This window comes from Notolabrus celidotus, chromosome 19, assembly GCF_009762535.1.
Source record: "Notolabrus celidotus isolate fNotCel1 chromosome 19, fNotCel1.pri, whole genome shotgun sequence".
NCBI lineage: Eukaryota > Metazoa > Chordata > Actinopteri > Labriformes > Labridae > Notolabrus > Notolabrus celidotus.
Window position 1 is genome coordinate 29,727,835 of NC_048290.1, and position 144,179 is coordinate 29,872,013.

Below are 144,179 nucleotides of genomic sequence, written 5' to 3' on the forward strand. Positions count from 1 at the left end.
AACATTAGTAACTAAAGCTTGATTTTGATGTTAAACCCTGTAGACTTTGACCTCTTATTGCAGAGACACCAACACCAGTGCTTGTGTCATGTTCATAAAGCACAGTCTGAAAAGTGAAACAGAGATGAGCAAAGGTGTGAGTAGTGAAATAGAGGATGGCTATATCCATTTAGCTGCTTCAGTTTCACATATACAATAGAGTGCATGATGTTACAATCATGCTTACTTCTCACACTTGAATGCAGCACAGGTATTGTTAATGTTAGTCACATCTGTGCTCTCAGCCTGGGACCAGGCACAATTTCAGTGGTATTATTTAAATTTAAAGTAAGTTACATAGTTGTGGAAATATACCAATCATAGAAAATAGTGCGCTCTTAAGAAAACAAACTTGTTATTTATTGTTTGGCTTTATTGTTGCTCAGTTTGATATTTTCTGTCATACTGAATGCTTTCTCAAACTGTTTCATTGCAAAAAAAAAAAAAAACTTTAAAAGAGCAACAGCCTTTTTTTTTGTTTTTTTTGCAAAACTATACACATAAAAACTCAAACATTCAAGACTTAGATTCTCCTCTCTGCAGGTAACCTAAATATACCTGACAAACAATGACCCAGTTCATTCAACCAAGTATGTAAGTAGTAAGTAAAGCATGCTGCATATGAGACAGTATTTAGTCAAAAACATCTTTAGGTTGTTAGTAAAATGATTTAGTTAAATTACCAATCTTAAAACAGCACTAGGATCAAGACTCTATGTGCCTTTAAAACCATAATACTCTATTTAGTTGATATATTTCTGCTCTATAAGTTAATATGTAAACTGGTGTTTTTTGCAGCTCATGACTCTTTAACCAAAAAAAGTCATTAGAGCAACATATTCCCAAGGAAGATGTTGTGAAACAACTGCACAACAAGCTCTACACATGAGTGAGCTGCATGGACATTAATGCAAACTTTTGCACACTCATCACTAAATTCAGTTAGTGCCACTATATAGGTTTATATTCTGAGAAACAACAAGTTAATTTTAAAGAGCATTTAAGTCCTCCTTCGATTCATTGATTTTTTCTGAGTCAACAGGATGTGTCCTTTTTAATAAGTAACTTAACTTAAACATTCAAACAAAGTTTTTCAAGTGGTGATACAAGTGAGCAACAACATGCATGTGCATTACTCTTCTGGTGACAAAGCTTATCTTCCTCAAGCATTCATGTATCCGACCAGCAGTTGGTTTACTCTCAACTCAGGGAGTTAATTAGTAAATTGAATAAATGTGTGCTCCGTGTCAGCAGTGGCATCTTTGTAACCCTTGAGATATGTGAGAGGGGAGGAGCAGGTTAAGGGGTGTCTTGTCATGAGGTTATCAAGACGCATGTTTGGGTTGCAAATGTTCTTGCAATAGTTCAACACCTGCTACACCCCAGCAGTAGGCCCACTTGAAAATCTCCATAAAATCTCAAACTTGCAGTAATGAGAAGTGTAAGCTCTCATCTGATCAGCTGCCTTAAGGAAAGCCTTTTTATACATCATAATTGATATAATTTTCATTTCTCTGCACAAATGCTTGTTCATCAACAAAACATGAGTGCCTCTTCAAGCAGGGGAGAACATTTTCTGGTTTCTTGCAACAGGGAAGTATTTAATCTAATTACCCGTTAACAGTTTAGAACCATTAACTTACTAAAACTGCACAACCAGCATAGCTTCCTGAGCAACGTCATCCCACATATGGGAAAATAGAAATGAATGATGATCAGATGAGAACATGTTCTGGATTATCATATCTGTTAGTGATTGTTCAACCTGACTTACTGCATCCAGATTTGGGATTCCTTGCTCTTACAATTTTTCTCAATCGCTTTGGTACATTTCTCAGATCAGAATTGAAATTCTCAAAACTACTTGTTCAATCTTCACATCATTGCATCACTTGTGCACATCAAAAAAGCAGTTTCTCATTTCTTTGAACAAGTTTCAAATGCTTTGGTACATCCATGCAAATGATTCTGTGTTATATATTATGATTCTCTGCTGTTTCCTTCATTATCAAGTGCTTCTGTCATGTTGATCAAAATGTATCATAATGTGTCTCTGTTGAATAGTCTCACCCTCCACAACATTTAGGCATTAGTTCATTGCATAAGTCTCCACATGCAGAATGGTTGAACATGTTGTCAGAATATGTCAGTCATATTTCTGTACATCTCCATCAGAGCTTTTTTTTCTAAACCTGTCCTGAATTGGTAAATTGCTCCCAGGTGAATCTGGACTTTCTCTAATGAAGGGAAATGTGTGAAGCATTAGATCAACCGATGATCAACCAGTTTTCAGACATAGCTCAAAGGTGCATCTCATGAACCATCAACTGGCAAGTATATATATAGCCGGAGCATAACACAATGTTACAATGTCTGACAATGAATTGGACTGGGTCATCAGCCAGAGAGAAGAAGAAGAGGAAGAGGAGTGAGGAGTGAGGCTGCATGGTGGAGGAGTTGGGATTCAAAAACAGAGGAAGAGGCAGAGGACATATCCGTGTTCCTGATGAGATATGAGCCACACTTGTAGACCACATTCTCAATCATAGGCTGTTTCCGAAACGGCCTGCTACATACTACTTACTGCCTACTACATACTGCGTTTGAATTTAGTATGTAGTATGACTGTTCTGTTCTGTCATGCAGCATGCTGAGCCAGACTTCGCTGGATTTCCGGTTTGGTAAAGCGGAAGTAAACAACGGCGAAGCCGATAAATAAAATGCTTATTTAGCATCCATTTATGATTTAAAAAGTTAGGAAGTGGTTTATATGTAATTTGATAACTTTCACAGCACCCAAAAACAGATTTCCTCCCGTCAAAAAATGAGGAAAAAGAAAAAGCAGAACGAGCGCTGTGCATTGTGGGAAACAGTACGCGAGGCAGACTGGTCCGATGCATACTGAGATATTTTCCCGTATCAGTAGACATCCGGGGAGTTTTGGCATACTGCAGATTTTGCTCTTGTTCACATACTACATACTGAATTTGGGACAAATCAGTACGTACTGCTAGTATAGTAGGCGATTTCGGAAAAAGCCATGGGCTTACAATGGCCGAGGCTGGTCGAAGGGTGCAGCCAAATGTTGGGGGAACAACTGTGCCCTCCATCATTCAGACTAGGTGCTGTTTTTTTCTTTCTGTATTGCAATGACATGGTCTGTCAACAAATTCAAGTACAAACAGTAAAAGCGTTGTTGGGTTTTGGGTGGATAAACCCTTACCAACTGGACGAGAACCGAGGGCAGAAGAGTGCAGAGCCAGATGTAAAAGAAGAAGCATCAGACCACAGGTTCCAGAGCTCTGGTTTCTTTCTTTTACTTCATTTCACATGATCGAAAAGAGTCTCACACTGCATGCTGCCTCCAAACAAAAGGAGCGCCACAGGTGAAGCTGGTTCTGTGATTGCTGCAGCAGCAGCAGCAGCCAAACAGAGGAGACACACCCTGACCCCCACATTCACACACTCACCTTGCTGAAACTCACTTGGCTTTTTCTACTCCCTCAGTCTCCTCCCACACCAGTGCAATCACAGTCACACCTGCCCCTGACTCTAAAACATATGCACATGATCTAAAACAACACTTACAATCAGCAAACTTAATGCAAATGATTGAACAACTAATGCAGATTACAGAAAATACCTAATAAACTAAAGAACTACCACATAAGTCAAAATTAACAAAATATCCCCCCCGCCTCCTCCTTTCTCCTGATCACACAACTCAGTCTAACAATGTACTGCTGCTGGAGTCCTGTGGCTGCATCCTCATGCGTGCACCCCTGAACGGTCAATGTGCAGGTGTATTGTTCTCCTTCACCTTAGTGAGGGGGATGCTGTCCAGCCTCCTCACAAGCGTAAATGTGAATCTTGTCCAATCTCTCAATCAATCTCCCACATACACTAAGGTGTAACTTACAATTTACAATAACTGTCATCCAAACTTTAACCATAGTTTACATCAGAACGTCCCTCCTGAGTACACTGTTATATTGACAACATGACTCAGCAGTTTGACTGTCTTATCCGTACACAATGACACAAGGACTTGTCACTCTGATGGCACTGACATGTTCATTGACACAGATATTTACTTTTGAGAGATGAACTAAGGATTTTGAGCGAGATACTGGCTTTTGCAGGTAATCCATGGTGTTTTGCTATTTGTACCAATTGTTTTGAGAAATGCACTTACTGTCTGGCAAATGTCAAGGATGACTCGAGAAATGTACCAAAGCCACTGAGAAAAACTGTAATACTTATAATAATAATAATAATAATAATAATAATAATAATAATAATAATAATAATAATACATTTTATTTAGAAGCGCCTTTCAAAACACTCAAGGTCACTTTACAGACAGAAAAAAACCATAATAAATAAAAACAACAACTTATGTTATGTTTCAATTTCAGTCCTGGCCCTCTGCTATTTTGGTGATTTTTACATTTCCCCTAAACAAAACCTGAAGTACAGGGGTCCTATCTATCAATGGATAGATAAACAAAAGGAATTTGGCCAAAAATTAAGAAAATCATTTTTAAATAGGAGGAACTCAAACACTTAAAACTCAAACTGTCATTCAAAAGTGTACAAAGAAAGTCAACTGAAGGTGTTGGCCAGCTTATGAGTAAAATTCAACTGAACAAAAAGACCCACCCAGAGGAAAATTTTACAGCTCAAGGATTTCTCTTCTAAGTCTCGGGAGACAAAATTGAGATTCTCACTTCAGCCTCAATCAAGTTTCAAATTGTTCTCATTGGTTTCTCGTTAGTTTCTCCTAAAATTCACTAGGAGAAATAGTTGAGACCATAACATGAGTCTTATTTGAGACTTAAATGAGAGGTCTCATTAATGGTTAATTTTCTTCTCTTTTTTTAAATATGTTTTTTGGCCTTTTTGCCTTTATTTGACAGGACAGCTGAAGAGAGACAGGAAATGTGGGGAGTAGAGAGCGGGGGAGGACATGCAGGAAATGGTCGACTGGCTGGGAATCAAACCAGCGACCCCTACGACAAGGACTTTACCCTCTGTATGTGGGGCGCTTAGACTGCTAGGCCACCAGCGCGCAACAGAATCCACCCCTTTTATTGTAATAATCTGGCTAAATCTGGTCAGCCCTTTTGCGGCTCATATTTTAAATAAATGGTCTGTCATACCTGGAGATATGAAATCTCTATCTTTTGCAATTTCTCTCAAATCCACTAAATCTTTGTGAAGTGGTTTTGTTCCAAACAGACTTGTAAAGGAAGGACCATAATGTGAAGTCAAAGAAGAGATCATTTCACATCTAAATATCTGATCTTGAAGTGGTTCAAATTCTTTAATGAGAATTGTAAGTTTGTAGACAATTGCATTGAAATCTTAATTTTGCAGGGCACTATAAATGTTCCTGAAAAGATGAGCTCAGGCTCTTTCTTTGCTCCATCTGAGCTCAACTTGAGACACAAAAACTGAGTCTGACAAAAACAAATGGATGAGGTTAGATTGAGACAATTGAGAGAGCTCCCTGATTTCTCCACCTGAGCTCAAAAGGAGTCACATCACTTGAGAAATACCTGAGAATCATTTCAGATTTTGACCAGATCTCCTTTTGAACTGAAAGGGAGACTAAGCTGAGACTTTTTGCAACTTTTTTTCTGGAGGCAAGAATGAGAAACAGGAGACATAAGCTGTAGTCTCATTTTGCTTTCAAACAGATCTCATTGTTGTCTAGGAGACATAAATGAAACACTTTTGAGATCTCCTCTCTAAATTTCTTTTCCTATGGGCAGCCTCCTGATATTACCACTAATTGGGAGCACCTGTGATCTCCCTCAGCTGGTGTCAATCCACTGATGGAGATCACAGGTGCTCCCAATTAGCCACTGATGTGAGAGGCAACCTGTGGACCGGATCAAGTTCTAAAAACATACATGCATGTGATAACCAAAAGCTGACATCTTTGTGTCATGATCTTAGACACTTATGTCTTTCCTGTAAAGCAAAACCAAAACTAAGCAAGAAAACCTAAAGTCTGTTTATTCCCATACTTTTGAACTGTGCTTTCTACATGTTGTGTTGGATGTCTCATGAGCAAAACTCACAGGTTAATGCATCACCAACAGCCAGGTTCTGATTAACCTCACTGTTTGGAGAGTAACAAAAAAAAAATACATGACTGAGCAGAAAGTTGCTGAGAGTCAGTTACCAGGCACTGAACTAAAATGTACTTCAGAGGCCTCACTCTCTCCTACAAGACACTTTTGTCCTAACTGGAACTAAACACCATGAAAGGGAGGAAACAGGGTATTTGTTGGGTATTATTTCAGTTAAGGATTTAGACCCATTTGTTGTCCCTGTGACAATTCCTGCCTGCAGGTTGGTGTTTATGGGAACATCAAAATAAGCTACTGGGTCCAAGTTAAACAGTAATGGAACATGTTGGCCAGTGGGGCTCATTGAGATGTTTCAATAAAGAAAAATACCTTGTTGTTCTAGTTTGATATAAAAGAAATATCAATTTATTCAATCGGTTTTTTTTTAATATTGCACCTAATAAGATAAGATAAGATAAGATAAGATAAGATAAGATAAGAGATTCCTTTACTCGTCTCGTCTTACACGGGGAAATTCAAGTGTTACAGTAACAGAGTAGACAAAGTGCAAAAGAAATATATAAAGCAAACTAGAGCCTATAAATTAACAATTATTAAGAAGTTATTAGCAATTAAGATTAAAGAGGTAAAAGATAAGCATATCTTCAAATCACACACACATATATATATATATATATATATATATATATATATATATATATATATATATATATATATATATATATATAGACACCGCGGGTGAAGAAGTCTGTCACTGAACGAGCTCCTTAGTGTTGTTATGGTCTCCTGGAGGGGGTGTGACGTGTTGTCCATCAGAGAAGATAGCTTTGCTATCATCCTCCTGTCAGCCACCACCTCCACAGGGTCCAGTGGGCAGCCCAGGACAGAGCTGGCCTTCTTCACCAGTCTGTTCAGCTTCTTCCTGTCAGCAGCAGAGATGCTGCTTCCCCAGCAGACCACTCCAAAGAAAATGGCTGATGCCACCACAGAGTCAAAGAAGGACTTCAGAAGAGCCCGCTCCACACCAAAAGACCTGAGTCTCCTGAGGAGAAAGAGTCTGCTTTGTCCCTTCTTGTAGAGTAGGGTAGAGTTGTCTGAGCAGTCCAGTTTATTGTTCAGGTGAACACCCAGGTACTTGTAAGATTCCACAATCTCAATGTCTGTTCCCTGGATGTTCACTGGTGTGGGAGGAGGGGACTTGCGTCTTCTGAAATCCACCACCAGCTCTTTGGTCTTTCCTGCGTTGAGCTGGAGGTGGTTTCTCTGGCACCAGACTGCAAAATCCTGCGTCAGTTCTCTGTACTCCCTGTCGTCCCCATTGGTGATTAGGCCAACAATGGCGGAGTCATCAGAGAACTTTTGCAGGTAGCAGCTCGCTGTGTTGTGGGTGAAGTCTGCAGTGTAGAGGGTGAACAGGAACGGAGCCAGAACCGTTCCCTGGGGGCCCCCGTGCTGCAGACGATGGTGTTGGACTGACACCTCTGTGCCTTCACATACTGCGGACGATCGGTGAGGTAGTCCAGAATCCAGGCCGTGAGGAGGTGATCCACTCCAGAGTGCTCCAACTTGTCCCTCAGAAGCAACGGCTGAATGGTGTTGAAGATTTTGAATTGAATCGTAACAAAAGTTATCTCAGGACACTACACAAAGAGACCAGGTCTACACTGTACCATTTTACTATTATTACTTATTTACATGGACCCCAAATGAGTCCAACAAGTTGGCAACAATGGCAAGGAAAAATGTCCTGTTAACAGGCAGAAACCTTGAGCAGAACTAGACTCATGGTGAACAGCTGTCTTTCATGACTGGATGGGTTGTGACAGTGGGACAGAGGGAAATGAAGAAAGAGAAAGACGAATAGAGAGGAACAAACAGAGCAGCAGCAACAACAACAGAGGAGACAGATTTATGGCTACAATGCCAATAACAATGGTAAAGATATGTTCAATACCGGCCATAAAAGCATAGAGATGACAATATAAGTATGACTAATAATAATAATGATTTTAACTGTTGGAGTCAACTGTTCTATTATTAGCATTAACTACTATAAAAATGATCATAGTTGATTTCAGCTGGATTCAAGCAAGCTCATAGCAGCAGACTGTCAGCAGCAGCGTTGTCTGCATGAACCTACAAGACAAGAGAGCCTGTGAACTCCTGAAAGGAAAATTGAATTAGCATCGTAATAATATAAAAAAGCTGAATGATCCTGAGCTTATTCTGCTGATTTGATGCATCAAATTATAGATTATTAATGCATTATTAAGCATTAATTAACAGTTTAATAATAGTTTAATAATCGTTATAATGTATTACCTAACATTAACTAACACATTAGTTAGTGCATTTATAAGCAGTTAATTAATGTCCACTGCTCAGAGTTAATTGATACATTATTAAACATTAATAAAAGTTACAAAACTTAATTAGTTAACCATTAGTGAATGCTTTCTGGACCCTTATTGTAAAGTGTAACACATGCATCACTTAAGTAACACATTATAAATGCTAAACTGCCTCATAAGCATAAGCATCAGCATAAGCATAAGCGTGTGCATCACTTTTAAGTGTCCTCTGGAAACACTTCTGTTGTGTTGCTGTCTATTTGCAGCACGTTTTTAATGTGTAGTGTTGTTGTCTTTGCATCGCGTTTTCTAAATGCTGCGCATGTGTTGTCAAATTGATGAAGATGTTTTCTTAATTTGCTTGTGTTTTGTCTTTTTGCATGTGTTTTCTTAAGTTGCAGTGCTGTGAGCTCTCAGGGCCACCGTACTTCTCTGTGCCAGTTGAGATGTTATCTGTGATTATCTGTTTTATTCTAAATAAAATGTGTTAAATTCTTTACATGTGTTGCTTCAACTACATTTCAACTCATTTTGCTTCAGCGTATGTGTTACCTAAGAGATACATGTGTTACACTTTACAATAAGGGTCCAAAAAGCATTCACTAATGCTTAATGATGGTTAAGTAATGCTTATGAGGCAGTTTAGTATTTATAATGTGTTACTCAAGTGATGCATGTGTTACACTTTACAATAAGGGTCCAGAAAGCATTCACTAATGGTTAACTAATTAAGTTTTATAACTTTTATTAATGCTTAATAATGTATTTATTAACTCTGAGCAGTGGACATTAATTAACTGCTTATTAATGCACTAACTAATGTGTTAGTTAATGTTAGGTAATACATTATGACGATTATTAAACTATTATTAAACTGTTACTTAATGCTTAATAATGCATTAACTAACGCTAATTAAGGGACCCTTATTGTAAAGTGTTACCTAAATCTGTAATCAATAAGAATTGCATTTTCCCATCCCCTTTTGCTGTTTTGGCGGGTTGCTGTTAGCCCTCTTTGGGAAGGGCTTGTGGCACGATGCCTTGTATATGTTTACCTCTTTGCCAGTGTGTGTTTTGCTACTTGAGCGGCATGTGCTATGGGATGTTGCTGTCTGGTTGTGAGTCTTGATCTGGGGGCTGTCGGGTTATTGTCTTCTTGTCTTGTTTTGTTTGTATCTTGTGGATTGTTTTGGTGCTCTGTCTTTTTCGTCTTTTATCTTCTTTGTCTTGTACTGATGTGTTGTTGTTGTTTTTTTTGTTGTTGTTTTTATGTCTTTCTAGTTTCTGTTTTTTGTTGTTGTTGTTGTTGTTGATGTCCACTTTGAAAATTTATTAAAATATATATACGAAATAATAAATCTGAATGTGACGTTGTGATTTCCAGTTACTTAGAGACTTTTAAAGCATCATTGGCTTCTGTCTGAATATCTGTTCACAAGTTCCCATTAGTAAAGGAGGCCAATCTACTTTGTTTATACTAATGTTTATAATACTATTTATGTTATTATATCCCATATATATGATTTACGTTACAGATATTTCATTAATACCTTAAAATGCATCATATTATGCATACAATGTGATTCTTACATTAAACTCTTTTATCATAAATTCAGAGAGACAGTGTTTTGGACATGTAGACAGCTCTCAGTCATTAAACATTCTTAAATCCATATCAGTTATTGATTAAGACAATAGTAGACCAGGAGTTTTGTAGAGGATATGAATTTTGCACACACATACAACTATCAGCAGGAGCTTAGTCACCATGGCAACCATCATCCAGACCCTCCACCCTCCCTCTGTCTCCTCTCCTCTCTCCCCTCCCCCTCGGCTCAGTTCCAATCCACGGCCAGGAAAGTCACAGGGGTAGCTTCTCCCATCATGCTTTGCAAAAGGAAACAGGAAGAAGACAAAAGCAGTCAGTGAGCAGCAGCAGAGTTGACAGCCGACTGAATAAACATACTGATGGTGGATACGGAGGAACCACACAGGGAGGCATGGCCAGTGCTGCCTCCTGTTTGCACTCGAGCTGCTGCTTCTCACTGGGTGAGTCTCCCTCTCTCTATTGTCTAATGCAGAAAAACAAACTGTGTCTGAAAATGAGGATGTGAGGGAGCAGACATGCAGGCAGATGGATGCTGCCGGTGGATTTAAAGGGGCAGTGCAGTAATCCTCTCAGGTCAAATGTTCTATTTTGCTTTGCAGTGAGGGGTGAACAGAGGTGATGAGACAGGCTTGAAACCCCCTTACATCTCATGACTGTGTGGTCTTGCTGTATAGGCACACTGATTTCCAGTGATATTGTCAAGATATACACATGCCCAAACGAAGCCCTCTCTCCTTTTATGTGTTAGTTGTGACCTAGACTTCAATAATGTCTGTGACTGACTGTATGAGAAGAACTTAATGAAGTTAACTGCCTTCTTACAATGATGCCATTCATTCAAGTAAATAATGCATACAATGACACACACACACACTTGCATATAAACAGACCCACTATTGTCTCAGACAGTGCATTTTAGCAGTACTTACGAGTAAATCAGAAGCTTAGTAAAGAATTCATAGTCTTATTTCTTATTAGAAAACAAGCGTTTTACTTCCTGTATTTATTTTTGTTATGATAAAGGATATACACAGTATATATGTTGTCAAATATTAGATAAACAGCAAATATAAAGATGACATTCTCTATCTATTGATGTTCCCTGAATACTTTTAACATCGCACTGGAATTCATTGCAGCTGCCATAAATGAGATACAGAGGGGTAGTGACATTCTCTGCAAGCAGTTTGGTTTGAGAATTTAGACTTCTGACAATGCAGCTTGTTAGGTTTTATTCAAAGATTCATAAGATTCTAAAAGTAGTTTAAAAGCTTGTGGAAGTTTTGTGGCCTTCACAGTGTTGAATGGGGTAACACTGCTGAGCTCACAATGGCTTTCCATTAACAACACCCCTTAAAGCTACTAACTTGTTCAGGGAGAATCATGAAGTCAGTTCTAATTGAAGATTCATTCATACATGTAGTGAAGCAAAGGCTGATGTTCCAGCAGCTCCTCTATCCCTAAACTCTGAACTCTGGAAAGAAAGAAAGGTACTTTATTAATCCACATGGGGGAAATTCAATTTTTTCACTCGTGCTATCTTTTGGACACATGCAGTGAACATGCTTAGGGAGAGATGTCAGAGTGAGGATGCTGCCATCAACCAGCACACCCGAGCAGTTGGGGGTTTGGTGCCTTGCTCAAGTTCACCTGAAGTGAACCAGCGCCTCTCCAGCCACCAGTCCACTTGCCAAACTTCGTCCATACTGGGAATCAAACCGGCGACCCTTCGGTTCCCAAGCCAAGTCCCTATGAACTGAGCTACTGCTGCCCCAAGACTGGAAGAAGGTCAAGACTGAGTCAATTTCTCCTGTAGATTCCAAAAAGACTTTGCAGAGTTTGTGCTTGTCAGTCAGTGTTAGCATTCTGGTTTCATGTGGGATGACTGTGGCTCAGTGGTGACTGGAGAGGGACACTCACAATTGGAAGGTTGGTAGTTCGATCCCAGCTCTTGCAGTCCCACATCAAAGTATCCTTGGTCAAGACTTTTATTATACATTTGCACTGTTTACGTATTTTAGTATTGTATTTTAGTATTATATTGTCATTTGTGCTGTTTTTGTCCTGTACAGCACTTTGGTCAACTCTGGTTGTTTTAAACGTGCTCTATAAATAAAGTTTGAGTTGAGTTGAGTTGAAGACTTCTTGCTCTTAGTAATATAGTGAATGAGTGTCAGTGGTTAAAACTGATGGACACTTTATACAGCAGCCTCTGCCCTCAGTGTGTGAGCAGGTAAATATGACATGTAGTGTCACTGACTCTCTGGCAACTAGCTTAACTGTACAAGCGTGTTGTTTGGTTAGGTGCTTCGTGAGATTACAATTACTTGTTGTCAGTGGACAAGGTTTTCCTTCTTGCACATGGACTATGCTTTACCACTACATTCTTGTCCTTTACCTTGAGGAGGAATCAGTCATTGTGTGTGCGCAATATTATTCCCATGAGGCGACTGTGCTGAGAAAGGCAAAACCTTGCCCATCAAGTCGGATGGTATTTTATGTAGTTGTTTACAATTTGTCACGATGTAACAAGTAATGACTCTTTTAAATTTCTAGAATTGCAACTGTGTTATTGAATTTGAAAGTTACTGGATACCCAACTGGTTACCAGAAATAGTAGTGGAGTTACAGTGGTTTGTTAAGTAGTGTGTTTAGGCTGTTAAGGCTGACGCTAGGACGACAAAATACAAAGGACACCTGCTGTTTGTCAAGAGGCCAGTGGCGGTTCTAGACCAGTTTTACTGGGGGGGCCAGGCTGGGGCCAAGGGTGTTGTCAGAGGGACTCATTCAACCCTGACAAAAGAGACTGAGAAGGGCGAGGACCGGCTGAGAACAAACTGGCAAAACATCAGTGCATCCCTTTATACTAGACATATATACTACTGTGTACTAGATCAACATGCAGACTGACAGCAGCTGTTTGGCTGTTTACACTCAACATGAGTCCCTCAGCGCTCTAAGGGACTGGAACCAAGTGCCACACCAAGTGTAACATCGGCTCGATACCAAAGCTTTTTGTATTGTAGGCAATAATATTTGTTTGGTGTGGAGGGGGGGCCACAGGGGGGTCCAGGTTCAGTTTTACAGGGGCACTGGCCCCTGTTGGCCCCTCCCCAAAACCGCCACTGCAAGAGGCACCAGCCCATTTTGTGAGCTCTTGACTTTTCTATCTGGCCTTGAAATTTTGAAATCAGGTAGTTGCACACTGGCATAGTCAAAAATAAGGACCGGTGAAAATTGGATAGTAGATAGCTTGGAGATTACAGAATTTGTGCGTTTAAAATGTATCCCTACATACTGATAAATATGCATGGGACAATTTGTGGTGGAAATCTGATTATGTATAAAGAATACACAACATTTTAAGTTTAATGTAAAACAGAATTAAGTAAACACACTTGAATAAAAAAGAAAGACTTTCTGAAGTATTAAATGTATCTCACAAACCTTGCAGGGCTTATATAACAAGTTTTAAATCTAAATACCTGGAGCACCCAAGAAGGCACTTACAAGGTGTCTTTTTCAAACACCAAGGTTACACCACAGAATGAGATCCTTTATAAAAACACATCATTTTAAACATCAGTTTGACACTCTTATACTGTTCTTTATTGGTCTTTGTTCAAAGACTACCTATTAGTGGCTGTCAGCCCATCAGTTTTGATGACACAGTAATCGATAGCTACATACTGATAAATATGGATGGGACCCTTCAGAATCAGAATCAGCTTTATTGGCCAGGTATGCTTGAACACAGAAGGAATTTGACTTTGGTAAACTGTGCTCTCTTTGTACAAAGGCACTACTTGTGGTGGCAATTTGTTTATGTATAAAGAATACACAAAATGACAAATACACAATCGAGGAAAAATGACCATGACTTCTTACCAGAAGCTCACATTCCAGTAAGATGTGGTCTGTTATTTTTCACAGGGTCATTTCACAAGTATGACGTTTAATGTAAAACAGAATCAAGGGAACACACTTGAATAAAACAAAAGACTTTCCTGACTATTAGACTAATCCCACAAACCTTGCAGGGCTTATATAACAAGTTTACACTAAATACCTGGAGCACCTAAGAAGGCACTTTGAAGGTGTGTTTTTCGAACACAAAGGGTACACCACAGAATTTGTTCAGTTTTGAGGACACAGTAATCAGTAGCTACATTCACCTTATGATACCAATGTATGCAGACAACACAATTGTCATGTCTAACAACAAAATAAGGATTACAGAAAGCAATAGATACCTTTTTAAATGAGTCTGAACCTCTGCTTTATTACACAACAGTAAGACAGCCTTTACCTCTATAGGCCTATATATGGACAAGATGGGGATGTATATTTTTCAAGCCAGCTTCAAGTCTATACCAGGAGACTTTCTGATTGGATGAAAATAAAGGGACACTTCAGCTGCCTAAAAAAGACTGAATTATGAATCACTTTAAAAACGTGATTGCAGTAATAAAGTACATGTCTTTGTTATTAGGAGGCTATCTTTATCAAATTGTTTAACTTCCAACATCATATTATCAAACGCTGAAACACATAATCATCAGGAGAGGTGTTTCATTTTACAGGTTGGTTGTCTTCGGTTTGAAAGGATTTGGCAACAACATCCAACACTATTTAATATTATTACAAAGTAACTGCCTATTAGTAGTGATAACCTGTACTGACCTTTTCTTCTAGGGTAGTTTAGTAGGTCAGTTTTCTAAACATGAAACTACAATGATAAGAGTCCTACTTATAGATCAAGGTCATTATATGAGAGAAAAATAATACCACTCACCATGTGTTTTTTCACTATTTGTGTTAATGAGTCCAGCTTCTGTCATGTGTGATATGTGACTATTTAAGACATGTATGAGTTGTTTCTCACACAGGTCACACTGATAACAGAGGCATTTCTTTACTCATTGCACCTCAGGTACAGCTTATCTCCTGTTTACTATGCAAACCCCTCTTACTACAGGGTGCATTTAAACAGTACAACATGCTGACATATATGTCTACTCTGTTCTCATTTTCACTTTGCAAGCACAAACTCAGGCCCCGGCCTCTTGCCGGCCTGCTAAATACTGTTATTCAGTAAGAAAAGCTTGACTTAACCTTCTGTCCAGAGTTGCCTTTCTCTCTCTCACACACATACACACACACACAAACAAACACACATGATCAGTCCAACCCTCTCTAGATGGACAAGCCAATAGGGAACAGTGTAAGGGGGAGCAAAGGGCTGCTCTTATCTTAATATTTATCCAGCACAGATCACACTCACATTTGCTGTCTGACTACACGGATGACCACAGGAACCTATAAAAAGAGTGAGAGAGACAGAGAGAGGGAGAGATAGACCGGCAGTGCATGAGACAGAGTGAGAACGGTAACCACGGAGCCGATTTATACACAACCCATCAAAGACTTTGGGTCTTGTTGGTTCTTGAGGCTGTGATTGCAGGTGAGTTATCAAGCATTACTGGTTCGATCTGAGTGTTATATATTTTTGGATTATGATATCCAGGGAAATCAGCCTAATATGAGTCTAGAGAATTGTTCCCATAAAGCATTTTAGGTGCATCTATAATCATTAATTGTCCTTCACATGGGCATTGTATTGACCTTGTATTAATTTGCTGTTCTCTGCTTCTGTGGTCCAATGAGAAGATTAACACACAGTCTGGTCTGATTAGAACTTTTGAGAGTTTTGCAATAAATAAGTGAGTAAGTAAAAGTAAGTCAATAGGTAAGTAAGTAAGTAAGTTGATAGATTAATAAATAAGACGAAGAGATGGGGGGAAATTTTTCTCTCCATTTTCGGTAGCAGTTCTTGTTGGTCTGTAAGGGCTCTTTACAAATGGACCATTTCAATTTAAAGCTCCTGTGAGGAATTCAGGTGATTTTGTGGTACCTCCTCCATCTTTGCTGTTTTTATCCTGTTCTTGCAATCTAAACTAAGTTTTTTTTGTGCTGCTGTAGAAAAAAAGAGTAAAAAATAGTGGTTACAGACGTTAAAAACTACAATACAAAAGTTGTCATTTTGCTGTTGATGGTCTTGTTTGCTTCTGCAGGTCATACAGAGGCCTCATTGTTCATTTCAGTGTGTTTCATCAAAAGTCAAAAACTCCTCACAGGAGCTTTAAAAGAAAGTTTCATATTTTTACCTGACTTGTTTTGGACATGAGTCATCTTATCTCTACCTCATTAAAGTCAAGCACCTGAGTGGGACATTGTGATGAGTAATATCTGTTCCCATTTTCTTTAATGTCAAATCAATTGAAATCTGTCTCTTGGTGTTGCTAAATCAATGAAACACAGAAGTGTGGGCAATGATTAGCAACCTTTTAAAAAAAAACCTGTCCTCTGAATCACCGTGTTTCTAAGCTAGAGAAAGTTAGAAAAAGTTTTGCTGGCTCTTTTGAAAATGTGATGGACTTTCCTCATTTCAAGGAGTAGAACAGCTGGTTTCTTTAGTTATGCCATGTTATCTGTATTGTTGAAAGTCTATAAAACCTCCTTGTTTAGCATGTGAAGAAAATCTTTCATTCAGACTTTAACATGACTGCATAGAATAGATTTAACTCCACTCAAATAGGAAGCGCTCTCTACAAAGAAAGTGTTTCCAAAGCATTTCTAAACAGTGATGGGGGCTTTTATATCCCATGATTAAAGGTGAAGAACACTGATTAGAAATGGTTTACAGAAAGTCTTTAATCAATTGTTTTCAGGGCTATTCATGACTGACATAGTGGAGGATTTAATGTTTCTGTTCCAATAGGTCCTCAGTGTGACTCCTGTAATGTTCATCAGTTAATCAAGTGTCTGTGTTAGAAACCTTGTTTAGGTGGACAGTTTGAATCTGTTGGAGGAGTGTGAAACAAAACAGTGTTCTTGTGATTCTTTTTGATGATGCACTAGTACTTTGTGTATTGAAACTATTCTCCTCTGTGCTCTTAAAGAGAAAAATAAAACAGCTGTATTTATAAAAGAACATTTATGATGTAATAATCAGACAACTGTACTCCTCCACTCTATCAGTGTGTTGTATCAGTCTATGGGAGTTGCCAGCCTAGCCAGGAAGTATAAATCAAAGCACATGCCCCTGTTGCTGTGAAGACAGAAGCTGATAAAACATCCTTTAAAGTGTTTTATGGTTTCTGAGACACGAGTATCTTATAGCTGAGACACAACTGCTACCGAAAAACAATTCACCCTGTAGGAGAGGCTTTTTGTACGCCACTCACTGCAAGCTACATTCACAGGGGTACATTTCTACCTTGAAAAATAATGAAAGAAAAAGTTACAATAATGTATGTCAGTTAATACCGTCAGCTTCTGGAAGTAGTCATAATAAAAAAAAAAAAAAAAAAGGTCACTTCAAATCTATAGCTAGGGTTCATAAAATATGTTGTTAAAGACACTGGAACAAAGAAGTGATTACAGTTGTTTCAGGAAGTCACTGCTTAAACATGTGAATAACAGAGCATTTTTTTCACAAGTTAGCCACACTAGCAGTTCTGTGAGGCTGAACTTAGGCTAAGCAAAGCTTTAAGCTAAATTCTGAAGACAAAATCCTGACATGCTGACAATTACAGAGACCATCATCCAATCAACAAACTGATGTTTAAAACACATAATTTAACATATTCACCATTTAAGTGTAGGATGCTATTATGCTAATCTTGGCTTAGTTGAACAAATGCAAGGTCCAACTGTGGCTCATGATGGTGTCTGTAGATCGCAAGTTTTTAGTCATAGAAAGTTTTGGATGAATTAACATTTAGATTTTATCATGGGAATATGGGGAATTGCTGGGTTAATACTAACTCATCCTTACAGAGACAGTCATTTACTATATTTATCTAGTTTTTCAGACATTTTCCCCAAAAATATATGGTCCTTAAAAAACTTAGAGACAGTCCCTGATACATCACCTATTGGTTTGTTGACTGCCGTTAAGAAGCCTTTTGTTTAGCAAAGAGATCATAAGGTTGCAGTTGGAACAGAATTAGATAAGAGGGTGCAGCTGGAGCAGAGCTAAGGCTTACTAAATGCTATGTTATCTAAGTTATACAGTTAAACATTCTGTGCACAGGCTTATTTATTAACTGGCTATTTAGCTAGTTATCAAGCTAAGCTAACAAGCCTCTTATGATGACAGCAAACACTGATACTGGTTAATTGCTGATTAAACATTAGTATAATTAGACTATAATTAGACTGGTATTTTACTCAGAGGGGAAAAAATAGATAACATAGGTGGTCAATTTGTACTATTAAGTTAACGGCAAACCATATTGTTTGCTTATATTGACATGAAACACCATCAAAATACACCAACACCACCTCTAAGTGAGAGCAGCCAAGCTTTTAATAAAGCATGACTTTAAGCCCTGATAGAATATTAATGTGGGAGTTTCCCAGAAAAAATCACTCCCATTATAGATGGTATATGAGCCGTGGACACCAAAAGCATTTAACTTTCAATCCTGTGGTGAAGTTTGGCTTTTTATTACATGGCACACTAACTTACTTTTGAAGCCAGCCTCTATACGTCATACCAGGAATGGCAGGTTATGACACTAAGTCGGCTTCCTTTTCCACGCCACAAGGTTGCCACTAGGTCAGAAGCAAATTGGTTGACTAACCACACAAGGGACATCGCCAGACCAAAAACCACTGCTGTGGTTAGATATGTCACCTGTACAGAATCCTTTTTTTCTATTCCTCTTTTAGCTCCTAAACCTAAGACAGAGCACATGTTCAAAGTGGCCATTTGCTGGTGATTCATCTTCTTAGATCTCCTATTCATCTGTCATACTTGAATGATAACTCTGACCTCATTTAACCTCAATCCCTTTATCACACCACATCAGTACAAAGGGAATAGATAACCAATTAGAGTATTGCTTGTGACTTGTGCTCTGGGAAAAGAAGCTGACACGTTTGCCAAAATGTTAGTCCAATAACATTTTTATAAAGCGGAGTGTGAATGAACTGAAACTTGATCTCTACATTTTGTTTTATTGACTGACTGACTGACTGACTGACTGACTGACTGACTGACTGACTGACTGACTGACTGACTGACTGACTGACTTTACACTCACTGTGAGGGCTAATTTAGCAGTCACGGACTGACATTGTGACCCATGCATTTAAAGAACACATGTACTTTGGAGCCTTTGCAGTATTTTTGCTTAAACTTAAATTCAAATAAATCCTCTGAATCCAATTCAGATTGAAAATGAATACTACAACTTTTATACCATGCAAATTAATTTTGTACAAGATCTGGCTTTGAATTTCTATACATGTGGGCCCAAGGTTGTTTCCTTTAATACATTTTTAAGAAACAGTGTAATGTCTGTTGACTGAATTATTCTCCTCTGGTATTCATTGCTTCTATCTCCTTGTCTGTTTCCCTTCCTGTTGCCGTCATATGATCATCACGCAGAAGCACAGCTGACCTCCCTACCCCATTACCCCCGCCTTGCTACCACCTCTTCCTGCCGAAGACATGGAAGAGGTCACCAAGGTTGCAGAAGCCACAGTGGCCCTGCAACCTCTCCTGGAACGCAAGGTTCGCCAGCGCCAGCCTGCAGTTTCAGTCTTCAAATCCAAGCTGAAGAAGGGTGCGACCTGCTCTGCGCCCCGAGTTCGATCGACTCTGACTGGGTTCTTCCCTGTGGTGCGCTGGCTGCCTAAATACAAGCTTCGCGAGTATGTCTGGGGTGATGTGATGTCTGGGCTGATCATCGGTATCATTTTGGTGCCTCAGGCCATTGCATATTGCTTGCTAGCAGGAGTGGCGCCTATCTATGGTTTATATACATCATTTTATGCCAACATCATCTACTTCCTAATGGGCACATCCAGACATGTTTCTGTAGGGATCTTCAGCCTCATGAGCCTCATGGTGGGACAGGTAATGGACCATAACTGATGTGAAAAAATCAGAACATGGATGCTTATTCAATTTTCATCAGCACATTGTGAAGCATACAGTCAGATTGTAAATGATCAATAATTGGTTATTTCTGAAAGTTATATAAAGTCCCAGGTTGTATTTATTTGATTAAGATTAGGTTCTGTTGATGTCTACAGGTGGTGTATAAGGAGCTGTTCCTGGCAGGTTTTGATCTAAATGAAGACTCCAAAGTGTCTGGTCCTGGTGTGTTTAATGTCACACTGGGCACTAACCTTACAGATGCTAATCGTCACAGTGTGGATCTCATGGGTGTGCAGTGTGAGAAGGAATGCTACGCCATCGCCATTGCTTCTGCCCTTACATTCCTGGCTGGCATCTACCAGGTAAGGTAACAGTTATATTCTGACCTTAGGTCCAGAAGCTCTACCTAAGGTTCATCTAAATTAAAATGACCAGGAGCAGTTTTTGTTCATAAGTTTAGCTAAAGAGCAATGTTTGAGGAAAACTACCTTAATGTTTTTTTCAAACTATTTTAATAGTTTATGAGGAACAAAATGATCTTAATTTTGAGATAAATCAAACACCACAGTTTATGAAAGTCTATAACAAAAAATAGTGTCATTCATACATAACTTCAAACCCTCTCTTCTCTTGCTGCTTCCACCCCGTTCCTCTCACCAGGTCATGATGGCTATATTCCGCCTTGGCTTCGTCTCTGTGTACCTCTCAGCTCCTATGCTTGATGGTTTCGCAACAGGAGCCTCTTTTACCATCTTGACCGTGCAGGCTAAATACCTGCTGGGTCTGAAGATTCCCCGTCACCAGGGATACGGAACAGTTGTTGTCACCTGGATCAACATCTTTACCAACATTCATAAGACCAACCTGTGTGACCTCATCACTAGCGCTATCTGTATTTCTGTACTGGGTAAAGGAATCTTTTGTACTTATTCCTTATTATTTTAAATCACGCTTTTAATATACCTATTTCTATAAAATGGAGTATAGTGTGAATTTTAATTCATGATTGTCTTTAATACAGAAAAACCTCTTTTTTTTTTAATTACAGTGGCAGGGAAGGAAATCCAGGAGCGCTTCAAGAACCGTCTAAAGATCCCTCTGCCAACTGAGCTGGTAGTGGTGGCAGGAGCCACACTTGCTAGCCACTTTGGGGACCTAAACAGTCGTTACAGCTCCAGTGTTTCTGGTCACATACCCACAGGGTTCATTCCTCCCCAGGTGCCAAGCTTTAGCTTGATGCCACGGGTGGCGCTGGATGCCATTCCTCTAGCTGTCATTAGGTAATTTACACCATATTTAGTACAATGTTATCTTGTCATCAACATGGGTTTCTTATCTGTGTTTTTCTAAGTATGATTTATTGGCTAGATAGCCACCTAGTGTGATAAAACATGTGCCCTCATTGTCCAGGCTGATATCTGATTGCACTCTAAACAGACACACATCTATGGACACTTCTGGATCTATTTTGTTTACTATATAATCATAGACTGTAAAAAAAAATGGACGTAGGATCCGTGACGTCACCCAACTTTTTCTGAAGCGCTATTTGAGGCCGATCGTTGGAGGCAGCCATATTGTTGCTATCAAGTGGTTGACGTAAAGAGGTGGAGTTTGAGCCTCCTAGTCAACAGCTACAGTGTTCCCGCAGTCAGCTGTGCCTCTCATTGGAGGACTCGTAATCTCAATATCTTCGAAATTGTTGCGTTAGAAGAAATATACCCCCCCATACAGTGTGAGCCGATTGGAAAGTGAGCTATCCAGACTACACTGGTCTTTAGTACCAGGCTGTAAACATGTTTATTTCTGCTGTAAAGATCGTCTTTTTCCCATTCATGTGTATGTGACTTCCTGTACTTCAGGAGCCAGCCTCAAGTGGATCCTCGATGAACTGCAGCTTTTAGCACTTCCGCATTGACTCATATTTTTAGACCGGAGGTTTCCGCTTGTATATAACACAAAAGCTGCCTGTTTGATTGATGTAACCACTCTTCAAGAAGCATTGATACACTTAGTTTAAAAGACTAAAAATGGGTCTCAATTTCAGAAGCTTAAGGATACATTAAAAACAAAGCATTATTTATCTTAAAGGTGACATATTACGCTCTTTTTCAATCAAAATATATTGGTCTAAGAGGTCCCCAAAACATGTCTTTAAAGTTTATGCTCAAAAAAACACTTTGAAATCAGATTTTGGTCTGCCTGTATACCCCTCTTTCTCAGCCCTGTTCAGAACAGGCTGTTTTCTGTGTCTGTGCCTTTAAATTCGAATGAGCTCTCTGACCACGCCCCCTCAGGAAGTGGATGTGGCCTCGGCTCTCCAGCACGTTGATCTAATGTTTACATGTTGGCTGAATATACACGGCTGCTCACAGACCCGCGTTACTTCAACCCTCTGAATCTGATCCAGAATCTGATCCTGACGGAGAGGCGCCTGCAGCAGGACCTTTCTGAACCATTGGTCACAGATTTAGTGTTTCTTGTTGTTTTATTTGTCAGTATGTCGACGTGTGTCTTGGTACACAGCTACAAACATGTAGCTAAGTGGCTATGCTAACTAGCGCTAGCACTTTTCCATGAAAAATAAAAATCATCCACTAGATCAGGGGTCCCCAATCTTTTTCCTGTGTGGGCCACATAACTTTTCCCTTCTCTGATGGGGGCCGGGGTCAGTTTGTAACAGGAAAAGTGTGACGATCGCAGGGGTGCCTAAACGTAAAACATTTATTGTTTTCCAGAAAGCCACACATAACCAAATATTAATAACCCTTTCCGGGATCTTCACAGAAAAAAGTCAGGAAATAAATAACACTATTTGTGAAATAAATAATAACCAAATAACCGTCTCTGGTAGGCTATTGTTCAGGGGGCCGGGCCAAATGTGGAGGCGGGCCGTAGTTCGGGGACCACTGCACTAGATCTTCAAATCTGCAGACGTGGGGAGTAAAACCGACCTTTGTGTTTATTAAGACAGCCTACAACTAGCATGCCTCCCTCCTAAGCTCCTTGTTAGCACACGTGTGCAGGGAATGAAAAACAGAGGAGGGGTTGAGTTGTATCTTATACAGTCTACAGGCTGAACAAGCTCCGAGCTCTGACTTCTGTTACAGACTGGATGACGTTATGACGTATGAAAAACACTGAAAACTGAAACGGCTGGTTTCACACACATTTACAGAAAGGTGGAGAAATCAGAACAGGTACAGAATGGATTCTTTTCATTTTCAGGGGGTTTGTAGACATGCCAGGGAAACATATTTCAGGTAGAGAACCATTAGAAAGTTGATTTTGCATGATATGTCACCTTTAATATTGATTGTACTGGGACCAAAATGACATGTTACTTACAATTTTGTAGGAGGAATCCGTCATGCAAAGCAAATACAGTATTTTGACCCTTGATATAGGTTCACACCAGGCCCTAAAGGGTCCACACATCATGTATTTTGATGAAGGTAAAGATGAACTCAGCCTCACTTTGTTAACCACATTTATTTTTCTTTGGCAGTTTTGCCTTCACAGTGTCGCTGTCCGAGATGTTCGCTAAGAAAAATGGCTACACAGTTCGTCCCAACCAAGAGATGCTGGCCATCGGTTTCTGTAACATCATTCCCTCCTTCTTTCACTGCTTCACCACCAGTGCAGCATTGGCAAAAACTATGGTGAAGGACTCAACAGGCTGCCAAACACAGGTAACATACATACTTGTACCCAAATTATAATGCTCAATCACATTCATACATTTCTTTTTGGGAGTTGTTGGCAAGTTCTTAGATTTCTGAGGTCAGTCCTGAGCCCATATTGGAGCATATCAATCTATATTTTATCTGCGAATGTCAACTTTGGAAGTTGTGCACAACTAAATGATTCTTTTTCTACCTCTCTTAATTTCTTTGCTTCTTCAGATATCAAGTCTGATCAGCGCCCTGGTAGTCCTTCTTGTCCTCCTCTTCTTTGCGCCTTTCTTTTACGCCCTCCAAAAGTGTGTTCTTGCCTGTATTATTATTGTAAGCCTTCGGGGGGCGCTAAGGAAGTTCAAAGATGTCCCGTCTAAGTGGCGTGCCAGTAAGAACGATGCCATCGTTTGGCTGGTTGCAATGTCCGCCACAGCTCTGATCAGCGTGGAGATGGGCCTCCTTGTTGGAGTAGTTTTTTCAATGTGCTCTGTCATCTACAAGACCCAGAACCCAAAGGTGAGTCAAGGAGAGCTGGTACAATTGAACAAAAATCAAGACTGTTGAAATGTATAATTTAAGGAAGGAAGTATGGTGCCTGAAGAAGCTTTTATGTTTTCTTTCCTGATGTTTGATTTCAGGTGTCTCTTCTTGGCCGGGCTAGTGATACAGATCTTTATGAGGACATGGATGAATACAAGGACCTTCTACCACCACCTCGGGTTCATGTTTTCCGCTTCCAGGCTCCACTGTACTACGCCAACAAAGACTCCTTCCTTAAATCTCTCTACAAAGCTGTGGGAGTTGAGCCTTTCTTGGAGATGACTAAAAGGAAAAAGGCAGAGAAGAAGGCCAAAGCGGTGTCCTTGAAGCAGGCCAAGGCAAATGGGGATACAAACAATGGGGAGGTCATTGTAGGACTCGTTCAAAGAGAGCTTGAATTCCACACAATAGTGTTAGACTGCTCTGCCATTCCATTCATAGACTCTACAGGCCTGGGCACATTTAAAACGCTGGTTAAGGAATATAAAGAGATCGGGGTGAGTGTACTTCTAGCAAACTGTAACACCCCATTCACTGATACCCTGCAGAAGGGACAGTTTTTTGGGACGAAAGATGAAGACATGAGCAGGCTGCTATTTCATACAGTTCACGCTGCTGTTCTTCATGCTAAAAGTATGTTTGCAGCAGCAGAAAGCAGGTCAGACGACTCTGTAGTGTAGAGCCACTGGGGGATAAAAGGGAATAGAGAAAATGTCCAGATGTATTCCATTTATCCTTCTCCTCTAACTTGTATGTGTACAAATAAGTCATGTTGTCAATTTTATATTTCCATCCATCACAAAACTGTATTAGGTAGTTTTGAAGCTGCCTTGTTTAGAAAGCTGTTCAAGAAACCTTGGGGGTACCAAATGGTTGTTTTTTGATACTTTGAATCCTTAAAAACTGAACCAGATGACAAGTGACACATGATCTGCACAGTGAGTGTTCTGAGGAGTGGTGTTCCTCAGTTCCTGGTGTTTTTTGATGTCACACTCAGTAAACATTTTTTTAAATGGTGCTTAATGATTGGAGGAAACAGAGAAAAATATTTGAATTTCTATTGCTTGAAAATATTATAAGCTACAATATGCTACAACAATATAGTGCCTTGAAAGTACCCTCAAAGTGTTGTATTTCCAAACCAGTTCAAACCTCCTGGTGAGGTTACTTTGTGTGATCTCTTTCACTGCTTCGTCCTCAAATCACTGGCACCAACATGGATCATGTCGTTACTAAAGATAAGGGTGTTGTTTGCATTTGTTCTCTGATGATCTCCATTCAATAAGAGCACTGTACCATCAGAATTCCTGTTTAAAGTTCTGGCTAGGGTAGAACAATTACACTAGCCAACAGGCTCAAAAACCAGCATGCTGCTGACCTGAACAGATTTCTAGCTCTTGCAAGCTTCCCAAGATCACTGAAGAGGTATACGCTCTGTATCATCTGCAGAAGAGGCTAGGGCTACTAGTTACAGATGCACTATCAGGTCTGTGACATTTACAGCAATGTTAGAAGCAATGTTAGAATTGACGCGTTCTAACTGTCAGACGTGTTTTGAGATGGGACCCTATTATCAAAGTCGAAATAATTCAGCCACAAAACTAACAGAATACGTTTAGCTCACTCGAGGTAAGCTAGCAGGTTAGGCTCGAGTTGTTGGCAGTACCTAACCAGAGGTTAAGCTAGCAGGCAAGGCTAGAGTTGTTGCGAGTACCAAACCAGAGGTTAAGCTAGCAGGCTAGGCTAGAGTTGTTGGGAGAGCCAAACCAGAGGTTAAGCTAGCAGGCTAGGCTAGAGTTGTTGGGAGTACCAAACCAGAGGTTAAGCTAGCAGGCTAGGCTAGAGTTGTTGGGAGTACCTAACCAGAGGTTAAGCTAGCAGGCAAGGCTAGAGTTGTTGCGAGTACCAAACCAGAGGTTAAGCTAGCAGGCTAGGCTAGAGTTGTTGGGAGTACCAAACCAGAGGTTAAGCTAGCAGGCTAGGCTAGAGTTGTTGGGAGTACCTAACCAGAGGTTAAGCTAGCAGGCAAGGCTAGAGTTGTTGCGAGTACCAAACCAGAGGTTAAGCTAGCAGGCTAGGCTAGAGTTGTTGGGAGTACCAAACCAGAGGTTAAGCTAGCAGGCTAGGCTAGAGTTGTTGGGAGTACCTAACCAGAGGTTAAGCTAGCAGGCAAGGCTAGAGTTGTTGCGAGTACCAAACCAGAGGTTAAGCTAGCAGGCTAGGCTAGAGTTGTTGGGAGTACCAAACCAGAGGTTAAGCTAGCAGGCTAGGCTAGAGTTGTTGGGAGTACCTAACCAGAGGTTAAGCTAGCAGGCAAGGCTAGAGTTGTTGCGAGTACCAAACCAGAGGTTAAGCTAGCAGGCTAGGCTAGAGTTGTTGGGAGTACCAAACCAGAGGTTAAGCTAGCAGGCTAGGCTAGAGTTGTTGGGAGTACCTAACCAGAGGTTAAGCTAGCAGGCAAGGCTAGAGTTGTTGCTAGCCTTGCCTGCAATAATTCACTGGCAGGGTAAAAATAAATAATAGTACAATATAGACTCAGCATAGAAAGAAGATATTTGAAGCTATGTAGAAGAATAAAGATGTGAGAAAAACAATAAAAACTGAAGATGTCACAGGAAGACGGCAGTGGCCTTTAAAATGAACAAACAAAGATACATTAAAAAAAAAACATATTAATAACTGAGCAGCAAATATTAGAAAGTGGAAAAAATGACACATTTCTTGTTGGAAAAGCTTTTGTTTAAACTGGTGTGTATTATCTACAAATGTCATTCAACACGATGGCCATATCAGCATATGTATAGCTTGATTGTTGGAGGTATGCTGATTGGCTTTTTAATCTGTAAAAGATTGACAGTTTTGTTCAGTTATGCCCACTCTGGAAGTGGGCAAGGTGGAGGGAAAGACCAGGAAATGAAAAATGGAACACACTCCTGGTTTATTACTTTACAGAGAATATGTGGTATATTTAATGCCAATGCTAAGACTCACTGAGCTTTAGTGTCAGAGGCCTTTTCAAAGGACTACAAATGACATCACTGATAAAAGTGAATACTTCTTTTAACACAGCAAGCACTGTAGAATATATTTCATCTATAGGTCTACATAATTGCTTCGCTAGTGGTCACAACTGTGTGTTCTTCAATTTTCAAGCAACCTAATATTTGTTTTTAGATAAAACACGTCATGACATCAAAACCGAGAACAATAGAGGTTGTTTTAACATTTTACATTGCTTTAGCCTTAGCCCAATTCTTGTATGGCTCTTTTCTAGGAGTTCAGATATTTTCATTGGAGATTCTGCCTCCATTAACTTAGACCTCAATATTTTTTTTGTAGCAGGCCAGTTAAATTCTTGCTAACTTGATGAAGACACCAACATTTGTGGTGGTGAAAGAAGGTTAGTGTAACTAACATGGACTGATATCTTATCATAGAGACAGCCTTGACCTCAAACTACTGTGGCATGCTTGTAAGCCTCCTTTCCACTATTCACTGTTGGCTAGTAAGGTCAGCTATCGTCAGTAAAACTAATATTAATCTCATCTCAGGAGCTGGATGAAATCACTTCATATAGTTCTCTAAACTGTAAACTATATTTGTGTAAATTGATGGCAGCAGGTGATGCCACATGTTTTATCTACTTGTGTCACTAACACTGATTTGTTAAAGCTGTTCTGTTACTTGCAATTTCAGAGCAGGTTTGGTCTCTGATGAATCGACTTATTATTGTTATTGTTAATTTTTTTGGTATTGTATTTGTCTTTTTGTTACGTGCCAACAAAACTCAAATTTCTTGAACGTATTCTAACTTTAGGACATTCCAAAATAAAGCTGTTTTTACTTTTATTTAACATGGTCGTGTTAAAAGACAAGTATTGATGGACTGGCATTGTAATGAGATGTAGACATTCTTGTAAATTTATGGAAAAAAGTATTTTCATACATTTATTCTTTGGATTTATTAAATTCAACCAAATAATGATAGTGGTTACATCAAGCTTTTCAAAGGTCTGCTTGAATTTGTTTGGATGTATGAAGATTTTTTTCTACCTACTCTGCCTTTAATGCTCAGTACTTTAATTAAACTGACAAGTTTTTAAAAAAATAACTTGTGTCTGTAACTCTATTATTATTATAAGTAAGGTTTGTTATATTAAGAAAGTGTGTTCATCATAAAGTTTTCTTGTTTGTGAAATTAAAAAACAACAGGATATAGTTTGATAAATAGTTTTGAATATTAGAATAAAAGAGTTCTCAGAAATTAAAACAAGGTGTAATGACGATACAATCATGGGGAACAGATGGCAACGCCCCCCCTAGAAAACAGATGAGTGTTACATTTAGACATGGGAAAGTTGTAACATAACATGTCTGACTTCATTGAGACATTTTATATTAAACAACACACAAATCATAATGTAATATATGATGCTATGATTTAATTTCAAATATATCCTGCATCTACTTTTCATGTTGGGAGACGACTGACGCAGGACCCAAGTGCAGATTTAAAATAAAAAAGGTTTTAATAAACAAAAGACCAAAAGGTTCAAACAAAACTACTGAAATTAAATGTCTAAAGAACTAAATAAATAAAAAAAATCCAAAATAACACAGGGAACACAAGGAAGACTGACACAGGACACAGGAAGGACATAGGCTGTTTTCGAAACAGCCTGCTACATACTACTTACTAATTTAGTAGACGGTAAGTATTGCCTACTATATACTGTGTTTGAATTTAGTATGTAGTCTGTTCTGTTCGATCTGTGTTGCAGTATGCTGGGTCAGACGTCAATGGCTTTCCGGTTTCGGAAAGCAGAAGTAAACAACGGACAAGCTGATAGAGAAAATGCTTCTTTAAAGGTGACATATCATGCAAAATTGACTTTTTAATGATTCTTTACCTGAAATATGTTTCCCTGGCATGTCTACAAACCCCCCGAGAATGAAAAGAATCCATTCTGCCCCTGTTCTGATTTCTCCACCTTTCTGTAAATGTGTGTGAAACCAGCCGTTTCAGACTTCAGTGTTTTTGTTACGTAACAACAATATCCGATCTGTCACGGAGTCAGAGCTCGGAGCTTGTTCAGCCCATAGACTGTATAAAATAATACTGAATCCCTCCCCCGTTTTTCATTACCTGCACAAATGTGTGCTAACAAGGAGCTTAGGAGGGAGGCATGCTAGTTGTAGGTTGTCTTAATAAACACAAAGGTCGGTTTTACTCCCCACGTCTGCAGATTTGAAGATCTAGTGGATGATTTTTATTTGTCATGGATAAGTGCTAGCGCTAATTAGCATAGCCACATAGCTACATGTTCATAGCTGTAGCTGTAGCTGTGTACCAAGACACACGTCGACATACTGACAAATAAAACAACAAGTAACACAGAATCTGTGACCAATCCTTCAGAAAGGTCCTGCTGCCTTTCTGGTAGAGGTCGGTTTTACTCCCCACGTCTGCAGATTTGAAGATCTAGTGGATGATTTTTATTTATCATGGATAAGTGCTAGCGCTAGTTAGCATAGCCACATAGCTACATGTTCGTAGCTGTGTACCAAGACACACGTCGACATACTGATAAATAAAACAACAAGAAACACTAAATCTGTGACCAATGGTTCAGAAAGGTCCTGCTACAGGCGCCTCTCCGTCAGGATCAGATTCAGAGGGTTGAAGTAACGTGATCTCTGAGCAGCCGTGTATATTCAGCCAACATGTAAACATTAGATCAACGTGCTGGAGAGCCGAGGCACATCCACTTCCTGAGGGGGCGTGGTCAGAGAGAAAACAGAGTGTTCTGAGGAGGACTGAAGAAGAGGGTTTTTCAGGCAGACCAAAATCTGATTTCAAAGTGTTTTTTTGAGCATAAACTTTAAAGACATGTTTTGGGGACCTCTTAGACCAATATATATTGATGAAAAAAGCGTGATATGTCACCTTTAACATCACTTATGATTTAAAAAGTTAGGAAGTGGTTTATATTTAATTTGATAACTTTCACATTACCCAAAAACAGATTTCCCCCCGTCAAAAAAGAAAGAAAAAGAAAAAGCGGAACGAGCGCTGTGCATTATGGGAAACAGTACGCGAGGTAGACTGGTCCGATGCATACTGTGAAATTTTCCCGTATCAGTAGACATCTGGGGAGTTTTGGCATACTGCAGATTTTGCTCTTGTTCACATACTGCTTAAAACATCCTGAATTTTGGCCAAATCAGTACGTACTGCTAGTATAGTAGGCGGTTTCAAAACAGCCATACAAAGTTCCAACACAGGACAAGGGAAACAGAGCAACTAAATACACAGAGTAATTAACACAGGTATGGAACACAGGTCACAGGTGAAGCTAATCAGGATAATCAAAAAGGAGGGAAGCACACACGAACAGGGAGTAAAACTAAACTGGAAACAGAGGGATCATAAACTACAAAATGAAACAGGAGGGATAACCTAAAACAGAATAAACTGCATGAAACACAAGGAAAAGACTAAACATCAACTCATGGCACTGTTTAACACAATCTGAACATTAGTGACTGTCGCTGAGCCCTATGTGTCAAATGAGTTTATGGCTGTTATCATAAATGTAACCTAAACATACTGCACAATAATTTTTGCTAAGTCAACTTCACCATTTCAGATATTTATATACTCCCAATGAGTCAACAATAGTTCTTAAATTAATAATGATTGTAGACGACATGAGTTGCTCTAAAAATGGTCTGTGTATACCCTTGTATTAGTCCATAAAGAAACAAGATGAACATAGTTATTCTGTTTCTAAACTACGATGTTTCTTTCTGGTCAGAGTCTACAAACACACAAAGGCACAGGTAAACACACACATCTTATATTCTTAAACACAGGCATTTTTATGAATCCTTATCAAAACAATGAAAACTGGTAATAAAACAAGCTGATTTGGATTTTATTGAAATGATCAAAAGATCCAGGTGTTTGAGTTAGATATCCTTGCATGTGCTGTGGCACTTTTGTTTCTTTTTGTCCCCTCTTTGACATTCCTCTTTGACCCTGCTAAAGAAGTTTTACACTACCTTAAGGACGGCCCACTATCACCAGTATGTCCATGTAATCATCCAAAGCAGTGTTACTGAATATTTCAAGGGCCTAGCTTTTACTCATCAAATGTAAAAATGTGAAAAATTAGCAGTTTGCATCTCCTGGGTATGTATGAAAATGTTAAGTCTCACATGACACAATATTAAATCAACAGCTCAGAAGAAGCAACAGCCTGGTACTGAGGTGTTAAAGACTTGGTGAAACTGAAAATTGAAAAACAGAGAAAAGGTTACGATGGGGCAGGCAATTTGAATAAAAGACCACATTGCTGATATCTTTAGACTGTACTACTTGAACTCTATACACTAATCTGCAAACCAAACCAAACTGAAACCAATCTAAAATTGTTAGTGTACAGTCATGGCCAAAAGTTTTGAGAATGACACAACTATTAATTTTCACATAGTCTGCTGCTTCAGTTTTTATAATGGCAATTTGCATATACTCCAGAATGTTATGAGGAGTGATCAGCTCAACTGCAATTAATTGCAAAGTCCCTCTTTGCCTTGAAAATGAACTTTATCACCAAAAACACATTTCCACTGCATTTCAGCCCTGCCACAAAAGGACCAGCTAACATCATTTCAATGACACACAGGTGTCACACACATTAACACAGGTGTGGGTGTTGAAGAGGACAAGGCTGGCGATCAATCTGTCATGATTGAGTGACTGGACACTTTAAAAGGAAGATGGTGCATGACACCATTGTTCCTCATCTGTTAGCCATGGTTACCTGCAAGGAAACACGTGCAGCCATCATTGCATTGCACAAAAAGGGCCTAACAGGGAAGTTTATAGCAGCGAGTAAGATTGCACCTCAGTCAACCGTCTATCCAATTATCAAGAACTTCAAGGAGAGAGGTTCAATTGTTGCCAAACAGGCTCCAGGGCGCCCAAGAAAGTCCAGCAAGCGTCAGGACCGTCTCCTGAAGGTGTTACAGCTGCGGGATCGGGCCACCACCAGTGCAGAGCTTGCTCAGGAATGGCAGCAGGCAGGTGTGAGTGCATCTGCACGCACAGTGAGGCGAAGACTTTTGGAGGAAGGCCTGGTGTCAAGGAGGGCAGCAAAGAAGCCACTTCTCTCCAGTAAAAACATCAGGGACAGACTGATATTCTGCAGAAGGTACAGGGACTGGACTGCTGAGGACTGGGGTAAAGTCATTTTCTCTGATGAATCCCCTTTCCCATTGTTTGGGGCATCTGGAGGAAGGCTTGTTCAGAGAAGACGAGGTGAGCACTACCATCAGTCCTGTCTCTTGTCAACAGTGAAGCATCCTGAGACCATTCATGTGTGGGGTTGCTTTTCGGTCAAGGGAGTGGGCTCTCTCACAATCTTGCCTAAAAACACAGCCATGAATAAAGAATGGTACCAGAACGTCCTCCCAGAGCAACTTCTCCCAACCATCCAAGGGCAGTTTGGTGATGAAGAATGCCTTTTCCAGCATGATGGAGCACCTTGCCATAAAGCAAAAGTCATAACAAAATGGCTCGGGGAACAAAACATTAAGATTTTGGGCCCTTGGCCAGGAAACTCCCCAGATCTTAATCCCATTGAGAACTTGTGGTCAATCCTCAAGAGGCGGGTGGACAATCAAAAACCCACAAATTCTGACAAACTCCAAGCATTGATTATGCAAGAATGGACTGCCATCAGTCAGGATTTGGTCCAGAAGTTGATTGACAGGATGCCAGGGAGAATTGCAGAGGTCTTGAAAAAGAAGGGTCAACACTGCAAATATTGACTTATTGCATGAATTCTGTGTAATTCTCAATAAAAGCTTTTGATACTTATGAAATGCTTCTAATTGTATTTCATTATACCATAGAAACATCTGACAAAAACACCTAAAAACCCTGATGCAGCAGACTTTGTGAAAATGTAATATTTGTGTCATTCTCAAAACTTTTGGCCATGACTGTATGTGTTTATTCAATTCAGGTATCACCCCAGAAACAATAACATTGAAAGTAAACAAGAACATCCCTCAAGGAGAAGTTTGCTTGGATCTGTGGTTGGATCTGAAATTCAAATTTGTCCATTAAATGTAAGATTGTTCCAGCAGCTCAGTGGCTTAGCTTAACTTAGCACAAGGACTACAACCAGGAACTATCAATTTTGATGTTGTTTTTGTGAAGCTAATTAAGCTTATTTCCTTAAATGTCGAGTTATTACTCTAACAAAGTAAGGTCCTAACCTTTATGGGGGTCATCTCAGACCTTCCACTGGCTCTGAGTAGTTTCAGATAAGGACATTCTTGAATCATACTTTTGTAATCAGAATCATGACATACTTTTGTATTTTACCGGTCTCCAGTCTTGGTCTAAGAAAATGTAGTTTCTATTTTGTAAAGCAAGCAAAAACTATTTCATTACTCTTTCATTACAATGTGAGACAGTCTTAACACAAATATTCATTAGTGTATGAGGTGATTTAGTGATGGTGTATCATTCCCTCACATAATAATTAGTCAGTCTGGATGTCAGCATTTCTTAGCAAGTAATTAAGTGACAAAATAAAGGAAAATAAATATTAAAAAACTTTCCCTTGCATTTAAAAAAAAAAATCTGAAGACACTGAAGAGGTCTTTGAGTAAAACAGCAAAGTACACCTGAGTGTTTGATGTGTATTTTAGACCTCTGAAACCTGCGCTGTGCACAGGTAACATGACCTATGATAAGATGAGTCAACAGGAGGTCTCTGTGTTCATGTAGCATGTAACTAGAAATTGCTGACTGAAGTGAATCATTTGAAGGTGGTTGAACAGAAAACCAAAGGCTGAGAGACTTTTCAAGATCAGCCAATAGAAAGAGGAGATGGTAGACTAAGTGCAATGTGAAAAAAAAACAGGGTTCCTGCTTGTGGAGGAAGTGTGATATGGTTCAATGTGATGTGTCAAAAGTCAGAATATGTTGACCTGTGCTTTTTTTTAGCATTTTTAAATGGGGGACTTTTTAAATCAATGCTGCCCTCTATTGTCTGACAATGTTAACTTTAGAAATAAACACATGCAGCTTTATCAGCAATTAAGATTGCCTTATTGTGTGTTTAGTGAGGTAAATAGATTTTTTTTTCCTCCCTCCTACTTTCACATCTTCTGGCTCAATGTGTTCTGAGTACAACCATCACATTTCAATGGTTTCCTGGAGTAGAGGAATCACCACAAAGTAAATCAGGTGTCATTTTGTGCTATTGAAAATCAAAGGTAGGGTGCGGAGTTCAGACAGAGAGGCTCAAAGTAGAGCCGCTGCTCCTCCGCATGAAGAGGAGCCAGAGGAGGTGGTTTGGGCATCTAGTAAGGATGCCTCCCAGACATCTCCCTGGGGAGGTTTTTCAGGCATGTCCGTCTGGGAGGAGACCACGGGGCAGACCCGAGACATGCTGGCGAGATTATATCTCTCAGCTATCCTGGGAACGCCTCTGTATCCTCCCAGAGGAGCTGGTGGAAGGGGTCAGAGTGAGTGTCAGAGCTTCGCCGCTGAGACTGCAGTCCCCTTTGACCTGGACTCGGATAAGCGAGAAAAAATGGACGGATGGAGGAAAATCAAAGACTCAGACCCAAAAAATATTTTCCAGCATTCTTTATTCATTCAAAATGTTTAAAAATATAGCTCCACATAGGCACTGAAATAAATACTTTACATCGCGTAAGTCAGTGCCAGTGCTTTCGGATAAAAATGATATTCAAGAAAAACCCAAACACAGGATAAAACAATCAAGAGTTCATTCCATAAAAGATCAAGCAGTTTATGATAGTCCAAAAGTCAAGTTCATGTTCAATGTTAAAAAAAACACTCAAAAAGGCAGAATGAAGTCACTTCTTTGATCTGCAGGAAGTAGGAGTTGGTAATGTCAGCTTAAATTCATATGACATTGAATTTCCTATATTAAAAACACATACTGGCCTGGTTGGATAACAGAGACATGGAGTTTGTTCGTTGTTTTTTTTCTGGAGTATGGTGTGTTTCGCCAAAAAGCAGATTTAACAGTAAGTGTGTAAACAGTACAAATAATCAAAAATAAGGCAAACAGAAAATGCAAAGTGTACTGTTGAGGATATCTGTAAAACTTCACACTGGCCTCAAGTAGAAGATAACACCTCCAGACGTTATGACAGACTTGATGATGGAAATGCTGCAGATTTGACATCAGATAACCAATTCAGCTTATACTGCTGACATGGCGTGTGACTGAAAAATTCAACTGAACACTGCCTCTCCAATTAATTATAACAAATAATTGAATTGACCTTATGACATCCAGTCATATAGAAAGTTTTGTTTTTCAAGCCTCCTTCTAACAAGCAGAAATCCAAATAGATTCCTGAATTGACATTTAAATGCTGTATGCCCAGTAAACATCCTCTTATTCAAAACGGTGTCATAAATGTCACTAAGACTAAGTGCAGATCAGTGAGGGTCCAATTAAAATACTTTTCCTTTAGATTTTAATAAACCACTCCTTTAAATAGAACATTGTGGGATTGTTTTCCCTCTATATATCACATTTGAATTAGTACTCAATACCTGGCTGGATTTGTATTCCGATAACATTTCCCTCAAAATACCTTAAAGGGATATTTCAGTGTTTTTGAAGTTTTAAATCACTTGTAATTGTACTAGCCACAACGGCTGCTGCCCAGCTCGGCCCCTGTAATGAGAAACTCTATGGAGAAACTCCAGGGGGCAACAGCACGCAAGCTAGGCTACAGATTTCTTCACAGTAATTCGGGATCGCTCCTGCTCTCCAGTTCAGCTCAGAGGTTTCTTCACACTTTCCCTCTGGTGCATTGAATCGCATTTTCCCCTGTAAACTCCGGCTCATGAAGTTGTCCACGTGTGTCCGCAGTAAACGGCATGACATCAGAGCGGTCAGAGTCACTCATTATTAAGTCTGGTTGTATTTTTTGTTTGTTTGAAGCCTGAAGACCACGTCTGTATAGCATCCGCAAATAGTGCAAAAATGAACAGGCTTTCTGGTAGCATAGTGAAGTGCTGAAAAAAAATCTCAGTAAAGCGTAGGACTAAACCGAGAAGAGTGCCTGGGTCAGAGGCTGTTTCCGAAACGGCCTGCTACATACTACTTACTAATGTAGTAAGCAGTAGGTATTGCCTACTACATACTGCATTTGAATTCAGTATGTAGTATGACTGTTCTGTCCGATCTGTCATGCAGCATGCTGAGCCAGACTTCGCTGGATTTCCGGTTTCGGAAAGCGGAAGTAAACAACGGCGAAGCCGATAAATAAAAAGCTTATTTAGCATCCATTTATGATTTAAAAAGTTAGGAAGTGGTTTATATGTAATTTGATAACTTTCACAGCACCCAAAAACGGATTTCCTCTCGTCAAAAAATGAGGAAAAAGAAAAAGCAGAACGAGCGCTGTGCATTATGGGAAACAGTACGTGAGGCAGACTGGTCCGATGCACACTGAGATATTTTCCCGAATCAGTAGACATCCGGGGAGTTTTGGCTTACTGCAGATTTTGCTCTTGTTCACATACTACTTACTACATACTGAATTTTGGACATATCAGTACGTACTGCTAGTATAGTAGGCGGTTTAGGAAACAGCCAGAGTCTTTCAAAATGTGCTAAACTACACGGCAGAAATAGCCCGGTTTCTCATTAGAGGGGCCGAGCTGGGCAGCATCCCTTGTGGCTAGTACAATTACTAGTGCTTTAAAACCATAGACTGTATCAAATATGGACGTAGTATCCGAGACGTCACCCATCTGTTTCTGAAGCGCTGTTTGAGGCAAATCGTCGACGGCAGCCATATTGCTGCTGTCGACAGCTACAGTGTTCCCGCCTGTCAATCAAGTCAGCTGTGCCTCTCATTGGAAGACTCTTAATCTCAATATCTTCAAAATTGCAGCATTGAAAAGATCCTCAATATACTGCAGTTTTTAGCACTTCTACATCGGACTCATATTTTTAGACCGGAGGTTGTCGCTTGTTTAAAACTCATACAACCCCACTTCAAAAACACTGAAATATCCCTTTAAGAGGAAGTCTTTGCATTAAGGTAACTCTGCTGGTTGGTCCAAGTGAGACCTCATGATGCCAGGAGACTGACACAGGGAGGAGATGGTAAATAGATTGAGCCATTGTCAGGCTTTTCTTAATTGCTTTTGATGTCACATATTGTTTCTTTATTCCATACAGAACAGTCTAATAATTACTTTTATGGTCAGGGCTTAGGGCTGGGCGATAAATCAATAACGATAATTATTGTGGTATCATTTTTCTCAAACTTAAATATAACAAATGATTGATAAAAATGTGATATATATTTAAACCTGTGGTGACACACCCCAAACACTGGATAGGGAGGGGGCACTAATGTATCTTAAACGTTAGTTGCCACCCAACATTAAACAGAATAAGATGACGGCATTGAACAGCCAATCATATCACAGAGTAAGAGGTAGGTGGGCTTAAAGACATTTTCTGTAAATTTAAATACAATTATGCAAATGATCTCAACCTGAGAAAAATTCAAATCCACAAACAAAAATCTCATCTTACACAAAAGACCTGCTTCCTGTTAGCACCGTCAGAAATGATGGATTCAAGAAGTTCATCAGAAAACTGAATCCAGATACAAGCTAACAAACCTGTAACAAGTTTCAGTCAGGGGCAAAAATCTGACTTCAAATTTAAATGAAATAAGGATTTGATATTTATCGTGATAATTATCGATATTGACTGATATGAAAAATGTCTTCTTGATAACATCTTTTTCAATATCGCCCAGCTCTAGGTCAAGGTGCTGACTGTATTACATTGTAAGTATCATGTGTTGCTCTGGGGCTTAGGCTGATGAGCTGATGTCTGGTGCGACCTAAACAACTGGATTAACTCCTGTAAAGAGTAATTAAGGGATTTCTTTTTTAAACAGCCACCTCTTTTGTAGCAAAGACAAAACTGAACTCACAGCAGAAAAAAAAACACACAAAAAAACATGCAGCTTAGCCTAAATAGGATTCTGTATCTTATTTAAGGCAGGTTGCTGATCGACCCCTAAACCATTTGTTCTAATGCTTAAAAAAAAGAAGGTTTGTAACACTCCCTATCAGACAGGCAATTCATAGCATCTGAAGGTTTAATCTCCCATTCTAATATTTCTGTTCTGTGCTTTCCAACACCTCCAGACAAAGTAAACAATCATAGTGTGTGGATGAAACTAAATTAAAAGTAAAGAAAATTCATTGTTCGAAAAGGCTATGCTGTTTCATTGAAATGACATGATCACCAATCTACACAAAAAAAACCTTAGCTGGTTTCTACTAATAAACTCCATCCTCATGCATTTCTTATAGTAGTTATGGTGCAATATTGAACATTTCACAGTCGATATGCTGAACATAGGGGGTTAACTTGGTCTCAAACCCTTGAGAGAGGTTCAGCTTATGCTTTTGAGGGTTTGAGAAGCTCTGAGGCTTCTCTTGGCTGACATGGAAAAGATACTGGCCTTTAACAGCTGGCCAGGGTAAGTGCTGTAAAAACAGCTGAGTGGTAAAGACAGTGGCTTCCGGATAAACATCTTATTAGTTAGTGGTTAAGAATCTTTAAATAGCAGCCAACCGCTATTGGAATATTAAGGTAGTGATCTGAACTGATATCTACGTACATGTTCTGGCTAGTTACTGATTGCCTTTCCGTTTCTTAATTTGTTAGTTAAACTTAGCTGCTGCTGTTGGTCTGGATTGGGCAGGCCCGGCTGTGCCTGAAGCGCATGATGTGTACGGCTGTCTGATGCCACCAGTAAAACATCAACACCACCAGAACGTGCCACAACTGGTGGCTTGCACCCAGATAGTTCATCTGGCCTAGGAGAGGAGAGAAAACAGAGGCTTTAACTACTGCATGACATGCTTTTCTCATTTTCAATTAGCTTATTTTTTTTCCTCAGGAATATTTGTATTGATTTTCACAAAAAAAAACCTGTACACAGAAAACTGCACAATAAAATACACTGGATTTATCATTAACCTATTCCTCATAACCCAACAGTCCCAATGTCCAGACAAGAGATCCATACTGCATAAGTTTAATAGAATAGTCCTGGAGTAAGCAACTTTCAAGTGCTGGAAGTCAGGTTATCTATTATTCTCAAGGATCACAGTTGTACTAGATAAAACAATTCTTTCAATACTACTAAATAAGTGGGAGTACATCAAATATATACATTTTTTTAATTAAAAAGTGATGGAGGTATTCATGGTGACAATAAAGATGAGTAAGAACCATTAAAGTGAAAATTATAAACAGAAACACTGTAAAGTTAAACAGAGAAGGAGTGTAATTAGCATATTTTAAATGTATATTCTTAAGTCAGTTGTTGATACTATTTAAGTCCATTTATGTCTTTTTTTTATACAACTGAGTCATCATCCAGTTATTTTTTTAAATGCCTTGACATCAACAGTATCTTCTGTAACTCATCTATCTCTGACTCTATTTTAATTCAATTCAATTTTGCTTTATTGGCATGAACAAAGACATGTTATTGCCAAAGCACATAAATTCATACACATCTCTGACTCTATCCCTCTCTCTTTCTCGTTCTCTCTATCTCTCTTATTCTCCTCTATCCCTCTCTCCAACCCCAACTCTGTCAAGGCAGATGGCTGTCTAACATGAGTCTGGTTCTGCTCGAGGTTTCTGCCTGTTAAAAGGAAGTTTGTCCTCTCCACTGTAACTAGCTAAATACTGTGAGGTGCAATACTCACGGTGGATTAAGATGAGATAAGATTGAGTCCTGTCAGTAAGAGGGGACTGGATCGTATCCTGTCTTGTTGTGTCTTTGTTCATAATTTGACATAGAGTGGTCTAGACCTGCTCTGTTTGTAAAAGTGTCTTGAGATAACGTTTATAGTGTTTTTGTGCTATACAAATAAAGATTGATTGATTATCTTTTGTGAACATCCTGACCTCTTCTGTTCGTCAGATGTGAAACAATTTACTTTTGGCAGAATTTCACATTCATTTTTTTAACACCTTTGGTCAAGCTACCCTTATTAGCTTAAGTGTGAAAGATTTTAGCCTCATTATGTTTTTACTATCTATGTCAGTTGAAGGTATCAGATAAGCAGAAGCAACAAGCCAGTCTTCTACTTTAACTAACAACAGCATGAAGGCTAATGTAATGTTTCTACATTCAACAAAACAAAGTCACTACATTTTCATTTTACCTTTGGTTGGTGTGCAGTGACTTGATTTACAGGTTATCTGTGTTTCAGCTTTGGTTGAAGCCTGCTACTTTGACATCAGACCAACTCACACACACACACACACACACACACAAAGAGAGAAACAGAGACAGAGAAGGACTCACCAGGGAAATAGCGCTCAGGGATCTTGGTGACGTAGAACAAAAAGGCAGATCCAGCTATCATATACATCACGATCACACGAGGCAGGAACAGCTGCACATTGAACAACAGGCAAAACTAGTTTGACTAAACATCATACTGTAAGGAGACAGTGCTGAGATTCAAAGAAGAGATTTGTTACAGATTATCTGTTAAATAGAAGTGCAGATTAAAGCTTCAAGGTTGCCACCACTGAAGGACACTTCTCCTGCTTCTCTTTAGCTGAAGAAATATCTAAAGGTGTAACAAATGTGAATGTGAGAATATGACACCACTTCTTTCCTGACCTGTACAACATCAGTGGATAATCCTCCATTGAGCCAAACCCAGTGACACGCAGGAATCACACTGATGCCAGCCACACAGCAGAAGATTGTCACCCGTATCCTCCGCCAGTCGTTGCTGAGGTAACGAGGGTGGACCTGGGCGCAGAAGACGGCCAGGATCAGGGACAACACCGTCAGCAGGTACACCTGTCGCCAAAACTACAAGATGGGAGAGTAACCAATCAGAAATCATGTGATTAGAACCGGAGCATCTGTCACTTTAAATGTATGATGCATTCAGAAAAATAAATCAAATAGGGGAAAACTTGGATTAGATGATTCTTATTTGTACTTACAGCATTACAGTAGAAAGCATAGAATAGCCCAGGCACATAACATCCCAGGATGCCAACAGAGATGCCAGCATAGTCCAACGCCAGCCAGCGCCGGCTCGTCTTTTCTGATCGGTGGCAGGCGAAGAGGTGATACCCAACAGAACACAACATGCACACCTGGGAAAAACATACACACAACCATTACAGACTGAAAGATACAGTGAGACTGTGTTTTTTCCACTCAAAACACAAATATTTAACCTAAGAATGCTTTTCTTTAGATGTCTGTTTCATCCAACCATTCTTTGTTGTATCTATCTTTTTGGATTTTAAGTCATCAAATCGTTTTTTATGGTAAAACCAAAACACACCACAAGAAAAGAAATACTTGGAATATATTCAGGTGTTCTGGATATAATTATGGGGTGGTGTTAGGAAAAGATGGGAGGGTGTTAAATACTTGTTGTAAGAGGGAAATCACTTGGACTTAAACAAGCTGAAAGCCCATCATCAGTTGCTACAAAACCTACAACACAAAAGATACACAACTAACACGTAGACAATAACCACTGTCTCAACACTGAATAGCAATCAATAGGAACTCTGCACTACACTCCATTTCTATTGTAGGTCTATACACTCTGACCTCCCCACAAAGCATACACACCTCGTTGGGTAGAAGTGACCTGATTGCATCTGTTGCAGGACATGTGAACCCACATGATCATGTCTGTTATGCCATACAACTTCATTATGATACAGGACATTGCATTTATTATTACTAATATACAGTTTACAAACTAAGCTAATCATTCTGTAATTAACACATATTCACATTCAGCTTTATGCCTTAACATATTGTTGCTGTCAGGCAGAAACCTTGTATCTCCACATTTTATCATGTATTTATTTTCCATTGATCAATGCTATTGATCTCAGTTTATGTCTGTCAGTAGGCTTTCTACTGTGGTAGTGGTTGAATCTCATGCAGGGTTTTGTTATCTGTCTGCACACGGATGAATAGATTTAAAAACAGTTTCTTCCCCCAAAGCTGTGGACAGACCCATAACCCTGCCCCACACTCCAAAACCAGGTCAGCACAAAAATGCAACACTGACTCTGGTTTATACTTCTGCATCGCCCTTATGCAGCAGAGGCTGATGCGTATGTGAGCATGACATACTTGTGCGTCGATGTGTCCATGACGCACAGCAATACTCTGCCTAAAAGCTTGAGGGCAGTGTGGTCTCTCTGATAGTCGGGTCCCCTGTTTCTGGCCCCACTACGTTCTAGCCTATTATGTTAATTTACAGCTGATCCATGTTGCTGTTGGTTGACAGGGGAGAACAGAGAGGACAAGTCGGAGAAGATGAAACACATGGCAGTGCGGGGATCCTGGAAGTTATACAGGATATACAATGTCGCCAACTGGACTGATCAAAGGGCTTACGTTCTGTGTCGATTTTACGCGTAGTTACATTTTGGAGGAGGTGCGCATCAGCTACATGCGCAGGCCTCTGCTACACAGACCTATGGTGTAGACTACACCGTTGATTCGACACAGAAGTATGAATCAGGCTTAAGTCTTTCTGTCATTCACTGTACAGCTGCTGGCTATCAATGTATTTATTTACTGTTCATTATTAAGCAATAACTGTTTATATCTTAATTAATATTTAATACATTTCATTAAACTTAAGCCACTTTATCAATAGCACACTACATAACTGTCAGTTCATTTAAAAGCAACAAATGTACATATATTTGTATTTTTATATGTAAATATTGTATTACTTTTTTTATCAGATTGAAATGCTGCCGAGCAAAGTTTCCTTGTATTTCTTTTTTACAGTGGCAATAAAGTGCCTAACTATCTTATGTGAAAAACAGGGCTTTGTAAAGTAGTTTTGGTGATCAAAGGTTTCTGCATGACAGCGACGATATTCTTAACAAGAGGGTATTAATGTGAGTAAATAACTTTGCTGATAATATCCTAGAAAACAGAATGTTTTGATATAATCACTCCCCCAGTGTTCACCCTCTAAAACCAGCTTTACCTGGAAACAGAACAGTCCTATGGCATAGATGACGTAGTCCTCTCTCTTAGCGCCGGAGGCTGGCAATACTGAGGAGAGATCATTTACCCCCAGAGAGAAGAAGAGCAGGAAACCCAGAAGGTGGCTCCAGATATTCACAGTCTCATTGGAGAGAATAAAAATACTGAAACAAAAAAGGAACATATGTCACACTATTCTGCACTAGTACACACATTATATTGTGTTACATGCATCAGCTTAAACTGTTTTTGCATTCAGTGTAATTTACCATCATAACTGGAAATTCATTTAAGTTCCAGATAAGTTGAAAAATACTGAATTTCTGATAGATTACATATTTCCAGCATGACTCTCACCTCCTCAGGCAGAGCTTGGAGGGCAGGTGAGCCCTGTAGCCATCTGTGATGTAGGGGTTCTCTTTCAGAAAGAGGGGGATTTGTTCATAGGTGTACAGTCTTATCCTGTGTGGTATCAAAACAGGCCAGTGATGATAGCTGCCCAGCTCTATGTGGTGGGCAGACTTCAGCAGCTTCTGGGGCATCTTCAGCAGCATCTTGTCCTCTGCTCTGTGGGTAAAAGGCAAGCTGGGAAGGGTTAAGGCTGAGTCTGGAGAGACGAAAAAAGAAACCATGGAGTTAGTTGATTTTTTTTGTGGAATTAGTTGCAATATTGGTTTTTAAAAGCATGAGTTTAAGTGATTGGATGTAAGCTAGCAAAACTCACGTTCGTATCAATGTTTACTCCTGCATCCTGTCAAAGCATTTATACCACTTCCTACCTCTAACTCTTACCATTCAACAGCGGGTGTGTTTCTTGTAATTTAAGAATGAGCTTTTATAAACAACAAACCACACAAACACTGACATACACAAACTGTACACAGTAGACCGTCGTTATGTTACTGTCAGCATGCTAGCTAGCTTCCTGCTAGCTAACCTTAATGCTAACCTTGACAGTAACAGCTACAGGAACTGACTATTGGACATCAAAGCTCACCATTAGTCGCAGTCGGACTTTTCCTGTCCTCGTTCCTGTAATTCAGCCATAGTCTGATGGCTACTGGGCAGGCTCGGTGTTCATATAAATCACATTTTTGCTTAAGAAAACAAAACAAAAACACAAACACACATTTCCTCAAATAACGTCGGTCTTCTTCGTTGATGAAACGGAATACGGCAAAATGGCTCACTACTGCCACCACGCCGCCACCTGGCAACTGTGGAGGAGTGTCCTTCTTCTTCTTCTAAGGTTTTTTATTAGCGGTTGGCAAACAACGTCCAGGAGCATTACCGCCACCTACTGGTATGGAGTGTGGATCGGGATCTCTAATCTACCTTCTCTAAGAAAAAATACATAATAATAATAATAATAATAATAATAATAATAATAATAATAATAATAATAATAATAATGACAATAATAATAATAATAATAATAATAATAATAATAATAACAATAATGACAATGATAACAATGATAACAATAATAAAATCAAACAAGTTAAAGCTGCTGTTGGTAGTCATGAGATAAACATCAGTTCTGAGAGAGATTACGAGTATCAACCATAGACTGTAAAAAATATGGACGTAGTATCCGTGACGTCACCCATCTGTTTCTGAAGAGCTGTTTTGAGACCAATCGGCTGCAGCAGCCATATTGCTTCTGTCGAGCCAGTGTGACGTAAAGAGGCGGGCTTTGAGCCTTCTAGCCAACAGCTGCAGTGTTCCCACAGGCAGCTGTGCCTCTCATTGGAAGACTGGTAATCTCAATATCTTCGAAATTGCCGAATTAGAAAAAAATTCACCCCCTCACAGTGAGAGCACATCGAGAAATGAGCTATCCAGACTACACTCATCTTTTGTACCAGACTGTAAACATGTTTATTAATGCTGTAAAGATCGTCTTTTCCCCATTCATGTGTATGTGACTTCCGGTACTTCCGGAGCCAGCCTCAAGCGGATCCTCGATGAACTGCAGCTTTTAACACTTCCGCATTGACTCGTATTTTTAGACCGGAGGTTGCCGCTTGGTATCAACGCTACCCCTCTCCTCTCTGCTCCTGTAACCCCACCCACAAAAGATCGTTGTGCACGTTCTATGAGGAAGTAGTGCCGGCTTCCCAGCCAATCAAGGCGACGTAGTGGGGCCACCACTCGACCAATCAGGACAGAGGGTCGGAGAGTAGCTCTAATTGGTCCTTGATAACGGGAATGAGGGGAATAATGTTGCAATGTTACAATGTCATTTAGCAGACGCATTTATCCAAAGCGACGTACATACGAGAACAAGAACAACACAAGCCAAGATCTAGACAAGAGGAAACAAGATCAGTACGAGTAAAGGCTGATTTATACTTCTGCGTTGAATCAACGGCGTACCCTACGCCGCGTAGCTCCCATACCTACGCCGAGGCCTACGCACGTAGCTGATGTGCACCTCCTCCAAAATGTAACTCCCCGTAGAGCCGACGCGGACCGCAAGCCCTGTGATTGGTCGGCTTTGTCTCTCCCGCATTTACAGCACTTCCGGGATCCCGGACATCGGCCGCACATCGTCCGTGTATTTCATCTCCTCCTCTCTATTCTTCATGTAATCATGTCTGTATGATAAACAGCAACATGTATCAGCTGTAGATTAACAGAACACGCTCTGAAACTCTGTGGAAAAGTAAACAGAGATCGTAGCAGGACCGGAAGCAGGCGACCGGCTATCAGAGAGACCACACTGCCCTCAGGCGTTTCGGCGGAGAATTGCTGCGCGACACGGACACACCGACGCACAAGTATGTGGGGCTCATGTCCGTGTCAGCCCCTGCTGCGTAGGGGAGACACAGAAGTATAAATCAGCCTTAACAAAGTGCTTCAAGTCAATTTGGGTGCAGGTACTGCCAAGCAGTGTAAAGGCAATGCACAAAAGGAAATAAGGATTTTTTAAGGAACATCTACAATGAAGCAACCAACCAATTTAAGACCTTCCATTATCATCATCAACAATTAACATCACCACAATAATGACCAAAGTACCAAGAGCTGGGTCACTCCAGACCTGAACACAGAGTCCCAGAGTAGAGCAGGACAGTGTGAGTCAACTGTAGCTGGAAGACATGATCTGCCACTGGGGACAACAGTGGAGAACAGTCTAGCTAAGTGCATAGTGCTTCCTAAAGAGCTGGGTCTTTAGCTGTCTTTTGAAAGTAGAGAGGGACTCTGCAGATCGAATGGAGTTGGCCAATTCATTCCACCATTTAGGGACAACAGAAGAGAAGAGTCCAGCTAGTGATTTTGATTTTGAGGCCTTGTGTGCTGGAAGCACTAGGCGCTTTTCAGAGGCTGAGCGTAGCGGGCGAGGAGGGCAGTAGACCTGGATGAGGGGTTCCAGGTAAACTGGAGCGGTTTTGGTTACTGCTTTGTAAGTCATGATTAGAGTTTTGTATCTGATGCGAATAATAACATTGATTGATACAAAGGCATTGGAAAACACAGAGATTTCACCATAATCTCAAATTACTTCACTTACAGATGAGTACCCAGCAGAAAAAAGGACAGATTTTTACACCATTCCTACCAACAGCAGCTTTAAATCCGATAAAAAAAATACAAAATTCAAGTATAATATTAAAACTAAATCATCTTTATCAAATTTGTTCGATTCAAATAGCTAAACAAAAATCTATAGCAGCCATCCATTGAATTTCTTTGTAAAATATCACATATCCAGTTGTATCTTGCTTTCTCTCAGTCTCATTAGAATGTATCTTCTTTCTGTATCATAACTTTGACAGTAAATGATGTGTTCCACTGTTTCTTCATCTTTACAAAATCCACACATTCCTGTTGGATGTTTACCTATTGGAGGAGTGTCCCCATCTGTTCAAGTGAGAAAAAAAATACTCTAAATCTTTTGTAAAACATCTTTAACACCCTTAATTCAAGTAGTTTCTCCTTATGATCTAAAGCATCTTCACTGTGGTTTGAGCAGTTCCCAGAAGATACATCCACCAAAGCTGGAATCAAAATCACACCCTTCCCTTTGGCTGAAGAATATTTCAATACAGATTGTTAACTGACTGCAAAAGAGCTTTTTAATTTAACATCCAAGACTTGTTGCCACACCAAAAAACGATTTCATCTAATCCGAAAGAGGGACTGACTGTGGTCACAAACGCTTAAGAATCCACAAGCAGTGATCTACCAAACAAAGGCTCTATTGTGTTAAAGGCCTACTTATGAGTCAAGCATCTGATGGTCCATCCTTTCTGCCATCAGTGCCTGTTGTCTGAATAAAGTCCAGGCCAGTCTATATTTGGTATTCATGTATCACCCACATCAAGGTATCAAGCCTTCAAAAAGCAGCTTCTTCTTCTTCTTTTAAAAAATGTTTTATTTACAAATCAACAAGCCCTATGATTGGAAAGACTATTTCATTCCACATTAAGTGACATGATCATAGTCAATGGTCTTAATCTGCTTGTTTTTTAAAAAGTGTGTCATTTGCACATAGTCTGAAAGTGAGGCTCATAAAACTAGGCGTAATGAGAAGGTGGTCTCTCCACTCAGTCATTTCACTTGATTTTGGATTGCTATTTAATTAGAATAAGGTCTTTGGTTAAACTATTTCTTACACAGGGACTTTGGTATGCAATTATTTGGTTTGTTTACTGTCATGACTTCATCCTTAAAAGCTGAAATGAAACTTACTAAGAAGCCACAGCCCTGTTAACACAACGATATGTACACTATAATTGCAGCGCGTCACCACATAAGAACTCCTCGAATATTTGATTTATGATTAGCATATAACATTTTATATCATGGCCATGTTCTGTTAGGGAATACCAAAAGGTTGTGCAATCACACTGCTGAAAAAAACAAGCTCATTCTTCTCTCTGGAGACAGAGCAGCAGGTTAAATCTCAGTTTTTTGGGAGTCATGTTTTGGATCAAATTCATGCAAAGCAAATCAAGGGCGTTGTGTTTGTTGATTAATTTCTACATTACATCTGCAAAGGATTTACGGGAACATGATGCACATGTTTGTTTAAAAAAGACAGAAAGACATCTGACATCCACTTTGTTATTGGGAGAGTATTTGTCAGGATTGTAGGCTATCAGAATAAGCCACTTCTGGATTATTCACTCACATTGTGCAAGCTTTTTAATCATATCTTGCAACCCCCAAAAAATAGAGTGTAGCTATGAGCCAAATGTCCCCTGAACTTCTGTAAAAAAAAATAAAAAATGATATAATAATAAAAACAGGTCAGATTATCCATACAGATCACCAGTTAGTAATTCATTGGGTTTTGTTTTATTTAACTCCATCTGCAGTGGTGTTCTCAGAGGTGACGACTGCCACCCCTGGTGCCTTCAGGTCCAAAAATAAACCAGCTGAAGTGCCCTCTTGGATTCCCCTGTATGTGATAAAACATCAAATGTCTTGTCTGGTGCTCTTTAAGTGGATTGTTCATGATGGCTAAGCAGCCCTTCCAGTGGATAAAATGTAAAAAGTGATGTCTTGATGCCCTTAGAATAAAATTTGATAAAGTGCCATATTAGTAACATACCCTTATTTTACATGTTTGCTTGTCATGCAAAGTGTGTGAGTTAAGTTTAACACCCAAGAAGGTATTTTTCATTTGAGTGTTTTATTTGTTCATTTTCCTATTTGGTTCAGATTGAACAACTCAGTTTTAAAATGAACTTGTGAGAAATAACAGATCCTATCTTCCTGGAATATAAATTTCATGCAGGGAGTTAAATTACTTTATTTTGCTTTGTTGTTTTGTGTATTTATTATGTATCACTAATTTTGTGTTTTCCTTTTACATGATTGAATTTCCTCCACATATAGTCACAGAGATATTCACCAGAATGAAGGGGAATTAAGTGTTAGATGCTCAACATTTCTCAAGCAGCCTTTATGCCAGCTAGTTACTAAATCCAAAAGAGTGACTGCAACAAAGGAAGATAGGTGTTCTGACCTTCAAAATAAAAGCCCGATAAAGTAAGTTGAGGACCAAGAAAGTTTCAATAGAACTCGTAAAAGTTGCATTTTTTATTAACATGCTGTATTGTGAAAATAAAACATGACAGAAAAAACGTTTTTCACATTTTTAGAAGTCATATCACTTTATTTTGATTCACTTTTTGTACTTGTTTTGCTCTCAAATATATCTCAATGTGTTTTTGTATCCACACAAACAATGCCAATTTTTCTGCAGCATTTTAATAAGTACAGTAAAAGTATTACTTTGTTATGTTTATATCTGTAGTTTAATTTGAAAATCCCTGAGGGAAGTTGTGGTCTGCTTTTATTTCTACAGTGGTGTGCAGCAGCTGTGTGCCCTACCCCGTTTATTCCATTATCAGCATGCTATAAGAGTCAACATGAGCTGTTCCTCCTCTCAGCACTGATCCAACATGTGATTCTCCGGGCTGATGAACTGAACACAACAAAGGACTCATCCTGTTGCTTCTAAACACATGTACAGATGATATGTAGGCTATTTCATGGATTATGGATCCGATATGGATATGTTGCAAATTTCTACTCTTTCTAATAGTTGGTGTGAATTCATCTCTGCATGACGGCGACGACGCTTCCTGTGATGGAGCGTTTGATATTTATTTTGTTTTGGACAGGTGAGTGGATCCATGCATTCTACACACTAGTGTTAACACTGAGGGTACAGGGGCAGACTGATATATTAATCTCATATTCAGTAAGCAGAGAGTGTTAGAGCGGTCCTGTCCATGTATGGCAGTGTTTAGTTTCTGTTCCCCTGCTGTTTCACTGCAGGTTCAAAAGGTTTATTTTGATCTTTCTTGTTCTGAACATTAGTGATTGGGATGTAGACTTGGATATAGTTCAAATATTTGTCCTTAACAAATAAAAATGAGCAAAGTACATATTTTCTAACAACAACATAATTAATGGTATGTTCTCTTTTAACTCAATGCAATGTGTTACTATTATTGTGTTACTATTATTGTGTATTAATGGTTTCTAATTGGGTTGATATTACCATATAAACAGAAATAGAGCTGCATGAAAGTTTTATGGGGGAAAAACTCCTAAAAGTATGAGACTGGTAAATAAATCTTTATATATTTAAAAACATCTTTCAAACATTTTGCTTGCAATTCATTAGCCTTCATTACAACTCAAGTTGAAGCATTTAAAGCAGCACTAATACTAGAGCTGGGCGATAAATCCATAACGATAATTGTCGTGATATAATTTCTCTCAATATAAATATTACAAATGTTTGATATAAATTTAATATATTTAAACCCTAGTTGCCGCCCAACATTAAACAGAATGAGACTACGGCATTGAACAGCCAATCGTGTCGAAGATTAAGAGGTAGGTGGGCTTAAAGAGGTTTGTTGTAAATTTAAAATCAAATTATGCAAATTATCTCAACCTGAGAAAAATAAGAATCTACAAACTAAAACTTTACAAAAATCTCATCTTACACTAAAGACTTATCAGGGAACTAATCCAGATACAAGCTAACACACTGTCTTCAGCTTTCAATCAGTGGCAAAAATCTGCCTTCAAATTTAAATGAAATAATGATTTGATATTTATCGTGATAATTATCGATATTGACTGATATGAAAAATGTTATTGTGATAACATCTTTTTCAATTTCGCCCAGCTCTAACTAATACCTTATTAATGTAGCATAAAAAGCTTTTCTATTTAAATAACCTGTGGGTTACTTTAATGGATCATGGACATTCCCCAGATGCTTTATACCTGCTCTGTCCTAAAGGCTATGGATGCTTTGTTTTGTTGTTACGTTTGGCTGTCTTTAATATTTCTTGTATTGTGTTGTTGAGTTTTATTCAGTGCTCTGCTGCCTGTGTCTGCAGGTCAGGCAGTGTGTGGGGACACTGGGATGAGATATATGGATTCGTGGAGCAACTCACCTACAGGTTTGTCAGGTAAGTTAAATGGCTGCAATGCACATTCCAATTCAAGGATGGTTATTCCCCTCTTCGCTTTTCTGTTCCTCTCTCATTTGACTCCTCCTGTCTATATCATGTTGCATTAGCAAATATGAATGAAATCAAACTTTATATGACACAGCTCAAAAACCAAGTAAAAAAGTGCTTCACAGACCACCAGCCACATAAAGCCTGAAATAAAGTCATACAGCAGAAAGTAAACTAATGAACATTGACTATTTAAAGACTGAGGAGTAGTTATAGGTCTTAAAATTATAGTACAAACAGTAGTGAGTAGAAAAGTAGGCCATGTCTATTTTGGGCTGAAGACATCATACAAGGCCACCAACTGTTCCAAACCCCCTCTGGGTAAGGGTGCAGAGGATGTGTGTGTGTGTGATATCTTTAGGTTTAATAAGGGGTTACTAAATATGAGAGAAAAATATCCCACCAGATGTTGAAGGTGGTGCTGACCACAACAGACAGTCCTGCACTCCTTCAGAGCCTGAAGGATAGAGCGGAAGAGAAACAGTAGAGTTAGGGGTCCGGTTCCCCAGAGAGTTCAAATTAGAAAGTTAGCAAAGTGAAACACAGCTCTATGCTGTCTGCTATCTTAGACTCAGTAAAAGAAAACATTGAATGACTTTATCCCTTCTTTTATGAATTGAAAAATTCATTGGAGGATTTTAAAATGTTAGCTATGAAATATTAGTGAAATTTCCATATTTTGGCCTTAGGTGAAATTTCAATTCAGTGTATCACATTAAATGTGAATCATGATAAAACAAAAATTGTTATGACATGTTCTCTTGCAGTGTTGCATTTGAATATATAATATATCATATCAGAAAATGATTTTGGATCACTGTGATCTATTCTATTTATATGCCTTGTGTTGTAAACACACCACCCTCAACTGTTAAAGTACTATAGCCATGTAATAAAATGTAATGAAATATTTATATTCCATACATTACACAGTAGATCATGTATGATCTTACAATATGTAAGATACAGAAGATGCACAAACACAATTATTTTTTTCATTGCTTGTTTATCAGTGGGTTTATGGTCTCTTTGTGTGTATTTCAGCCCCAGGATGAGGGTATCCTACATTGTCTTTTCAGCCAAAGCTGTTGTAATACTGCCACTAACTGGAGACAGGTACAGTCCTTCCACTATCTTCTATAACTCCCAGTCATTTTGTATTGATTTATTTTTAATCTTGAGTAACGCTGCATTGTCTGTATTTTGGGATCTGGCTGCATAGGACTAAGATAGATGAGGGCTTGAAGAGGCTGAGCCAAATCAAACCTGCAGGTGAAACATACATGCATGAAGGCATGAAAGCAGTGAGTACACCCATTTAGAGGCATCAGCAAATATTGTGATTTTCTGACTCTAAAACACAACCTTAAACAAACAAACAGGAAAAAATTGTGTTGGCTGTGTTGGGGTTTCCTATCACTGAACTTTCATTCATCAGGTCTCTGAGCAGATGAAGGCACAAACGTCACCATCATCTAGCATCATTATTGTTCTGACTGATGGCAAGCTGGAGGTCTTCCCCTTTGAACTGAGTGTAAAAGAGGTATCAAAAATCCCCTGACAACACTCACACACAGGATAGGAATAAATAGTTGTAATAGTAGTCAGAGTTCTCTGAGATACTCTGAAATGGTGGTGTGGTGATTAGTATGATGCTGTCTGTGTCAAAATAATGTTAAAGATCACAATGATTAGCACATCTCTTTAGATCAGACAATTTACATTAAGCACCAGGAGTTTTTACTTTTTAAGACTCTTTCCAAACAGCCAATGGTTTTTATTAAAGGTGACATATCATGCATAATCGACTTTTTAATGGTTCTCTACCTGAAATATGTTTCCCTGGCATGTCTACTAACCCCCCCGAGAATGAAAAGAATCCATTCTGCCCCTGTTCTGATTTCTCCACCTTTCTGTAAATGTGTGTGAAACCAGCTGTTTCAGTTTTCAGTGTTTTTCATACGTCACAACAATATCCGGTCTGTCACAGAAGTCAGGGCTTGGAGCTTGTTCAGCCCATAGACTGAAAAAAAACCAACTCAACCCCTCCTCTGTTTTTCATTCCCTGCACACATGTGTGCTAACAAGGAGCTTAGGAGGGAGGCATGCTAGTTGTAGGCTGGCTTAATAAACACAAAGGTCGGTTTTACTCCCCACGTCTGCAGATTTGAAGATCTAGTGGATGATTTCTATTTTTCATGGATATGTGCTAGCGCTAGTTAGCATAGCCACATAGCTACATGTCGTAGCTGTGTACCAAGACACACGTCTACATACTGACAAATAAAACAAGAAACACTAAATCTGTGACCAATGGTTCAGAAAGGTCCTGCTGCCTTTCTGGCAGAGGTCAGTTTTACTCCCCACGTCTGCAGATTTGAAGATCTAGTGGATGATTTTTATTTATCATGGAAAAGTGCTAGAGCTAATTAGCATAGCCACGTAGCTACATGTTCGTAGCTGTGTACCAAGACACACGTCGACATACTGATAAATAAAACAATAAGAAACACTAAATCTATGACCAATCCTTCAGAAAGGTCCTGCTGCAGGCGCCTCTCTGTCAGGATCAGATTCTGGATCAGATTCAGAGGGTTGAAGTAACGTGATCTCTGAGCAGCCGTGTATATTCAGCCAACATGTAAACATTAGATCAACATGCTGGAGAGCGGAGGCCACACCCACTTCCTGAGGGGGTGTGGTCAGAGAGAAAACAGAGTGTTCTGAGGAGGACTGAAGAAGAGGGTTTTTCAGGCATGCCAAAATCTGATTTCAAAGTGTTTCTTTGAGCAATAAACTTTAAAGACATGTTTTGGGGACCTCTTAGACCAATATATATTGATGAAAAAAGCGTGATATGTCCTCTTTAAGTATGAAGTATACGTTCTAAAATGATGAGATGTTCTAAGCTTTTTTGCGAAGAAAATAAATTGATTGTGTTATTTTTTTGCACGCTTTTTTTAAGTAATATTGACAGATTAAAAGTGTTTATGTGTATTTTTTGCATATATCATGTTGTTGATCTGGCTTCTGTTTAAAAGAAAAAGTACATATAATTATTTAATTAGTCATTGTATTTTTTGAAGAGGGCAGGCTTTAAGATTTTACATTGTTCTGTAACATAAACCAATGATGTGACAATTTCCAATATCTAACACCCTCATGATACTCTTATTGTTTGTCGGGGAGATCAGAACAGGATTCTTAATTTGTGTTGTTTTTCTCAGGCTGACATAGCCAGAGGCTTTGGAGCCAGAGTGTACTGCGTTGGGGTCATGGACTTTGACCACAAACAGGTAGGAGGGCTGAATATGTTTTTCTTATCGCTTTACTTCCATGATCCCCCGTGAGAAAGAACACTCTTCTTTGTAACTGATACTGTCCGTTGTTTATACAGTGGGGTTTTATTTGTCTTTCTGTGTTTGTCAGTGTGTCAGGTTGTAGCAAGAACTTTTATAAGCTTGTTTTTGGCACACATTTATTAACACACCTCAACAACATTGCTTTGTCTTTTTGGCCTTGACTGGAATCCTCTGTGGACAGAAAAACAAGCAGCTGGCAGGGACTTGTAGCTTGTGGTTTAATGTTTTCTTTGATTGTGTTAAAAACACAGAATTAATTTTGTTTTGAGTTCTCATCCCCAAGGAGAGATGTAGAGTTTTTTTGCTGTTGAGGTTTCAAGTTTTGTATTTAAAACAAAGGACTCAGTATGAAATTATGTATCCTAAGTTATTTTTCAGGGTGAAGTTGAACAAACCAAAATGCTTTTGCTGTGTGTTGAAAAGGAGTCAAAAAGGCATGATCCAATAAAACTCAAGTGTTTTTAGCAATACTGTGATATTAGACTAATCAGCAGCTTAGTTACCCTAATAAAAGTATTTTTGCATGTAAAATCACCTAAAGAGACATATACTACAATATTTTATTTGAAGAGATCAAATTTTTCTCAAAATAAGTATAACAAACTTTTTATAAAAATGTGATAAATTTAAACCTGTAGTTACACCCCTCCAACCACTGGAAAGGGAGGGGGCACATTAAACAGCAAAGGATGGCTGCATTGAACAGCCAATTAATTCCCAGAGTAAGTAAGTGGGTGGGCTTAAAGATGTTTGTTGTAAATTTAAATCAAATTATGAGCATCTTTGGAAAGACATACAAGGTACAGCTCACAGAGTCAGCAGAGAAGTCATCAGAAACTAAATCAGTTTACAGTGACCTCTGACCCTCACTGAAAGAAAAGGAGGTTATATTGGACATTAGAGAAACACTTTAGATTTGAAATGTTTCAAAGACATTAACAGTTTTATTTTGTAACAAATGTAAAGTAAACTGTTGTTTTTGTTGAAGTTTGAAAACAGTTGTAGTAAATATTATTATTTTCAATCAACAGAACGTTTTAAATGGTGCCTAGTTCTTTATTTTCACAAGTTATATGCTCTTATCACCAACTTGCATAATAATTTGGCACGCTCATTTCTGCAGATTCTGCATTTATTTAAAAATACAACCAACGTAATTTGAAAAGCATCATTTTAACCACACAGTTGAAGAAATATGTTCACTATCTGACTTCTTGAAAAATTTGAAAACGACTGTTAACATAGTTTTTAACATATTCACAAAAATACTCACGTGCCTAATTGTGCACGCAGTGTAGTGTCAATGTTTCACAACATCCGCCCTGAATCAATCATATGCCTGTGTTGTTTGTTTGTGGATACATATTATATTAGTGAGATAGCATCAATCTGTGTAATAAGTGGTAATGAGCCGATCTAAATGACTTAAAAACTGAATAATACTTGAATGATTCTTCGGACGGTCATCAGTAGGCAATGAGTGCAAGTGTTCCTCTCCCTGGTTACTGACCCTGCGAGCACTGCGGCCTGAGGAGGAAATAATCACATCAGCGTCTAATTAGATAATGCCAGACAAACTTCCTGCTCTGCTATCATTAAAGCAGGAGATGAAAGCTTAAGCCATCTGGCCAGAGCTTTCATCTCCTGGAAGCTTACTTTCCTCCCTAAACACTGCTTAAGCACTGAAGCGAAACAAGGGAAAGACCTCCCAGCAATAAATGAATGCTGAAATGTGTTGTCACGTATTATAAGTTCTTTAAACAAAGTGGGTTTAAAGCTTTTTCTCTGTCCCAGCTGGCCGAAATAGCAGATGGCACAGAGCAAGTCTTCCCGGTGCTGTCTGGATTCCATGCCCTCAAAGACATCGTCAACTCTGTGAGGTCACACCCTATAGCAATACTCTGAAATATTCATTTGCAAACAGTGTGATTACAGGCTTACAACTTCAAATGTTCTCTTTGTTTGTGTCTACACACAGGTCCTGAAGCAATCATGTAGAGATGTATTTACAATAGAGCCATCAAGTGTCTGTGTGAATGGTAAGTTAGTGAAGCATTTAGCTCCAGTATTTATGTATGTGAAAAAATATGACATGATCAGTTTTGTTAAATGTATTTTAACACAATCCTGATGTGTCTAGAGAAAAAGTTGGTCAGTCTACCACTTGAAATACCTCCACAAAGCCTGGTTGAGTTGCCGTTACATTTTGTTCAGATTCATGGTGCTCAGGAGTTGAAGCCTAGTAGTTTTGGTTATCCCCTGATCTTAGTGCTACTGTTCAATTTACATCCATTGTCATTGTTCATTGTTGACATTCAACTCTTATGTCTCCCTTAGGATGAGTTGAATTAATTTTTTTAACTGTTTAACTGTGGCTACCATCCAATTTTCTTAAATGTGCTTGTTTATTAGTAAATGCTAGCATGCTAAATGTTGAATGTAGCCAACATTGCACCTGCTAGGCTACACCAAGCCTGCAGGATACGGCCCTGGTTGTGAAGCTTTCTGCCTTGTGTCTGCCCCCTGGTGGCTGGCTGCAGTATAGGTCAAAAAATCCGTCTCCCCCATTCATTTAAATGGGGGAGCAGTCAAACTTTAAAAAATAAATACACATGGTACGAATGTTTCTCACATCCGTATGCTGTGGTGATATGTAGTTATTATTTTACTGTTTTGTGTTCAAGGCCTCTTTTTTCTGAAAAGTTTCTTTTTTCGTTAGTTATTAGAGTTTAAAAAACGGGGTTTTACTTCCTGGTTTGCTTTGACTCACAGCCGCCGTAGAGGGAAACTTCAAAGGACACACAGCGTCTTGTGACGCTACGTTGTAGGGCGGAGCTTATTACAGTGGCTTCACAGGCTCTGGCTGCACAATGGCGGCGCCCAGGAGCAGGATTTTTTGGCTTCAGAACCGTACAACGGGAAGAGGCGGAGCAACGCTGTCCATTTTTATTTACAGTCTATGGGCTATATGTTACCATATTACTGTCACTGATCATTCATGTTACTGATTTTAACATCGAGCTTTAGGCTCTACACAGCAGCTAGCATCAATACATTTGTGTCAGTCAATCAGTCAATCTTTATTCGTTTAGCACCAAATAACATCAAACGTTATCTCAAGACTCTTTTACAAACAGAGCAGGTCTAGACCACTCTATGTCAAATTATGAACAGAGACCCAACACCAAGACAGGATAAGATCCAGGCTCCTCTTACTGACAGGACTCAGTCTATATTTAACAGGCAGAAACCTTGAGCAGAACCAGAATCATGTTAGACAGCCATCTACATCGACCGAGTTGGGATTGGAAAGAGGGGTAGAGAAGAAACAGTGTAATTTTTATTCACACCCATACTAAACTTGAAAGGTTTAATTAAAAAATTGAGCTGGCTCCAACTTCTGTAGTATGTCGATTTGAGTCATTTCAACGAGTATTGATTAAATGTTGGGGGTTTTGGACTTTTTCATGTGCAAAAAAATCAACATGAAATGTTTGTGACTCATCTTATTCCACCATGAGCATTGCACCTCACAGTATTTAGCTAGTTACAGCAGCAAGGACAAACTTCCTTTAACAGGCAGAAACCTCGAGCAGAACCAGACTCATGTTAGACAACCATCTGTTGAGACAGAGTTGTCAGATGCATTGGGATTAATGACTGTGGAATCAGTTGTATGTGTGGTTTTAGTATGGGTCACAGTTTTATGAGTTGTGTCCCTCATGTTTCACAGAGTCTTTTAATGTGGTGCTGAGGGGCAGCGGCTTCAGCGGATCCAAAAGGACGGACAACATCCTCTGCTCCCTGACTGTCAATCAGCAAACTTATGGTCAGTAAATAACACAGGCTCAACACACTCATGACTAACACTGTTGTACTTAAGGTTTCAGTTCATATAGTCTTCATCTGGCTTTTAGTAATGCTAATGCTTGTGATGAATCTGTGTGACATGTTTGCCTAGCAGTGACGCTAGTACCTACTGCAACATTACAGTAGGATAACATCATCTGTGAAGTGAAATGTGATACCATGAGCAGATCGCTTTGATGCAGCGGAAAGTCAGAGTCATGACATCCAGAGACAAACAGTAGCTGCTTTTTATTGACTTCAGCCAGAGAACAGAGGAGACATTATGAGAGGGTGCAGAGGGGAGGGATGTTTTCGGTCCCATTAGACTATTAACAGATCAATGGAGTAGGGAGTATCAGTGTCGCTGAGAGGACATGAAGAGATATTTTACCTTCCTTTTCCTTTTTCAAGCCAGCTTGTTTTCATGTTGTCTGCTGCATTTCTTCATTCTTTGCTTTTGCTTCTAATTTAATTTGACTTATCCAATACAGTGTATTATATGTATATATACAGACTTGTTGAACTTAGTACAGCATTGAGAATTTTAAAACAAGTTTATAATTAATAATAATAATTCATAGAATTTATATAGTGCTTTTCTAAGTACTCAATGTTATGTTATTATTTTTTCAGTTAACTATCCCTAGATTATGCAGTTTGCACATTTCAATATTTTATTGGATTATTCCCAACTTTTTTCTTTATTCATAATGATTGTATTGCTTTTTCAAGTAAAATTCTTTATCCAGAAGCAAATAGTCTATAAGAGTGAGTTTGTCTGTTTCTCTTCAGACCAGAAGCCGACGGTAGCTAAAGACGGCTATCTGCTGTGTTCAGCCCCTGTTCTGCATGAGGTCGGACAGTAAGTCACAGCACACACAAATACTGAAACACACACACACGCACACGCACACACACGCACACACACACACACACACACGCACACAGTGTTTGTTACCCTGAGTTGAACTTTAAACAAGCAGCAAGAGCAAAAATGAGCATGACAAGGTCACTGGCTTAAGTCCAAACCTCCAACTCGATTTTAATTCAATTTTATGGCGCTTAATTGAAGTTACCCACAACATTGACTGCTGCTGAGAGACCACCCTAGTGTCTGTACAATGAAAATAGTGACTGAGGCTCCTGTCTAGAATTGCCAAGTGATCATTTTCTTGTCCTAGTTTTTCTCTGCCTAGTTTGTGCATTGTGGAGTAATGCCCTTAAAATGATGATTCGTTATCCCCAAAGTTTATGACGTTGTCTGAAAAATTCTCAAGCACAAGTTATTTGGCATGACATAATCTTATCATATCACAACTTTGGCATTTTTCTGACAACACCGGCTCAACCCAAGCTTTTAAAGAACATGCATCATCGTCTCAGTGGTGAGCTATGATGTCAAATCAGGATAACCATAAGGTGTGTCAACTTTTTAAAAGCAGATACTAAAATGACATTTCTTTCTTGTCACAGCCAAATTTGGCATCCATCAAATTTCTTCCTTAGTCCAAACAGTTCTCTTTGCCTCTGCAGCTAGAGCAGGTTGAAAATTAGAGCTAGAAATCTGCCGTGAGTAACAGAGAGAGACTCCAGAACAATGTTTACAGTAGAACCATCTGTGAACAGCTCAAAGTGTTGATGAACTGAAGCCAGTCTGACCAGAATATCTCTGTGGCATTCAGAGAGCGAGCCAAGCTTATTTAACTTAACCCACTTCAGACAACCCCGTCTCATTCACTCTTCATCTTTCCACTCTGCTGCATCCTCTCTCCTCTGAAATACTTAAGTTGTTTGGCATAAGTGTCCAGGAACAAAGCTGAAACAACCAACAATAAGTCCAACTTCAAAAGTTTAAACAATCATTTGAACTGAAAACTATAATGACAAACAAAGAAGTCTGGTCAACAAATGATAAGGATTTGGATGCCAATGCCCCCCCCCCCCCTTTTTTGTATTGAGTCAATGCTTGCCAAAATGAAGTTAAAAGGCTAAAATGGGAAACTGACAAGGTTACCAATAAACATAAGGCAATGCCAGAGCTCTTAAAGGCACAGTAAGGAGTTTTTAATTGATTTTGAAATAGTCTCACTCTTATACTGATGCCCTTTCTTGACCTACATAGTCTTAAAGGTGACATATCACGCTTTTTTCATCAATATATATTGGTCTAAGAGGTCCCCAAAACATGTCTTTAAAGTTTATGCTCAAAAAAACACTTTGAAATCAGATTTTGGTCTGCCTGAAAAACCCTCTTCTTCAGTCCTCCTCAGAACAGTCTGTTTTCTCTCTGACCACGCCCCCTCAGGAAGTGGATGTGCCTCGGCTGTCCAGCACGTTGATCTAATGTTTACATGTTGGCTGAATATACACGGCTGCTCAGAGATCACGTTACTTCAACCCTCTGAATCTGATCCAGAATCTGATCCTGACGGAGAGGCGCCTGTAGCAGGACCTTTCTGAACCATTGGTCACAGATTCTGTGTTTCTTGTTGTTTTATTTATCAGTATGTAGACGTGTGTCTTGGTACACAGCTACGAACATGTAGCTATGTGGCTATGCTAACTAGCGCTAGCACTTTTCGATGATAAATAAAAATCATCCACTAGATCTTCAAATCTGCAGACGTGGGGAGTAAAACTGACCTCTACAGCAGGACCTTTCTGAAGGATTGGTCACAGATTTAGTGTTTCTTGTTGTTTTATTTGTCAGTATGTAGACGTGTGTCTTGGTACACAGCTACAGCTACAGCTATGAACATGTAGCTATGTGGCTATGCTAATTAGTGATAGCACTTAAAAATCATCCACTAGATCTTCAAATCTGCAGACGTGGGGAGTAAAACCGACCTTTGTGTTTATTAAGACAGCCTACAACTAGCATGCCTCCCTCCTAAGCTACTTGTTAGCACACATGTGTGCAGGTAATGAAAAACAGAGGAGGGGGGATTCAGTATTATTTTATACAGTCTATGGACTGAACAAGCTCCGAGCTCTGACTCCATTACAGACCGGATATTGTTGTTACGTAACAAAAACACGGAAGTCTGAAACGACTGGTTTCACACACATTTACAGAAAGGTGGAGAAATCAGAACAGGGGCAGAATGGATTTTTTTCATTCTCGGGGGGTTTGTAGACATGCCAGGGAAACATATTTCAGGTAAAGAACCATTAAAAAGTCAATTTTGCATGATATGTCACCTTTAAATTTCCCCATATGTGGGACGAATAAAGGACTATCTATCTTAATCTCTTAAATGAGATCAGAAAGAAGATTGTTTATTTCTTAATGCTGAATTTTAGTGCCCGTGTTGGGGTCATATTTTTCACTGTAAAATTTAAAGTGTAAATTCTTCACTCACCTGACAGGGACTATGGTTGGAACTCTGTTGGTTAAGTTTTGCAGATGCAAGTTAGTAAGAACATTTTTATATTTTTACATATTTTTTTTTTGCAATGTGTTGTACATGTGGCTGATAGACTGACATCATGATACCAGGGCTCTGACGGGTAACATTAAAGCTGCTATGAGGAACTTACTTTGGGTTGATTTTGGTGAACCTGGGGGAAGAGATATACATCTTATGTGGGATCTTATCCTGTACAAGCCGGTGTAGTATTTTTTTAAAACAAATTTAAACCATTCTGCTTTCTTTACACAGTCAAATGTGTCAATTTGTTGAACGTATGCTGTTGAAAATGTAAAGAAAGGCTGTTTCTTCTGCGAGCTGTCAATCATCTGGTCTTAACATCTACCCTCACCCAGCAGTTTCATGTATAAAAATGTAAAATATAGAAATTGGTTTGATTTTGTTGATCATAAAGAGGCATCAATATCAATCTGAATCTGTTTCTACACCAGTTAAAAATCTTTAGCTTTAAAGCAGTACATCAATGGAAAGCGGTATTTAAAAGAAGATGTGTATTCTTTTCATTTTCTTATAAAACATATGCCTGTATGAAGTGTGAAGTGGCCCGGGCTACATCTTTATGACAGTGGATTATGGTGCTCACGGGAAATGCAGTCTTCATCTCAAAATAACACAACTAGTAACATCACCAAAGCTAACGCATCATGAAACTTATTCATAATGCACTTAAATTGCAAAATAGTGAACTGGTCAAAACATTCTCATTACCACTAGATACCAAAGATGAAATCAAACGGTATAGAACAACCAAGATTTACTCCAACCAAACTAAAAAAGGGAACCTCCATGACTTCATCAAGGTCAGTGGTTAACTAGTAAAGTGTGATTAGAGCCATTGGCTTTACAGCAACTATTTGGGGACTCTGTTTAACCTCATTTTCCATGGGAAAACAATTGCCATGTAGCCAAAAGTGATGTTAAAATCACTTGGATTTGTTACTTTGGGAAAAACGGAGGGAGGACCCATGTGCAGAAAAAAATTAAGATTTTAATTATTAAAGAACAAAAAGTAGAAACAAAACTTAATAAAATGTCAAAGAACTACATCCAAAAGAAATCACTGGAAACACAAAGAAACACTTGGATAAGGAAACACAGTAAACACAAGGAAGACCTACAGTACAGTGATCCAACTCAGGACAGGGGAAACAGAGACACTACATACACAGTAATTAACACAGATGTGGAACACAGGACACAGGGGAAACTAATCAGGTCAATCAAAAAGGAGGGAAACACACAAGGGCAGGAAGTGAAACTAAACTGGAAACACAGGGAGCACAAACTACAAAATAAAACAGGAAACACAACAGGACCAGGCTAAGAAACACAAGGAAGACATGGGATAACTTAGAACACAGACTAAACATAGGGAGGAACCAAGGCAAGAAACACAAGGACAAAACTACAGTCATGTCAGGATTGCTATAAAACATGCAAAAAGGGGTTACAACCTTTAAGTACGATACTTTATTCATGATGAGGAACACGATGATTGAAGTCCAAATGGACCAATTATACAGTATGTTGTGCTGACACACTTAAAACAATGAGCTGGAAACAGGGGTTTTGGTGCAGCTCAAAAGGCAAAAACTGTGGTTGAACAGTATACAAAAGGGCACATTTTCATTGCTGTCTCAGAAAGAGAAAAACAGAAAAACAAAAGTATGAATAATTTGAGTTATTCCCCAGGTGATGACATTCAGTTTTCCTTTTTTGAGCAGATTCAATTTCAAACTTTATATTTCACGACCAAAAAAACAAATCTACACTAACCTGTCCAACAACCAACGCTGCATATAGTGGCTGTAAGAAACTTAGACTTCTTCTGATAATATTTTTTGTTGTTTTGTTTAAAAATTTGCAGATCCATTGAAGTGCTGGTTAGCTTAAACAACGGGCAATCCTACATCTCCAGTCCCATCACTATCTATGCCACAACATGTGTAAGTAGACATCATATAATACTTAGGGATCAAATGTGGACTCATGATATGATGTTAGTATTACAGGTTCCCAGTTATTATGACAGTATCATTGTTTTCTGTTATAATTGAATTAAAAACATAAGACAACAACACAAGACAAACCTGTAGTTCAGTGTTAAACATTCTTTTGTAATATAATATACTATATAAAGTTATATCTCCATTATTGGTGTGTTTTTTACAGTCAAATGGGATCTGGGTGCTCTGGTTGCTGTTAGCTCTTTTGCTATTACTGGTTCTGGCTTTGCTCTGGTGGTTCTGGCCTCTCTGCTGCATGGTGGTGAGTTTGTTTTAAACATATATGTATGTGTTTAAATATCTAAAAGCATGAGACATGACTCAGTATCATTGTTATACATGGAGGAAGCCCACACACACAAGTGTTGAGATACGCTTCCTGTAATTACACTTCCATTTATTTGTCCTGAGACAATGTTAAGTGACCGCTGTTTGTTACTGTTTCATATTGTTTCATTCAGGTCATTAGGGACCCACCCCCCTCTCGCCCACCTCCTCCACCACCTCCTGTCATTGTAAGTAGACCACAGACTGTTTAGAAACACTTGCCTCAGCAGTGGGTTTCTGGGACATTTGGAGCCTGAGGTTTGGGTTTTACTACATGTGGCCATTTTGGCATGACTAACATGACTTTTTCATGAAGGAATAAAAATATCCCTTAGCTTCACCTACTTTCAAAATATATAGGAACTTTAAAAATGTGAGGTCAAAATTCAAGCAAATGCAATTTTACAATTTAATTTAATTTGAGTATGAGAAAAGATGGTATGTTGATCTGAACATGAATGTCTCTTTAATAGAATAATAGAAGTAGTGACGTGATCATGCTTTAGGGCAGGGGTTCCCAAAGTGGGGGTTGGGACCAAGCGGCAACCTCCAGTCTTAAACTATGAAGCTCATGTGGAAGTGTTAAAAACTGCAGTTCATCAAGAATCCGCTTGAGGCTGGCTGCAGAAACACTGGTAACCACATACACACCAATTCAAAGAGACAATCTTTGCATCATTAATAAACATGTTTACAGCCTGGTTCAAAAAACGGCTTGGCTCTACGTAGCTAATCTCTCTATCAGCACACACTGTACGGGGGGTGATTTTTTTTCTAACGTGACGGTTCAGAAGATATTGAGATTACGAGTTTTTGCCCAAATAAGGACATGACTGACTTGACTCCCGGTCGGGAACACATAGCTGTTGGCTAGGAGGCTCAAACTCCGCCTCTTTACGTCACACTCTGCCTGGTTGAGTTCCGCATTTCCAATATGGCTGCCGCCGTTGATTGACTTCAAAACAGCTCTCAGGAACAGATGGGTGACGTCACGGAGACTACGTCCATTATTTATACAGTCTATGGTCGCAAGACACCAATGGGGGGTTGTGAGATGTCTTTTAGGATGTCATATTTTCCATTGTTGTAAAAACATCAACAAAAATGGCGAATCAATTCCATATAAAATGTTAACAATCGTTTTCATTAGTACACTGCTCAAAAAAATAAAGGGAACACTTAAACAGCCCATCCTAGATCTGGATTAATGAAATATTCCAGCTGAAAATCTTTATTCATTACAAAGTGGAATGTGTTGAGAACCAAATAACATAAAAATGATCAATGGAAATCAAAATCATTAACCCATGGAGGTCTGGATTCAGAATCATACTCAAAATCAAAATGGAAAATCAGATCACAGGGTGATCCAACTTCTGTGGAAATTCCTCAAGACAATTCAAAATGAGGCTCAGTAGTGTGTGTGGCCTCCAAGTGCCTGTATACAAACCCGACGATGTCTGGGCATGCTCCTGATGAGACAACGGATGTTCTCCTGAGGGATCTCCTCCCAGACCTGGATCAGGGCATCAATCAACCCCTGGACAGTCTGTGGTGCGACATGGCATCTGTGGATGGAACGAGACATGATGTCCAGAGGTGCTCTATTGGATTCAGGTCTGGGGAACGGGCAGGCCAGTCCATAACATCAATGCCTTCATCATGGAGGAACTGCTGACACACTCCAGCCTCATGAGGTTGGGCAATGTTATGCATCAGAAGGAACCCAGGACCTACTGCACCAGCATATGGTCTTATAATGGGTCGGAGGATCTCATCCTGGTACTTAATGGCAGTCAGGGTACCTCTGGCTAGCACATGGAGGTCTGTGCGGCCATCCAAGGATATGCCTCCCCAGACCATCACTGACCCCACCGCCAAACCGGTCATGCTGGAGGATGTTGCAGGCAGCAGAATGTTCTCCACGGCGTCTCCAGACCCTGTCACGTCTGTCACATGTGCTCAGTGTGAACCTGCTCTCATCCTCTCATGCCTCTCATCGGGCTGTGAGTACAGGCCCCACTTGTGGACGTCTGGCCCTCATACCACCCTCATGAAGTCTGTTTCTCACAGTTTGAGCAGAAACATGCACATTAGTGGCCTGCTGGAGGTCATTTTGTAGGGTTCTGGCAGTGCTCCTCCTGTTCCTCCTTGCACAAACGGTCCTGCTGCTGGGTTGTTGTCCTCCTACGGCTCCCTCCATGTCTCCTGGTGTACTGTCCTGTCTCCTGGTATCTCCTCCATGCTCTTGACACTGTGCTGGGAGACAGCAAACCTTCTTGCCACAGTGTGCATTGATGTGCCACCCTGGATGAGCTGCACTACTTGAGCAACTTCTGTGGGTTGCAGACACTGCCGCATGCTACCTCTAGTGGTGAGGGCACTGGTAAAATGCAAAAGTGACCAAAAATCAGGCAGAAAGGATGAGGACAGGGAAATGGTCTGTGGCCTCCACCTGCAGAACCATTCCTTTATAGGGGTTGTCTTGCCAATTGCCTCTCATTTCCACCTGTTGTCTGTTCCATTTGCACAACAGCAGGTGAAATTGATTCACAATCAGTGTTGCTTCCTAACTGGACAGGTTTCATCCCAGAAGTGTGATTGATTTGGAGTTACATTGTGATTTTTAAGTGTTCCCTTTATTTTTTTGAGCAGTGTATATTACTTATATACTACTTGTGTGGTTTTTGAATAGATTTCTTTACTGACTGAGGTTGTTTTCAGGTAGCTGTTAGCTGTTAGCATAACAATATCACACTGGCATTGGCTTTAGCTTAAAACCATGTGGTGGCTGTTTGGTGTTTGATTTGAAAAGTACCAAATAAACAGTTTAGATATTGGTCACCATTTCAATTATTAAATGATGTAATTTTACTGTTGTTATCATTTTGAAGGAGCCAGAGGAAGAACTTTCACCAAAACACAGATGGCCTACAGTCGATGCTTCATATTATGGAGGCAGAGGGCCTGGAGGAATCAAACGCATGGAGGTCAGAACCTGAAGAATAATTATTCACATTCATTGTTCTTGTCCTATTTTCAGTATTTGAACTAACATTCATTTTTCCAACCTTTCGCATTTGATTGACAACCACACATATTGGTCACTGTGGAGATCCCACCCATTGTCACTGAATTCTGTCATCTGTTCCTGTGGTCTGCAGGTGCGTTGGGGGCCGAAAGGGTCCACAGAGGAAGGGTCCCGGTTGGAGAAGGCTAAAAATGCTGTGATCACTTTGCCAGATGATGTGGAGGAGCCCATTATACCACGACCCCCACCTCGACCTCCTCCGATCTACAACCCCCCACCACAGTCTAAATGGTACACTCCCATTAAGGTAGGACAATAACTTCATTTATTAAAAGTCTTTTAGACTTTTCACTTTATTCTCTTAGGTATGTGAAGCTGCATGGTGATGATGTGAATATTGTGCATCATTGATTATGTCTATTTTTTATCTTGTGTTTCTAAATTATTTAACATGCTTTACCTTGATTCTCAGGGGCGTTTCGATGCATTGATGGCATTACTGAGAAGACAGTACGACAGAGTAGCAATCATGAGGCCAACACCTCAAGACAAGGTCAGTAACATCTGCAGTCAAATAACTGAGCTCATCATAATGTCCATGTGGACTAGCTGAAGCCACTGAGAGTTAACGCTTATAAAGTTGTTGTGCAAAATGTCATCAGTTAATCTGACAAAAAGTGGATCCACCCTCTCGGCTCCGCTGTGATTTGATAAGATAATATAACAGCCCAACCACAAACCTCCAATTATCTGTCCAACAGACAAATGACAGCTTACAGCATCAACTCATTTATTATGAATACAAGAATACATTTCAAGGAAAGGCTCACACAGGCTCTCAAATGTTTTATTGGCGTTAATGAAAGCACTCTGGTAGAAAAACAGCATTTTGAACTTAAAGGTGACATATCATGTAAAATCGACTTTTTAATGGTTCTCTACCTGAAATATGTTTCCCTGGCATGTCTACAAACCCCCCCGAAAATGAGTGTTCAGCCCATAGACTGTATAAAATACAACTCAACCCCTCCTCCGTTTTTCATTCCCTGCACACATGTGTGCTAACAAGGAGCTTAGGAGGGAGGCATGCTAGTTGTAGGCTGTCTTAATAAACACAAAGGTCGGTTTTACTCCCCACGTCTGCAGATTTGAAGATCTAGTGGATGATTTTTATTTGTCATGGAAAAGTGCTAGCACTAGTTAGCCTAGCCACATAGCTACATGTCGTAGCTGTTTGAAGCCTCGCGAGTCGCCTGTACCACTTGACTGATTCAGGAACCGGTTCATGGGTTTGGTGCGCGATTCGAAACATAAGGGGCAGCGCACAGTCAAAACCTTACCCCTAATTTGTTTCCACTTTCTCTTTTGACCCGGCCATTGTATCATAAAGACAGACAACATATTAAGAAGTTCATTATTTATGTGTTGGCATCACAAACATCATTCACTTATTCAATTCAAAGCTTCACACACCAAAGGGATGGTGTCATTATAATCACTGCGCTTGATTTACATTTATTGTCCACTTGATGGCGCAGTAGAGCAAATGGAGCACCATGAAGCTTCGGCCCGTGAGTGAACCAATTGGATGGAAAGCCTTCATGCTTCATCTTGCCATCACTAATGTAAACATTAGATCAACGTGCTGGACAGCCGAGGCCACATCCACTTCCTGAGGGGGCGTGGTCAGAGAGCTCATTTTCATTTAAAGGCACAGACACAGAAAACAGACTGTTCTGAGCAGGGCTGAAAAAGAGGGGTTTACAGGCAGACCAAAATCTGATTTCAAAGTGTTTTTTTTGAGCAATAAACTTTAAAGACATGTTCTGGGGACCTCTAAGAACCAATACATTTTGATGAAAAAGAGCTTGATATGTCACCTTTAAATTCTGCTGAGAGCGATGATAGTGATGAGACGGATAGTGGTTGTAGTAGTAGTAGCTGTTGTGCACGTAGCAGCATGAGTCCGGCACATCCATAGCAGCTAGAGTCTGGAACGTCCACAACAGCAGTACGTTTAAGTAATACCTCATGGCCTTTAAGTTCTCGGGCAGATGCATTTTGGGAGTTATTTTACAGGAAGTAACTGTCTTGATGCATTAATGTGATATTAAAAGAAGAGACTTTGTGCTGGTTTTTGAAAACTTTGCTCCATCTCTTTTATGTTCTAAATCAGCATGCCAATTATTTCTGCTTTTTCAGGTAAGACTGCACAGAATGCACTAGATTTAGCCGAATTTTTACCTTACTTTTTATGTTTAAATAAAGTGAATCTCTGTGTAATAAACACTAGAGTAGTTTGGTATCCTACTACTTCATATGACTGTCTTTTTTCACCTTCAGGGCCGCTGCATTAACTTCACCAGAGTTCAAAGTCACTGAAGTTCAACATTGGATGAAGGATGAACATTTCCACCTTATTCCACTGTTTGGCCAAACATAACTGAATGATTGTTCTGATTTCCTTTGTATTGTAAATAAATGTGTTTCTTTAAATGCTGGTGTTTTTGGTTTATCAGGAAATCTTTACCATTTTATTGCTTGTTTTGTGAATCGCTGTAAACAAAAGATAAGATGCTAATACTCGGTTATTCTGTTTATTACAAGGAAAAAAATATAATTCTCTTTACACAAAGACCTTCAGTACAAGTACCCTGATCGGTTACACAAATGATACACAAGAAGAGATTGAAAAAGCATACATGTAAAACACTTATAAAATGAAACATACCAGGAGCTTCTTAAAAACATGAAAACAGCATCACGTTCATTCACAGGCAAATTCTAGAGGACTAAATCGCACCAACATCCTCACAGATGTGGTGCCATAGAGGATAAAAGTTCCTGTTTAATCTGCACACACACACACACACACATTTGTACTTCAATCAGATCCAAAAACACTTATTTCTTACATCTGGTGCTGCATTAAGAAAATAGCTTACTAAAACAAGAGCCAGCCAACCAGCAACAAGCTCAAACACACTGTTTATCTTCTGATACAAAATACAACATAATACTGTGTAGAAAGACATCTTACAATTAGGAGTCACCAAATCCTATATTATAATACACAAGGACCCACTGAAGTGCATTTGATTGAACTTGCATTAACATGAGGTTGCAAATTGTAAAATTTTGCAGTCAGAGTGCACACATCACAAAGTGTTTGGAACCACAGAGCACATGATTGATGCAGTGTATCTTTATGTGTGGAAGTATGTAGCTAATGTGTTGAGATGCATTATGGGTCTATATAAGATAAAAGTCTTGCATGACCGGGAAGTACACTGGTGCTGTGTGCAACAAAGCAAAAGCATGGGGATGTCAGGCAGCTAATGCTCAAAGGTGTTTGCATTAAAGTCATGCACTCAACAAGACAGCACCACTTCTGAAAGCAGTTGTTAGCCTGATACTTATAATACAAATCCATATCAAGTCTTCCTTGATGAGTTGCTCTCTCCTCTCTGAGATTTCTGACTGAGCTCAGACTCCCTGCAGAGGAGCAGTGCTCATGTAGTATAATCAGCTGGGTAGAGCTGGGCGATACTGAAAAAGATGTTATCACAATAACATTTTCAGTCAGTATCGATAATTACCATGATGAATGTCAAATCATTATTTCATTTAAATTTGAAGGCAGATTTTTGCCCCTGAGTGAGAGTTGAAGGTTTGTTAGCTTGTATCTGGATTTAGTTCCCTGATAGTCCTCTGAGTGTGCTAACAGGAAGCAGGTCTTTAGTGTAAGATGATGATTTTTGGTGAAGTTTTAGTTTGTAGATAGGTGGTGTACCTACAGGTTTAAATGTATCACATTTTGATAGAACATTTGTTATATTTGTATTGAGAAATATTCTATCCCGATAATTATCGTTATGGATTCATGGCCCAGCCCTACAGCTGGGTTCATATTTGTCCCATGCAGAGTCAAAATCAGTTCTTCTTCTGCTTCCATAGTTTATTTTTCTACTCCTTCAGTCATCTGAAGTCCTGTAAGTGCCTTGGACAAAGCTGCTGTTGAAGAAGCCCAGCTGATGCAGTCAATATGTAGTCCAAGATCTTCTTAGGAATCAACACTGAATGATCTCTGGCACTGGATGACTCTCATCAGTATCTGATCTACGGACCAGAGAGCTCAACGCACAAAAATGTTACTTCACTCTCCTGTTGATCCATGAGAAGATGAGTCCAGATGTGTTTGCCATCCTGGAGATCAGTATCCGACCCAGATCTCAAACTTGAGTACATGGGAGTCTGTTCTACAAGACACTATGCAGAAACCTGTAGCTTTAAACACCTCGTTTATTTACAGTCTGTAGATGAAATCATGTCCTCACGAACGATTCTCCCGATGCAGAAGAGAAGATCTGCAAAACAGAACATAAGTATGTGTTAATGGATATATGATACGTCATAGTTTAGGAGGTTTAACTGCTTTGAGTTTTTGTGTGGTGACCCACCTGAGAGACCTCCGACTGTCTTTCTCCATGTTATTCTCGGGTCCTTCGCTCTCATAGGAGGCCAGATGCAGCTCTGAGGCAATATAAGAGACAGAAGCTTACTTTAATACATTCTGATTACATGTGACTATTCCTATAAGACTATATAGATGGTTGCAAGATACTGACCGTCTTCAGTAAAGACAGGCGTGGTGACGAGGCACTGGAGGATCCGACGGTCTCGGTCAAATGGACACACCACCTGACGCCAAACCAGGAACTCGCTCACCTGCTTTGCAAGCTCCCACAGTTTCTGTTTGGATGCAATGACAGCAGATTTAGACTCCAGCTTAACTCAGTACATCTCATCAGCTTCTGCAGATCCAGCAGATGCACAAAAAACATGAAGTGCATGATACACAAATAGAGGAAACTTAAATCAAACAGGTGTTATAGCGCTTTATATCAACTAACAAAAAGCAGAGACAGCATAGAATATGCAATGCTCTTTATAACCACAAGGGGGAGTCATTGCATCAATGAGGAGGCTTCTTTTCATTGCATCTGCTGCTTCTACATGATTTCCCATTTGACACAGTCTTATGGATGAGACCATAATGCTGTTCAAGGCTATTCACACACAGAACATGGATATGAAACTAACCTCAAAGTTGATGTGTCCATTGGTCAGCCTGCTGGCACAGCCTTCATTAAGGAAGTAGATGTCTTTAATGAGCAGACTGAAGAAAGGAATCACAATCTGGGAGAAAGAAACAACAGAGGGGTTCACAATGATATTGATCATTTTAAATCTGAAATAGTAGCTGTGATCTGTCTTTTTGTATTCTTCATATACACACTCTTACCTTCTCTTGGCTGCTGTGTGCAGTCTCAGACCTCTGGGTGGCGCCACGGAGTGCAGTCCGGTAGTTGCTGAAGTTATTCGATGGGTCCATCTGGTGCTGAAAGACGTCAGATAAAGCAGAGGTTCAGAATCACTACAAATACATGCAGGTAGAATGAGTTGGTAGTTCTCAATAGAAACAGACACTTTAAATTATACTCTTGAATCCATTGTGGAAACATGCATCACTGATTCTAATGTATGCAAGTTGACTCACCTCCAGGATTTCAAACTTGTCAGTGTTGACTTTACTCCAGGTTTTCCTCAGTCTGGCAACAGGACTCATGTTCATGCCAGCTGAAAAGCAGAGACAGAGTAAGCATACAGGGTATTCACAGAGGCAGACACAAGAAAACAGGCAGCCTGGACTGCTTCAAGCCTTCACTAACTCAATTTGTTCTTGCTCAAGATGTTAAGTGTCAGCTCAAATCTAGCCGACTACATGTTTGTTGACGTTATTGAATTGAATTATGGGTTTCCAGACATAACAATGGGTCGAGATGAAATGTAAAAAATACACTGTGACAAAAACAATGCTGAGTCATGATCCAAAATGGAAGATACGTAGAGCGTTTCTGCATTCAAAGCATCTTTATTGGCATGTGATCTATGTTGGATGTGTCATGTTTTGTTGTAGTCCTGCAACAAACCTATATCAGCTCGTGTTAATCATCTTATGCATACTCACTGATGATTGCCATGAGAGAATTGAAGTTCCCAATGTTGAAGCACTCTTGAGCCACGTCTATGAAGAACTCTATGATCCTCGCTCTGTGTTTCTTCTTCACCGGCTGTAATAAGATTACACAAGAGGAAGTAAATCAATGAGTCCTTGGTCACTGGCCGAGAAATACATGTACAGTTTGACCTACATAGTGCTAAATATATGTCTGGACTGGAACACAATGGGCACACACAAAGAAGCAAGATAGTGTTTATGCTGCAGGCTCAGTTTGAGTTCTACTTTAGTCCAAAATGATTTATTTCAAAGCTTAAGTGGCTGAGTGGAAGTGCATTTTGCAGACTTCAGCATGGATGAGAAGAGAAACTGTAGCCTCCAAATAAACAATAAGACTGCTGTGTGCATGAAACAGAGACAGGCTTGGGGAGTTTAAGCACAGCGTACCATGCAGATCTCAGTGGCCACCAGGTAACTCAGTCTGTTGAACCAGTTGACGTAGGCCTCCAGGTTGCTGGTTTTACGCTTCCGGAAGAAACCCTGAAAGAATAACAGAGAGGCACATGAGATGGTTAAAACATGCAAATCTGTAAAAGAAAAAGGAACACTGTTTTGTGTTTGATCAGTATTTTCATATCCTGTTTTTGTCAGAGCTTCACTGTTTTAGGGACTCAAATCTATTTGAAAAAGAAACATGGTTCTGTTGACAGGCAAGAGAACAGGCGGGAACCCAAGCGGCAACCTCCGGTCTCAAAATATGAAGCCCATGCTCAAGTGTTATAAACTGCAATTCATCGAGCGTCCACTAGAGGCTGGCTGCAGAAACACCAGAAACTACATACACACCCATTCAAAGGAGACGATCTTTGCAGCGATAACAAACATGTTTATAGTCTGGTTCAAAAAACGGCTTGGATCTGCACACACTGTACGGGGGGTGAATTTTTTTTAAGGACATGACTGACTTGCCTGACAGGCGGGAACACTGTAGCCATTGGCGAGGAGGCTCAAAGCCCGCCTCTTTACCTCACACTAGCTTGACAGTTAGGTTGTGTTCAGCATTTCCAATATGGCTCCTGCCAACGATTGGGTTCAAAGCAGCTCTTCAGAAACAGATATGTGACGTCACGGTTACTACCTCCATTAATTACACAGTCTATGGGTGAACCCCACCGGCCAATGGACACCACGATTTAAAATCAAACTTGTTTCTTCCTAATCACCTATCTCTTAAATCAAAAAACCCAATTGCTTTCCATCACATATGGATCTAACTCCATCCATGAAGAGGGAGTTGTTGGCAGATGACAGCCCAGAAAAACAAGGCAGCAGGTGGCTGACTATATTTAATATCCTCTATGACAGTCTAATCTTTTGGCACTACTGACAATGTTCACCATCTAGAGGATAAACTTTGATTTGATGAGCGACACTGATCATCCTCAGTTTCTTCAGAGCCCCGCATCAATCACTTTATAACAAAGCAACACAGGAACACAGACTGCTAGTGCTCTGTCATTTCATTTGCAAATTTCATTTGGATCTCGATGCTCCTCCACCCACACAACCTGTGGATCTGCAGAGTGGAGTCTGTGACGTGTCTGTTGTTATTTCCATCACATTTACATCTGCTTCTTGTTTTTGGTGAGACATTCAATATTGAACCTGCTTGCTGGTGGGACTTTTATATAAATAAACATTATAAAAGCTCTGTATAAATAACCTTGACTTGGCTGTGATGATGTAATCCCAGAGATTCATAGCTCTATTAAATGCTTACACAACACCGGCAGCCCACTCCACTTCTAACTTCCCCACTACACTTCAGGACCCCTTACGCTGACTCAACCGCTCTTTTATACAAAGTGGGTCTTATATAACCGACGGTGAGGGCCGAGATGCAGTGCGGGCCACAAGCAGCGGCTGAAAGCTTGTTCTCAGCGGCGCTGATTGAAAGGTACCCTTCATGTGACTCACAGGACCACTTAGGAGGGAAAGGAGCCCTTCAGATACACTTAGACGTACGCAGAACGGCTCTTTCATACTGCTTTTGATGCTTTTTCAAAAGGGACATTTGAAAAAAATGCTGCACAAATTTTCCCCTAATCTACCCGTAGGATCTTTCATGTGGCTTCAAAAGCAAATTAACTTGAAATGAAGTAGGCCACAAATTTCACATAAAGCACACCAAATTGAAGACACTTGAATGAAAATAATAACGAATGAGTTAAAAAGACTGTTATATGTGGGTTTTCTAAATCATGCCTTTGATGTTGATAATTATAAACGTGTCTTGTTCCTGTATTTTAAGGCCTCCTTTCACTTAACTTGCACAGAATAACTGTCAAATACAACCAACTGCTTAACATGACTTACATTTATTGTTCAAACTGCATCAGCCTTGTTGTAAAAATAAAGATCTTACATTTTTAAATCAGTTTAGTCAGTAACTTCAAATACTTGAGGACAAAAAGCCAGAAGCAAACATCTAAAATCAGAGTTCTGCTTTGCTAGTTGTGCAAGGATGTTATCTAGATAATGCAAAACTACATCAGTGTAAGCCACAGAGTCCAAAAGCTATCTGGCAACTGGAAAGAGCATTACATTTGATTTATTTTATTCAGTGTTGATGATACCTTTTGGTTCTCCAGAGGATCCTTCAAAGCAAATGTCTGGATGAACTCCTCAGGACCAATAAAACTCAGTCTGTCCTGAAGGCAGAGAGCAGAGGAAAGAAAACAATCAGATCAATAGAATCAGTGATTTATTCATGAAGGTGATCAGGAAGGAAAGGAGATGATAAAAAAATGTAGAGGACCAAAAACGATGTCTGAGAACAAGAGAGGTCTTTACAGACAATTGTATTATATATATATATATATATATATATATATATATATATATATATATATATAAATAGTTTTCTTCTTTGTTTATTTTTGTGTGTATTTTGTTTTTCTGTGAAGCACTTTGTTACTTTAGAGAAGTTCTATAGAAAAGAAAATTAAATAAATAAGGTGTAATATTTCTTTTTGTAAGAAGAAATTTAAGTTCAATTAAGTGTCATTACAACAATAGAAATCCCTTGCAAAAAAAGGTAATAAATCATTGAAAATGTGTTCAATTTAAGACAGACAGAAAAAAAATCACATAAAAGCTATTTACTCTTCTATTAAACAACATAATTAATTAACCACAGCAATAAAACAGACCACACAAAGGGTTAATGGCACAATAACACAAGCAAGAAATAACACAAGCAGAGAACAGAGAGAGCACAAGGCATTTAAACATCTTCATTATGGTTCATATATTGCTTTTACAACATCACATTAAATGGTGAGCTGAATCTAGATGAGTAAAAAAAGGTAACAGACACGCAGCTACGGTTACACAGAGTACAAACAAGAGCACCGAATCCTAACCCACTTCTTACCAGTTCAATGTGTGTGAGCTGCTGCGCCAAGATAAAGGGATCATCACACACACTCATTACATCAGTGCGCTGTCCTGAGGCCTGTTTGCTTTTCAGAGAAGCGGGACGCTCCATCGCTGCAGCGTTTAGTGCACTTATGGCCTCCTCGTACTGGCCCAGGGCAGAGAGGCGTTTGATCAGCCGCTGGGTCATCTGCTGCATGGCTCGCCAGGAGTACTGGAAGCATGACACCAAAAACAGTGTGATGTCAGACTCTCAAGGAAGGAACAAGAAACAGTCCTTTAACTGACAACAGATGCAAACACAAAGATTCAGGTATTCTAGGGAGGACCAACTCTCAGTGGGGACTAACATGATAATAACTTCATGATTGTGGTAGAATTGCCCTGGTGGTCAGCTGAACTGTGGCTATGTTCTTGCATTTATGGATTAAATACAAAGGTTTAAAGTTATTGCAGAACAAAGAAGGCCTTACTTGGCCAGGGTGAGTGTAAATACTGCGACTAAGATCAACCCTCCAAGGACCTCAAGATGTACCAGGTGTGCTGAATTTAGGCCGGAAAAATCACTGACTTTCTATGACCTGTCATCTTTCTTGAAAATAATCCCTCTCCATGTTTTCCCATGTGTCTTATAACTACATTAGCTGTGGCACTAACCTCATCTCCTCGGGCCACATGCTGCGTCATATCCTTGAGGCAGCGCATCATCCTCTCATCTCTGAAGTCGTAAGGAAACGTCTCCGTCCACTCGGTCAGCAGCTGCACCAGCTTTGGCGCAACCTCCCGGAAACGGATCTAAAAGCACACCACAGGTCTTGTTTAGTGTCAATACAGTTGTACAGTTTAATATCATCTGTGGGTGTCAGCTGTCTTGTAACCCAACCTGAACCTGGTAACCTTTATGTTTGAAGTAGCCCCTCTGCTGTGTTCAGTGGAGCTCTGTGCTTCTTTTATTTGTTCAGTCCTTTATTTTATTGTTCCCACTAAATCTGTTCCTGTCGTTTTTATTTCCCTTGCGGCAATTCTCACCCTCTCTTTCTCTCTGGAAGTCTTTGCTTATGAAAGAATCAATAAATATTTACTCCAGAAAAAGACCTTCAGAGGTTGTTGCGTGTGTGTGTGGAGGTGAGAGAGTGTAACAGTGTTAAGGTGGGTGAGTTTGTGTGGGTGAGAGAGTGTGAGAGAATTTTATTTTTATGCCTGGGTGTGCACACAAGTGTGTGTTTGCGTCTGCCATGAGTGGGTAATCTGCCCACCTTATCCAGCAGGGTGTCTCCGGACCGCTGCTGCTCCACACACAGGTGACAAACCCTCGTCATGAGCTCGTACGGGTGCAGGAAAAGGCGTGAACTCAGCAGGAAGGTGAACACATATGACCTCTGAAGATGGGGAAAAGGAAAGCGTTCAGAGAAACATCACATAAATGACACAATTGAATTTAGAGTGGGTTATTGGTGCTTACATCAGGGTAGTAGTCGACCGTTGGGACCAGGTGCTGGATCAGCGCCTCAAGGGATGCTGAAACCAAACTGTTATCATGGTAACACATCTCCCCATAGCTAGCAGTGACGCCATGTCCAAAATGTCGCCCTTTCCCTGTAATGGAGTTATTACGACAAGACTGCTCACTGCCGCTGCTGCTGCTGGTGTGACGGTACGCACGTCCAGGACAGGAAGTGCTGTGCTGACGTGGGCTGTGATGCTGCGGCGAGGTGTAAGGGTTCTCCGACACCACACAGCTGCTTTTGTAATGATGCTCCCTCGCAGTCATAGATGAGACAGAGGAGCTGCGGTAGGAGCCGTGAGGCTGCGGGATGTCGTAGGGGTTTTCTGATGAAGAGTAGGCGCCATTGTAAATGTTTTCCTTTGCTGGTTTCGGGGCAGTGCCGTTGCGGTACGGGCTGTGAGGCGGAGGGTGAGTGTTGTTGTTGTTGCTGTAGGGAACACAGGAGCTGAACTTTCCAGCGTACGGAGTGGTGGGTGGCATGATGACCTGGAGAAAAGACAAGACAAGAGGGTCAGGAGTGAGCAACATGAATCATTGTTTTCTCTGTTCTTAACATATTATAAACCTTGTCTTATCAACCAATGAATCACTAACTAATAAACCCTCTGCTCGTTGTGAATCCATTCACTGAAATACCTCACTTAGTCTTTAAATGAATTCACACAAAACATATTTATAAAACCCAGGACTGCCCCCCTGACTTGCAACATTGCCCATTTTTATGTGCATGTCCCTTTAAAACACAGCCCTGTTTACTTAGGATCCACTGTTGTCTTAATACAGCATGTGTTGACTTGTGAGTCATAGTAAAGTCATCTTTGTCAGAATGAAGGGGAAAAGCATGAAAGAAACTATGATTAAAAAAACATATTAAAGGGATAGCAACCTAAAAACTGCAGTTCCAAGAGTGTCTGCTCTGGAAGGACAGGAAACCACACACACACCCATTCAAAAAACATGTTCTTTCCAGTGAAAATAAACATGTTTACAGCCTGGTTCAAATCGGTTTTGTACAGGGTGTTGTTTTTGAAACTCAGTAGTTTAGAAGACATTAAAATTACTGTGAGAATAAATGAGGTAGCCTACTATGACTGGTTCCAGTTGTTTTCCAGAGCCATAAACATTTCATATTGATTTTTTTGCACATGAAACAGTGTTAAACCCCCAATATCTAATCAATACACATTAAAAAGGCTCAAATCGACATACAGCACCACTGAAGTTGGAGCCCTCTCATTTTTTCATTAAAACCTTTAAAGTTGAGTATGGGTGTGACTAAAAAAGACACTGTTCTCCTCTATCTCTCTTTCCAACCCCAACTTGGTCGAGGCAGATGTCTGTCTAACATGAGTCTGGTTCTGCTCGAGATTTCTGCCTGTTTAAAGGCAGATGCAGTATGGGTGTGTATGGGTGTGAATAAAAATTACAGTTTCTCCTCTATCCCTCTTTCCAACCACAACTTGGTTGAAGCAAATGGCTTTTTAAGATAAGTCTGGTTCTGCTCAAGGTGTCTGCCTGTAAAAAGGAAGCTGCATCTGTATGAGGTTTCTTTACTTTTATGTTTTAAAGTCTGTTGGCGTTTTCTTTTTACTCAACCAGCAGCAACAGCTACTACTACTACTTTCCGTCTCATCTCTCTCTCTCTCTCTCTCTCTCTCTCTCTCTCTCTCTCTCACTCTCACTCTCACTCTCCTCTATACCTCTTTCCAACCCCAACTTTGTCGAGGCAGATGGCTGTCTAACATGAGTCTGGTTCTGCTCGAGGTTTCTGCCTGTTAAAGGAAGTTTTTCCTTGCCACTGTAACTAGCTAAATACTGTGCGGTGCAATGCTCATGGTGGATTGAGATCAGATCAGATCGAGTCCTGTCTTCAGTGGGGACTGGATCTTATCCTGTCTTGGTGTTGGGTCTTTGTTAATAATTTGACATAGAGTGGTCTAGACCTGCTCTGTTTGTAAAAGCGTCTTGAGAAATGTTTGTTGTGATTTGGCGCTATACAAATAAAGATTGATTGATTGAACATGAGGTATTCAAAGACAAATGTCTTTTAGGACTGGAACATCATGCCACACACACTGTGGGACCTGTGATTTATGTGTTCTTACTGTGTTCATGTGAAAATACCTGTTTGAACCACTCCAGAGTAGAGACTTAGATGTGTCTGTGAAGGTAACAATTATGCTAAATCACATAATTTTACCCCTCCCCTGTTTACCACGAGGGCTTAGAACTGTTGAGAGATACCTCCCTGTGAAATGTGCCCTCCCTTTAACTTATTTGTTGTAAAAACGTTTAACAAATAGGCTTTGGGAAAAAAAAAACTTCCCACTCTCTTCTTCTTTGTTTTTTTGTTCCTGCCACATTCTTGAAGCCAACTTTGTGATATCTGGTGAGCATACGGCAAATGAATAGACTAACAGATGGATGATCGCAGAACAGCAAAGGTTTTTGTCTTAATGGTGTAGATAATTGGATCAGAGGTGGGTAAGCGGATCCCACATCACCAACAGGGTGTGCTTTAACTAAGGAGCTGTCTTTATCCTGCTACTCTTGTCTTTCTTGGAACCACATGCCAGCCTACACACACACACACACACACATACCCCACACAGTGATGTACACACATGCACGTACACTGTGCCAGAAAGCCAAACCCTGCAGGAATCCAGGAGACTTTTGTTTGTCCATCACAGCGCAGACAGAGGAGTGTCTGCATGAGCCAACATCTTACACACATATACACACACACCCTTGTCCACCATGGCGCCTGGCCCTGTGCTGGTATAATCCAAACACACACACATGTCACACATAAACAAATGATGGCTTGAGCGACACACACACACACACACACACACACACACACACACACACACTCTTGTATACCACAGTGCCTGGAGTCATGCCAGTGTAAGCCAGTCCAGTGCCAGCCCGTCCTCTGAACTCTGCGATCTCTGCCTGCTGTTTTCCTCTAACTTGGTTAAAAGATTAGAGGGGCTTTATCTTCCTGAAGTTACAATATGTAATCTGAAGAAGCGCAGCTCTGCTGGTAAGGCAGAGATAAGACTTCTACTGAGCAATATGCACTCCTTTCTGGATGCCCATTTCCAAGCTTCAATTTGCTCTGAAATATAACCTTCCTTAAAACAAAAACAACCAAAAAAAACTGAACGCCTGTCTCTGCTTTTCCAGACTGGGTCCTTGAAAAGTTGACCTTTCGAATGGTTGTGGCTTTCCTGCTGGAGAACTGAAATTTGACCCTCTCTAAATCATAGGTTGCACTCTCTATGGACGACTTAATGATGATGTTGAAAGCATAATTTCATATTGAAAGCATTGTTTAAATTCTCTTGTTTGTAAACTCTGTGAGTTTGCAGCCTTACAGAATGTCTGGATGTGGTAAGGACAGGCAGACATTTTTTTTTTTAAATACAAGAGGATACAGCCCAGGCATTGGTTCATCGAAAGGTTACTGCAGTCACAATGTTTGATGGAGCTGCAGGCAAATACATCTAACCAATAGGCTGCTGATAAAAGACCACATAGATATGTATTTTTGAGTGCGATCCTGTGAGGAGCTTTCACAGTCACTCTTAAATCATTGATGAGGAAGTGCTGATGATTTAAGACTCATTTTGCTCCACTTGGTTCAAAAGCAGAAATAAACAACCTTGGTATTTCCACCTTAGGCAGCAGACTATCTTTTCTTCTAAATCACACACTGTGGTTTAAAAAAAAGCGACACCCAGCTCTGCTGAGGCCGGTAACAAACAGGAGGGGGGGGGGGCTAGGGGGAGGTCTTCAACAATAGAGGTATTATCTATCCTGTCATGGCATTAACAGCCAAACAAAGACCCCCAGGAAGAGATCAGAGCAGATCACAGCAGATCAGACACACACAGCAGCTTTCACACACCCTGCTTGCAGTCGTCGGGCAGTATGACGCCCTGCCTTTGTACCAACAGATACTGAGATCATTTGCACATGAGACAAACAAGGAAAGCACTCTCTTTCATTCTTCTGTTTCCATTAGTACCTTGATAGACAATGTGTACTGTGAGGTTATGTGCCATGAAACTACATATGTATGTGCCAAGTGCAACAAAGGTTAAGAGTCTGTTAATGTGGCATATTGACATATAAACAGGCTGCACGCCACACATTTGTAGACTAGGCATACAGCACAGTGAAACATCAGGCATTTGAAGCACTTTTGACATAACTTGGTGAAAAGTGAATTGAGCTAATTTGAAGTGAAGTTACCACACCAAACTTCTACATACACCCTGACCTCCAACAGTAATCTGTGCCACAACCCTTCCAATGTACTAGCTGGAATGAAGTTCAGCATTTAGAACACGTGGTGCAGAAAAGCACCTGATAAGAGCACCACTAAATCAATTTATCCACGTAGTTATCGGTCAGAGTAATGTGATATTATCTGTGCTCTAAACTGCACCTTGTGTTCTTTGACACTAATAAGTTGCAGCATAAGCAAGTTAGCGGTTAGTCCGCGGGAAAGCTTTCCCAGTCAGCCTTCTTGGTGACAATAAATGAGGTCAAAGTCCAAGCTGTGGTTCGGTCAGCACTGCCGACTAGACAGTTTCGCATGTATGGGAGTGAACTCTTTAAACAATGCAACACACAGTATAATGCAAGAAGAGGTCAGTGCACAAAGATGTAAGAATAACAGTGGTCTGTGAGTACGTTTGTGTGGAAAAGGGAGACCATACTTACTGCTGCTCAGAGGAATCCAGTCCAAAACTTAGATTTTTACTTCCTGAATACATTTGACTGTATTTGACTAATGTGACTCAGACAGAATAAGACTAATGACACCACAGGTAATGGAGTGGAGGCCATCCCTGCTTGATTTTGGGACAGAGTATCTCAAATGTGGCGTTCTAGCTAGTGCTCCATATAGAGCTGGGCGATATTGAAAAATATGTGTTCACGGTAATTACCATGATAAACATCAAATCAGTATTTGATTTAAATTTAAAGACCGATTTTTGCCCCTGAGTGAAAGTTGAAGACAGTTTGTTAGTTTGTATCTGGATTTAGTTTCTGATGAACTTCTTGAATCCATCACTTATGACAGTGCTAACAGGAAGCAGGTCTTTAGTGTAAGATGAGATTTCTGTGAAGTTTTAGTTTGTAGATTCCTAATTTTCTCAGGTTAAGATCATTTGCATAATTTGATTTAAATTCACAACAAACGTCTTTGAGCACACCTACCTCTTACTCTGCGACATTATTGGCTGTTCACTGCTGTCTTCTTATTCTGTTAAATGTTGGTTGGCAACTAGTGTCACATACATTGCAAACACATTTACATGATTTTCATTATGTTGCGTTTGTCTGAGTGTCAGGGGTCCCTGGATAGCTTCAGCATGGTCTTTGACGTCTTTGAAGGCGTGGGTGTTTCCCTACTCCAAAACACGGTTTTCCTACAGGCACGTGTTCGGGTGATTTTCACCCTGTTTTGTTTCTCTGTCCTGCAGCTGTTTGTGTGTCAAGGAGACTGTGCCTTCCCAAGGGAAGTCTCAAATGTCCCTGGAATGGGTGGACAAAACATCAAGTTTCCAGTCATCATTTTTTGTTTTAGAAATTTTTGGTCCCGAATTCCAAATTTTCAGTAATTTTGGAGCATTTTAACAGGGTCCCCCATGATACATTTTTTTCATTTTGTTAGACATGGCACAGCTTAAAATAAAAGAACACTGCTCTAATTTGTCATGTATTGTCATACTTTGATGACAAGTACTTTTTGGTGTTACTAATTTAAGCGATAGTGTTCTAGGGCTAAGACATATTAGCACCCCCTTCCTGGGGGTGTAACTACAGGTTGAAATATATCATTTTTTTTATAGAACATTTTTTATATTTATATTGAGAAAAATTATACCATGCTAATTATCGTACTGATTTATTGCCCAGCCCTAGTTCTGTACCACTCTGACTAAGTTACCTTTAACATTGTAACACCTTGCACTGATTCTGCTGGTGGTGGGTTGAACATGACACTCTTATTTCAGAACATGTCATTTGGTATGTTGCATACAGTTATAATAAAACCTCTTCATATGTATTGGCACTGGGGGGTTTGATTTTTAGAGTCTGAAAAGGCTGAGAAACACAAACAAGACCAGACAAATATTACAATTGTTCAATCAATAAAGCAGAAGAAAATCCATCTTAAAAACAAAAGAATGATTTCTGTCATATTTTTGTTTTCAGTTCCTCTCTTTCTCATGTGACTGAAACTGATTTAGTGTCTCATCCTCAGGCAGATGGCTGTTCACCAATGACTCTGACAGTGCTTGAGGTTTCTGCCTGTTAAAGGAAGTTTTTTCTTGCCAGGTGCTTGCAAGTGCTGGATTAATATTACATCTCTCTAACAGCACAGCCTAGCCCTGCTTCTTTGGGTAAGTGTCATTACATAATTATTTTTATGATTAACTATTGTGTAATGTATAATAAGGGATTGAATAATATCCTTGGACTCTCACCCAGTTGGCTTGGACATTTATTTGTCTGTAGTGTCATGTGTGGGGTTATTATCAGTCACTTTATTCAAATGACAGTCTTACTTTTCACACATTTGAACTTCTATTTTCTATTTACAGTCAGAGACTCAAAATCTGCATCATAACCACCAGGCACTAAGTGTCATCATCACCTGACATGAGGAGCCAAACAGCACAGAGCTCAAACAAACAGCTCTGCTCACGCTTGAGTAAGCGTTTGGGTCAGATAAGGCCTGTAGCCACTGTCAAAACAGCCGACTCAGAGACCCGCTGACCAGCTTAGAAACCTGCACCTGCAACTAAACCTGATAGACAAGCAAATAGAGCCAGATACTGAAACCAAACTCTGATCCACTGCAGATACGTGGTGTTGTTTTATCTCTTATTCCAAGGTACACTTCATAAAAGCATGTTTCATTGTGTGTGAGGTAACACACACACACGCACACTCCCTTGGTTGTAGTGCACTGAGACACACACCTGTCCCTTGCATGATCTAGTAGGCTAGTACAGTATTAACCTAGAGTCTCAAAGGATAAAGACACATTATCTCCTGTACTAATACTGAAATATTACAAACCTGAGCTTGTATAAAGAGGTTCTCTCTAACACACATGTTCTATTGTGTTAAATACAGATCCAACAAAGCACTGCCTCACTGCACAAAAAACATTGTGTATGAGATTAGATGAGAATACAGTTTAAACCAGCAGCAGTAGTTCCTTGTGCTCCTCAGATTGCCTTATCTTTTTTATTTTTAAGTTAGTGAAACCATTTCATTTGAGATCTAGTAATGCACCCTGTCTAACTAGCTTGCAAAGATAGGTGAAATCGAGTCCATTATTTCAGCAAGTTAAGGGACTGTTGTTTTAAATAGTGGTGTGATGAGGGAATAAAGCATTGGAGTCAGTCTTGGCCAAAAGAACACACGCATTCTCTCACTCTTTTTTCTTTTCCCCACAGACACATACACAATCTGTTCAGTCCTCCCTCTCCCTCACACACACACACACACACACACACACACACACACACACACACACCAGGCCACCATGCCTGGTCCACATTATGGGTTTTCTGACTGAGTCATAACACAGTAAAAGTAAAAGCCGACTGTGAAAAATAGACATGCTGTGCAAGCACAGTCCCATCACAGGTGCTCGTGAGTAACTTGTGTTATTGTCTGACAGCCAAGCTAATTATAGACTCACATGGGCGGTAAACAATAACAACAACAACAAATGTTGCAATGGATATTAGGGAGGATAGTTGAGCATTTTTGAAAACAGAGTGCACAAAAAAGCCTTCAAGTCAGATACTCCGAGCATCAAGTGACATCTCAGTACATATAGTTTGAATAACCCGGATGTACACCCTACATTGGCGTTAATAGAAAATAGGTAACTTAGTTACACGTACGTAGCTGATAGGGAATGACGTACAATATTTTATTATTAACCCGATAAATGCTTACTAAGAGTTCTAAGTCAAATTTGAACCTGTGCAAACTACTTCTACAATGAAGCTTCATTCAAACAAGAACAAAAGTGAGTTCATTAAATCTCTTCAAATACCACATCAAGCACACCATGGACGTACCTCGTATATGATGCAGCTCAGTGTCCGAATGCAAGCTCGCAGAAAGAGTTGAAAAAGAAAAGAAATTCCAAAGGAACAGTAGTCTCCAACTCGGGAAGAAGTGCACGGTGTAAATGATACAGTTAAGTCTTTCAGCACTTCGTCTGAGCCCTTCCCTCCTCCATTGTGTCTCTGCTCCTGATAGTTCAGCCAATTTGAACCAGCAGCGCTGTAATCACTATGAGCTTCAGAGCGAGGCGTATTCAAATGACTTCCATAGAGCCGGGAAAACTGTCCAATCGCTGCACGTGGGTGGGTGTCTCTAGAGGCGCTTCGAGCCAATTGCAGAAGAGAAGGGGAAAAAATCGAAAACGCCGGCGATTCTGATTGGCTGGCTTCCCGTCCGTCCGAATCCCTTTCTTCTCGACCGCATCCAGGACTCAAGGAGCAGGAGTGGGAGAGCAACGAGGGTGTGTGTGATTGTCGTAGAGCTCAAACATGGAAGGTGTAAGGTTTCTCCATGAAATGTTTGTGTGTGAGTGGTTGTAAGTTGATCTATGTGGCTTCAAAGTCAAGAATTTGTAAAGTCACAAGCCTACAAACCCTAAGATGCCTCATTTTGTGTTGGTAAACTTCTGTGTCGTATATGAAGTCACTAGAAGACTTGCTTGAAGAATCTGGGTTACAACTCAAATATAACATGTTAATGTATCTGTTCATTTGCCTTTCTACCATCAACAAGGGGAAAGCTGTAACTCAAAAAGTGACAAGGATCCTCTGAAATTATTATAGACTATATAACTATATATTATATCAGTTTTTTCATATCCAAGTCATCTGCCTATCACAGGTTTCTTTTGATCCTATCTGAGTTATACATTCATTTCAGCACTGTGTGGAAACCTGGTTTCAGTGGGTGGATGACATTTTGAAATTTCCAGTAAAGTTATTATAGTTAACATGATTGTAAACAAGTGTACAATTTATCACTGGTCCTTTAACTGGATGTTTAGCCCACATGATAGACCTATAACATACAGCTCTTTTTGTTTCTATCCCCACTATGTCCACCAGCCACCTGAGGGCTTCCTGTTCTCTGATTCTGTATCATTACAAATGGATAGTTTGTTGACTATTATGAGTGATTGGAATGAAATTTAGAATAAAACAATCATAAGTAAATTTAGAGGTTTTTTTTAATGTGATATACTTATACTGTACATAGTAGAAGTATACCAAACACACACCAGACTGATACTCAGAGCTCACTATGCCTGGTCATGGCTTTTCTCCCAGACTAAGAGGTGTAACTGTATGTGTATGACTTTCAGCAAATCTATGATCACAGTTGTTGACTCTCAGTGTAGTGTTTACACCATTCAACCCAGTATTAAAGGCAAAGTAGTAATTAACAGGGCTTTTCTTTGTTTACATTATGCAATAATTGTACATGGCTGCATTAACATTTTTCTGGAATTAAGTGAAACTGTCTTAATGATGAAGACTTCCTTGATATCCTGGGTTGTTGAAGGATTTTAAAATCCAACAGCATTGGAGAAATTACTCAACCCATAACACACAGTTATCCTTTAGCTGAAGTGAAAACAAAGAGATTATGCAGTTACGGTTTTCATGTATCAGCAGGAATATGTTCCATGAATCTATTCAAATCTAGCCTTTTGGTATTGTCTGGGACTTTCAAGGCACAGTGTTGAAGCAGGCTTAAGAACAGAATTAAAATTCAAGATTTTTTTTTTACTTTGTGAGTCAAACACACACCTCATCTCTCTCTCTAAATGTTTAGAATGTACTCCAAATATATATACTATGCTCTTTCTAACAGTCTAATTTCCTCTGAAATATTGTAATTAAAGCAAGGTGGGTGCACATCCCACACGCCCCCTAAATGCCACTGCTCCGCTGCCATTCACCTCAAACAAACCGGTCCTTTTCATTGCATAAACATCAAATTACATAAACACAGCGTTAGATTTACACTACGTCCGGGCCCTGAGGTTGTGGGCGGCACTCATTTTCTGATCACTGACGCCTCTCACATTCTGACACATCAGTGTTCAGGCGAGAATAGCTGATCTCTGAGTCTTTCAGGCTGCAGGGTTTTCTCAATTCAATAACCCAACTCCTACACCAGGCACTGAAGTGCACTGCTTCCGGCTGCACTCACCCGTGTGTGGATCTCAAATGAAATGGAACAAAAGTACACCCATGTACACACACAAACACACGCATGCAGTCCTTTCCGGTGGTACTTCACCGTGGTGACGCTTTTGATGAGGGCCTCAGTGAGATCTGGCTTTTCGATTGACTGCTTGACGCCCACAGTAGCCAGAGTGCTGTTGAGGAAGACTTCCTGTCCGAGTGGCACATCAAGCATGTAAATTTAAATGGGATTAGCCTCCAGAGATCACCATGAGCGCTAACACTACTACACAAATATTTCTTTTGTGGATAAGCGTAAAGTTACCATTGCTTTTATGCTCTTAAGACTTCCTTTTTCGGTACAGTTGGCAGCCATCAATTTCAGGCTTATAAAACGTTCCCACACATTGCAAATAAGAGAATTAACTGTCTTTTCAGTATGACTGGACTGGCTCAATTCCTCATAATAACAGAGAATACAGCATTGAAGACATGGGAGAATCCAGCAGGATTCAAACCTAAGCTGCATGGTTCCAGGGGCTTAATAAGGTTTAATGAAAAGGTGGTGTAATTGAGTTTAAGTCATCCCTGCTTCCTGTCTTCCCATCATTGTTGAGCATTTGAAACACGAAGAGAAGAAAGTCCCGAACAAGTAATCTTGGCGCTTTGTAAATTCAGAGAGCGTATGTGCAGCCGTTTGGTATAAAGGTCACTTTGTTTAAGCCGTTGTGTGTGTGTGTACAGAAGCCAACAGAAAATCACTCATCGTCTTGGATGCATGTCTCTTTCTCTCTGTCTTCTCCCCGTCCCTCTGTCACATGCTCACACAAAGATAACCAAAGATGTTCCTCATTTTCAAATTATGCAGGCAGATACTGAAAGCATGTTCAAACGAAGCAATGAAATTGTCCTTGAGTCTTTGTTGTGAAAAGTATTTGCAGGAAAGTGTTTTGATACAACATAATGTTATTATAAGTTCACTTCAAAAAAACTAAAAGTAGAAAACAAGAAAAGATCTACTAACTCTAAGAGAACTGACCGACTATACGTTTTCTGGCCCTGGAGTTGCATAATAAATCTTTATTTGTATAGCGCCAAATAAAAAAAAAAAACATTATCTCAAGATGCTTTTACAATCAGAGCAGGTCTAGACCGTACTCTATGTTATATTATTAATAAAGACACAACATCAAGACAGGATACAATCCAGTCCCTTCTTACTGACATGCAATCAATCAATCAATCAATCTTTATTTGTATAGCGCCAAATCACAACAAACGTTATCTCAAGACGCTTTTACAAACATAGCAGGTCTAGACCACTCTATGTCAAATTATGAACAGAGACCCAACACCAAGACACGGTAAGACTCAGTCTGACCCCACCTTAATCCACCATGAGCATTGCACATCACAGTATTTAGCTAGTTACAGTGGAGAGGACAAACTTCCTTTAACAGGCAGAAACCTCGAGCAGAACCAGACTCATGTTAGACAGCCATCATGCCTCGACCGAGTTGGGTCTGGAAAGACAGATAGAGGGGAGTAAGAGAGAGAGGTGATAGTGATGAGACGAGTCGTAGAAGCTGTTGCTGCTGGAGTCCAGCACGTCCGTATCAGCTGGAGTCCAGATCGTCCGCAGCAGGAGGACGTCTACGGCAGCTCAGAGGAATCTACGAGACAAGGGAGCTCAGGGACTCCAGAAAGGTCTATGGTTAGTAACTTTAATGGGACAGGCAGAGTTAAAGTAGGACTCGATCTTATCTCATCTTAATCCACCATGAGCATTGCACATCACAGTATTTAGCTAGTTACAGAGGCAAGGAAAAACTTCCTTTAACAGGCAGAAACCTCGAGCAGAACCAGACTCATGTTAGACAGCCATCTGCTTCAACCGCTAATAAATTCAGCTGTTACAGTATGACATTAAACCTTTAGTATTGGAGGAAATTAGCAACAACAATTTTTGGTGCAAATAAATTAGAGGTGTCTGAAAAAGTATCATGCCTGAGATTTGTTCAGATAAATGCATATAAAAAGTGATGCTAAAAAAATGGATAGTCTTTTTGGTCGTCGACTTAACAACAATGGTTTGCTCAAAATTTTGACCACAGCATGCTGCTGCAATTAACTATAACCTATGCTAATTCTAATACTGTGACAAATTAGCAAGTAAAGCTATTGGACCGCTAAGTCAATCCCTAAGTTCACTAAGACCATGCCATTGTACATAAAACTACATTTCTTATTAAACAAGAAAACGCTAATGTACAGTTTCAAGAATTTCATCTGAAATTAGCTAAAGGGTTGAGGTAGAGTAGAGTGAAAGAGGTTCAAGGTAGCTGAATTGTAAGGAACTGGGACGAAACTCAGGATTCAGTATCACCATGGTTGCTAAGAGAGAAACAGAATGGGAGAGAGAAGAGTAGTTTGGTTTTGGGGGGGAGAGTATTACAAACAGAGACAAACAAGAGAGAATGGGTTAGACAGGCTTATATATGTAAAGTATGCACAGGTAATTGGACATGTAAAGAAGCTGATGAGCTGCAGGTGATTAAATTGGTCGCAGAGGTGTAATCCTGTTCCTGAGATTGTAATGTACTAACTTTATTAAATTCAGTTCAGTTTTAAATTTTGGGGCCAAGAAATACAGTTTTGTCTTGCACTGCATTAAACTGATAGGTGTTTCTAATATTTTGCCTGAATTTCTACCATTTGTCAGTTCAGTTCAAAGATAATCCAGTTTATTCCAAAGTGAAAATCTTGAAATGAAATCCCTTAGAATTTACTCTCTCATTGAACTTTATTTGTTTCACTTTCATTGCAGGCGTTTTACTATGAAGACATTACTTATAGCGAAACCAAATGCCTTAAAACGATTGTTCTGACTGGCAGTGTTTTGGATTTCAGGGAAACGATGACACGAACAAAACAAATGATGTCAGCCCCCGCCAGCAGCAGCAGCAGCAGCAGCAGCAGACGTATTAATGTAGATACTGGTGTGGGTGGGATTACACAGTGACAGCTGGGTGAGATCATTATGGTGCGGGAATGGGGGAGTAACAAGGGGGAGTAATGGGGAGGGGAGGGGGTATAATGGATGTTGGGGCCATCCATTGGGGTGGGGTGCGTTCATGGTGACATTCTTTTCTCAGAGGAATGCATGCACTTATGTGCTGAAAAGGTTAAAAGAGAGGAAATAATGCAGCTGCATGATAACACAACCTGCCTCAAATCCCAACACGCTCTAGGTGTCCTTTTGCATTCATGTTCACATGCATGAAGGACCTGAGGCTGAACCAGCATAAGAACAGGTTGGAAAGTAGCAGATATGTGGTATATACCAGGAAGGGGGATGAGGGGAGAAAGGGGTGAATTAAGGGGGGGTGGAGGAAGACGGGTGACTCACGGGCTTCCAGTAAGAGGTCTGAGTCAGCTACTGGAAGCCCCCTGACCCCTTCTGGAGACAATATGTGGCTAATAGTCTATGTTTTTCACATTGCTGGAGAAAAGGCTGGCCCTGAAGGTCACAATAAGTAAAGAGAGACAACTTGCATTGAGGGAATTTGTAAGCTAGCATTGTATATATGTATTTGTATAACTTTTTTTCTGCCATTCTAGGGTTTAGGGTGATGATTTGTATAAATCCTTATTAGCTGCATGGATAATAAATAATGCACTGTATTTGGTATCTATTAATGTTTTACAGATCCAAGAAATACAAAACCTCCAAAAGCGTCAGCACGCTTCCGGTCAGTTTGAACATTGCTTTCCAGACATGTGAGTCACATTCATTTGCATTAAGCCCATGTGCACTGATCTATCCTTCATCATCCACTGCCTCGTGAAAAGACCAGAGTTCACACTCTTTCCCATTCATTTGTGTGTCCAGTGTTTCATCCATTCACTCATACTCCTACTGTTTCTTTAAAGAGATCCACCTCTCCGTTAACCCTTCTGACCTGTGCACTGGGTTCCTATAGCAACAGTAAGATGTGAGTGAAAGGGGATCACTTTCTCACGTGGCAACAGCAGACACAATGACAGATCCTTGTGATGATGTCCTCCATGATGAGTCAGGTTGGCAGAGAGCTGTTCTGTGGATGCACTCAAACATTAAAAGCATTTAAAATGTTCCTTCCATGCAAATGATTCTTTTTATTTATATTTATTTATTTATTGAAAGAACAGGGTGAATGCCTGCGTTTGATTACATAATTGATGACTGTGGTCTGTGCGTCAGTCGTCATCTCTGTGTGCTTTCTCCTGCTGGTAAGAACACATATGAACATGTGAGGTGGAATCAATGCAGGCAAGAGAAGCTGTCTTTACCTTGAGCAAACCCATTGTGTTGTTCTTTCTCTTTTTATAAGATAACCAACCAGAATTCAACCGTGGCGGTCGCACAATCTGTTAAAACAAGATTCAATGTTTTAGGAACAAATGTGTTTTTACTGCCCTGTGAAGCAAAATTTGTATTCCTCTTCCTCTTGCTTTGACCCTGATGTCTCTGCATGTCAGACTCCTGTGATGATCGCTGGTGATGGATGATTGTCAGAGTGCCTGTTTCCTGGATGTGCCCTTAACTTCCATGTCAAACACACAGATTTCCTTTGAGGATGGGAGGTGCACACACACATTCACATTCATGACCCACATCAGGACACAGTCGCTATACCTTACGCTCTCTCTGGATAGAGAACCATACATTCCTTCTGCTGACCTACATCTGGTTCACATTAGAGTTATGCAACAAAGTCTAACTTTTTTTCAGAATATTTGAGGTCAGACCTCGAGTCATTTGGACTTATTTTTCATTCATATCTGTCAGACCTTTTTTTTTCTAGTGTCTGCACATTCATTTACAACATGTGAAGTCATATTACAGCACTGTGAGCGAATAAGATATGAGTAAGTACCTGTGAAAAGACGTAAAGCAGGTGAACTCTTTCACCCAACCCTCCTCAGACTGAATGTTCTGCCAAAAACTACACACTTGCTTCCAACAAATCCATGAAAAACATACGAAACCCTGCTCAGAGACTTCCAAAAGAGACTTCACTGCAGTTATAGGGTGGTGCATTGCCGGCCAACTGTTAAGCAACTTCCTCTTGGGGTGTGTTTTGGATCACTTTTGGTGATATAACTTGTGAAATTTTGTTATGTAGGAGTTCATTCTTTAAAATACCACTTTAATTTCAACACAGGCCCCTTTAGTCTATTGTGGAAAAAAAAAAAAAGGTTGACATTTAACACCACTGAAAAGGAAACTTGTTTTTGATTCTGGCACTCACATTTTGGTTTCTTGGTGACTGAGCACAAGAGCAATCAATAACGCTTCACTATTTTTCTCCCAAGGTTACACTGCATAAAATGTTGCTGTCCCAACCTCTGACTTGCCTCTCTTTGGAAAGTTGTGCAATGTTGTGAGGGGGAAAAATGAAAACAGACTCATTACGGATGACATTTGAGTTGAGAAACAAAGAAGAACATTTGGCTTTTTAAAGTATCCAGATATGTAGATGTGGTTTATTGTCTAACAAGAATGTAAAGCTTCTGGTTCACAATGAGGTCACATATCTCCTCTCCTCTCCTCTCCCTCTGTTTCTGCATGCCTGTTGGTCTCAATTATCCCTCTACTTATGACCCCGTCCACTGTCTAATTGAAGCTGCCAACCCATGAAAAGTAAATATTTGGAAGAAGTCAGTGAAACACATATCCATGTAACTGTGTTTTTTAAAAAAGACTCAGCGTAGGCACTCTCAGCTCTATATTTATATGAGGTGCCCACTCTGCTGCTTCCCAATCCTCCCAGTAAAGCGTTAAACTCAGTGAATGTCTGAGGTGGGATGTGAGTGGCCCACGCTCTTACTAAAAACAAAAGTAAGGATACATCTGGGAGCAAGCGCAGTCTGCAAGTGTTTTGATTTACTTCTGTAATTTCACTGTAGCTCCGGTGGTTTTACTGTAAACCACTCCTACACTGTCTGCAGATGTGGCACTGGATTTAGCAAGGAGGGAATGCATGTGTACACTGTTTGTGCGTGTGGGTTCAGCTACATGACCAAACCAAACTGGATTTTTCAAAGGAATTTTGTCTGTGTTTTAAAGAGAAACTGACTCCAACCTACACTCAATTGATCAATCACTGGCTCTTACTGGAAATGATCAGTATACAAATGACTTACATTCAGCATTAACTGGGGGTGTAAACAACATCACCTACCTTCCTCTGCATCTGCCATGAGTCAACAATCCTGTTAACTGAGAGAAATCTCTGAAGGCAAGAAGTTCTGATTGAAAACAAACACCACAAAAATCACACTGTCCTATGAATGATGAATCACATGACTTTGTTTATGTACAAGCTGCTGTAATGATGCCCTCCAACATTGAAAGACTCTCATTGTTTTGTTTCTCCGTCACCGCTTTCATCAGCTGTTAGCAGACTAAAGATTTTTTTTAAATCCATTGTGCACAAAGCAGATTGCTGACTAGCCAGTCAACACAATGTAGCATTTAGCGATTACAGATATCTCGAAGTGGTTGGTGGGAACTAAGAACAAAGCAAAAAGCACATATTGAATACTGAACCTACGACCATCAGGTTGCAAGAACAATAAGAGAAAAAGTAATTTTGCTCATTTCTAAAGAAATCTCTTAGGCTGGTGTTTCAAGCAAAAAGAACTCACACCTTTCAAGGTCAGCCTTTTTTCACTTGAATAATATTTCCAAAATTAGACACATCCTGTCTCAGAGAAATGCAGAAAAACTAGTCCATGCATGAGTTACCTCCAGGTTAAATTACTGTAATTCCCTTTTATCATGATGACCTGATACGTCTCTAAAGACTCTTCAGTTCAAAATGCTGCAGCTCGAGTATTGACTAGAACCAGGTTAGCTCCAGTGTTAGCTTCTCTACACTTACTCCCCATAAAATCTAGACTAGACTTTAAAATCCTTCTGACCTACAAAGTTCTTAATGATCAGACACCTTCATATCTTAAAGAGCTCATAGTGCCCTATTACCCCTCTAGAACACTACACTCCCAACATGCAGGCCTGCTGGTCGTACCTAAAGTCTCTAAAAGTAGTATGGGAGGTAGAGCCTTCAGTTATCAGGCCCCTCTCCTTTGGAATCATCTACCAGTCAGGGTCCAGCAGGCAGACACCCTCTCTACTTTTAAGAGCAGGCTTCAAACTTTCCTTTTTGATAAAGCGTATAGTTAGAGCTGGATCAGGCTTTGACCAGCTCTTGGTTATGCTGCTATGGGCTTAGACTGCCGGGGGAACTGGCACACTGACACACTGGGATCCTATCTCACCCCCTTCCCCCCACACCCCCATCATTACTTTAACTCTGCCTGTCCCATTAAAGTGACTAAGCATAGACCTTTCTGGAGTCCCTGAGCTCTATTGTCTCATAGCGGCAACAGTTACTACTAATACTACTACTACTCGTCTCATCACTATCACCACTCTCTCTCTCTTCTCCTCCTCTATCCCTCTTTCCAACCCCAACTCGGTTGAGGCAGATGGCTGTCTAACATGAGTCTGGTCCTGCTCAAGGTTTCTGCCTGTTAAAGGAAGTTTTTCCTTAACTCTGTAACTAGCTAAATACTGCGAGGTGCAATGCTCATGGTGGATTAAGATGAACTCAGACTGAGTCCTGCCTGTAATATGGGACTGGATCTTATCCTGTCTTGATGTTGGGTCCTTCTAATAATTTAACATAGAGTGGTCTAGATCTGCTCTGTTTGTAAAGAGTCTTGAGATAACGTTTGTTGTGATTTTGCAAGGTACAAATGAAGATTGATTGATTGTTTGATTGCCAGTCCTGTAACAATATTGTGTTAAGGTTTGTTGTTGCTTTGTGTCAATTATCTTCAATTTGGTTGATGTCTCTTTCACTCAGCTCCTTGCATGTTCAACATCCTTTGCTTATTACTTCACTATTTGAACACTTCTTCTCATAATTTCTCTGCTGTTGACGGGTCAGCCATTAACCACCAATCTAAAGTTCTGATGCTGCTGGAAAGTAACATCTTTGTCTTGTTGTCAACGTGAAGAGGTCAAATCATAAACAGTACTATAGATGTGCTGTAACTCCTTTCTGCAGGTTGATTTGATATGGTGTGTGTGATCAGGTTGTCAGTAGTGATGCCTTTGCTATCATAAAAAATAATATTGATATCATCATAAATTGGATACATATTGTGATTATAGTTAAGTTGAATTTACACACAATATTTAAAATTAAAATAATTCAGCTTTAAAAAGTAAACTTGATTACACATTTATTCAGCTGGATCCTTCTCAGTAATCACTTCCATCAGTGTGACCCAGAATCTCTACGTCCAAACAAAGAGTAGAGCAGCTGGCCACATTCCTTTCATTCCTCTGCATAATACGAAGGATATAACATCTATATTCATCTCAGTGACCAAATGTAAACAGTCAACTCCAAAGGAGAAGAATGCAAAGGAATCTGAGGGCATCCTGAACTTTCTATTCACGCTGTCAAGGATCAGTGAAAAACAACTTGTTTTCACCCATGAGCTGTATTGTTTCTCCACATGTGTTGTTGTGCAGCTGATGATTTCAGCGTCCAGTCGGGTGCTGTGCAGCTGAAAGTGCTTACGGTTGCCCTAAGGTGCAGGTGCACAATTGAAGCAAAGGGAAGGAAATGGAGGGGGAGGGGTTTGAATGTGACACAAACAGGAAATACGCTTTGTGTTTTCTTACTGCTCAGTGTTTTTTTTCAAACTTGTGTAAACTTATGTTGTTTGCTTATCCAGAACAATATGCTCTGAAAGGGAACTTACATAACAGACACTGTTGAAACAAATTAACCCACTAAGTTCACATTGATCCTTTTAACTGCATACAGACCTCTCTGTGAGGCAGGATTGGAGTAAGTATTTAGGTCTTGGAAGCTCAGGAAATGATCCTGATTTTAAAAAGTTGACCATGATCACATTTCCTCTGATAAGAGACAAGTGTCTCATTTTCCCTACTGTTGCTGATTGACCGAACAAATCAATTTCATTTGTTCTGGCTGAGAAAAAAAAAGTGGGGGCTTTGTGTATGTGTTTCTGTTCTCTAATCTTTCTTTGTGTTTTGTTTTTTGTTGTGGTTGTTTGTTTTCCTCTTTAATCTTCACTCATACTTGTGTGCAGTTAGTCTGTACACTATTTGCCCATATCCCCTTTATCTAATATTTGTATTATTGCTAATATTATTACATTTTTTTACTTAATTATTTTCATATTGTGGACTCCATTGTAATTTATAATAATTATTTTCATTTATCTTCATTCTCTTTATTTTCACAAAATCTTAAAAAAAAACTGAGCACAAATAAAACAAAACCAAAAAACACCAAGCCTAAAGCCGTGAAATGTTCAACAGCATGCAGCAACAAGTTTTTTTTTTTTTTAAAAGCCAGCCAATATAAACTTATGAATAACAGTAAATAAAAACAGCCAAAATGGGAACAAAATAGAAATGTATGGAGGTGTGAAAACTTTCCAGGCAAATACAAAGAAGTATTGTGAAAACCTCAGAGCAAGTCTGACTTGTTCTAAACTCCCTTTTAAAAATGACCCTCCATGACTGTGAGGTTTAGAAAGTTAATACATTTCAGCATCCTCTAAAGACCTCTGATTGTTCTGCACACTGATTTGCAGGACAGACTGCTATCATATGTAGGGAGCAGGGTGTGTTTTCCTTGTGTGTGTGTCTTTGTTTAGGATGTCCTAAACAGTGTGGGAACAGATCCTACCCCTGTACAGGAAAGACATTAGGAACAACATGAGTGTTAGGGGAGAGGGAGGGAGCCAGACCAGGGGAGGAGGGGAAGGAGAGGGGTGGTGGTGGTGGGGGGACTTTCAGGGAAAGGAGGAAACGAAAGGAGAACACCCTCAGCTTTTCATACTCACAACAAAAAACCCTCCCCACTCTGCCCCCTCCTCTTTCCCCAACAAGTGCAAAGTGTTCCTCCTCACAATAAGTGCACTGCAGCGTGGAACAACAACAAATAGTGCGTCACTAACGTGTCACAGCAAACATTCCTGTTTGTCTGCGTTTGCATGCTGTCCACTCACTCCCGCCATTTGTTTAATGTGTTTTGGTGCAGACAGTTTGTTATGGGAGGGGTCGTCTGTGTGTTAAAGTCAATATTTTTTTCCTGACAGTTTGCAGACTCTGCTGACAGATTCTGGCACAGTCTAGATATCATATGAATTCTGAAAACTGCCTCTGCTCAGCTTGGCCTGTGTGATGGTTTTGTGTAATCCTCCGTACAAGAGGAATTTGAGACAATTTGTTGGTTAGGCAGAAGATTGTATCAAATGTTTGGTGGTAATTTTATTATACATGCATATCATTCGTGTTCTGTGGAGACATGGCAGCTCTGAAGTGAGTTTAATAACCACAAAATAATAAGAAAAGGAAGAATAGAGACAGAAATTTAATGATCTGTCCAAATTTGAACCAGACTGCCAATAGCTTTTGGGTTTCACCAAAAGCTGTGAAAGTGTTTCATATGTTTGAGAGTAGTCTCGGTTCCCTGATGAGCACGCAGCCCTCATTTGGATTAAGTGATTTTCCATGGAAATCAGAGCAAAGAGAAATATGGTTTTCATTTAAAAGCCTTGATTTGTGAAGTGATTCTGGGCTGCAAACAACTTCTCTGTAAACATCAGCACCAAACGGGAGGAAGGGTTTGCTTGTTTTGAGAGTGAAGTGCCACTCCAGCTCCTTTTGTGGGAGTGATTCATTCCTGCTGCAAAAGAGAGAGAGAGAGAGAGAGAGAGAGAGAGAGAGAGAGAGAGAGGAGAGAGAGAGAGAGAGAGAGAGAGAGAGAGAGAGAGAGAGAGAGAGAGAGAGAGAGAGAGAGAGAGAGAGAGAGAGGAGACAGCTGGGAAACCTGGAAACACTGAATTTATGACGGTTTCCAAAAGGTGTTTTTCCAGAGGTGAACCAACCTCATGTTACATAATAGCAGAAGTTGTGACTTACTACAATAGTCTGTATTTCTCATTATGCTAGCTCTGTTTTTTTTAGGAAGGGAAAAGGAGGTTTTTTTTATTAGTTGGGGGCACTTTTGGGAAATGTGAAGGCTGTGCATGAAAGTGACCAGATATTCAGAACCCAACAGGAAGGATAGAGTCAGGACCAGAAACATATGGGGTGCCGTTTATAAAGTTGTGCACACTGAAAATAACAGCAACACTTCTCCACATTCAGCTCCAAAACTGGTGTGAATTTTCAAAATCCCTTTTTTTTAATCACAGTTAGAGCAATATTTGTGATCTTCTTCACATTTAATTTTGTTGTGAAAATATATTTAGGTTAAAATCACTGTTAAATTTAAATGCTAAATATAAATATAAATGTGAAATGTTAAATGTTAAATCTAAATGTTTAATTTAAATCTAAATGTTAAATGTAAATGTTACATTATAAAAGTTTAATATAAATGGTAAATAAGGATATAAATTTTGGTAGGCAGCAGTGTGAATTTGCATATTAGCTCAATATTTAGGATCGCAAAGCCAAATTTAACATTTAGGGTTATCATTTAACATTTAGATTTAACATTAAACATTTAGATTGAACATTTAGATTTAGATTTAACATATAGATTTAATATTTATATTTATATTTAACATTTAGATTTAATAGTAATTGCAACTTAAATACATATTTCACAACAAATATACATTTGGAAAAGATCACAAATATTCCTCTAAGTATGATTAAAAAAAAGTGAGAATCGTTGCTGTTATTTCCAGGGTGCACAACTTTAAAAATGGCGATCCATTTACTTGTATGTGAATTCTGTCTTAATTCAGTAACTGCAAGCCCTCAAACCAGACAGTACGGACGACAACAATGGCTGATTCATATCTAGCTCACTAGACGCCCAGGTTACAGTTTAACCTTCTGACCTTAGCTTTTGTCTGTGAGTTCAAATCGTGTGCCCCCACTAAGTTAGACCTTACAATTGGCTCTTTCATATATCTCTCAGACTATCAGTCTTCCCAAGCTTACTGTTGTTTTTTGAAAGACATGACAGTAGGGCGTTGTTATACTGGTTGTGCTTGTTTGGTTGGGATGAAGGAATCTCTGAAATCCAGATTTAAACACTATGTGGGCAAAAGAGCTTTTCTTGATTATTGAAGTCATTAACAGCTATTTTAGATTCCACATTTGTTTTAGACAGTCTTTCAAATTCAGTCTCAGCACAGTCAATATTGTGAACAGTTTTGTAACAGGATGCTGTTTTTGTTTTTCTTGGGTTAAAAGGAGGCCACCCCTGAGCAAAAATATCTGTTTGTGTGAGAATCACACAGAGAGAGGTCCAGTCAGATGATCCATGGGAAATGATCCCAGGGAGAGTTTTAGGTAAGAGTCCAGATAGAGCACATGATGAGACAATTTTTATTTGAACTCAGTATTGTCTGAGTTTTATTTATGACGTGGGAACACATGGCTGAAGGCTTGAAGCGTTCCAAAACAAACCACATGCAAGATAGCACATCACACACTTAAATTACTGTGTGTCATTGGTCACAAGCACAGAGTGTGTGTTGTACCGTGAGCATGTTCAACAAGCATCTAAAAGTCAAGTTTAATGAGTGACATAATGAACTGTGCCAATCATTCCTTTTTAGCTTGAGTACTTGTTGTTATGACTAAGACTGAAGCAGTGACTCAGTCGGTGTTTTGCCTTGGAACTCTTCATGATGCTCAATCATCTGATAAGCTGCAGGGTCAAATGGCTTGGCAGTGAGTCAGGCCACCAGCTGCTGGCTGCCATTGTGCTTCCAAACTGACCTTTGTCACAACGACGGAGAGGAAGAGTTCCAACGAGAGAGCGAAACAATCCTCAGCTGAGAGCAAGATATTGTGCCAAGGAAGCTGTTAGTGTGTGAGGAGGAGAATGGGTATTCTGAACTTTGGATTCATGTGAATACCTGCACGCATGAATGTATTTGTATTGAAAGTTTGTCTATGTGCTTGTAAAAGTTCTACTCATATAAATGCATTTCCTTGTAACGACTGAGATGAGACTTCCTCATTTTGGAGGCCTTTCACCTCCCTTACATGTGCTGAAGGAGATGAACATTATTAGTAAAGGAACACTGATGACCAGGCTTTTTCCATTTCTTTGACTCTCTTTTCATTTTATAAGGAAAACAAAGCACCATGGGACAGCCACAGGCCGTTTCCTCTCTTCCCTTCCCATCCTTCCTTCTGTATGCTACCCCTTCCTGTCAGTCCTCACTAATTTTAAGTGCTGATCTCGCAGATGTTACCCGTTTTTTCTGTATCCAGAACAATCCACATTTTATACCATGCCAAGGAGAAAAAGGAAATGGGAACAACCCTGAAACAGCTCTGTTACTTCCTCTGATTTTGTCCTGCCAGAACTCTAAGACAGGGCACTGGTTTGGCCAAGTGGTGAAATCACGTGCACCATGAACAGAGTCTATGAAGCAGGCAGCTGGGTTTTGATTCCAACCTACGCCCCCTTACTACATCACTCCCCACTCTCTCGCCCAGTTTCTCTTTTAACTTTTTTTTATTGATTTTTCCATAGATTTAATCATGATTCATTTTTCTTGCAGCATACATAGCTGGTAAACACATACAAAAACAACCAAAACATAGAACAGCTGCTGCAGTATTTAAGGTTGCCATTCCCCTTCCATGCCCCACCCTGTCCCATCGCATCCCACCCCTTCCCACCCCAGCCCTCCCATCAACCCCACATCCCAGATTTTACATAATGTGTAAGTAAGCAAAAGGGGAAATAAGATAATTCATTAGTAAAAGAAATATAAATAACAATAATAAATAAGTAAACACACACACACACACACACACACACACACACACACACACACACAAATAATAATACATAAATAAAAGGAATCAAGAAGTTGGAAAAGGAAGAGAAAATAAATAAATAGAATTATAAAAAAAAGAAAAATATATATATAATAATAATAATAATAAAATTAATAATAATTTATTTACAAATAAATAAAATAAAATAGTGGCATCCATTCTTCTACTCTGCTATTGTTCATTTCTTATTAATAGGGACTTGTAAGCTGTCATAATATTTTAAAAAGGGGGTCCAAGTCTTACTAAAGTTGTGTAAGGAACCATTTAAGGTATATTTTATTTTTCCAAGTTTAAGAAAATACATGGTATCTGTAATCCATCTGGTGAAGCTGGGTGGTGATTGTGCTTTCCAGGAAAGAAGTATAAGATGCCGGGCTATTAAGAAGGTGAATGCTATTATTTCATGAGCCTTTCCTTTAAGTAAAGGGATCTCATGGCTATATCCAAATATAGTGCACATTGGATTTGGAGCAATATCAATTTGGAACATCTTGGTATATGCAACAAAAATGTCTGACCAAAATGTTTTAAGTCTCGGACAGGACCAGAACATCAATCTTTATTTATCAATCAATCTTTATTTGTATAGCGCCAAATCGCAACAAACGTTATCTCAAGACTCTTTTACAAACATAGGAGGTCTAGACCACTCTATGTCAAATTATGAACAGAGACGCAACTTCAAGACAGGGTAAGACTCAGTCTGACCCCACCTTAATCCACCATGAGCATTGCACCTCACAGTATTTAGCTAGTTACAGTGGTGAGGAAAAACTTCCTTTTAACAGGCAGAAACCTCAGGCAGAACCAGACTCATGTTAGACAGCCATCATGCCTCGACCGAGTTGGGTCTGGAAAGACAGATAGAGGGGAGTAAGAGAGAGAAGTGATAGTGATGAGACGAGTCGTAGAAGCTGTTGCCGCTGGAGTCCAGCACGTGCAACATGTGCATATGGTCTGCAGGTTGGCCTCGACAGCGAGGACATGAGGGGTCTGTATTAGGGAATATGGTCGCCAGCCTTGCCCTGGTCAAGTGTACCCTCAGCACAACCTTGAGCTGTATCAGACGGTGTCTAGCACAGGGGGAGGAGGTATTTATTCATTTAAGCACAGCCTCCCATTGTTTAGCTGTCATTTCTATACAGAGATCAGTTTCCCAAAGTCTCTTGATATCTTGAAGTGAGTGAGGAACACAATTATTTATACTGATATACAAGACAGAAATAAGATGTTTACTATGTGGGGGTAGTGACAGAATATGATCAGCTGTGTTATGTGCTGGGAGATTAGGGAAGGAGGTGCTACTCTTCTGGATAAAATGTCTCATTTGTAGATACCTGATGAAGTGGGCATTGGGTAGATTGAATAACTGGGAAAGCTGGGTAAATGATCCAAACTTGCCATTAATGTACAGGTCAGAGGTAGATTTTATACCCTTTGAGTGCCATGTCCTAAAGGTACCGTCTGCAAGGGAGGGGGGGGAGTTCTAATTATTCATAATGGGAGAAAATATCGAGGTGGTCTGCAAGCTGAAGTGTCTTCTAAACTGGGACCAGATTCTAATTGAGTGGTAAACCACTTTTATGTGCCCCAACGGCTCCTTCTCTCAGCCAGTTTCGCCTTAACCCAGTGGTTTACCACTCAATTAGAATCTCTCGCCCAGTTTCTGCTCTGTCAACTGACCTCTCCTGTCAATAAAAGTATTAAAACAGCCCCAAACTTCAAATAAAAAATCTCTGCGACATTGAAAGTAAGATGTTACAGGGGCATAAAAGTCTTGCCTTGAAAGGTCTACTGAAATGGTAAACTATGCTGCAAGCATTGTCAATGTAAGTATTTACCTCCCTGAACTGTTAGCTTGCCCAAACATTCTTAGGCCTTGTTTACATGGTAACATGGAAATAGAAAATGGTAAACCACTGTTGCGTTTTGGCGGTTCATTTGCACGAAAACACAAACTTTCAAAGACAAGTTCCCAGGGTGGAAATTTGAAAAAACACAACCCTTTCCATTAAAGGGGACATATCACGCTTTTTTCATCAATATATATTGGTCTAAGAGGTCCCCAAAACATGTCTTTAAAGTTTATGCTCAAAAAAACACTTTGAAATCAGATTTTGGCATGCCTGAAAAACCCTCTTCTTCAGTCCTCCTCAGAACAGTCTGTTTTCCCTCTGACCACGCCCCCTCCGGAAGTGGATGTGCCTCGGCTCTCCAGCACGTTGATCTAATGTTTACATGTTGGCTGAATATACACGGCTGCTCAGAGATCGCGTTACTTCAACCCTCTGAATCTGATCCAGAATCTGATCCTGACGGAGAGGCGCCTGTAGCAGGACCTTTCTGAAGGATTGGTCATAGATTTAGTGTTTCTTGTTGTTTTATTTATCAGTATGTAGACGTGTGTCTTGGTACACAGCTACTAACATGTAGCTATGTGGCTATGCTAACTAGCGCTAGCACTTATCCATGATAAATAAAAATCATCCACTAGATCTTCAAATCTGCAGACGTGGGGAGTGAAACCGACCTCTGCCAGAAAGGCAGCAGGACCTTTCTGAAGGATTGGTCACAGATTTAGTGTTTCTTGTTGTTTTATTTGTCAGTATGTCGACGTGTGTCTTGGTACACAGCTACAGCTACAGCTACAGCTACAGCTACAGCTACAGCTACAGCTACAGCTACAGCTACAGCTACAGCTATGAACATATAGCTATGTGGCTATGCTAATTAGCGCTAGCACTTATCCATGAAAAATAAAAATCATCCACTATATCTTCAAATCTGCAGACGTGGGGAGTAAAACCGACCTTTGTGTTTATTAAGACAGCCTACAACTAGCATGCCTCCCTCCTAAGCTCCTTGTTAGCACACATGTGTGCAGGTAATGAAAAACAGAGGAGGGATTCAGTATTATTTTATACAGTCTATGGGCTGAACAAGCTCCGAGCTCTGACTCCGTGACAGACCGGATATTGTTGTTACGTAACAAAAACACTGAAGTCTGAAACGGCTGGTTTCACACACATTTACAGAAAGGTGGAGAAATCAAAACAGGGGCAGAATGGATTTTTTTCATTCTCGGGGGGTTTGTAGACATGCCAGGGACACATATTTCAGGTAAAGAACCATTAAAAAGTCAATTTTGCATGATATGTCACCTTTAACATGCAAAAAAGCAAAATACCAATCCTCTGAAAATGTTGACAGCCCTATTTGCTCATACATATTACAACACATAGACATGCATGAGTAGGAGGATAAGAACAAAATTAGCAGACTACCAAGCTGTGTTTTCTCTCCTGCTGACTCTAATTGTGTTTCTTAACGCTTCTCCAGACAAAGGTAGGGTTTTAAAGCGTGTGTTCACCATCATCTTCTTGTTTGGCTGTACTCACCACTCTGTTGAAGAAGGGCTTTCTGGGCAGGTGCATAGGTTTTCATGACAAAGCTATATCCCCAACTACAGGTCTATCAAGAATACAACCAAGAGAAGACTGAATATTGGGGAAGACAGGAAAGTAGTCTGCCAAATTCAGTTAATTAGCATGAGAATTTTTTTTTAACAATGAGTTATATATAATTTGTCTTTTTTTCTGTTCTTTGGAGAGATATATTTTTCAGCCTCATTGATATTTTCTTGACTCATCTTTGTGATTTGTGTCACCTCGTTTCTCCTTCATTCTTATTGTGTCTTCTCTTCTTGTTAACTCAGAAGCCTAAATATGGCTGCTATGACTCAGAGTGACTCAAACCTTGATCACTTTCTTTCACATGTGAGCAAACACACACACACACAGACACACACGCACGCACACACACACATACACACATACACACACACGCGCACACACTCTCTCTCACACGTACACACACACACACTCTCTCACACACACAGACATACAAACACACACACATACTCACACACACACTCTCACACTCACACACACACACACACACACACACACACACACGCAAACACAAACAAAGACTCTGAAGTGTCCCTAAGCTAAGGTAGCAGCTGCTCCCAGCATCACATTGCATGTTTTAGGACAGAAATATCAAATAACTGAAAAGTTCCCCTAAACACTTTGAGAGGTGCCTGTGGGGATGGAATGCACACACACACTCACATGCTCTCCTCCCACATCTCTGGATCAAAGTTCCTGAGCTGCTCCTTGTTTAGTTTTGTTAAAATGCTGTGATATTTAAGCAAAATGCTAAAAATGAATACAGCAGAGGAACCATCTTCCTGTAGTCTATGTATGAATCTCTCTCTCAGCCTCTCTCTAAACTTGTTCTGCATCTCTTTCAGTCTCTCTGAGGCTCTGGCCTTTCTCCACAGCCCTTTTCTCTCTCATTCTTTCTCTATACTTACGCAACCAGTTCACAAATAGACAATGAATGTGTCACTCAATTACTGTGCTTATACAAAATGGACCGAAGGCTCAGGCAAAGGTTTATACTGGAGCCCACGCAGGGTTTTGAGCTATCTTCCATTAACTTTATTTTTAAGTATCAAAACATCGTGACTCATTCATGTCAGCCGCACAGATGGATCATATGCGTGGCTTATTATTATTATTTTTGTATTTTTTGTTTAACACCTTGAAAATCAATAACTTCTGCATTAAACTCCTCATGAAACTGGAAGTAACACGTTAGCATGCTAGTATGAACAGATGTAGGATACAACAGTGAGGAAGGAAAGATGGGGAAACATTGTAATTCATTATCTTTCCAGGACGGAAGCAGGTTTCGGCTCTTTGGCTCTGTTTTCTTTTCTTTGCATGTTCACTGAAACATTCAGTAAAGTGTTGGTGACAGAGTAAAGAGCAGGGACCTTTTAGACTTGTCCATCCAGCTGTGTGCAGTGTTATTGTTGTTTTAGCTGCTGCTGAGTTAAATCGGTCCCAATCCTACATCTTTTCCTGGTCTATGCTGTTTGCCTTATCCTCGGCCAGGTGGTTCCTGTTCTAGACCTTCTTTTATACCACTTTCATAGCTCTGGTACTGATCTCAGAAAGCCACCAACAACTTCAGGAGCTGTTTACTCCACAGTGCGGTGACTCGTTAATTCCATTACATACATTTTCAGTGTTGGCAGATTTACTTCTCCATGTACAGGGCATGGAACACATCAAACAAGACACATATTCTAACAGATGGGGTGTGGCTTTTCTAAAATATTGCATCTGGGTTGAGAAAAAAAACTTTAACTCAACACATAGCTATTGATCACACGTTTTTTTCATCATCCCTAACTGTTACATCTCACTCAACCTTGTTACATTCTGGGTTTGCAGCATCGAAGCAGCCTGAAATAAATCTCTTACTATGATCCAACCATCTAAACTCCTGGTATATCCAAAAATGATGTCCTATATGAATGAATGAATGAATGAATGAATGAATGAATGAATGAATGAATGAATGAATGAATGAATGAATGGATGGATGAATGAATGAATGGATGAATGAATGAATGAATGGATGAATGAATGAATGAATGGATGAATGAATGAATGAATGAATGAATGAATGGATGAATGAATGAATGAATATTGTATTTGAAGAGTTAATTTGCAAAAACAGATAACTCTGTTTTTATACATTTTTACAAAAAACTTTTTGACATAGATTCCTAATAAAGTTACATTTTTAAGATATCTCTGATTAGTAAAGTCATTTTGACTTAGTCAAAGCCACCCAACCTCAGTTGATTGATCATACCAAAAGGTAGTATAAGAAAAAATATGTTTTTTGAAACATTTTTTTAATTTTCAAACATGAGTTAACTGTTTTGCAAATGAACTCTTCATTTATTTTCATATTCATGTTTACTTGTTAAAATGTACTTTGTCCTTCGTTCCCATGCCTTAGAGATAAACACAGACAGAGCAAACATCAAAGAGGCATTCAATTAAAGGACCATTTTCTATAGAAGTCAAATCTAAGCCAGGTGTAACTCCACTGCATAGCTCAATGACCTTTGTGTACAGTTATTGCTTGTATGTGTGTATTACCCACAGAGGATCCCTGTCAGCTTGGCCCCTTTGTTGAGAAACCAGCAGGGGGCCTGGAGTGACATGGAATGGCACTAATTAGCTACTCACATCTATGATGTGTGAGTTGATCTTGTTTTTTTTCCAGTCCACTAATATGATGTGAATTTTAATATTTTTGCATCTCAGTTTAAGTTAATTTGAAGCAACGAAGGCTGAAAATGAGCTGGCTGACGTGGTAATGGCTGTAGAGTTTGTTAGCTTAGTCGTCCCATTCAGCAGCTAACACAGTGTCATTTTGTGAGCTAAAACATTGTGGGGACCATGGGTTGTATCATGTTGCAATAAAAAGCAGTGAGGGACGAAAACATATTCTGAAGACGCACTTTCAGTCAGCTTTTCTTTTTTCTCTGATTTAACTTCTGAAAATTGAAGAAAGTCAGTAAAACAGCAGCGCTCAGCACGGCAGGGAACTCTGGTTGTAAGTGAAGCAAAGTGCAGCTGTGTGTGAGCTGCAGGTTTCCTCTTATTCAGAAAGGTCCTTGACAGCAGTAGCTCTCTCAGTTCATGGGAAGGTTCACCAGGAAACTTAGGATCTCTCTGCTCTACAGTTAGCACAGAACTTTCTCGTATCTCTCCTTTGGTGCTTTGAGCCCAACTTTTGTGCTCTAGTTCATAAAGACGCCCCTTGTGTCCACAATGAACAGCATGTCACGATCTCTCATTATTTAGCCTGATTGTATTGTTGTCTCTTTCCAAGCCCTCAGGCCCAGTCAGCTGATCAGTGCACAGCAGGTGGAAGGACACATATGTGTGGCGTCTGGGAGTAGTGCAAACAACAAATGGGCTTTTTGATGGCAAAGTAAAGCACTGAACTTTTTCCAAATAGAGGGTACACTTAAACCAACATTAGTGTTTGGGTTAGAGTTTCTTGCAAGTAGCTAAATTGCATGGTAGAGCTGATCCCGTCTGCAGCTGCTGATAGCCTAGTCTCTGTTCCAGTACTCCTGCCAGTTTCTGTTCAAAGGGGCAGAGTTGACTGGCATCCCCTGTGGCTAACACAGTGACTTTTAACAAGAACCTCATACAACCTCACTTAAAAACAACAACTATCCCTTTCAATATTCACCTTTACTTCAATTTGAAATCTTCATGAAACAGATTCACTGTTATAAATGTGTGATGTCAGTATGATAAAAGTACCACACTGTGTCCAGCTGAGTTACCCTGTTCAATGTTAATAATTTCTTTATATCATTGAAAATATGTCCTTGTGAAAAAAATTCTATACACCCTCATAGTTCCCAGAAATAGAACTAAATGCTAATAAAATATTTGCCAGAGTTTATAGAGCTATTCTAAGCACCACTCAGCACAACCTTCCATCTATATGTGATTCATTTGTTTTATGAGTGGAGCATTTTGCATCAGAATGGAGGTAAATGATTCATGGAGAACATTAATTCCTTGCACGTGAACACAATATAAACATTCAGTTGTCATCTAGTTTAGCCTGGGAGTTAAAGAAACACTTAAAAGACTTTTCCAGCCCAGAAGACAGGACGGTAATCCTCTCAGCGTGGGATCCAGGCTCATTAAAACACACCACCACTCTCGTCATGAGAGGACCCCTCACCGGCTGAACTGTGACCCATTTCGGGTGTGACCTTTTCATTAAAGAAAGCAGGCTGCAGGGTTTATTATTCAACATCCTGGGAACTAAACCTAAACCCAGCACTCCTCTCATGTGCCAGCCAAGCGGAGTTTGAATCAGCTGCTGAATAAAAGCCCCTGTGTGTGTTTTTAACAGTTTAATGGAGCAAACTTGCTTTTGAGCTGCAGCAACATTTCACTGTGTGACTTTGTGTGTGAGTGTGTGTGTGTGTGTGTGTCTACAGATTGTATGGTGGAGGGTGGGCGGGGTTCAGGATACAGAACAGCGAGTTTGTCCTGCTGTTTGAAAAATCACACCCAAGCTTCCACTTCACCTCAATCAGCCACTGGACATTTCCCTCCTGTTACCTTTCGTTTCCTTCTACTTCTTCTTTCACACTCCTTTGTTTTTTAAATTGTTCACACTCTGTTCCTACACATTCTTTACATTGATGGGTCCTTTTTCTTTTTTTACCCCCTCCTCTGCAGCACTGTGCAGTTTGGGCTGCTTTACTGACATTTGTGGCAGAAAGTCACTCCAACACAAAAGCTTGTTCTGAAAGAACTTTTGTAGAGTATGGTTATTGATGGGGAAGATGCAAACTTACTACAGACTTAAAAATTGTGTAACACTATTATTGGCATCAGTGTTGACATGCTTTAAACCTCTGCAAATCATACAAAACTCCTTAGACTGACAGGGAAAACAACTGATTTCTTTATTTGAATGTTTTGGTAGAGTGGTGATACTACACTGTAGGTTATGTTGCATTGAATTATTATTTACATATCTTATACCCATATATATTGAATATTGCACCTTAACTTTTGTCATTTTATATCCCCCCGTTGCCAAGTGTCATGATCACACCATGTCACCATGTCAACTTGTCACTCCTGCATAACATGTCCAAACTGCTTGTTTAATTTTAACTATTTAAACCATGTGTAACATTTGTATATACCTTCAAAATAGGATTTTATTTATCACTTAAAAAAGTTTTATTTTTGGGCATTTTCACCTTTAATGGATAGGACAGCTGAAGAGAGACAGGACATGTAGGGAGGAGAGAGTGGGGGAAGACATGCAGTAAATGATCGAGGCTGGTCAAACCTGCAACCTCTGCGGCGAGGGCTATAGCCTCTGTATATGGGGCGCACTTAGACCGTTAGGCCAATGGCACCACTTAATTTTAATCTTTTTTTAAAAAATGTGTACTCTATTTTTTCCACCCTTATTCTTGTACTACTAATAACAACCAAATTCATCTTATCTTATCTTATCTTAGGAGTGGGAAGTACAGATTTTCATACTTTATCAAATACCACACATCAATATTTAAGAGTCATGGGGGGCTAAAGCTTGGAGAAGTGGTTGCACCATGAACAGGTGACCAGTATAAGGCTTAGTCAGAATTTCCCATAAATTTCTTTTTAATGCTGACATCAGGGCCAATTTCAACCAGCATTGTCTAGAACAGTGTCAAAGAACTGCATGGCGGTAGATGCTTTAGAATAGAATCAACATTATACCAATAATAATTATAAATAAATCAAATTGATTGAAGTTAATCTAAAAGAAGGAGCTGGTGTTAAGAAGGCTTAAGGTACTTAACCAGTCTCAATTCAAAAATGCATAGCAGAGTGGAAGTAACAGTGATATGGCCTAATCAGGAAGATTATCTGAAAAGATAGAGTACTTTATAAATCTACTGGATAAGAATCACTCTGAACCTCATAAATATGGCCTGTGTAAAACTTAATGATATCAGTCAAATAAAGGTTTCAGTTTGGAGCACAGTAAATCTTGAAGTAGCTGCTTTCCAGTAAGGCCAGGAGCCACTTAGGACCTTGACCTATAAAAACAGATGCAACTTTTCCTCAGGGTAGACTTAAAAAAAACAAACACACAATCATCATAATATAAATTAGCATACATGCAGATTAATTTACAACAGAAAACTAAAACACACTCAGCAGCAGTCTTAATGTCTCTTTTATTTTGATGTTTGTGAGTGACAGGAGATAGTTATTTCAACAAAACAGTCATACAGTTGCTCCAAGTTACACTAAGGATGGATTCAACACACAATATTTCATAATTTTCAATGTTTCAAAGTAAATGACATCCTTACCCTCAATAGTCTAAAGCAGGGGTGTCCAAAGTACGGCCCGGGGGCCAATTGCGGCCCCAGGTCCATTTATTTATGGCCCCAAGTTTCCATCTTAAATTGTATTATTTATAGCAAAGAAATTAATCACAGTTTCTTTCTACAAACAAAACTAAAGTCAATCCAGAAACGTCTCAAAAAGCTTCATATGGACTACCTGTCTAAAGCCAAAGCACTGGGAATTCTGCAAGGCGGCAATAAAGAAGAAACACAAGGACTCTTAAAGTTGACAAGTTTTCAAATTAATGTTTTTATCATGATGTGATGAACACTAAAACTTCAGAAGACACAAAAGAGGACACAAGACAAGATCAAATTATGAAATTGTGCAGAAAAGGCAAAATTTGGTGCATCAAAAATGTTCAGAACTCAGGAAAATAATAATTTTGTTCTTAAAATGTTGCCTGCTTGTCAGAAAGGTCTTAAAAACCACATAAAAAAGAAGTGTGATGAAATCTAGATCATGATCCTGCCATAGGAAAATAATGATAACATACTTTTCCCACATTGCCGGACCCTAATGAGAAACATTTTCCTCCAGAAGAAGATAAGGTTTGCTCATGTGTACATGGCTTGTGCAGAACTGAGGACTACCTAGTTACTGATTTATTGAGACAAAATTTAAAATGATTGTTATTAAATGAATATATCATATACAACTTTTGGGATTCCTAAGTCTCAGTAGGAGCCACTGGCCCTGAGGTATTCTGACAACATCATATGTGGCCCTCTTTGAAAAAAGTTTGGACACCCCTGGTCTAAAGTCTGGCCTTCACTATCTGCTATTCCTTCTCTGTTCAACGTTGATACACAGCCCTCTAGTGTTCATGTTTGGTACTAAGCACTAAAACAAAAAATGGGAGGGTCAGAGGGTGGAGCTCTACTTCTCTGTGTTGTGCTCACATGCACAGGTACATATTTTAAAAGCTGTAAACTCAAGTCAGCAAAGCAAGTATAGGCTGTAAATAGCAACTTTTTATAAACGGAGAGGACAATGAACGCCACAATCAAGCAGCCAGATGTTTCTCTTTACTAAATGAAGGTAGATTTGAAGCTGCTAACTCACCATGGAGAGATTTGTAGCTGATCTGTTTCTGCTCCTGCTGATTTCCACAGGACAAGTTTATGGAGGTAAGGCTCTGCAGAGGAGAGAAAAAAAACTCTTCCCTTTGATGGAAAGTCAAAACTGAGAACAACCATGCTACATTCAAGATGAATGATTTGTTGTTTTGTTATGATAGAATTAGTAATGTAAAAAGGTTATCTCTTTAGGATGCATATACAAATACAGTTATACTAATAGTTTGTGCAAACTTAAATAAATATACTTTTAAAATACACACACAACACATACATAGTTCCCTAGTTCATTTATGATCTGCCACCAGAGTTAAAGATAATAGTGGAAATGCAGTTTATGGTCGTACACTCTGTTTGTTTATCTAATGCTGTTTTTAGATGTACTGAAAAATGCTGCTTCATAATATATTAGTGGGAATCTTGAACATAAGGAAAACTTGATTTGATGCCACAACACACTGCTCCATAAATACTCACCTAGACAGTATTTAATTATTGTTTAATACATTAGCTATATAATGATTACTGGTAATATAATTTTCTGGATGCAAGTTTTCTAGATCACATCTTAACAAGTGCTATGTATAGATTAACTTTTCTCAACAAAGACTGCTGCATGTGCATGGATAACATTACAGTGCTTCCACCATAAACATTTGCAAGTGTCCTTTTCTTAACACCTGCTAATGACAAAGCATTCAAGACCTGTGTCCACATTCAAGCTGTGTCTGCGACCATAGGAAGATTACTAATAATCCAATGTGCAATGGTATCATAGAGGCAGATTAGAGATGGATGGACGCACACAGGCTATACTGACAGAGGGCTTATGGGCTTTATGCTGCATGCTGGGCTGGCCTGCTGACTGACTACTTCTCACAGGGACCATGTGGCCCTAAAACACATAATAATAACCTTGTGAATTAACTTCATCATTTCACAGCCATAGTTGACAAGAGATACCAGTAGATTGAAAATTGTCATGACAAGTGACTACATCACATGCACTTCATGAAAATGTTAAAAGGATGAAAGATGCAAAAGTGAGGGAAAAAAACAAGTTATTATTGTATTGTTAAATAGTGTATGCATATTAGTGTTCAACTCAAATAACAACTATGATTGCCTCAGATATGAACAATTCAGATGTGTTACCCTGGTGTTAGTTGAAAGCAAGCTTTAGCTTTCAGAGCTTTTTAAGTTTTATAATCAAGTCAGTCAACTGAGCCTTTTTCTAATTTCAGAAATAAACAAATTAAGTTGCAATAGATATTACTTGCATTGAAAATATAGCACTGTGTAATTTAACACAAAGTAACACTAAATATTATGATTTCTCTATAGGTAAGAGTCTGACTTTGTTGTTAATTGGCTTCCCAGTTTGATGTGGGGACATAAATAATTGTCTCTCATGTAATTACACTGTTAACTTTATGAGATCCACACTGAAGCTTTTGTGAGTCATGTTTGCATAAAATGTTTTGGCTTGTGCCTCTTCCCTATGTGCCAATTAACTCTTTTACTGAGATAATTCCCAAAGAGCCTGATGTCTTTTTCTTTTTTGGAACAGTACTTCTCAAAAAAATACACAAAACACTCACATTCTCAGTGTGTTTCAACCATCCAGAGCCGTTCACACACGTACATTCACACACATTCACTTTCTGACCTGTATTTGCTGTGTTGACGTTTCCACAAATTGACAGTCCTTTGGTCAGAGTGCTCTAACACAGCCGCTTTGTAGGTCGAATAGATTAAAACCTTTACTACGTTTTTTGTATTCACAGATGTGAGTGGGTATGTGAGTGGGTATGTGAGCCAGCCTCCCAATTATTTAACCAGAGATTTAACAAAGCTATGATGATGCAACACCTATTTATAGTGCACATACATCAAATATGAAATGTGGAAGGAAAATGTAAGGGTAGTGGAAGTGCTTAATGCATTTTTAGCCACAATTAGTGCTACACTCAGGGGCATGGCTATAGACAGACTGCTGGTAAGCTGGTCACCCTTTAGTCCAGGCTGAATTATCTGACCACCTCTCCACTGGCCTAAATACCTTTGTGGTTCCCAGATAACGGATGGCCATCCTACCATCCATGTTAGCCTGTTGTAAGGCTTTGATGATCCTTTAACAGTTCCTCTAGGGCCATTTTAAGGTAAATGGTAAATGGACTGATTTTATATAGCGCCTTTTTAGTCTCCTGACCAAGTGTCACACCTATTCACATACAAATAGAAGAAAAGCTAAGCAAAGAATCAAAAGTACAAACCAGTCCCATTCATATGCATTCACACACTGCTGGCTGTGCCATTCCGGAGCAATTTAGGGTTCAGTGTCTTGTCCAAGGACACTTTGACTTTGGGAGCTAGGATTAAACTGCCTCACTTCGGGATGAGAGACGACCAAATCTGCCAAATTGCTAACCAGTTCAGTATATTAGTTATTGACCAAATACCTGCAAAACAATGGTTGTGGATTGCAGTTGCACCATGTAGTAAGAGCTAACTAGCATTAGCATGCTAAAAACTGTATTAATATGATGATTACTTCAAATATTATATCTGCTAACATACTTTTCACACACATCTTTAAATGACGTTTGATCAACTGGTTTGCAATTCCAGTTTGCTACTTGTGATATTATTTGTTCATTTAAAGTCTTTGTACCATTTCCAAATAGGGTTATTTGGGTCAACAGTGCAGGCTAATTAGAATTAGAACATTTGCAGGATGACCTGCTGCAGAATGCATTAGCTGTCATTAATTGAATTTGGATAAATGGTGTAAAGTGCAGAGTAGACCCATTGACCACATTGATGAAAAAGGCCTTTGCACACTAAATGCTTTTTTTCTTTCACGATGCTAGCATGTTTTTGGAAACACAAGCACATCAGATAACTCTTTGATAGATTAGGTTTTAAAGGTGCGCTTCATATAGTAGCACTTCACTGTATGGATTCATATTACCAATATTGTTTTTGGAATACAATCCACCATTGCTTTCAATCTGTACTCCCTACTTCTGATGCAGAAAAAACATTCCCTACATCTTTTTAGCATATTACTCAAGATCTCAACCCCTCACCTGTCTCCTTTGTCATTGTTGCAGTGTCATTCTATGGTGATGGCTACATTCACCTGCGGACAGTGGAGGCCTCCATTCAGACGGTCCTCCATGTTCGTTTTCGAACCTCGAGTCAGACGGGACTTCTGTTTTTGGCAGCTGGACGCACAGACTTCCTTCTGCTGGAGCTGATATCTGGGCGCCTGCAGGTATTCTGAAGCACCTGCGAGGATAGTGGACCACTTGTCAAAAGCAGTTAACATAAATCTATTTATGGATGGCAAACAACAAGCAAAGGAAACAAGTTAATTTGTCATTTAAGAATAATATGTTGTGACTGTTTAGAATTAAATCTGATAGAATGAGTTGAACTCAAACTTCTGCACAGTGTCTCTCATAAAGAAACCTCATGCCTTCAATAAAGAAGAAAGTATTCAGCCCTTAGGCTATTCTACCTCATATGTATTGCCTTTACTATCAGGAGAGCCAGAGAAGTCTGAACTCACACAGCTGGGTGTCGGATTACTCCCTGAATGAAAAAAGAACCCCTTGGCATTAGCTTCATTACAGAACATGTTCCTTCATGACCCAGGCTAAGGAAGAAGACAGCAGTGGTATAATGAACATTTTAAGTACAGGGCAAGGAAGAGCTTATGACAGAGTTTGGTTGCATCTGTGTTAGTTAACTACTCCTTTGATCTGCAGTCTTAAATTCTGGACACTTAACATCTCTTCAACTTGATTCAGATGCTGTGTAGCTTTTCTTTTATTGAAACTCCTTGTCTTAGTAATAAAAGTGTTTGTTAGAGATTTAGGGCCCGATCTACTAAAGGTTTGCGTGTATAAAAACACATGCAAACTTGAAAGAAGATTTACTAACCGGGTGCATCGAGGATTGCATCTTTCAAATGAGCAAAATAGCACTCGCTATCCATTTAGCGTGTTTGCCTTCATGAATATGCAGAATACATGTAGATCATCAGAACGCGCAAAATACTGGGAGGAGGAGATGCAAATGTTATCATTTAGCACACGTAATGTGATTTATCAAACCTGAAGCAGATAGCGGGCGCTGTTTTTGCGTCTATATTTAGCACGTTTGAAAGGCAGGTGCAAACTGGCACAGCGTTACGCACACATGGCTGCGGTCACTGTAAAGCTCATCATAACATCGCTTTACAACATGCCCGCAAAAGCTGGGCTTACAAGCATTACTAAATGTTTTAGTCAATCAAACCAAGAGAACAAAATAATAATAATACAACAACACAAATTCATAGCAGTTCAGCACCACGGATAGCGACCGCATCATTCTGACACCCACTTTAACTTTTTCATCTAATGAGAGCACAGTAGGTCACTGTATCAACAGATATACAGTTTAGTCAAATTGGCACAGCGGCCCACATGTTCACATACAAACAAAAAAATCAATATGAAGTACTCGGCCTACTCACCACTGTTTGGACGAGCCTTAAGCTCCGCGGACTTGTCCACGATGCACTGTATGTCCATTGTCTTTGATCTGTCATTCTCAATAGATAACATGACATGTCCACTCAGTCTATTCTGTCCCATCGTGCTCATCAAGGGGTTTTTAGTTAGTTTTAACTTGGAGAATGAGCGCTCACTGAGCTGCGCCAGGCAGCTCTGCGTAACTCCTCATCTCGTGCTTGCAGCAGTGTGTTGGGGTGAATTGACTCAAACATGTTCCCAGTTCCATTTAAGCTGGTGAATCTTTGGGACAGTTGCTGGATGATGATATCAGGCATTGAAAACGTTCACTCGAAAGTTGCTCCCTGCGTCAGTGAGGCAACTGTCTTCATCAAAGTGACGCCTGACTTTTCTGGCCCTAGTTGTTTCAAAACTGCGATTGACTTCCCAGTTAATGCGAAGAGTGGCAGACTAAGCCTCATCAAATCGCTCTCTAAACTCCATCAAAACACTGATTGTGTTTTGGAGTAGAGTAGATGTGTTTATTTCATCGGCAGATCTTCTGTTTTTTCTCACAGATGGCCTCCTAAATCGTGTCTCTAACGCTGAGATGTCTCTGCTGGAGTTCACTGATGTGTTTATTTCCCTCCTCCACAAAGATCTCAAACTCCATGGCTTCAAACTTCATTTATCACTTAAGACCACTCTGCTCTCTCAAACTCTCCATGGTGACAGCCGATAGCACACGCAAAATCCTCATTAAAGGGCGGTCCACACCACTTTTGCACTCGTTATCATTTGCGCACGCAGTCTTAGTAGATCACCCGCAACACGCCCAGAAATAACACGTGCAAAATTATTATTCGCACACGCAAATTAGCGCTCGTTATTTGGGATCTTAGTAGACCAGGCCCTTAGAAGACTTGTATACCATATGTCTTAATTATCACATTTCCTTCTGGTACCCTTTATTTCTCAGGTACGTCTGGACCTCGGATCAGGTGAGCGCTCATTAAGATCAGAGAAGGGTGTGCATCTGAGTGACCTGGCATGGCACTACATGGAGCTGATCCACGACCACCATACTGTAAACATGACCGTGGACCGGAACTCTCATACCAGCCTCCGAATGCCAGGACCAGATCTGAAGCTTAATGTAGAGGATGGACTTTTCCTTGGCGGTGCAGCAACATTGAAGCACCCAAATCTACTCAACATTTCCACTGGGTTTAGAGGCTGCATGGATGAAGCTGTGTTCAATGAACATAACTTACTGTCAAGCCTTCGGCCTTATTCTGGGTATAAGACTGTCCACGAGGTTTCTTTGGGTTGTAGTGCACAGTTCTCTGCAACAGTTGAGGATTCTGTCAGTTTATTCAGCTCCAAAGCCTTTATATCGCTCCCACCATGGGAAGTGCAACAGGAGGGTTTATTTGAGTGTGAACTTCACCCCTCTGCAAGAGAAGAAGATGGCATGGTGCTGTTTAGCTCTGGAAACAAGGGAGGGTTTGCTGCCTTAGAGGTCAGAGATGGTCACCTGTTGGCAACGCTAGGAAATGAAAATGGGAGCAAGACTGAGTTGCGCTCTCCAAAAGCTGTTTACAGCAACCACACCTGGTACCCCATCAAGCTGCACCTGCTGCCCCACAGGATCCAGCTGAAGGTGGGCGAGGAGCTGGTCCAGGCCAGCCTGAGTCTGGAGCTGCAGGTCATCCCCCTTAAAGGACCTCTCTTTCTGGGAGGACTGAACAAAGAAGCCCATTTAGAGGCAAGACGAGCTGGGCTAGTGTCTGATGTACCTGGAAGGAAACTGGGTGGAGGAGTGTCCTTCAAAGGCTGCCTCCGAAACATTAGGTTAAACACTAAAAAAACAGGCCTACCTAACGCTGCCATCACCAAGGACATCACTGTGGGCTGTATGATAGCGCAAACTCCAGATGCAGTGACCACCACCAGCCCATCAGATCACCATGAGATTGATGTCACAACTACGCAACCAACTACTACCAACAAGAAGAATCCTAACTTCTTGTTGCTGAGGAGGCTGGAGGTCGTGGAGGGAGGCCGGGCACCACTTGAGCCCAAACACATGAGGGTAGGAATTGTTGCCTCCTTGTTATCAGTTCTTTCAACATGCTGCAGTTTTCACATGATTGTATGGATTCATCAGTCAGTTTCAATTTGAATTCCTTTCAGGTGAATCTGGATTTTCAGAAATTGGGCATTCATCCAGCCCAGTTGATGTTCCGCATTGAGGGGCAGCCTGCTCATGGCCAGCTGAGGCTGGACCTGAGTCCAGACTCTGATTGGATTCTAGGTGAGGCACAGGAGGAGAGGACTATCACAAGAGGAGTTGAAGAGTTAGACCAGACTTTCAGTATGCTTGACCTGTGGCAGGGCCGGGTGATGTATGTTCACAGTGGGACAGAGGAGCAGCATGACTTCTTCATGTTTTCAGTCTTCTCCAACAATAAGAAGAAGCTCCCTGTGTTTCTGAAGGGAAACCGCCTTCACCGGTTTGATATCAACATCAGTCCTGTTAACGATGCGCCGGTGCTCAGTCTGCCGGAAGGAAATCTCATCACAGTGTTGGAGAAGTCCAAACGACAGGTAGCTACAACAGACTGACAAAGTGGTATGTATTGTGTTTCTTTTTTGAAAATGAATAGAAAATGTAACTTTATGTCTCCACAATGTCCCCAGCTGAAAACAGATATGCTGAGAGTTTCAGACCCAGACAGCGGTCCTGAAGAGCTGATGTTCAGCTCCATGGGAAATCTCAACTCTGAGGCTGGACACCTTGAGCACCAGGATTACCCTGGCAGGTTTGTGTTAGTGCCTGTGAGGTTTTAAATGGCTCACAAATCTCCTTAGAACCAATCATAGAGGTGTAATCAAGGAGTGTTTATTATACTGTAGACTGCCTACCTTGTGTGGTTAAAAACTCAAGTAATGCTAACTGCTAAAGATTTGCTAATGCTCCAAATGGGATTTTTAATACTCTTTATTAAAGGGTTAGTTGAAGTTCAGAGAAAAAGAAGTTCTTGATAGATTATCTCTACTAATCCTTCACAACAGTTCATAATATGCAGGACCAACAAAGGCTATATTTGCTTGTTTACAGTCTCCCTTACAGTGGCATGTTGTACAATATGCATACAATAAAAAATGTTAAGTCATCTTTGTGACTTGAAATTCAAATATTTATTCATTCTCTATGATGAAGACAACATGTTCTATTGTTGTTGATAACTCCTGAACCTTCCATGTGAGAATGGTCACCAAATTCCTTTACCGAGAATAAAATCTGAGGCCCAATCAGCAAATTCTAACATCTGCTGCTAGTTTCCTAACTGCATCAGACAAACAAGAAGAGTAGGAAACAGAACAGAATGACTCAGTTCACATTATTGCATATCTCTTCCAGGGCCATTAATTTGTTCTCTCTCAATGATCTTGAGGAGGGTAAGATCAGCTTTGTCCACACTGGCATCCCTACTTCCAGGCTTGCACTCAGGGTGAGCGATGGTGGGAAGGTAAGTCATCACAATAATGTTTTGCAGAACTTTCTTGCAAACAAAAGATATTCCTCTTTATTCTCCTTGAAGCTGGTACTCATTGAGAAAAGCAATAACAGCATGTTAATCCAAAAATGGTGTTCCAAATTATTATGCAAGTTGCATTTTTGTGAATATTTAAAAAAAACTATGTTAACAGTCGTTTTCAAATTTGTTAGGAAGTCAGATAGTGAATATATTTCTTCAACTGTGTGGTTAAAATGAAATAATTCAATAAATGCAGAATCTGCAGAAATGAGCGTGCCAAATTATTATGCAAGTTGGTGATAAGAGCATATAACTTGTGAAAATAAAAAACTAGGCACCATTTTAAACGTTCTATTGATTGAAAATAATAATATTTACTACAGCTGTTTTCAAACTTCAACAAAAACAACTGTTTTCTTCAGTTTCCTTTCTTCCCATATAACCTCCGTTTCTTTCAGTGAGGGTCAGAGGTCACTGTAAACTGATTTAGTTTCTGATGACTTCTCTGCTGACTCTGTGAGCTGTACCTTGTATGTCTTTCCAAAGATGCTCTTTTGAAGACGCCTCATGAACCGGCCTGCCTGCTCACCCGATCTCAACCCGACTGAGAACTTGTGGTCAATAATAAAGGAGATAATTTACAGTAATGGTGAGAAATACAGCTCAAAAGAGCCTCTTTGGAAAGACATACAAGGTACAGCTCACAGAGTCAGCAGAGAAGTCATCAGAAACTAAATCAGTTTACAGTGACCTCTGACCTTCACTGAAAGAAGAGGAGGTTATATTGAACATTTGAGAAACACTTTAGATTTGAAATGTTTCAAAGACTTTAACAGTTTTATTTTGTATACGTGCTCTTATCACCAACTTGTATAATAATTTGGCACGCTCATTTCTGCAGATTCTACATTTATTTAAAAATACAGCCGACGTACTTTGAAAAGCATCATTTTAACCACACAGTTGAAGAAATATATTCACTATCTGACTTCTGGACACATTTGAAAACGACTGTAAACACAGTTTTTAAAATATTCACAAAAATGCAACTTGCATAATAATTTAGAACACGGTGTAGTAAAGATCCATTCATTGGGATTTTACAATGTTAGCATGCTAGCATAATAATGTTAGCATTAAGCTGCCCCTTGCATCTTGGGATAGTTTGGTTATGAGCATTGTATCATGTTCTTGTCCATAAGTGCAATACCCATGAGGGATGCTAGTTAGCTTGGCCCCCTCATTGAGAAACCAATAGGACTGGCATAGAAGCAAGGCTATTACTCTATCCAGATAGGGTCAGCTCACCCTGCAAGTTAACTCATTTAAAGCTTATGCTGGTGTAAGTATGTCCTATATTTTATTTTCAGCACTTTGCCATCAGAAAGGTGATTTTGTTTTTGCAGTATTTGAGAACACAACAGATAAATGGTCTTCCAATACTGTCTTTTCTGGTTTTCTGATTCAACCTCTCAAAACTGGAGAAAGTCTGTAAAACTGTGGTGTTCAATACATCAGGAAACTCTAGATGGTGAGTAGCGCAAGCCGCTGCTATCCTCTGATCCCTCCTGCTCTCCAGTTATCACAGAAGTTAACCCCTCCCTCTATTGGTCAATTGGGTCTTGTTCTACCTCTCTGTCTGGTACCTCCTTGTGTCAGGCATTAATGGCATGTTATCATGGCAATAACCATTCATTTTTTAAAGTTTGGTTGTATCTTTGACTAAAACACGTATGTCTATCCCACAAATAGGCAAATTGTGTAACACATGGGCTTTCAGATGGCAAAATAAGGTGCTGAGTATACACCTACATTGACTTTAGAGTTTGGTTCAGATTTTCTTGGAGTTAGCTAACCTATGTGGAAGGGCTAACCCTGTTTGTAGCGGTTGATAGCCTAGCTTCTGTGCCAGTTCTCCAGACGGTTTCTCAACAAAGTGGGCTGAACTGACTGGAATCCACAATGGGTAACATACTGACTAATGAAAAGCACCTCATACAATTCACTTTATAAAACAGAACCATCCATTTTAAGCACCTGTGTATAATTGTAACTATATTAATCATAAATACACATATATTTTACATGTTACTCATTTACTATCTACATCTCTTTTTTTTTTTTTTTTTTTTATTTATTTATTTTTTTCCTCTTGTCTGCATATATATTTCTGGTTTGTGTCATGTTTGTCACAAACTGTCAAATATTCATGCAATTTATTCTTGCAGCAAAAGAAAAGAAAGAAAACCTTTTTCTTCTGTGCTTGTGACTGTGTGCATGCAACCATCACCATCCCTCTTAGAACTCTGGCCTATCTTTTATTGACAGCTAATATCATGTTCTGTAAAAGAGGGCGTGCACACCTAGGTGGGCCAAAAAAATAAAAAATAAGAGAAAGTGAAAGAAAGATTACATAAGGATATACAAAGGGACAGGTAAAGAGAAGGAGAGAGAGACCTAACACACTTAGATGGAGAGGGACCATCTCACCATGATGCCAAAAAAAATCCGTGGGGTGATACTAATGATTAAGCAACCCTTAGTGTCCACAATCATTACTGAAGCTTGGGTCAGATGGTTGCTGCCGTGCTGTGTTCTATTTGTGTAACAAGACCACCACTGGTGCAGATGAAACCACTTGGGTCAGATCAGCCGAGCGGTACGGCCCGGCACCCGGGCCGCGAGAGCAGTCAGACCGAAGGACCCAACCCGCCGCGGGAGACCCAGGCCAGGGGACAAGCCAAGGACCCAGACCGGAAGCAAGCAGGTACCGCCGGATCACCCAGGGCGACCCCCAGGTCACCCCGTAGGAGGAAAGGGGGGCGAGGGGGGAGAGATCCCGCAGCCCCCCCAAGGGACACCCCCACAACACCGCCCCCACAGCCCCCCAAGACGGAGCCAAAGGAGCCACCAGGGCTGAGGGGGCCCGGCACCAGGAGCAGACAGCCAGGCAGACGGGCAGGACCAGGACCAGAGCCCACCAACCGGTGCGCTGGAGCGGGGGTAGGGCGGAGGCGGCAGGGCCAATCCCCCCTGCCCCCCCCAGACGGCCTGACCACTCCCCCCAGCCACGCCCCCCACCCACGCCCTGCGACTGATGGACCAGGCCGTGGGGGCAAGGAGGGACACCCCAATGGCTGCCGTAGTAACACCCCCCCAGCTGCGCACCACCCCACCCCCCCAAGAGGACCGCGAGGGAACCCCGGGAAACCCGGCCCCGAGGGCAGCCGCGGACCAGGCCCCCACAGGGGAGGGGGCAGCAGGGGGACGGAGGGTGACAGGGACACCAGCCACCCACCCAGCCCCGATGGACCCCCAACGAGTAGGGCCGAGCCAAACACTAAGGCCCCGCCAAACCTGATCTGTGTGTGTGTGATATGATTTGAATTTTGTTTTGTTGGTTTTTTTGTTGTATGTATGTTTGCTAGTGAGGTGGATTAAAATAGGGGGGGCAGGAAGGGAGGTGGGAGAGAGGGGGGAGAGCCATAGTGCACTACTGCATCACAATCCGCCGCCCCCCCCCCGTATAAAACCCGCCCCCCGACCCTATATCTTTACCTATATCAGTATCTAGTGAGGTGCATTAAAATAGGGGGGGGGCGGATGGGGGGGCAGGAGAGAGGGGGGAGAGCCGTAGCGCACTACTGCACCACAATCTGCCCCCCCCCCCAGTATAAAACCGGTCCACCCAACCCACACCCCCCACCCCATGTCTTTACCTATATCAGTATCTAGTGAGTACTACTATCTACATCTCTGACTGAAGATGATTCTCTCTCTCTCTCTCTCTCTCTCTCTCTCTCTCTCTCTCTCTCTCTCTCTCTCTCTCTCTCTACTCACCACAGTTCAGCAACACAGTTGTTTTAAGAATTATGGCAGTGCCGCTGGAGCACAGACTAGTCAACAACACCGGACTGGAGGTGAACCAAGGCGAAGCCTCCATCATCACAACCGTCAACCTTGCTGTAGAGGTGAATGTGGCTGATCAGACAGTGGAAATCCGGTATGACATTACAGAGCTGCCACAATATGGTGCGCTCCAACGTTTGCACTCAACTGGCGAGTGGAAACCAACAACCTTCTTCTCTCAAAACCTGTTAAAGAAAGAAAGGATCAGATATGTCAGCACTTACCGTGGTCTCCATGCTCATAACAACATCACTGATCAGTTTAAGTGTAAAATCACTGTTGGTGCCATGGCGACTGAGGAGGTTGTATTCCCAATTGTGGTACGCTGCATCCACTTTAAGGTCACACGCAGCAAGCTAGAGGTCTACGGTGTCCTGAGTACCACTGTCACACCTGAAGACCTTCATGTGATTTCTAAGGGTGCCAAACTCACTGAGAGTGACCTGAACTTCAGGCTCCTGACTTTACCAAAGAAAGGGCAGCTTTACCTGAGTAACAAAGTTCTAAAGCGAAAGTCAACCTTCAGCCAAAAGAACGTCACAGATGGCTTAGTGAAGTACGAGCTGTTCAACAGGATGCACTACGACACAAGAGACACGTTCAGCTTTCAGGTGTTTTCTACACACGCCAACTCAACGACGTATGACTGTAGAATCAATATTAAAGCCCAGCCGACAGCTGCTACAGTTTTAAACAAAGGCCTTTCAGTCCTGGAGGGAGGACATGCTGTCATCAGCAAAGATATTCTGTTCACTCACACGGCAGGAAACCATGAAGTCCACTACAGCATCACTGTGAGCCCCAGGCACGGACAGATAAGGAAGATCAACCTTTCCAACTCCACTTCCATCAACGACAACATCGTGACCTTCTCGAATCAAGATATTATTGAGGAGAGGATCATGTACGTTCACGACGACAGCGAGACCAAACAGGATTCCTTCACTTTTGGAATTGCTGTTTACAAACCACACAGACACCACAGTAAGAAAGAGAACAGAACCACAGGGGAACACACCTTCAATATTTCTGTGCAGCTTGTCAATGATCAGAGACCAGTCAGGGTTGTGGATAAAGTTTTCCATGTGGCTCGTTACGGACAGAGGTTGGTCACATTGAATGACCTCCGTTACCGGGACGATGACTCAGACTTTGAGGAGAGCTGGTTGGTATACACACGTAGGGGGATTCCAATGGGAGAGCTGGTGCTGGCCAGTAATCCGAACCACAAGGTGTACGAGTTCACACAGCGGGACCTTGAGCAGGTACTTAATATTCTTCTAGAAAATTCTTTGTAATCCCAGGATACTTGCAAATCAGCCAATGACTCTTCTTTCTTTTGTCCAAATCTCCTCCTTTATCTCCTCTCAGAACAAGGTGCTGTTTGTCCACAGAGGAGTGAGTTTTGGGCGGTTTGTGCTTTTCGTGTCAGATGGGAAACATTATGTTTCAACACTCATGGAGGTGATTAAGTTAAAAGGGTCTTTGATGGTTTTACTTATGGATGTTTTTGTGTTAAAATCCATATCAGTCTTTCAATTTGTATATACTGAATTTGAATAATCCACTGGTTCATGCAGGTGACCGCCCAGGATCCTTACCTTAAGGCTGAGAACAACACAGGCCTCACAGTCCAAAGAGGAGGGCGCACAACCTTCACCTCTGCTAACCTCAGCGTCTTCAGCAACCTTGACATCCGAGACCCACGAGAAGTGACATTTGAGGTCTTCCTTCCACCTAAACATGGTGCACTTTGCTTCAGAGACAATGGAAAATGTGATACTGTAACAGAAACAGTCCAAATCTTCACCCAGCGAGATTTGGTGGAAGGGCGCTTGGGGTATCAACATGATGGAAGTCATGAGTTAACAGATGGGTTTAATGTGACTGCAAGAGCCAGGGAGAGGAGCACGGAGAGGCGCACTGAGAGGGGGAGGAGGGAGGTGCACTTGGACATTGGAGTGCTGGTAAAAGTCTACCTGAAGAGTCACCACAAGGCACCGCTGGTCATAAATAACCGTCCAGTTGTGGTGACGGAGGGAAAGAACGTCTCAATAAGCAGGCAGGACTTAGAGGTACCTTTAACATTTGATCACTTGAATGGCCTGAATGAAGATGTTTATTTTAATCATACATTCTACAGATTTGTATATATTATTTGCAAAAATGTTGTGTTTTGTTTGATCAGGTGGTTCATGAGGACAGCAAGCCCTCAGAGATCACATTCACGGTCCAAAGTCCTCCCACTCAGGGTGCCCTTCAGAAGTCTTCCCCCACTGGCAATCAACAGTACTACAATGAAGAACAGAAGTTCTTCTATCAAGTAAAGCAAACTTTACAGACACATTTAACCCAGGTTTATCTGCTGGTGTTAGAAACATAGTGTAAAGCAAGGCTGAGTAAAAAACAGCTTCTTAGCGATAGCTATGATTCCTACTCAAACACAAGAGTGTTTTCAGTTCTGCTTGCTCCTTTTTTCCTCTTATATTTTGGGGCATTTTCGACTTTATTGGACAAGACATCCGGGGACACATGGGGAGTAGAGAGTGGGGGAAGCCATGCAGCAAATGGTCTCAAGCTGCGAGTCAAACCTGCAATCGCTGCAACGAGGACTAAAGCCTTTTGTACATGTGGACATGCTTAAACCGTTGATTTTGTCCTATTTATCAGTACAATTTTAATCACGTAGGGCTCTATTCATCAGGAAAAAGGATGTCTCATTCTAGATTAAAATGTGAGGGCAGTTGGGAATCATACATACAGCAACCTGATGAAAGTAACTTTTAATTTTGAATTGTTTAATTTCTTTTTTTAAATAATTCATGGGGTTTTCATCTCCAACTGTTACCTAACTGTTGCTTTCTTAGTCTTTTGTTAATGTAATAAACGCATGTCAAAAGTTATTAAAATTTTTCAAATACAAGCATATGTAAGTAGAAAATGTTAAAAACAAACATCTGGAAACCCAGAAAGAAAAGAGTTTGCAGGTACATCTTCATGTCTCACTTCACTTCGATCCATCTCACTACATCTTAAAGATGTCAAAGGATTGAGATAGAAACAGTACTTGATAGGTTCCTCTGCTCTGTTCCTCTGTGTAGGGCATTGGAGAGCAGACAGCAAACTCCTTCACCCAGGAGGATCTCAACCAGGGATTGATCATCTACAATAATTGGGCTACAGGAAGCACCAATGACTCTGTCCTGTTGGAGGCAACCAATGGGATCACAAAGGTCGGTCCAATCAGGCTAGAGATCGACATCATCCCTATCTTAATTCCTTTACTGGTAAGTAATGTTTGTAGATGTGTTCAAAAAACATCAAAAGAAAGAAAAAATCCATGTAAAGGGTTAGAAAGTATTTTTTTCAAGCCCTGTTGTTTTATTCCAAAGGTGTCTGATTTGACCCTTGATGAGGGGTCATCTCTGCCGCTGACCCCTGATGCCATCAAGGTCACCAATCCTCACTTCTCAGGGATGAACTTCCTGTACCAGGTCATCATTCCACCGCGACACGGACACTTGGAGCACAGCCGGATCCCAGGAATGCCCATCACTGCCTTCACTCACACTGAGGTTTGACTTAGCAAGACAAACATTAGAGACATTAGGATTTTGCTTCTCCCCTCGTTTTAGCCTAACTGGAAATACAATTAATCTACACTTGCATATTTTCTATCTCATGTCTGTTTCCAGGTAAAAAGTGAGTACATCTCCTACATCCATGATGGCAGCGAGACACAGAGGGACAACTTTAGCATTGTGGCAAACCAGACGGAAGTCAGGAAGCACAGTCTGCCCTGCACCGTTCACATCCATGTCATACCTGTCAATGATGAGACCCCTGTAGTTACAACCAACAAGGGTTTGAAGGTGAGAGAAATGTTAGAAACCCATAGAATTATGATGGGGTTCTTTTTAGCACAAAGGCAGGAGTCTTATTGTATGCCTTTTCTGAGTGAAGAGATGTCACATGTGATAAAATGAAGCAGGAGGACTATGGAGAGAATATTGTGTCTTTAATATGCAATCAAAAATAATGGATTTGAGAACAAAAAACAATTTTGCAAACAAAATTATGATTTGAAAAATATGAAATAATGCTATGAATAAAGGAAATATATTTGTGATTAAAAATGTATCTTTATAAATCCACTCTTTTTTTGTTACAAACAAAATTATTATTCTCACGAACCACAGATTCGTTTGCGTTTCCAGTTTTTGCGTTTGCGTTTCCAGTTTTTGCATTTGCGTTTCTACATAACTGTCATGGGCGGGACCTCCCCTGAGAGATGCAAGAAGCCTCCTGATTGGTCAGTCTCACTCAGAGAGACGGTGTGACAACTTCCGCCCCAACAAGTTGTTGCCGCGAAGGGAGACATATCAATATGGAGAAACAGGTACGTTTTGCGTAACATACCTGTCTATTTTCTGTCTTATTGGTGCTATTAAGGTTACACTTGTCGTTCGTTCTTCCAGTGTTTTTTTCCCCCTAACCGTTTTAGACGGCGGTATCAGACATTAACACCTAACACGCTGTGTGCTCGTCATAAGTGACTGACTTTATTACCGCCCGGCTTTAGTGACAGTTTAAATGTAAAGAAAACATAAGTGTTCTGGTCTGAAGTTCAAAACATTCATATATATTTTTGATCAGGCAAGCTGTATCTTTAAACATAGCACATCAGGATGGTTCTCCATCCTCCTGTGAAGACAAGGGAAATGATTCTCCATGAGTGAAAACAGTCATAATAACAGTTACCTCAGTAAACTGCTTCCTGATGCTGCTTTCTGGTACCAGCGACAGTGATAAATGAAACATGATCAAACCCTAAGGGTTGAAGATCAGTGAAAATATGGCCCCTTTTATGCTTTTAGTTTCTTTTTACTCAACTTAAAGGAGGAATGACCCTCAACAATCCACACACACGCCTCCTGATTTGTTCTGATAGTATATCAAATGAAAAAGTTTGTTTATTTATTTATAAACAGGCCGATAACTATGAAATTAGGATAACTGTCACTAAAGCCGGGCGGTAATAAAGTCAGTCACTTATGACGAGCACACAGCGTGTTAGGTGTTAATGTCTGATACCGCCGTCTAAAACGGTTAGGGGAAAAAACACACTGGAAGAAGGAACGACAAGTGTAACCTTAATAGCACCAATAAGACAGAAAATAGACAGGTATGTTACGCAAAACGTACCTGTTTCTCCATGTTGATATGTCTCCCTTCGCAGCAACAACTTGTTGGGGCGGAAGTTGTCACACCGTCTCTCTGAGTGAGACTGACCAATCAGGAGGCTTCTTGCATCTCTCAGGGGAGGTCCCGCCCATGACAGTTATGTAGAAACGCAAATGCAAAAACTGGAAACGCAAACGCAAAAACTGGAAACGCAAACGCAAAAACTGGAAACGCAAACGAATCTGTGGTTCGTGAGAATAATAATTTTGTTTGTAACAAAAAAAGAGTGGATTTATAAAGATACATTTTTAATCACAAATATATTTCCTTTATTCATAGCATTATTTCATATTTTTCAAATCATAATTTTGTTTGCAAAATTGTTTTTTGTTCTCAAATCCATTATTTTTGATTGCATATTAAAGACACAATATTCTCTCCATAGAGGACCCATGTGAAGAATATGAAGATGAATTCACAAAGGAACAAAAAGGCATATGAAACAAAAACTTATTTAAGAAGTGTCAATAAACACATTCTAAAGGTTAAAACAGGTTAAAAACCACAACAGGGGTAACGGGGAAAAACATGAGAAAGATGCAGGGGAAAACTCAAACAGGACTCAAGCAAGATGTAGTGATCCAACAACACAAGGGAGGAAACATATAGGGACTAATTAAACACTAGGTAACGAGCAACAGGTGTGGACACAGGGCACAGGTGAATCTAATGAGGGTAATCAAAGTGAAGGGAAACAAATAAGGACAGGAAGTAAACTAAAGCAGACACACAGGTATCAAGAACTACAAAATAAAAGAAACACAAGAGACTAGACTAAGAAACACAAAAGGAAATACACACACACAAGACATGGGCTGTTTTCAAAACTGCCTACTATACTAGCAGTACGTACTGATTTGGCCAAAATTCAGTATTTAGTTTGTGAACAAGAGCAAAATCTGCAGTATGCCAAAACTACCTGGATGTTGTACTGATTCTGGAAAATTTCTCAGTATGCAGCGGACCAGTCTGCCTCACGTACTGTTTCCCACAATGCATAGTGCTAACATTCTGCTTCTTCTTTTTCAGTGTATGACAGGGGACACTTTGTTTTAAGGTGCTGTGAAAATTGTTAAATTCCTTATGAACCACTTCTTAACTTTTTAAATCATAAGTGATGCTAAAGAAGCAGTTTCACAATCAGCTTGGCCGTTGTTTACTTCCACTTTCCGAAACCGGAAATCCAGTGACGTCTGACCCAGCGTACTGCAAAAACAGATCCAACAGAACAGACAGACTACATACTACCTTCAAATGCAGTATGCAGTATGCAGTATGCAGTATACAGTATGTACTGCATACTACATTTGTATATAGTATGTAGCAAGTGGTTTTAAAAAACAGCCAGAGAGACTAAGGTTGTTTTTGAAACGGCCTGCTTCATACTATCAATCAATCAATCAATCAATCAATCTTTATTTGTATAGCGCCAAATCACAACAAACGTTATCTCAAGACGCTTTTACAAACAGAGCAGGTCTAGACCACTCTATGTCAATATATATCCAATCTATCAGACTATATATCTAAAAAAAAAATGTTCATCAGAGACGACAGCTTGGCCATAATTCTCCTGTCAGCCACCACCTCCACAGGGTCCAGGACTGAGCTGGCTTTCTTCACCAGTGTGTTCAGTCTTTCTCTCCTGTATCCTGTCCGCCCACAGCAAATCCTTCCAATGTGGCGTTCGTGTCTGGTGTTAGCTCTGTTAGCATGATGCTACTCTGCCAGTATTCCCTCTGGTGCTGGGTTAGCTCGTCCACCTTATCGTAGATAGATCTTACATTCCCCATAACAGTGGGTGGAAGGACAGGTCCATGTCGTCTATTCTTAGCTTGCACCTCAGTACCAGCACGTCATCCTCGCCTCCTTCTCCTCAGCTCGCAGGGAACATCGGGCCTAGTATCGTTTAGCATCAACATGCTACCTACTAATGTAGTAGGCAATAGTTACAGCATACTCCATACTGCGTTTTAACTTAGTCTGTAGTCTAACTGTTCTGTTTGATCTGATCTGCAGGATGCTGAGCCAGACGTCACTGAATTTCCGGTTTCGGAATACGGAAGTAAACAATGGCCAAGCTGATAGATAAACTGCTTCTTTACCATCACTTATGATTTAAAAAGCACCTAAAAACTGAGTTCTTCCCGTCAAAAAAAGAAGAGGAAAGTAAAAGCGGAACGAGCGCTGTGCATTGTGGGAAACAGTAAACGAGGCAGACTGCTCAGATGCATACTGTGAAATTTTCCTGAATCAGTAGACATCTGGGGAGTTTTGACATACTGCAGATTTTGCTCTTATTCACATACTACTTACTACATACTGAATGTTGGCCAAATCAGTACGTACTGCTAGTATAGTAGGCGGTTTCAAAAACAGCCAAAATACACACTAGGTAACGAGCAACAGGTGTGGACAAAGGACACAGGTGAAACTAATGAGGGTAATCAAAGTGGAGGGAAACACACAAGGGCAGGAAGTAAAACTAAATCAGACACACAGGTGTGAAGAACTACAAAATAAAACAGGAAACACAAAGAAAATGCAGACTCAACACACACACTCGCACACACACGGGCACACACAAGACACTAAAAAACAACACGTGGAAGACACAATGATAACTTTTATCTAAAACAGAATATAGACAGGGAGGAAACAAGAACACAAGACATGAAAAATATGGAAATCTACAAAATAAAACAGGAAATCAAAGACTTTTTACGACAAAAAGGAAAATCTAAAACTAAATAAGAGCAGCTCATGACAAGAGATGCATATTACTTCTTTGTTGATAAAAAACGTATCCAACAAAAAAAGCTTACAGGAAGAACTGAAAGTTTAAATTATCAAACATTACTGTTACAGTCAGACTTTTATCACGAAAAATCAAGCTGGAGGGAAGAACTGGCTGATGTTAAAGGTGACATATCACGCTTTTTTCATCAATATATATTGGTCTAAGAGGTCCCCAAAACATGTCTTTAAAGTTTATGCTAAAAAAAACACTGAAATTAGATTTTGGTCTGCCTGAAAAACCCTCTTCTTCAGTCCTCCTCAGAACACTCTGTTTTCTCTCTGACCACGCCCCCTCAGGAAGTGGATGTGCCTCGGCTGTCCAGCACGTTGATCTAATGTTTACATGTTGGCTGAATATACACGGCTGCTCAGAGATCACGTTTCTTCAACCCTCTGAATCTGATCCAGAATCTGATCCTGACGGAGAGGCGCCTGTAGCAGGACCTTTCTGAACCATTGGTCACAGATTTAGTGTTTCTTGTTGTTTCATTTATCAGTATGTAGACGTGTGTCTTGGTACACAGCTATGTGGCTATGCTAACTAGCGCTAGCACTTATCCATGATAAATAAAAATCATCCACTAGATCTTCAAATCTGCAGACGTGGGGAGAAAAACCGACCTCTAACAGAAAGGCAGCAGGACCTTTCTGAAGGATTGGTCACAGATTTAGTGTTTCTTGTTTTATTTGTCAGTATGTCGACGTGTGTCTTGGTACACAGCTACAGCTACAGCTATGAACATGTAGCTATGTGGCTATGCTAATTAGCGCTAGCACTTATCCATGACAAATAAAAATCATCCACTAGATCTTCAAATCTGCAGACGTGGGGAGTAAAACCGACCTCTGCCAGAAAGGCAGCGGGACCTTTCTGAAGGATTGGTCACAGATTTAGTGTTTCTTGTTGTTTTATTTGTCAGTATGTCGACGTGTGTCTTGGTACACAGCTACAGCTACGACATGTAGCTATGCTAACTAGCGCTAGCACTTATCCATGATAAATAAAAATCCTCCACTAGATCTCCAAATCTGCAGACGTGGGGAGTAAAACCGACCTTTGTGTTTATTAAGACAGCCTACAACTAGCATGCCTCCTAAGCTCCTTGTTAGCACACATTTGTGCAGGTAATGAAAAACGGAGGAGGGATTCAGTATTATTTTATACAGTCTATGGGCTGAACAAGCTCCGAGCTCTGACTCCGTTACAGACCGGATATTGTTGTTACGTAACAAAAACACTGAAGTCTGAAACGGCTGGTTTCACACACATTTACAGAAAGGTGGAGAAATCAGAACAGGGGCAGAATGGATTTTTTTCATTCTCGGGGGGTTTGTAGACATGCCAGGGAAACATATTTCAGGTAGAGAACCATTAAAAAGTCCATTTTGCATGATATGTCACCTTTAAGTTACTGGACATTCATAATGAAGTATATATACAGTTAGTTGGTTCACAGGTAAGAGGGATGCAAAGATATTTTTGAAACAAAAAAAAAGTAGATCTCAGTTTATTTAAGTTAAAAGTTTCTGTTTTACATTTCTAACCCTGCTTAAATTGTCTACTTTCCAATATTAAAGTAGAAACTGATTGTTGTGTTGAGAGTTACATGAGACGATCAGCTCCATATAAGTCTCATGCCTGTATGCTACACAGAACATACATGTTTGTCCAGAGGGTCATATTTCATCATGTTTTTCTAATTTGGTGACTTAATGTAATGAGATTTTCAACCGCATTGAAAATGTTACCTTTGGTCCTCAAAACATAAGAGCAGATATTGTGTTTATGAACAGACGATTGATTTAGTGACACAATGTAGGTCAAAAGTTATCATAACCCAGCTTGTGTGCTATGATAGAAAGATGGTAGGAGCAGTCTGTAGCATCAATAGTGTGCATGTGGGTGTTTGAACATGTTGTAGTGGGAGGTGTTGAAGAGTGCACTCACACAAAACTCTAACTAAAGAAGTGGTGCATGCTGGTCTGGCATGAGAGAGAGAGCAAGGCAACAGGAGGCCGGCTTGTGAGGAATACTAGGCTCAAGTGCTCTTAATCTGAGGAGGTGTGGCCAATCAGGAGTACTGGCACCTCAAAGAAAGATACATCGATTAGTATATAAGCATCTAAGGATTTACATTCTTGTCTTGCCCAATCGTGATGTTAATGGACACAACAAATAAGATTGAACATAGGACATTTGCCACTTTTCTGTATTTGACATACAAATCAGTGGCACATAGGACAGTTACCAATTTAGGGATAACTCCTTCAATTTGATCTCTTGTTTCCTCAGGTGTGGGTTGGCTCACTGACAGAGATCACCCCAGATGAGCTCAGTGCAGAGGACTGGGACACTCTGCCCGAGACGCTGGAGTTCATCATCACACCACCCAGTAATGGCCACCTGGCTCTGAAGAGTGCGCCCTCCAGACAGATCCTGAACTTCACTCAGAATCATATTCAAACTGGACAGCTTGTGTTTGTGCACAGTGGTGAGCATGCTTTGCTATTTGTGGTACTTTCTTGGGCTGTTCTACCATAAAATCTTTATGTGTGTGGGTGTTATCTCACAGACTCATTTTATATCTTGCACAGGGGCTCTGTCGGGTGGATTTCAATTTCAAGTGAATGATGGTGTGAACTTTGCGCCTCGCCAGATCTTCAGCACAACTGCTCACTCTCTGGTCCTCACTCTGCAGAGAAATCATCAGTTGGAGGTCTACCCAGGTAACATTTTACAACAACAATCCTGGCTTGACACTCTTTCACACTGGAAGAAGTCAGCTGACAAATATTCATCACTGCCAGAAGTTCTTAAAGGTGACATATCATGCAAAATAGACTTTTTAATGGTTCTCTACCTGAAATATGTTTCCCTGGCATGTCTACAAACCCCCCGAAAATGAAAAGAATCCATTCTGCCCCTGTTCTGATTTCTCCACCTTTCTGTAAATGTGTGTGAAACCAGCCGTTTCAGTTTTCAGTGTTTTTGTTACGTAACAACAATATCCAGTCTGTAACAAGTCAGAGCTCGGAGCTTGTTCAGCCCATAGACTGTATAAAATACAACTCAACCCCTCCTCTGTTTTTCATTCCCTGCACACACGTGTGCTAACAAGGAGCTTAGGAGCTAGTTGTAGGCTGTCTTAATAAACACAAAGGTCGGTTTTACTCCCCATGTCTGCAGATTTGAAGATCTAGTGGATGATTTTTATTTTCATGGAAAAATGCTAGCGCTAGTTAGCATAGCCACATAGCTACATGTTCGTAGCTGTGTACCAAGACACACGTCGACATACTGACAAATAAAACAACAAGAAACACTAAATCTGTGACCAATGGTTCAGAAAGGTCCTGCTGCAGGCGCCTCTCCGTCAGGATCAGATTCTGGATCAGATTCAGAGGGTTGAAGTAACGCGGGTCTGTGAGCAGCCGTGTATATTCAGCCAACATGTAAACATTAGATCAACGTGCTGGAGAGCCGAGGCCACATCCACTTCCTGAGGGGGCGTGGTCAGAGAGCTCATTCACAGTTAAAGGCACAGACACAAAAAACAGCCTGTTCTGAGCAGGGCTGAAAAAGAGGGGTTTACAGGCAGACCAAAATCTGATTTCAAAGTGTTTTTTGAGAAATAAATAAACTTTAAAGACATGATTTGGGGACCTCTTAGACCAATATATGTTGATGAAAAAGAGCGTAATATGTCACCTTTAAGCAAACATTTTCCAGCCATTAAAGCACAGTGAATACATGTTTTCACATCAAAACAGATGAACCCTAACCTTCTTTGAAACCAGCCTTTATAGAAACTATGGAGATGAAAAGTAAGTAAGATTTATTTATTCATAGAGCACCTCTCAAGAACAGAGGTCACAAGGTGCTTTACAACAACAACAATAGAAAAACAATAAAAGGCAAAACAGCCATTGCAAATAAATACAACAACATGACATAAAAACAGACAGATTCAACAAAGTCTAAACAGATGGGTCTTCAACTGCTTTTTAAACCTGTCCACAGTGTCCACAGTTCTCAGTTCCAGAGGGAGACTGTTCCAGAGTTTAGGACCAACAACCTGGAAAGCACAGTCTCCTTTAGTTTTTAAACTGGTATGAGGCACAACCAATAAACCCTGATCAGAGGACCTTAGAGTCCTGCTGGACCTATAAGGCTTCAGCAGCTCTCTAATGTAGACTGGAGCCTGACCATTGAGTGCTCTGTACACAACAACAATCATTTTAAACTGGATCCTACATTTGGATCCAAAATCCTATCTTAAAGCTGTTGTGAGGAACTTTTAGCTTGTATCGATTCTGGCGCCCCCTTGTGGACAAAGTGATACCTCTTATCTCTTGTCCTGTACATGCAAAATAATTTTCTTCAGACAATAACCTCATTCTGTTGTCTTTTAACATTTAGACTTATCTTACAATGTGATTATTTGCAATGTAAACAGCCAAAAAAGGGTGTTTCTAAAGCGAGATGTCAATCATCTGTTCTGACACCTACCCCCTCAGAGCAGTTTTAGACATTAAACTGACAACAGAGAAGGTATCAGTGTTGTTGTAGATGGTCTTGTTTGCTTTTGAAGGTCATAAAGAGGCATCAGTATCAGTTTCAGTCTGTTTCTCGGCCAGTTAAAAACTCCTCATAGTGCCTGTAAGCCAGGTGAATGATGTGAATTAATGTGGAGAAATGTATATAACTTTACAATTTATTGCCGTACTCACCTGTAAGCTAAGCTTCTCCATCTGTTTCTTTGTTTCCTTCAAAAGGCTCGACGACACCAATCTCTAAGCAGGAGCTTCAGGCTGTAACTAATGATGTCATCGACATCAGAAGAAACCACTCTGTGGTGTTTGAAGTGACCGCTCTTCCTAAACTTGGTCGCCTGGTCCAGCGTTTGCCCAACAACTCCACGCAAAACATTTCCACTTTCACACAAAGCATGGTAGGGATTAGTGTGTGTAGTGTGTTTCTCTGTATCTAAAGAATGTTCTTATAAATTACTCTCACCGTTCTCTTTCTCCCTCCTTATTTCCCTGTCCCTGCCCCTCAGGTGAATGATGGAGTTATCTTGTATGATCAGAACAAGCCACAGTCAGTGGGATGGTCAGCTTTGGACTCTTTCTCTTTCACCGTATCCTCTCCTCCTTCTTTTCTTCCTCCGCACACCTTTACCATCTTAATTTCCTATCAGGCCAACAAACATCACTACAACCCTCAATACAAGACCAGACTACTGAACAACACAGGTACTGTTTGATTTGCTTGTTCCAAATGTATTTCTATAAGTACAGAAACAAATACATTATTATTATAATTATTAAGTACTGCCAATACTTTCAGACGAAATAAGGACAAGCTAATAATACAAGTTCAGAAGAACCAAAGGAGGTGTTTTTATTTGACCTTCAGGTGCTGTAGTTGCCGAGGGAGGCAGGGTGATGATTGACAGGACTAAACTTGATGCTTCTAACCTCCTTGGCCAAGTTCCTGAGTCCCTTCGCAAAGAACATTGGATCATGTACCGTGTGATCTCCCTGCCGCGTCATGGGGCTCTGTCCATACATGGACACAACCTCACCAGGTACTTCTTTTCTTCATGTGGAAATTAATTAGTAGAACGATGCAATCTAAGTAAGTCATGCAAAATCAAAGGCAAAATATACAAATTAGTTGAAATTTCTCTAAAGTTATATACATATATACATATTATTTTTTTCTGTCTTTCTCAGGAACAAACCAGATTTTTCCCAAGTCACCCTGAACAAATTCGGCATCACCTACATCCATGATGACTCAGAGACAACAAGTGACAGCTTTACTCTCCGTGCCTGGGTGGCTCCTTTGGATTTCTCCTCCTCTTCCTCCTCCTCCTCCTCCCAGTCTGTGTCTTCTTTTTCATCATCCTCACTGTCCTCATTAGACGTGGTGTCCCATCGCTACGTCAAGGACAGCCTGGCTGTGACGGAAACATTTAACATCACCGTGACACCGGTTAACGACCAGCCGCCACTTATCAGGAGCAGAAACCCGAGGATGAAAGTTGTAGTTGGAGAGAGCGTTGTGATTGGGCCAGAATATCTGCAGGTGGGCTGATATACAGAGAGCTGAAACATTCAACATTTTACTCTGCCATTGAAAGTTACAATTTCACACCAGATTAATAAGGTACCTCTTATTTATTTTTCGTTGAAGCCAAAACTGTGATGACTTTTCAGGGATCCTCAAGACTATTTAGCAGACTTTGACAATCCGTGTCTTTCTATTTTATATCATTTTAGAAAAATAATTAGAATAAATCTCTACAATATCCCTGTATTGCAGAAATCAAGTGACACAGTGTGTTTTTTCAAAACAGCTCTGATCATTTTGCATTTGTGGACTAACTTACTGACTAATATTTGAGCTTTATAAACACATCCCTGTGAATCTGCATGCTTAGGTTGAAGATCATGACACCCCTCCAGAGGAGCTGCACTACCTTGTGATCAGCAAGCCGGACAACGGGTACCTGACGCTGGGAGAGAGACTGGAGCCAGTGACCTCCTTCACCCAGTATGATGTCAACCATGGCAGGCTGCACTTTATACAGCAGGTGAGAAGTCAGTCTACTCACATAAACTCTACTGTGTGTCTATAAATGTAACTGCATTAGACATGTCTATTTAACTGCATATGTTTGTGATTTTAATTTCATTTTAGGATTATACAAAATTGACTCTAGACAAAAGGTTTTGCTTGTACATACTGTAAGTTTGCATGCATTTGAGTAAATCACAGTATGTTTCTAAATTGCCACTAGATGGCGCCAACGTGTTCAAATCTGTAGGTTTAAATTCTGTTACAGTGAACCTCTGCAAATCTTAGGCTCTAAGTAATTTAACCATTTATTTTACTCTGACTCTCAGGTATTCCTGCATATTAATTATTCAATTTCCATTTCCTGTTTCAGTTCAGAAAAACTCAGCTTGTATTTACTTACCAAGAATTTCCTTCTTTACTTCAGTCACATCAGAGTAGTATAATGATGCAGTTGAGAAAGGCGCTTTCATGAAGTTGACAATAATGTCAATATGTTTGCTGTTAACTTTTATTAATGAGCTTTACTCTTCAATTTGTACTTGAAATATAGACAGTTTAGTCTCAGGTGCTTCTGAGCTTACTGATTTAAAATAGTGTCCACTGGTCTTCCAGAAGCCCCAAGTATTCAAACTGTCAAAATTGTGTAGCATAATGGGACTAGCGGTTAAAGTCCTGGGGTCTCATTTATAGTTGCTTACGCACAAAACGGGGCCTGAAACTGGCGTACGCCAGTTTTCCCACAAAAACAAACTTGAAGAGAAAATGTGACTACAGGTAGGCAAACTCTGACCCATGTGTACGTACATTTTAGAGGCGGGGGGAATTGGTGACCCAGGTGGGGAGAGGGAGAACTGAAGTCAGATTATATTTCAATACCTTTTACGCATTTAATTTCATTGAATAACAACATTAACAGACCCGGGTCACCATCATCACTAAAATCTACATATTCTATTTGAATGTGTGTCTGTGGTGAGTCGTTTCTAAAAAGCTGTCATTAAAAGATAAAAGCGTGACTTAAAGTTCATCAAATATTTCATCAGCTTTGTCTCACCGTCACATTCCTCCAAAGTGTAGAGGAAACACACGGGCCTTATCCTAACGTGTTCGTCTGGAGGTAACACCAAAGTAACATCAGAAGACGTAAATCAGCCGCAGAGCAAAGTGACAGTCATGTTTTCAATGATTCTAACGCTGTGCAGAGTCACTGAGTGTAGTCATACTTTAATAAAGACTGCTGTGCAGAGTCACTGAGTGTAGTTATACTTTAATAAAGACTGCTGTGCAGAGTCACTGAGTGTAGTTATACTTTAATAAAGACTGCTGTGCAGAGTCACTGAGTGTAGTCATACTTTAATAAAGACTGCTGTGCAGAGTCACTGAGTGTAGTTATACTTTAATAAAGACTGCTGTACAGAGTCACTGAGTGTAGTTATACTTTAATAAAGACTGCTGTACGATGCACACGGAGCGCAGAGACACGGACCCGGCTACCTCACACACTGATCACATCTTCCTCACCTGCATGTGTTTACTGTGTTAATGAGAACAGTGTGGAGTAAAGCCATGACCATTTCTCATAGTTATTATCTTACATATCATCATAATCAGTCAGAGCGCAGGCCAAGCTGCCCGTGATGAAACCAGCACATTAACACTTACATACCATGGATCAAACTTCTGTCAGATAATATCAGAGAGGAGATCTCTGAAGGACGTGATCTCTCTGTAATGTGAAATAAAAGTGTGTGTCCTGTAAACATGAAGCACTGCAGTGAGACCAGTGTGTAATGATGGATGATGGATGATCTGGCCCTGGCGACGGAGAATGTATACTTTTAGTAGGGATTCTACGCACTCTTTTATAAATGAGACCCCTGGTACTGTCTCATCTGTGTTCCTTGTTCCTTGCTTGTATTGATTTTAACAGTTGTACAGTGTCTTTGAGTTTCTGAAAAGCGCTATATAAAATAAATGTATTATTATTATTATTTAAGCCCCTCTATCTGTATTTAGATCCTGGTTCCTGCAGTGGAAACGCAGCTTTAGTATTTTATCCCCTCTTTGTTTCTCTACCAGGGCGAGCCCTCCTCTGGTGTTTTCTACTTCAATGTTACAGACGGTCATCATCGTCCACTCTACAAACTGTTTAGTCTGGAGGTGATTAAGCCTTCCGTCTCCATTGTGAACAACACTGGCCTGTCACTGGTCCAAGGCAAGACCGCTGTGATCCTAACAACCTATCAGCTTGCTGCTCAAACCAATGGCCGCAGCCGGGCCAACATCACCTACACGGTCACCAAACACCCACGCCACGGACGCATCGCTATTAACGACCAGGAAGTGACCACCTTCTGGCACGAGGATCTGCAGTTTGGTCGTGTTGTTTACCACATGACTGAACTCAGCGAATCAGAAGACGAATTCCAGATCTCAGTGTCAGCATGGTCTCATGGTGGGGACTATGGAAATGTCACAGCACAGGTGAAGGTAACGGTGCAGCCTCTGATTCACCTGAGGGAGCAGGTCAGAGTGCCCAGTGGTGTTGCTGTGAAACTGGGGAAAGCCATGATTGATGCGTCTGAGCTGGCAAGGATCAGCCGAGCAGACCCGGTCTTTGAGGTTCTGTCTCCACCGAAACATGGAAAACTAGTTAAGGTAAATCTGTTCATTATTAAATGTAAAGGAACCTACTGCCAAGCATAAGTTACATTACTGCAATGTTGTTATGTGTGTTCATGTCTGCAGATCACCTATGACCCTAACCAAGCATCGGAGGTCGTGAAGTCATTTACCTTCAGAGATGTGGTACAAGGCCGGGTGGCCATTGAGGAGACCCTGAGTGACCGTTACAGCCACCGCCGTGAGAACAAATCAGGACTTACAACAGCTCGAGGTCACGCCCCCGCCACACCTCTCAATGATTCCTTCATCTTCCTCCTGAAGGCCGGAGATGTCCAACCAGCAAAGGGCGAGCTTCACTTCACCATCTTTCCCCACCACCAGATGCGTCATGGTCCGAGTACTTCAAATAGTGCAGATCATGTACACATGACAACCCGCTTCCCAACACATAATAGAACAACCTCTGCAGGAGGAAGAGGAGTTGGGCGAGGGGATTCCACGCCTCAAGGAGAGGTGAGGGTGGGTGTTTCACCTCACGTTTTCACACCAAGGAACCATAACAGGACTCTACACAAGCTGAGAAATCACAACCGCTGGGGGAACAACACACGCAGTGGGAATAGATCAGGGATTGGCGCAGAGGGAGCAGGAGCGGATCACAGTCATGCCCCGCAACCCAATACTCCTTCTGTCTCACACAAACATGGTCCAGCAAACCCACCTGACACCCAGCTGGTGTACGTCGAGGTCCTCCCTCGTCCCTCCTCTGACCCTCTCCTCATTATCCTGCCACTGTTGGCCTGTTTGCTCCTCATTGTAATCCTTATAGTCCTAATTCTTGTGTTCCGCCGCCGTAAGGAGAAACAGGCTCGGCTGCGCCTGCTCCAGCAGCTTGCTGCAGTGACATTACCAACTGAAGGAAGCCCTTACCTCGGCCAGGCTGAGCGGAGCGTGGCTATGCCCTCCGTGGTGGTCACTCCACTTGGCCCTGCAAGCTGCCCTACCTCACCTAGGGTACCCATAACCCCAAGAAGAAGGAGTCTGGCCCCTGGAATGACCTTCTGGGGGCCAATGGACGCTGAAGAAATAGCTGACGATGGGTATATTATAGGTGGTAACAGTATAGAAAGAGATAATGTTTCTCTTGGTTCAGCAGTGCCATCTGCTTCTACTGGATATAAGACCTCTCTTGGATCGAAGTGCTCTACTCCAACTCTTAAACACTACCAGTACTGGGTTTGATGGAAGCAGTTCAAGGAAAAACCTTGCTTTAGAAATGTATTTTGTGTGCAAAGGGTATAAATGGCATCTGCGCAAATTCCTTAGTCATCTGTGAAACATCCGACCTGCTGTAACCTTTTATTAGAGAGGATAAAATGATGCATTTTGCTGGAGACATTGTTCCCTTTTTTGTATCAACGCTGTCATATATGTCATTATAATGAATCAACTGCACTTTTTGTTGCATTTTCAATTCATGTAAAGTAGG

General features: G+C 40.3%; 5 protein-coding genes across 7 annotated transcripts; 3 read left to right on the plus strand and 2 right to left on the minus strand.

Annotated features, from left to right (window-relative positions):
• The first annotated feature begins 10,382 nt into the window (after positions 1-10,382).
• Positions 10,383-28,373, plus strand: slc26a1 (solute carrier family 26 member 1). 2 transcript variants are annotated; one of them, XM_034709057.1, is made up of 8 exons: positions 10,383-10,540; positions 19,561-20,031; positions 20,211-20,417; positions 20,716-20,962; positions 21,104-21,335; positions 23,564-23,747; positions 23,961-24,248; positions 24,371-28,373. In XM_034709057.1, exons 2-8 carry the CDS (start codon positions 19,624-19,626, stop codon positions 24,950-24,952), a joined length of 2,148 nt encoding a protein of 715 aa, XP_034564948.1. In that variant the 5' UTR covers positions 10,383-10,540; positions 19,561-19,623; the 3' UTR covers positions 24,953-28,373. The 2 variants fall into 2 exon arrangements, with proteins under 2 accessions (XP_034564948.1, XP_034564949.1); XM_034709058.1 differs by lacking the exon at positions 10,383-10,540 and adding an exon at positions 15,377-15,564 and having other exon boundaries at positions 24,371-25,913.
• A 9,862-nt stretch (positions 28,374-38,235) lies between these two features.
• LOC117831664 (progestin and adipoQ receptor family member 3-like) lies at positions 38,236-44,710 on the minus strand. 2 transcript variants are annotated; one of them, XM_034710461.1, is made up of 7 exons: positions 44,398-44,710; positions 43,758-43,967; positions 43,402-43,564; positions 41,366-41,521; positions 41,031-41,228; positions 40,707-40,797; positions 38,236-39,198 (listed from the first exon to the last, which is right to left on the minus strand). In XM_034710461.1, exons 2-7 carry the CDS (start codon positions 43,952-43,954, stop codon positions 39,053-39,055), a joined length of 951 nt encoding a protein of 316 aa, XP_034566352.1. In that variant the 5' UTR covers positions 43,955-43,967; positions 44,398-44,710; the 3' UTR covers positions 38,236-39,052. The 2 variants fall into 2 exon arrangements, with proteins under 2 accessions (XP_034566352.1, XP_034566351.1); XM_034710460.1 differs by having other exon boundaries at positions 43,758-44,007; positions 44,398-44,707.
• A 5,018-nt stretch (positions 44,711-49,728) lies between these two features.
• antxr2b (ANTXR cell adhesion molecule 2b) lies at positions 49,729-69,905 on the plus strand. Its single transcript, XM_034708980.1, has 17 exons — positions 49,729-50,041; positions 51,281-51,352; positions 52,448-52,519; positions 52,626-52,707; positions 52,842-52,946; positions 54,631-54,699; positions 56,560-56,640; positions 56,744-56,804; positions 58,499-58,594; positions 59,407-59,476; positions 63,913-63,991; positions 64,218-64,313; positions 64,513-64,566; positions 67,273-67,368; positions 67,543-67,716; positions 67,882-67,962; positions 69,753-69,905. The coding sequence occupies exons 1-17, from the start codon at positions 49,917-49,919 to the stop codon at positions 69,789-69,791; spliced, it is 1,452 nt and encodes a 483-aa protein (XP_034564871.1). The 5' UTR covers positions 49,729-49,916; the 3' UTR covers positions 69,792-69,905.
• Positions 69,906-69,992: 87 nt separating this feature from the next.
• Positions 69,993-86,893, minus strand: LOC117831622 (ras-GEF domain-containing family member 1B-B-like). The gene is made up of 14 exons (XM_034710390.1): positions 86,506-86,893; positions 78,332-78,862; positions 78,126-78,248; positions 77,527-77,664; positions 76,868-77,083; positions 76,068-76,142; positions 73,879-73,971; positions 73,441-73,543; positions 72,970-73,049; positions 72,715-72,810; positions 72,513-72,608; positions 72,038-72,161; positions 71,870-71,942; positions 69,993-71,776 (listed from the first exon to the last, which is right to left on the minus strand). The coding sequence occupies exons 2-14, from the start codon at positions 78,854-78,856 to the stop codon at positions 71,743-71,745; spliced, it is 1,776 nt and encodes a 591-aa protein (XP_034566281.1). The 5' UTR covers positions 78,857-78,862; positions 86,506-86,893; the 3' UTR covers positions 69,993-71,742.
• Positions 86,894-113,347: 26,454 nt separating this feature from the next.
• On the plus strand, positions 113,348-144,085 carry LOC117831506 (chondroitin sulfate proteoglycan 4-like). The gene is made up of 23 exons (XM_034710224.1): positions 113,348-113,525; positions 116,591-116,754; positions 118,959-120,074; positions 120,176-120,589; positions 120,683-120,804; positions 121,407-121,515; positions 125,370-126,698; positions 126,805-126,897; positions 127,014-127,508; positions 127,622-127,756; positions 128,535-128,720; positions 128,826-129,008; positions 129,129-129,305; positions 135,770-135,968; positions 136,072-136,203; positions 138,253-138,428; positions 138,537-138,732; positions 138,896-139,067; positions 139,216-139,369; positions 139,433-139,570; positions 139,926-140,078; positions 142,145-142,723; positions 142,814-144,085. The coding sequence occupies exons 1-23, from the start codon at positions 113,462-113,464 to the stop codon at positions 143,930-143,932; spliced, it is 7,605 nt and encodes a 2,534-aa protein (XP_034566115.1). The 5' UTR covers positions 113,348-113,461; the 3' UTR covers positions 143,933-144,085.
• Positions 144,086-144,179: the final 94 nt, after the last annotated feature.

What these genes read in the sequence shown, in the direction of transcription:
- LOC117831506 (XM_034710224.1), top strand. Translation starts at nt 113,462, where the DNA reads ATGGAGAGATTTGTAGCTGATCTGTTTCTGCTCCTGCTGATTTCCACA. An exon ending in TCAGTTGGAGGTCTACCCAG is followed by an intron (nt 136,204 to 138,252) that starts GTAACATTTTAC and finishes TTCCTTCAAAAG; the next exon opens with GCTCGACGACACCAATCTCT. An exon ending in CATGGACACAACCTCACCAG is followed by an intron (nt 139,068 to 139,215) that starts GTACTTCTTTTC and finishes TGTCTTTCTCAG; the next exon opens with GAACAAACCAGATTTTTCCC.
- LOC117831622 (XM_034710390.1), bottom strand. Translation starts at nt 78,856, where the DNA reads ATGCCACCCACCACTCCGTACGCTGGAAAGTTCAGCTCCTGTGTTCCC. An exon ending in GAGACACCCTGCTGGATAAG is followed by an intron (nt 77,665 to 78,125) that starts GTGGGCAGATTA and finishes GTGTGCTTTTAG; the next exon opens with ATCCGTTTCCGGGAGGTTGC. An exon ending in ATGGACACATCAACTTTGAG is followed by an intron (nt 72,162 to 72,512) that starts GTTAGTTTCATA and finishes GCATCCAAACAG; the next exon opens with AAACTGTGGGAGCTTGCAAA.
- antxr2b (XM_034708980.1), top strand. Translation starts at nt 49,917, where the DNA reads ATGGATCCGATATGGATATGTTGCAAATTTCTACTCTTTCTAATAGTT. An exon ending in TGGACTTTGACCACAAACAG is followed by an intron (nt 54,700 to 56,559) that starts GTAGGAGGGCTG and finishes TCTCTGTCCCAG; the next exon opens with CTGGCCGAAATAGCAGATGG. An exon ending in GTTCTGCATGAGGTCGGACA is followed by an intron (nt 59,477 to 63,912) that starts GTAAGTCACAGC and finishes AAAAATTTGCAG; the next exon opens with ATCCATTGAAGTGCTGGTTA.
- LOC117831664 (XM_034710461.1), bottom strand. Translation starts at nt 43,954, where the DNA reads ATGCTGCTGAAGATGCCCCAGAAGCTGCTGAAGTCTGCCCACCACATA. An exon ending in ATGCTTTCTACTGTAATGCT is followed by an intron (nt 41,229 to 41,365) that starts GTAAGTACAAAT and finishes CCCATCTTGTAG; the next exon opens with TTTTGGCGACAGGTGTACCT. An exon ending in CCCTGAGCGCTATTTCCCTG is followed by an intron (nt 39,199 to 40,706) that starts GTGAGTCCTTCT and finishes CTCCTCTCCTAG; the next exon opens with GCCAGATGAACTATCTGGGT.
- slc26a1 (XM_034709057.1), top strand. Translation starts at nt 19,624, where the DNA reads ATGGAAGAGGTCACCAAGGTTGCAGAAGCCACAGTGGCCCTGCAACCT. An exon ending in ATTCCTCTAGCTGTCATTAG is followed by an intron (nt 21,336 to 23,563) that starts GTAATTTACACC and finishes TTTCTTTGGCAG; the next exon opens with TTTTGCCTTCACAGTGTCGC. An exon ending in CAACAGGCTGCCAAACACAG is followed by an intron (nt 23,748 to 23,960) that starts GTAACATACATA and finishes TTGCTTCTTCAG; the next exon opens with ATATCAAGTCTGATCAGCGC.